Source organism: Neopsephotus bourkii, unplaced genomic scaffold (genome assembly GCF_033783945.1).
Source record: "Neopsephotus bourkii isolate Nb327-2 ecotype Australia unplaced genomic scaffold, CSIRO-AGI_Nbou_v1 NB_1780, whole genome shotgun sequence".
NCBI lineage: Eukaryota > Metazoa > Chordata > Aves > Psittaciformes > Psittacidae > Neopsephotus > Neopsephotus bourkii.
Window position 1 is genome coordinate 11,390,411 of NW_026902254.1, and position 128,069 is coordinate 11,518,479.

The 128,069-nt window shown below is 39.6% G+C and overlaps 2 protein-coding genes across 13 annotated transcripts; both read left to right on the top strand.

Annotated features, from left to right (window-relative positions):
- The first annotated feature begins 12,732 nt into the window (after positions 1 to 12,732).
- NWD2 (NACHT and WD repeat domain containing 2) lies at positions 12,733 to 72,479 on the top strand. 2 transcript variants are annotated; one of them, XM_061379665.1, is made up of 7 exons: positions 12,733 to 12,920; positions 35,312 to 35,400; positions 42,373 to 42,489; positions 62,276 to 62,479; positions 64,244 to 64,388; positions 64,688 to 65,277; positions 66,824 to 72,479. In XM_061379665.1, exons 1-7 carry the CDS (start codon positions 12,770 to 12,772, stop codon positions 70,757 to 70,759), a joined length of 5,232 nt encoding a protein of 1,743 aa, XP_061235649.1. In that variant the 5' UTR covers positions 12,733 to 12,769; the 3' UTR covers positions 70,760 to 72,479. The 2 variants fall into 2 exon arrangements, with proteins under 2 accessions (XP_061235649.1, XP_061235650.1); XM_061379666.1 differs by lacking the exons at positions 12,733 to 12,920; positions 35,312 to 35,400 and having other exon boundaries at positions 42,367 to 42,475.
- A 5,616-nt stretch (positions 72,480 to 78,095) lies between these two features.
- On the top strand, positions 78,096 to 121,380 carry CUNH4orf19 (chromosome unknown C4orf19 homolog). Of its 11 annotated transcripts, none has more exons than XM_061379973.1 (7): positions 78,096 to 78,360; positions 94,067 to 94,209; positions 98,254 to 98,303; positions 100,137 to 100,227; positions 103,010 to 103,064; positions 118,767 to 118,814; positions 120,051 to 121,380. In XM_061379973.1, exons 6-7 carry the CDS (start codon positions 118,783 to 118,785, stop codon positions 120,979 to 120,981), a joined length of 963 nt encoding a protein of 320 aa, XP_061235957.1. In that variant the 5' UTR covers positions 78,096 to 78,360; positions 94,067 to 94,209; positions 98,254 to 98,303; positions 100,137 to 100,227; positions 103,010 to 103,064; positions 118,767 to 118,782; the 3' UTR covers positions 120,982 to 121,380. The 11 variants fall into 11 exon arrangements, with proteins under 11 accessions (XP_061235957.1, XP_061235956.1, XP_061235963.1 ...); XM_061379972.1 differs by having other exon boundaries at positions 94,067 to 94,158; XM_061379979.1 differs by lacking the exon at positions 100,137 to 100,227.
- The last annotated feature ends 6,689 nt before the right edge of the window (positions 121,381 to 128,069 follow it).

The following is a 128,069-nucleotide window of genomic DNA, read 5'->3' on the forward strand; positions in this document are numbered from 1 at the left end:
TTGCTCTATAGGCTGAATGCCACAGCTTGTCTTTCAGTTTAGTATCACCTGAAAAGAATCAAGTTCATGCATTCCAAGACTACTGTTTAATGCCAGCCAAAACCAAGTAAGCGGGGACAGCTGGGAGAGACATCTCAAAAGTGCACTTCAACCGAAACTGAATATGGATGTACTGCCCTGTAACCCAGCGGTTCCTGCCCTTCCATGCTGTCACTTCAGAGTTTCAAAATCAATCTGCATCACAGAAGAAAAGGCAACCCTGTTCTTCAGCATCCACTAATTTGCTAACTATAACATGAATGTTTATTTGCAAGGGAAAGCAGGGCAGATGGGACCAGAAAAATATTAACGTAAGTATCCATTAAGACGTTAATTAAATTATAGAATAAGTATGATAGCAAATTAATTCACACTTTTTAAAAGTACAAGTAATTAAACCTAATCCTGTTTCCCTGGCATCCATATAAAATCAAAGCTTTACAGCTAAGAGAAAAAACATCTCCACTGGCCATCTTAGCGCTTCCTGAAAACACGGCAAGCCTCTGAAACGTAATAGCTGTAAGGTGCCACCTATATTTTTGCAAAATGTCACAAAAGCCCTTCGGAGTACAGAATTAAACAGCTTTACGTCTTTCACTGTAATACATAATTAAGTTTCTGGGTAATATGCTTGGGAGATTAAAGTATGTGAGACTTTACCTTTGTCAGACATCTTCAGTGCTGTTTCCTCTGAATAGTCATGGAATCGTTGCACTTTGAAGGCACAGCCAGTTATTTGCTCAACAGATTTGGAGCTAGCTTTTATCTTCTGAACAGCTCAGCTGCCCATCTCCTCTGGAGAGCAGCAAGAAACCTTTGTGATACCCTTAACATGAAGAATGAAAGTTTAATTCATTCCTAAATACAGGTCACCCCCATGTCAATAAGCCTCTGTGCTGTGCTGCAGGCTCCCCAAAAAACCTCTAAGCTGTCACCACATTACTTGCCAAGAAGCTCTGCAAAGGTGGACAGACCCAGCAATCAAAGAGCCTCAGCACCTGGTTTAAGCTTGTACCATTTCACACCCAAAGTTTGTGTTATCCAAGAAAAGGATTTGAGCTGAAAAGCTCGTTTTTCAGAGTTATAGCTGAAAACATAAAATAGAAAAAGAAACACATAATGCAAACACACTGTCCCAGGAAGCAGTGTTGTGAAAAGTTCAGAACTTGCATAAAAGACACTGCTCCTCAAGGAAACCATGAGGTGGAAATGACTGTGGAGATACCATGGCAACTTGTAACACCTATCTGCTCCCACTGCTTTGATACCAAAGGAGAATTTAGCACAGGATGTGAATTGAAATGCTGTTTTCCAGGTGAAAAGCTAAACTTACGCACTTGTGTTACGAGAGTACCAGAAGTAATCCTCTCAAGAGTAGTAGATTTAAGTCTGCTGTCCTGGCCAAACTCCAACTTGGTAAAATAATTTTTTTAAATTAAATTCTTCCTTTTTAAGGACATCCAGTGTAGTACCTGAAGGATCTCATGCTTATGTTTGCCTCATGATCTCTAATGCTTCCAGCATCCTTGTGAGATGAGGAGATACTACAGTTTGTACCTTAGCTGCCACACATCTTACAGATGATGAAATGATATATATAAACTTACTGCTAAAGCCATTCAGTCATCAATCCCAGGTTTGACTCCCTGGCTCCTGAATGTCCATGGGAAGAATTATTTTCTGAGGAAAGAGGCTCTCAGAAGCCATAAGGCTGCATGACCTAAATTAGCAATTACGGAACTAAGGATTCAGTGGCAGCCAAAGAAGGATCATAATCACCTGAAGTTATATCCCTAAATTTCTCAGTAGATTTAGTCCTAATTGTCTCGCTTAGTCATTGTACAGGAAACTTTGACAGACCTGGGAGTTAAATACAAGTCTCCTGACACTCTGACCATGCCTCATTCAGTAGACAATTCTCTCAGTGAGTTGAAGAGAATACACCACATATACTTAGGCCAAAGAAAACCTAAAAGAAAATCCATTTTACTTCATTACATATTATTACAGAACATGTCATGGTCTAGTGTGAGGCATCCCTGCCCGTGGCAGGGGGTTGGAACTAGATGATCTTAAGGTCCTTTCCAACCCTATCTATTCTATGATTCTGTAATTCTGTCAACACTCAGTAACAAACTGAAGCCTGCATACTTTGTACAATACTGCAAAGCCATAAAATAACTGTAGACATGTTAATTTGTGGGGTGAATATGCTCAATGACTGCTTGAAGAAGATCAGGCCACCCACATGAGTGGGTAGCAGAACCATCTGACAATCCTAGCACACCTCGCCTGTAGGGAATTGTCTTCCTGACTCAGATTTAGCCATTTGTTCAAGTGAGTACACACAAGTAAGATACAACCTAGCAGGAAGCAGAGGGCTTCATCCCAGCTCTAGCTGTGCTCTGTCTCCTATGGAAATCAACAGTACTCAGATCTTTGCAGAAAGGCACTCTTCCTCAGCCCTCAGCTTGCATGTTTTTTTATGTGCTTTCATGTACAAATTAATTGGGGTTGGAAGGAGAGAGGATGATAAAATACCTTCAACTGCTTTTTTTTTTTTTTTCCTTTTTAACAAAAAAAGAGTAAGAACTAACCTTTCATTCCAGTAACTTCAATTGAGACTCAAGAATTTGGGTTTCGGCCCCCAGACATGCCTGGACTGTCACTTGGCATCTCCAGGCCTCACTTCTTTCAATAGAAGAGGGCCACAAAAAAGCCAGTAAGGAAAGTTCATGCACTCTTAGTGGGAGAACAGCTCTATTTCTGAACAAGAGAGAACTTATTATTTTTAGGGGGTTTGTGGGTAGTTAGACACCTTAAAGCAAAGCTTTTACTTAGAGAGCTATTTTATAGAAGATTTAAAGTTGTCCAACTGATTTCAGTTGGCATCCAGACAAAGACGAGAAAACCATGTCTCCTGGAAGAACAGCTGCCAACTCTCTTACGCAAGAAAACTAAAAAAAGGAGTGACTGCACCGACCAGGCAGCTCACCCAGTAGGAAATATTAAACCACATGTTCAGCACACTTACCTGCTTACAGAATATTTGGCAAAGACAGAGTCAGAGGCTGGTGCCTGGAGTAAGCAGCTGGTGAGCGCTGGGGCACTTGTCTCCCTGTCTGGTGCCTGCTACTGATCCTGTCTGGCCCAAACACCCAGATTTACTTCACGAGAAAAATAATGCACAAGAGGATCAGGTACATGAGCTCAGTGACAGTGGCCTTGAAGACGACTGTATAGCTGGGAGCTCTGAAATGCTTTTTGGATCTGCTGGTTTATACCTACCTACATCATTAGATTATTTACATGGCTTACCAAATATGATAAACTGCCAATAATAGATCTAAACTGTTCTTGCTTCTATTAAAAAAATAAATAAAAACCAGTAAACATTTTATAGAAACAATGACCCAAATGACAGACTTTATTTGGGGATAAAGACTATTTCAAATCAAAATTCACCCTTGGATGATGACAGATGTCTTCATGATTCTTCAGCGATTTCTTTTTTACAGTCATGCTGCCTAAGGGCCTTCATAACACTTCAGATCACAACGCTGTATAATTGTGGCACAGCAACAGTTGCAAAAGATGTCTATGATGGCACTTGGTAATAAGGTGCCAGAGAAACTCCCTTTTGCTCTCAGTGCTTGTCTCCAAGACAAGTGCTCTCAGTGCTTGTCTCCAAAACAACCAGAGAAACTCCCTTTTGCTCTCAGTGCTTGTCTCCAAGATGAAGTACTTTGTCCTGGACTTGGAGCAGGTGGAGAGCTTCCTCTTCCCCCAGCGTAGCTGCAGTATCAGTTCAGGAGCCAGATGAAAAATGACGGCATGTACTAAATAAGACTGAAAAAAGTGACAGCTGCTTTTCAGAACGCCTGCAGGTAAAACAAAGCTTAGCAGTTTGGTTGGGTGTTTTTTTTTTGTTGGCACTAAGACGACAAATTAAAGTTGCTATTATAGTCCCACTCCCCTGGGTCTTCATACGTCTAAACTAAACTTGCCATGTCAATATATCCCATAAAATCACATAAACAACAGCATGTAAATGGCTTCTCTTTCTATTAGCATAAACACATCAGAGTGGCAATTTTGTTTTCCATGAAATGTGCACAAAATACTAAAGACACACATGCAGACATATATAGTCAGATTGTCAAACTTTTATTCATCCTCAGTCTTGCAGCATGAGGATTTCAACTTACCTATTTAAAATTCACTTACCACATCTGCAGCAGGTAAGCAACCAGCAGTATGCAGGTTCACTTAAAATAAGAAAACATTCATAAAATCCTGCACAGCAAATGGCTCTCTCTTAACTCTTCTGCTGACACGTACATATCCACTAGGCTCAGCCTCTACCTAATTGCTGTTTCGAATACAATTCCAAGACTACTTGCCATAACACTCTATGCAAAAACAGCAGCACAGAAACCTGGGCAGACTGAGAAACTTCTCAGCCTTCTGTCCCTAGTCCTCCTTTACTTTCTGGTTTGTATTTGGATTGCATTTCCACAGAGAGAGTGCAATGTGTATCCGTCTTCTTTCCTGCCTTAAGCAAATTCCAGATCCAGAGGCTCCATCAGAAGGATGCAAGGACCCAGAAGGTCCATCTCAGATGTTCTCACCATATGGAACTTTACCATACTTGTCACCACTACCACTATATACCTTTAATAACTAAAGCTCCTTTTTATTGTCCTAGGATGAGTCTGTCGCAGAGCTGCAAGGGACCATCCCGCCACCCCTGGGAGGAGGAGGAACAGAGAAGGCAGAGGGGAAAGGGAGGACTGAAGATGGGGAACAGGGGAGACAGGGAGATCAGAACAGCTCTGCATCATGTTCCCTTAGAAAGCACAGGGACAGAATATGTAAGAGTGGTTGGCCAAAGAGATGAGGACAAGGTGAGGACAATCACTGAGATTGCACACAAGAGCTTATTTGGAAACTGGGACCAGTAGTTAAAAGAAGTAAAAAACAGATGGTGATGGAGACAGACACGTTAGACAAGAAACTAGGAATAGGATAAAAGGACTGGGTGACACAAGATGAATGGGATAAAAAACAGAGTGAAGTAGGGGAAAGTCCTTAGGGAAGCAGACTGAGTATGTGAGAAGACTGTCATGGTGAGCTAAGGGGGGAAATTGCAGCTCATTGAGTAAGTTAAAAACACACAGAAGCATATTTTGCCTATGTTGTAAGTATGGGTACCCTTTAAGGATGATGCAGGATCATAAAACCAAGCAGATTGCTGATTTATTTTTAGCTGAGGTTAGGAGGTGCAGGAATGAGGCAAGGAATTACAGGAAAATAAAAGATGATTTCATGGCTAAGAAAGTGAATGTTGATCCAGGCAGGGAAGGAACTACATTCCATCCCAGCTTCCACTACAGATTTCCTAGGATGCTAATTAAGTCATTTAAGTTTTTCAGGGGTGGTCATTAATTCTAGGTTCTTCATTTTCTGGGCACCTGACATAGAAGTCTGAAGGTTAAAAGACAAACACACTGAACACTGTCAGCTGCAATTGAAGCTGATAAAAATTGTGTCTTGTAGTTAATATCTAATAGCAGTTACTTTGAAAAAACACAGTCCTTGGTACCTCAGAGAGGGCATCCAAAATTAACAGATACTTTAGGTGTTAATTTTCCTGTGCTTCAGCGGAACAAGTATGCTTCAGTAATGAAACTTTCTGTCTTGGGTGTTATTCAGATTTTGGAAGTGCTTATATACTTACTAGCTTGGGAAATTATATGGAAGAGCTCAGGAAAGACTACTTCTGTCTTCCAGCAGAGTCTGAATGGTGAGCTGCAAGTATGCCACCAAATGCACACTGATCAACAGTTGAATTCTGTTAAGTGAACACCCCTCTTTTCAGCACTGAGTTATGTCAAAGAATGGTAGAACAGAGTACTGGGCCAGTTAATTAAAGATTGCTATAATGTATATGTGCAACAGGGTAAAATTTAAAACTGTATGGGCAAATTTGAATAAGTAACTTGGAAATCTTGATATTGCATACTCCCTGTGTGAAAATAGCAATCCATACATCCTTGAGTATCTTTTGACTGTGCATGTACTCCTCTGTCTATCCTTAGGGAGTGTGCATCTGTTTATGTGTGCAACAGAACACTAATTCTCTATGAAGACACAGATCTCTTTAAAGCTTCCAGTAAAAAATACAACAAAAATAATTTCCATGCCTTCATCACGTTATTTTAGCTGTGAAGAACCTTTCAATCAAGTGTGATATGAGATAAAAATAAAGATGTGGTATAGCCACTTACAACATTTTAAGAGAAAAGGCTATGTTTGCTTTGTTAGGTTTCAAAGAAAAAGGAAAATTTCTAAAGCTTAAAAAGAAGAAAGAAACGAAAAAACCTCATTCAGCCCTCTTTTGTTTCTAGACCACTGTCATTCCAGAAGTTAAGGGTGATTCCTGGTGGTGCACTGTTTTTAGGGTAAAATGAAATTCCTTGTGCCAACACCCACTGGCAAATAAGACTGGGACTTGGAGGCAAGAATGAAGTACCATTGCTACAAAGGTACAAATCTAACCATCTTAGAGGTATTATCTTCCCTGTTTTCCTTTTAATATAAATTAATCTATATATTGTACAAGTGCATAATCACGTTGCTTGGCAGCTCCTGAATATCAGGATCTTTCTTATGCCTCTATATTTGGAACTCTTATTCCAGGTTGGAGTTCCCTCCTTAGCACTTGTGAAAATGATTTGGTTTGAAGACTTACGACAGTGTATATTGAAAAGCAATATAAGAAAATGGAAAAAGAAAACTTTTTTTATTATTAAATTGTTCAGAGAACACAGAGAAGCTACCAGAATTTCGTTACCGCTCACCCACAGGAAAAATGTATTCCTGGACTAAAAAAAAACCAGAAACTCAAACTTGTCCTTCTTTTATGAGACCAAAGTTTAGCATCCTTTTTTGGATGTAGGTGTTTCAGAGAAAGTTTAAGAACGTTACAGCGGGCAAATATAGGATAATCTGCCTCCCGTAAATTCCCTCCTGATGTGACCCAGTGGCTGAATAAAGTTGCAAGGTCTAATGAAATGTAATATGCTTTCCAAATTCTTATTTTTTATTATAAGACTGGATGGTCTTTTTTTGTAATTCATACACATTTCCTACCCTGCTATGAAGGATCCTGATGTGTGGTGGATGCCAACTTACCAAGGCTTTCAGTGTATTTTTGGATGACACGCAAAAACGAACTGAACCTGATAAGAACCAATACAGCGTCGCCTCTCAAACCTTGCAGTCAGCTCACAAAACTCTGCTGCTCAAGTAGTTCCTCCAAAGAGAGGTATGTTGAAACAACTATCACTCCAGACAGGTTCTCCATTAGAGCTTATAACCATGCTGTCCGTGAGACTGAAAGTCTACTGGCAAAGCCTGATCCAGCAACCTATTCACAGTATGGAAGAGATTCATCCCAAAAGCCTAGAGGTGTCAGAGTACAAGAGTGAGGGAAGAAGGGAAGGAAACAAACATTTTTAGCACTTGAAACTAGATGGAAAATAGAAGTCTACATCAAGTAGAGCTAACAAACAACCCTGAAATGGCTGTAAGGGTCCTTACAGGAACCCAGCACTCATGTATGATTTCCTAAGACATCTCTTATTTCTTGCAATCAGTTTCTTGATATAAATATAAACTCAGTAAGTCTCAGCAGCCTGTCATTCCTAATTTGCAAGGATAATAATAACAGGGTTTTTTTTTAGTGAAGCATGAATTCTGTGAGCTATCTAGTCTCAGCACATCTGCCCCTGCACTCCTGCCAATCCAACCACCCCAGCAAAAGTAATACAGCATTGTCAAGAAAAAGGAGCAGAGAAGGAGCACAGAAAGTTTCTCCCCACATTTCAGCAGTAGGAAGCTGAAGCAGAGACAAGAACAAATAGATGGGATATTCAAACAACAGGACTGCAGCCATGGTTCTGGTGGTGAAGAGCTTGCTCAGTCTCAGCATCTCAGCAACATGAGGAGGCTGAGGCCTGGGGAACACACCGTGCCCTCGTTAAACAGGCAGAAACAGGCACAGAGTCACAGGGTCTCTTGCTTGCTTAAAACGGGATTTTATTGCCTCCTTTTGTCTGTCGCTCTAGGCAACTGCCTGCTTTGCCTGCTCCTAAAACTGGGCCAGCTTGCTAGGGAGTGGCAAAAAAACTACTCAGCTTTAAGTTAGTATTCAATCAGAAGACATAATTCCAGAGTCCTTTAGCTTCTACATGAAAAGTGGAAAAGCTGGTCAATTTGCTGACCCTTAAACTTTGATTTTTGACCTGATCTTAAAACTTTGCATTCCCAGCCCCTGCAAATAGGTACCATTTTGGAAAGAAGACAATAGGAAGGCTCAACATGCAGCCCATGGCAGAACCAGGCTCCAAACATCTGAGAACTGATGGGTATTTTAAGTACCTAGGTCATACTACAGTGGCTGCATTTTAGTACAGGGCAAAACACTTTATCTGAAAGGTATTAAAAAAAAACCTCCACTATTATGGGCCTGTCACATACTTGATACCAGATTTCCAAAAGAGCACATATGAGCAAAAACATAAATTGACCTTGCAGGCAGAATACATTTATTTCTCACAGTTTGAATCACAACACTGCCTGTATCACTCATGTTACTTCCCAAGATCTTCAGGCTATGTAAAATAATGCTCATTTTTACACAAAACTCACCTCAGAATGACATGCCTCAGAAAGTTGTTTGTAAACTGCAAACCCTTATTCATGGTGGGTTTAAGCCAAACAACTTAGTGACAGATCTCCACGGATTTGGATCAGGACTACTGAGCATATCATACTTCTTTCTACCTCCAGAGTCTTACCATTTCCTGTGGGACTGCTCTGTCTAAATTACAGCAGGATCAGGCCATCAGGAATAACTTGGGTAATTTACGTGTTTTACAAACAGATGCATTCTGTAGCTTCATTTAAATATATCTGAACTTGGAGCAAATAAGGCCAGAATGATCACCAAGAACCATTCAGATAAAAAGAAAAAAAAATGTATACTGCGTGCATGTGAGTAAAGATTCCCTGCTACTTTATTGATTTGTGTTTTTTTCAGGATCAAACTACCAGCCATGTTTATATGAAGCCACTTGCAGAATTACAGCTTTGTTTTTATTCCTGTTCAGCACAAGGATACTTCCTGCATTAACTTTAATGACATACACCAAAGATCTGCCCCAAGTACAGTAAAGTCAGTGCAAAAGTTTGGGGATCATGCCTTCAGGCAGTGCTCTGCAATCTTTTCTACAGGATGAGAACCTCTGCTCAGGCAGTTTCCATGTAACTAGTTTGGAAATCAAATATAGACACCAATTCTAAAATATCATTCCTAAAGCAGTACATTTTCCTAAGTGAAAAATCTCTAATTCAATATGAAACAGGATAATTTTGATGTGTGTTTTCTAATGAACACAGCAGTATGATTTGTATCTGGGTTTACTTAGCATTCATTTATATTATTTTCCTTTACATTGAATTAAAAAAAAAAAACAAACATTTTTAATTTAAGAAAAGCTACCAACTAATCTCCAAACTGAGTTAACTCAGAGTGCTTTCATATGGACTAAGTCTCAGGTAACACAACAGATTAGTTTCTCTGTAATCACTTCTTTATCCTCTCATTTCAGCTTTACTGTACTTCATTCCCAGCATTTTATATTCACAGGTGCTGAATCTGAGGATGTTGAGCCCCAAATGCAGACAGATTGAAGCTGGGCAGCTGAAGAGATTACCACTCTGAGGCATCTGTCCAGTTCAGTTTCCACAGAGGTGGCAGATACCGTGACAGGAAGCTGAGTCATGCATGAAGACAATCCAGTTTCCAAATCAAAATAGTAATATATAGATCAGCACAAATTCTGACCTGCATAGCGGGAGCCTGCAAGCTGCATGGACTACCTGCTTCACATGCAACACAACTCTTCCTGCCACAGAGCCGTAAAGCCCAGGCAACAAACAGACAGGGTGAACAGTTGGAAATGAGAGGCCTGGCCCCACTTCCTTCAGCCTGGGCTCATGAGACAATATATTCAGCTAAAAGCTGATGCTGTTGTCAGTGCTGTCAAAAGCAAAATTCCAAAAGAATTCAAATTATGCAAGCTCAAGTTTTCAACTTGTTAAAGATGACTGACTGCCAAAAACAGCCTTAAAAAACACTGCGTTACGGCTGGTATGGTAAAGGGGTAGGTCAATGAGCCTCATCTGCCAAAGAAGCTGTCTGAGAAATTTATTGATGATAACACTAAGGCAGCAGCAATATGAAGTGAAAACCTCTGCACCCTTACCAGAAGCTGCTTCCACGAGCACATTTGTATTTAAGAACTGCCTGGTACTTCATGCTGGAAGGAAAGGAGATAGCCCAGCTGAGGGCTGGTCCCAGCAAAGAACGTAAGACGTAATTCAACCTACATTAAATCATTTCCTCTGTGCATTCATTAACTGTCTGCAGCCTTGAGGAGCTGCTTTTCAGCTCTGTATTGCAGAAATTACCTGTTCCTGACACAAACCAGAAAAAGGCATGTCTAAGTACATTGGCTATACACAGGGTAAGCGAACTGCAGATAAGACCAATAGATTTGTAAGCAGTGACATATATGAAGCCTGATTTCTTAGTGAATTGCATCTCATGACTGTCAGATTTTTTAACACAATTATACCAAGCTTCAGGCTTGTCTTAAACAGAGCATCGGAGAATCCACAGAGAAGAGAAATATGCGTATCTACCGTGAAAGGCTTCAACTGAGATTTGCTCCTTATTGGACACCACTGAATCCTACAGGAATACACATTTTGAAAGCTGGATTTTCCAATTCCTAGGCATTCTGTTCCACAATAGCACAATCCCTCTGTCCAGTGTTGACATTTCAATATTAATGACTGAAATGTACACTGCATATTTTTTCTCTTTGCAGATAAGCTCACTCACTCTTGCCCCGCTATGGTCACAGAACTTACAGGAATGTTAACTCTGAGAATTACTATCCTTAAATCTGCCCTTCTGAGTTGGTTAAATCGGCTTAAAATTTACAGGATGCAGAACTAATAAAGCAACAGCAAGCAAACACCAACAGCATTACTCCCTTATACCCACATGCAACCACACATGGGATGCAGCTCTGCATATGCCTTGCATCTTTAAGAAAACAGATTAAAAAAAATTGCTCAGCAATACTTAAGGACCCCATCTGTCTGTCACCTTTGTTACTGAAGAAGAGCTGAACAGTTTGCTTTTGCCTGTTTTAGTAGCATCACCTCCTTGAACCAGCTCAGCCTCCCCTATTGCCGAAACTGCCTACCACAGCGGGCAGAGGGGGACAGCAGATGAGTGCACAAAGCACGGTGGGGGCAACGACACCCCATCTCTTAAATACTGTGAATAAATACACAATAAGGTTGGTTGAAATACATTATACAGCGTGCATTATATGTATGTAGTACGTGTAAATACACAAACCAGCTTTGTATCAGACACAGCACGTGAAATAGACTATACAGCCACTACCCATATGAGACACTTCTCTACAGCTTTTAAGCACGCCAAGATAGCTGCAAACCCCTCTGCCGGAGTCTGCATCTCTCCCGAGGAGGTATTCCCACGGCCCCAGATCCATCAGGCTGATGGGCCACCCCCTGCCCTGCCCCCCCAGCCCCTCCTCCCGGCTTCTCTGCCAGGTCCCTGCCTGCCCGCCCCTCCCCAGGAGGTTTCTAAACTCTGCAGCTCGCCCAAGGCCGCCCGCCCGCCCGCTGGGGCTGGGGCCGCTCCGCACCCCACTGCTCAGCAAGGTTCCGCGCCACCGCCCTCCCGCGGGGACCGGCCCCGGTGCACGGCAGAGCCGCGGCCCGACCCCGCCACCCTGCTGAATATTTCATCGGCGCTGCCCGACGGGATGCCCCGCCACTGACTGCTGCAAAGGGACCGCATCCCGCCGGCGGTTGGCCTCGCTTCTTCCTTCCTCTTTCATTCTTCAAACCGGGCCTTTTCATTTATTCCGATAAATAAATAACTGATTAAAAAAAAAAAGGAGATAAAGAAAAGAGAATCAAGAGCATCCCTCTTTTGTAACTGAGCAGGTGGGACTCCCGTGCAGGAGATTACAGAACAAAACACAAGAAGGGCTCTGAACTCCAGAGCCCAGAGGATGAGCCGGCAGCAGTTTCCCTATAAAAATCCGATGCCGGGGCTGTGACACACTCGGAGGAGGGAAGGCGCCCTCAGCCTTGCCGGTGACGTCCCTGCTTTGGACACCGCAAACCCGAGACACTCGTCGTCCCTACCGCGCAGCGAGCGGCTCTCCCACCGCCCAGCCTCCCGCTGCTCTCCCCGGCGAACGCAAGCGGGGCGGGCGGTGCCGCGGTCCAGGCTGCCTCCGTCCCGCCGCCGCCGCAAACTTTCTTCCCGCGCCCTGCCCGCCGCTGACCGCCGCCGGGGAGCTGCTCGGCGGTCAGCCGGCGCCTCGCCTCCCCTTGCCTCCTCGCTGCCCTCTCGCCCCGGTGCCGGGCGGCGGCTCCAGCCCCAGCTGCGCCGCCACCGAGAAGGTGGGCGGTGGCCCCGGGCAGGCGGAGGGTCCGCATGGCCGCTGCCAAGCCGGTGGGGAGCGCTGCTGCTGCCGCGCCGGTCCAGGGGCTGCCCTGAGCCGGGGCCCGGCGGCCGCCCGCGAGGATCGCCCTTCAGCGCGGCGCGATGTGGCCGGCCGGGGCTGGCGGCAGGGTGCCCTGCCCGCGGGACGCGGCGCTGCGGCGGGCGGCTTTCTCCGGGAACCTCTCGGCGCTGCCGTCCCACCTGGTGCCGAGCAGCAGGAGCGTCCGCGTCTTCATCAGCGCCAACCCCGAAGGTAACCCGGGCCCGCCGGGCCCCGCCGCTCCCCTCCGCCCGCCCCGCAGCTCCCCCTGCCGCCCGCAGCCGCCGCGCAGCTCCCCGGACCGGGCCGCCGTGGCTTTTGCCGCTGCTACCGGGAAGCGCAGGGCACCCCCGCTCAGGTCGCCCTCGGCGGGGCAGAGACCGGCTCCTTCTGCCCCTCCGCAGCCGGCCCCGAGGGTGTGAGCGCGGGGAGCGGCGGAGCGGGTTAACGGGGAGCGGGGCAGCTCCTCCTCGCCGCCGGGCACCGTGTGGGGTGGCGGGGCGGGGCGGGCGGTGTGGGGTACGGGGCGAGGCGGCCGTGGGGGGTGTGGAGCAGGGTGGCAGCGCTTTGGGCGGCTCGATTTGTTTGGTGTTGGATGGAACGGGATTTGGAGGCACCGGTGTACTCCGCTCCTGAAGTTTTATGACCGTAGAGGACAGGTCTAAAAGGCACCGGGAGGCGGGGTGTGGTCGGAACAGCAGGGCACACGGGGCACTGGGGGTCGGAACATGGAAACGATCTGCCTTCTAGGGAAGGGGAAGCTTTTCTCGGGGGACGTTTTGTGGCGCTCTCCTGGGGAGGCCGGTTAATAAGAGTTCCCGACTGATTTCACAGCACAGTGAAAGCAGGTCTTGACCCGCTGAGGCTACAGCAAATACGATCCTTTGATCCCAGTCATACTCGGCTTCCAAGGAAGCCGGCGCTGAAACCTGCAGTTTTAGCTTAATAAAGTCGAGATCGCATACTCAGTATCTGAACTAATTAGGCATCCTGCTACTTAAAGCTATTTTTAAAATTACCCTTTGATACGAGGAATTTGCATACATTCAGGAGGTGTCATTCCCACTCGTAAGATTGAAGCTGCTGAAGCATATTCCCACTCGAAGCACGGAAACAATAAATTAAGCATTCACACCTATGACATTTCTTGTCTGTAAAAATGAGCCCACGGTATTCACAATTCTCTTTCACACCACCACCCACTGCCTTCCCCCCCAAACACTTCTAATTCAACAATACTGTCACCTTCTATGCAAACATCAGAGGTCTGAAAACCATGCCTGAAATCACAGAAGAGTTTAAATTTTGAAGTGAAAATTGTCTTGGCACTATTACTTACGGGAGTATGAGAAGTAGTGTTCACATGCACAAAAATGGGCAAAGCACTGCCTTAAAGAATTCCCACACCTCCAGGTCTTCCAAGTTGCTCTCAACGCAAGGAAACCCTCAGCTCTCACATCCGACAACCCTGTGTGTTTAAAAAGATGACATTCTTTAGGGAGAGCGTGAGAATGCTTGCAGTTTATTGTTGCAGTCTAAGGAAACATATATAAATAGTGATAATCAGGAAAAAATGTTTATTTGGCTCTGACAGAAAATTGGTGCGGATTTTGAGAAGATACGTTATTCATTAGTAATGGATTTCTGCCAGCACTGCCTTAACTGAAGTGCTTCATATTTGATGTGAACTGCATTTAAGATAGCTTGGTATGTTAGCTAGATATTTGCTAAAATATTAATAGCCAAAAAACTAAATTTATTCTAAAAGTTGAGGTTTGAAGCCCTATGTAATCCATTTGCAAGGTTTTACCCTTGCATTGTTACTTGAAAAATTCAGCTTTAAAAAAAAAACATGAACACTGAGAGAAAGAAAATAATTTTAGGGTTATTTACATTAGCTTCCTTGCAGACTCACATGGTCCCAACAATTAATACTTCTCATGTCCAAAATTTTATCTGCAGCATGGCTCCTGCTTTATAAAATGACAGTGTGGGACAGACATTTCAGAGTGGTTACAGATTTTGATTATGAGCATTTAGGGACTGTAAATGATGAGAAACCTTCATGACTATCAGTGATACTAACACAGAAGTACTGCTGACTGCATGTGACCTTAAAGAAAGTGTGTATGGATAAACAAGTAGCCTACAATGGCGCTTAGGTATCATCTGGTGGAGTACTTAGAAATAGAAATGCTGTTGGCAAAATGCCTAGAAGAGTTCACAATGCAAGAGTTCTGGAAAGAGAGGTTAAACTCTTCCTACTTAGTAAACCATTCAGCATATTAAACCCTCAACCACTATGTATATTTGCATGACCAAGGCCTTTTTGGTATTTTTCAGCATTTCAGTACAGTTTATACCCATTTGTCTTGATGCAGAGCATTCCTGAAAGTAATGGGGAGTCCTCAGACTCACAGAGGTAGAACAGAGTATTCCTGGCTGCACCCTGTACCTGTAGGAGCTGGGGTGACACTGAAGCCAAGGAATTAATCCTGCTACCAATCACAAGAAAATTTTACCCACAACTTGAAGTATACAAACTTGAAAGTACTTTCCTAGAGTTATGTCAGTTTAGTAAGTGTGTATTGGAGAACTCTGGCGAAACAGTGTTTGATTTGTTCTTTACAAACATAGACTGGTGGAATCATAGAATGGTTTGGTTTCGAAGGGACCTTAATGATTGTTTAGTTCCAACCCCATGGTGAGGGACACCTTCCACTAGACCAGGCTGCTCAAAGCCCCATCCAGCCTGGCCCTGAACAATTCCAGGGATGGGGCGTCCACAGACTTTAGTATGATGGAAATGTATTATGTTTTTATTATGCAAGTAGGAAAATGTTTCTTTATAAAACTTCTTAAGCAGACATCCCTGCAAAGAACAGTAAGTCACATCAGTGAGCATGGGTAATAGGCACAAAATTGCTTCATTTTACAGGCTCTTGTTTTCTAAAGGAAATTTTGTAGATAAGTGAAACTGTATTTTTCCCTGGCAATTATCAGTATCGTCTTGCTCAAACTGTTGGTATCAATTAATCGATCTTCATATCATTTAGAAACATTGAACTTGCTTTATCATTTGACTATAAATAAGTCTGTTTTCTCATTTTAGTAGGTATAAGCATGCATATTTTAAATATGTATTTTGGCTAAGAGAGGTTGGGGATTTTGCTTTAAATAAGTAATTGGTTTTCTCAAAGTATTTGTATTGTTTCAGAGTGATAAGGAAAGTAAGTTATATTCACCTGATTGTAATAAGTGCTTTTGCTGTTGCATGTAGAATCTGTGAACTGTAACAACAGTCAGTTAATGACAGTTTCTCTGCTGCTCAGCAGTGTCTGAATAGGTGCCTGTTATTAATATACAGTTCATATTAAATACAACAGGTACCAACTTCCATACAGTCCCATTACATGGAGCTGTGACATCAGCCCTATATAGGTTCAGAACATTCCAATGATTCCCATCACTACTTCAAACAGAAATTTATTTGAAATAGCAAAGTTTGCTATTTCAAGAAGTTATGTGGTGATATAAGGGCAATATTACAAGCTCTGCTTGAAAATGATGCCTTAATGAGAATTAGGAATTTGTCTTGAAAATGAGATTCTGTGAATTACATCATACAGTCAGAATTCTGATAATTTTAAATTCTCTTGGCTTTTCTGGTAGTGGGGAAGTTAGCTCTTTGCTAGTTCAACTTCAGGTCTTGTTATTACTTTGATTAGTTAAGACATTGATAATTTTGGTTTTGGTTATGAAGGTGTCTTTCATGTCTGTCATATAGTAGAGACAAACAAATGTACTGACGTGGGATACATATAAAGCCAAATCCTACACACAGGGGTTCCATTGAAGACAGGATAATACCTTTATGTAACATATGAGCATGTTCTGACATAGGTGGTGTTAGCCAGTCTTATCTCAAAGTGTAAGCAGGGTTGCATTTAGCACTTCACATGGTAAGGATGCTCCCCTTTCCATCCATTATTTCAGCTGCATACTGCTTACTGTTTACTGTCTTCTGTGCAGCACCTCTTCATACTTCCTAAGTTCCAACACAAGACTGCTTTTAACAGGATTTTGACAGTTTATAGTTTTTAGCCATTTTTTTAGCCATTCAAGACATTTCTGTTATACAAACAGAAACGATTGTGATGAGATCATGAGCAAGCTTTAACAGCCATTTTTAATACAGAAAGGCTATGTTCCTCACAGGTTTTATGTCTCCACTACCCATTTTATGAAACTGTAAGCCCAACTACATATAAAAAACCCAACTAATACTAGTTTTGGCATGATTAACAATCTTAAGTATGAAAAGCTATATATACATGTAGGAATGTAAAGTTAAAATCTTATTCTAGTAGAAGATAGTGCCACTACTTTAATGCCTCCATTGTGCAATCACTGTATCAACCTAACTTGGATGGCTGGAACTTTACCAGTTTCTCCATAGATTGCCTGAGTAAGATTTCCTTATCTTACACTATAGCATGAATTTCAGGTTTTTTTCAGTGATTATCCAGTTGTTCAACTTAGTTTATTTCCATTGACATACATCATCTTGAACATTGTAATAATTTGAAAAACACACAATTCTAATAAAGTACAAATGTCTGATGCCAAATTTATGTATTTTCTCATGATACAGAGAGCAAAATTCTCACCTGCAATTAGTTTTGCTGAATAGAAAAGGATTATTCCTATATATAGTGATTGCAGAAATTGGTCTTAATGATGTTTTTGTTTGGACCTATTGTTACAGGCTGCTTTGCAGGAATTACATGCATTTTTATGCATGTTGATGTACATGTGAAAGAAAAAGTTATGTGCATTTGTAGTGTGGTGCTACTGAACATGAGGGTGGATAACTTAACAGATGAAGAATTATGATTGCTTTAATTCTGAAGTTATTGCCATATGCAATAAAAGAAAGGTAGAATCTTGCATCTGTAGCATGTTCCAGGTGTATTATATTATTTTTATCTGAAATGTTGTTTCCATTAAGAAAAGTATAATTGAGGAAATGTTAATGTACAAAAATACTCAGAAGCCAGAATAATGCTTAGTTAATGACAGTCCATTTTGGTCAGCCCCAAAATACCATACGGTGTCCCTACTTGGATACATTGCATGAAGATCTTCTTATAAAGACAATTTTATATAATCTGGGTGGAATTTATTCCTTAGCTAAAGGAAAACACAGATGTTCAAGTGTATGAAATTGCAAAGGAGGTGTTGCGGAGATGTGGAGACAAATAACTCAGGACTTTTTTTATGCTAAGTGTTAGTTCTGGTTACCTAACTTTATACCTATTTATGGTTTTACGTGACGCACATCACTGTAGTGTTTAAGATCTACAAACTAAGCTACACTTGGGGAAAAAAAAAAGTTAAAGGATTTTAGAAATAAAGCTGAGTATCTTAGAGTCTGGGAGAGCAACATGGTTCAAGTACATGAGTTTGGTGTGGGCCTTGGTTTGAAATATGTCTTCTTTCAGGAGACCCAGAGGTCAGAGATACCTACAGTTCATCAGGTTGGACAGAAGCCTGCCATTTTCAGTATTTCTGCCTCCATGCAAAGTTTTCTCTCTTCATCTTGTGCCACAGAACAACTCTGTTGTTAGTATTGTAGAGCAGAAGGCAGGATCTGACTCTCCATGAAACTGTTATGACCAAGTCTATGTAGGCTTTAACTTTCTTTGAAACGCAGGGCTGGTATATCTCGAGCAGAACCAGTACAAGATGAGTTTTTGTCAAGCAGATCCTGAAGCCTTTGTTCTTGTTAGAGGAAATGACTGATTTGGGCTAGGATGGAGACTGATTTGAAGTTTATTCTGCCAGTCAGATAAACTTGAGAAACTGTTGATAAACTGTATGAGAAGAACTTCTCTTTATGTCCTCTGTTCTTTTTGCAGGTTCTTTGCTTAGGGAGTCTGGGGGCTGGACTAAAGATTTGCTCACATACTGAAAAGATGGGATGTGTATTTGGGGAAATAAGACTAAGATCAAAACTTGCTGTTCAGACACCTTGTGAGAACTGAGTGTTCGTGTTCAAAGGGCATCATGGAAGGTTGTAATTCTAGCATTACTCAAGAACAGCCTAGGTTTTGTTAAAAGCTTTTGTAAAAGGAAAAGCTTTACAGAGGAGTTCAGATTTTATCCACAAGTATACTTGGAAACATTCAGGGTTGTATGCACCTGCAGCTTATGTTCTGTGACTGTTTTGCTTAGTATTGGAGAAATACTGTTAGAGCAGAACCTACAAGTTCTTTTCTTCCTTTGTAACTTTGCAAATACCGCATTGTTTCTTCAGATGTATTTGCACACTAGACTGGTTCCTTATATTGTAGTTTAGGTGTACATACATAAGTATAAATGTATGTATCTTTTTATTAAACTAGAAATACAGAGCAGTCAGGATGTACATGGGACACTGAAGCATGCATTGTTCTTGTGCAGAGTGGCCACCCTTTCAATGACAGACAAAGAGGAGCTTGAGGACCCTGTACACTTGACACAGTTTCTTAGTACACTGAGGGACAATGAAACACTTGTGCAAATTCCATGTGTTACTAATTTCTCAAATAATATGATAGATGATGGACGGCAGTAGTATTGAGTTGAGGCCTTACTGTGAATTATTCCTTCAGCAAGGTGTGAGACCACGTTTGAGAGACAGCACAGTGCAAGGCAGCTTTACAATCAGTGCATCAACACAGAAGAGCTGCTATCTCGCCTGATCAAGGACAGCAGGATGACCTCTCAGCTGAGCCACATTCTACTACACAGCAAACTAAAGAGGATTTCTGAGCCTGTGTTTCAAGGAGACCACGTGTATTGGGTGGTGGGATTTGTGTAATCACGTAAGAACAGTGTAGTACAAAGGGTACATAACTTGGCATCCTGTCTCTAAGCTTATTGCAAAGAAATAACTCCTTTTAAGAAACTTACACTATGTGGGCATATGCCTTGTGTCTACAGATGTGTAAATACCTAAGAGAAAATCCTACATTAGACTTTCAGGTTTGGGGGAATTTTAAAATACTGATTACAGGAAGAGAACTTTTGACCAAGGAATTCCTGAACTTCTAATTCAAGATACGAGGGCAGCGCTTGAGCTGCAATTTTTTGTCAGCTGAAATTCCTTTGCATTTTCTTCTGCTGAAAGTCTGTTTCATAATAAGCTGTCCTTTCAGGCGACAGTAATAATACATTAGTAATACTTAGCTAGCAGTAATTTGGGGTTTTAATATATTGAAGGTGGTAGATATAATAATGTAGTCATAGATAGTTGTGTGTATGGAATACAAAGAAATCTGGCAGTTTTTAATATAGGCAGTGCTGTTCAAGAAAATTGCTTTATCCCCTTACTGGAATTTTAATTACAGAAAGATAATAATAGATGGAATTAGAAAAACAAATTTAATCATAGTTTTGCAAGTGCAGCTCTAAAGTAACTCCACTGGCCTGATGCTACTCTTACTAATATAGATGTTGTATCATAGAGAGGCTTTTACTTACAAAATCTTTAGTCAAAAGCAGAATAGTGTAGAATCACAGGTAGCCAAAGACAAGGAGTGTAACAAGGTAAAGAGGAAAGAGCCCCGAGTCGGTGCAGGGTGCCATGTGAAGGCTCCTGTGTTGAGCAAGATGTACCACATACACCTCTTGTAAGCCACCCGATCACTACCATAATTACATGCTTGCCTCTACCTTTGACCTGGCCTTAAACTTCCATATAAGCATCTGCTATTGCCCATTGTTGAAGACAAGACAGTATGCTGTGCAGACTTTATGCCTGAGCAGCTACAGTCACTCTTGTACAGGATCTGGATGCAGAGAACAAAAAGTCACCTCTACAGACTAGATTTATCAGGATGTCCAAAATACACTTGGTGCCAGAAGCTGGAAAGACTAGCAAATGGCAGGACTTCCACACTGGACTTAATCCAGAGACATTCTAAGTATCAGTCATTGTGACTGATCAGGTAGCTGAACAGATCAGATTTCAAACTGTCAGAGCCTGACAGATACTCTTGTACAACCTACTCCTAGTGTTTGCTTGGGGTGGCATCACTACAATCTTCAGTGTAGTAACACGCCTCTGTGGTATGAGTAAACACTCAAAAATGTTTATTAATAGAGTACTTTCACTGTCTCACCCATGCCTTACAGATCTCCAGCTTTGTCCTCCAACTTTTTGTTACCTGAATCAGGTGTTGAGACATACAGTTATTATAGCATGTGTATGATACATAGCAGTGTCATTTGTAAAATTATTATTTAGAGTCTTTATTTAGGGATGTTTTATCAAACACTAAGATTAAATGAGCATTAATGACTTAAGAGCCATATCTGGACAGCTTCAGTTTCAGAGAGCTTCCCTACTGTAGTGTTTGCTATTGGCGGGCATTTCTGAAGCCTAGGCCCTTTGATATGTTTGTATAATTAAACAGCATTTGCATTTCTTAGAAGCTGCAGCACTTGATAAAAGTACAAAACAGCCATTCAGAAGCATATAGAAGTTTAAAGTTAAAAATCATTGGCAAAATAAATGGCTTTTTCAAACCCTCCAAAAATCTCTTTTAGCATAGTAGTTTCAATGTACATTATCTGTTAGTTAGTATTGTTTGTGTTGTACAGGGTTGATGCAATGCAATTGACCATGCAATGTAGAAAATAATGACTGGTACTTCAGAGTATATGTAACAGAAGTCCTGATGCTGCCTGAGCTTACACTCAATGTTTATTCACAGACGATCTCACTGAGTGGATTTTATTAGATTAAGGTTACTTTTAAATGATTGAGAGCCATTGAGTAACCATGTGGGTTTGATACTTTTAGTTGAGAGGAGTTATCTGTATTTGCAGAGTTGTGCACATCAGCTCTTACATGTAAGATAAATGAGAATCAAATGCAGTAAGATCAGAGCTAGTGAGTTAGAAGAAAGGAGCACAGTACTCCTTCTCTGACCTTGGCAGTTTCATATGTGTGATGAAAGAATAAGAGATCACAACAAGGGAAGAATGATAATGATATATGTATTTAATAATTTATGGGGTCCTTTGCTTCCATGAATTTGTCTAGTTGCTTTACTAGTTAGTCAATAGTCTTTGTACTGTGACAACCTCTCCAAGTCCCGAGCTAGATTATTGCCCGATGGAATGCCTAATCCTGCTAACTTCAGTAGGAATTTCGTATGAACAAGACTGTGTACATTCAGCCAAATAAGAGATCTCAAAAACCTGAAGTGGAAATGTCTGTGGAGTAGCAGTAACTAAAAGCAGGTCTACCTAAAAGAGTAACTTTATCCAAAGCCATCATCGTAATGATCAATTTTTGTCTATCACTATAGAGAAAGAGAGGTTAACTGTGAATATCTAGTTATCTAAATGTCATTATTTCTATGGGGTTGTTAAAACTGAGCCATACTAAGAAATAAAGACATTACAGTATTCAGTAATCTAAGGAGCCTAAGGTATGGAGTCTAATTTAAAGGAGTCCAGTGTGTCATACAGGACTCTAATCTGAGATTTATGTTATTACCAAGAAGTTTCCACACCTAATTATGCCAGCATGATGCATCTAGAGAATCTTCCTTTACTGTCACAATCAAACATAACATAAATCATGTATGACTGCTTGATTTTTTTTTTTTCAAAAGGAAGGACTTAATCTTTTTTTTCTTTTCATATCTACTGATGTATAATAAAGGCCCCACAAATCTAGAAAAGATATCAAAAGAAAAATATTTTCTTACTTGATAATAGTCCTGGTGGCTGGATTCATAGTCTGCACTGTTCTAGCAAAATAAAAGAGTAATTTGTTCTGAAGAAAATGCCTGTTTTTCTCCATCATCTTCCACCCTATAGTATTCTTCATAGCTCAGACACTGAGAGGAGTGAGCAGTGTGTCTTGATTCTCTATTCCTGTGGTTACTGAAAAACACTAGGAAAATTATAAAATCATATTATTGTTTGATAATGGCCTCGATTTACTTACATACTTATTGGATTACATTTAACTGTGATCAGGAATTATGCAATGCTCTTGAAGCAAGTTATTGAAGCATTCCTGTTTACATGATTCCTAATTTGATGTATCAAGACACTAGCAAAGTTCATATGATGATTTACTTTGAAAAGCAAGTAGTTTACAACACGCGATTATAAAGAATTAACCAATCTATGGTTAGCAAAAGGAGTGTCATTAAGTTAAATGTCATACAATTTAAACCACAGCCACAAATTTATGTGGCTGTAACAGAGCGGTATGGGACCTCAGGCAGTTATTTCATTGATCTGTTATTTGTATTAGTGCAAATCACAGACCGGAAGGCTGGAAGGGACCTCTTCAGGACCTCTGGATCTGTCCTCCTTTCTGAAGCAGGATCAAACATATGTGTGACACTCCTGACATAAGATTGTCTAGCTCTTGATGAGCTGTGTCCAAATCAGTTAAAGAAATACACAGGAAAGCAGACTGTACAGCATACTGCTAGGGCTTACAGCAGCATACACAGACACAAAATAAGTTCATTCAATAAAAATTACCGAAGGCAAAAAATTCCCTGAAAATTTCCTTGCTTAGAATGAATTTCATTGACTTTCACTAATGTATGTCATTATTCATAAATGTCTCAAATCCCGTTAATGCCTCTTCATCCTTTTACTGTGATAGGAAACCGATATATCCATCCATGCAAAAGACAGATAATATAAAGCAGTAAACTCCCATAAAGAGTATTTTACCATGGATGTTTGTCCTGCAATGGCATGTGTGTTTCAGGAGAAGCTTTCCTGCAAATGAAGCATTTATGAAGTGTCTAATAGCTCATGTTACAGCTTTTCCTTTGGGGCTTTATTTATGACTGGGATGAGTAATCCTAGGAGGGAAAACATGTAAATATTACAGGATTTCTCTCAGTTATCTGCTAATTTACTCTCATGTAGGGTATTCATTATATTTGAGATTAATATCATTTGGTCAGATTTGTTTAATGTCAGTCAATGAACTAAAAATATTTTTCAAAAGAGAACAGAAGACATGTAGAAGACACAGATGATCATTCATTCCTCCTTTCTTTAGAAAACAGAGTTAAATGCAGATTATATCCTTACATTCCACCTGTTTTAATTCTGAATGTTCTATTTTATACTTTCTGTAATCAACCATAGAATCATAGAATCAACTAGATTGGGAAAGACCTTTAGGATCATCAAGTCCAACCATTACCCCAGGACTACCAAGGCCACCACTAAATCATATCACCGAGAGCCTCATCTACACAGTTTTTGAACATTTTCAGGGATGGCGATTCCACCACTTCCCTGGGCAGCCTGTTCCAATGCCAGACCACCCTCTCTCTCTGTGAAGAATTTTTTCCTAATATCCAATCTAAACTTCCCCTGGTGCAGTTTGAGACTGTTACCTCTTGTCCTATCGCTTGTGACTTGGGAGAAGAAACTGACTTCCACCTCACTACAACCTCCTTTCAGGTAGTTGTAGAGAGCAGTAAGGTCCCCCTTGAGCCTTCTCTTCTCCAGACTAAACAATCAAACCATGTAACTAAACAACTGAGAAACTAAACCACTAAGCAATCAAACCATATATAATAAACAACTAAAAAACTAAACCAAGTATAATACTATATATTAAGCAATTCCATTGCTGGTGTATTGTTCCAGTGTTAATACCACAGTCATCTCCAAATAGTCATTATGTAAATTGAAAATTGTTTCAAATAAGAAAATTTAGATCCCCAGTTGTGGAGTCAGTTGTAGGTCTGAAAGATAAAAGATGGCTTGCACATCTTTTAATCTATTCTGTGGCCAAGGGACAAATATCTTCACAGGCACTGAGAAAGACTGATAGTGTCTGGCAGTGCAAGAAATGGAAATGTAGGCAGACATTTTCTACACTGCTGCTGAGAGTATAGTGTCATAGAAGATCTTTATCCTCCTTTAAAGGTAATTGTAAATCATTGGGTAACACTATTGTGAAAATAAGAGGAAAGAGCTGTGGAAGATAGCTAAAGTCATTTGAAAGTACTAATATGGAAGACAGTCTGTAGTTCAGTCACTGACTGATTAAATTCGTATGCCAGTTCTGGCAGTTCTTCAAATGCTATTTGCTGTATCACACTAGTGAAAGATATTTGTGAGAAACTGAAAGTAGTTGTTTCAATTACATCAGCTTCTCAAATGGAGCGAGTTACTAGAACATGTCCTTTTTCAATTACTAACTCCTCAAGATGGTTAAACTGCAAATTTACTATTACCTTGATACATATAATCAAGCAAATGTGGTTAGCAAACAGAAAAATGAAACCTGGAACAAGAAAACAATATCTAATAATATCAAGGCATCAGAAGAATATTTGACTCATAAAAGCAGATACATTCTAGAATTTATTAAAAATGGCCTTTTCAACTGTATTATATAATCTTCACTAAAAATAATGCTTAGATGAATCACTGGAATTGGAAAGGGTAAGGGAGAACGGAGGTAAGATAAATCACTTCCTTTCCATGTCAATCACTGTTTTCCTCTCAGACGTTACATAATCCCTCAAAATGAGCCAGTTTTATGAATTGTGTGGTTATGTTCAGTGACTTCTAGTGCAGACCCCACCTGGAATTATCCATTTTAACATTGTTGTACTGCAGTGCCTGTAAGTGGGTGGTTGTAGCTAGGTGGAAGTTGTCTGGTGGTATGTGAAATAGTCCTCTTGCAGCTGCTCTCCTTTGCTGAGATTGTCACATACTTTCTTTATCTTTGATAGCTGTTTCTACAGCAGCCAAGAACTATTCTGACTGTGCAGTGGTGTTATTTAATAGTCCTCTCCATTTAGCATCAAGAAAAAAAGAAGTCTGTTGCAAAGAAAAACTATTGATGCAGACTTACTGCACTGATAGCAAGCAGCACCTTTCACTTCTTCTGTGGGTGTCTCTGCACACCCACAAATGTCATGTTTAAGACTTTTTCATCTGCTGGCATTAAAGTCTTCTACATCTTTCACCTGAAGCCCATACAGTAAGCTGCATTTATCAGTCATGCTTTCCAGCTGGCCCAACTGACTTCAGCAGTTTTATAGTGTTGCAAACCATGGCCATGTTCCACCAGACTTAAGGAAGAATACGACCCGGACTAGAAATTTGTGACTTGTGAACTTAAATAGAACATTTAGAGGAGAGAAGGGCAACTTTACCAGAGAGCCAACAGTGCTTGCAGAGCTCTTCCATAGCTTCACAGCACTGCCAGATGTAAAGTCACATAGGAGTGTTTATTGGAGTTTCTTCAGAACATGGTGTATTTAACGGGCCTGTGCCGGCCTGTACTGTGAAATACATGCGCTTTTATGAGACCTGCTTTCTCATGTTTTTTATGACCTACCTCTGCTTATGCCTTCTCAAAGCCTACAATATACTACTTTGCTGGCTTCCAGCACTTGAATCTGCAGTTCAGTTGGAGGCAGAATGTCTGTGACATCCCATTTCTTTATTGATTGCCACTGCCTCATTACCTCAAGTGCTTTAGTAACATGCTCTGATTGTTTTCTCTGGTCTAGTGATGTCAGAAAAAAAAAAAAGTAAAGCTACTGCAGTATATACAACTTAATTGTTAAAAACATTTTCTAGTGTTGTACAGCTTTTTTTTCTGCTTTCTAGATAATTCCACATTTTTTTTTTAAATGTGAGTTGACACCTCTAGATGAACTAGTAGAATTTTAGCACATATCTTTGTTACTGCAGTGGCCCTTTTTATGTCTTCTGTTACACATTTTTTCACAGCTCACTCAGGAGTCCTCTTTTAGATTTCACAAGAAGTTTTTCTTTCATATTAGTTTTGATTATATTTGCAAATTCTTGTCTTTGTGGTCTTTGCTCTTTTCCAGTTCTTAGTTTTAATAAGCTCTGGTGTTGTGCAGAGATAATTTTCAGACTTAATTTTGGTGTCTCTAAATGTGCTGCGTCTTCAGTTTCTCCTGTCACATCATTTAATTGTGTTTAACGATAATTGTGAATTGTCATGTTTTCAAGAGCTTTTCCTAGGTTGCTTTATTAAATGAAAGAATTAGATTTTGTTGAATTCTTCCACTTACACAGTTTGCAGAATGCAAAATTCTCTGCCTGTAGAGATTTTGCCTTCAACCCATGATGCTGCCAAAGCTCCCACTGTGCACTGGCATTTGCATTTGCAGTGATTGCCACAAATCATAGTCAAGGGACGCAAGGATGCATAGGATCCCAGGCTGCAATTTAGGGACCATTTGCAGGATTGGCAAAGGATTCTGAGCCAACTCAACTCTTCCTTTTTTCTTCAGGAACTTCTGCATGTAATGGCGTTGTGTTCCCAAGGGATAATGTGAGGTTATTTATTGGGATACATTATGAGATAAATTTCTGCATCAGAGTCCTCACCCAGACCATACCCCCCAGATTCAGCGAGGATGAAGTGTTTGTTTATTTATTTATTTATTTATGGATTGAAGGATTTCATCCAAACTGTGGAAAACAGTAAGCCATCAAAAGTTTTAGGGTTTCAGTACGAGCCACAAATGTAGACCTTCATTTAAAATCCACTGAGATTAACAAATCTTTCCATTTTAACATCACCAACCTTTGGGTCACACTTGAAATTTGTTTCATGTAAGCATACTGTGCGCATAGTGAAACTCAGACCTCTCAGAAACCAAGATTTGTTTTAAATTGTAAACACAATCATGAGTGAATAATGAAAATTTGAATCTTGATATTTGCTTTTCCCTCTGTCAAGTCAGTTCAATACTGATATATTTCCTCTAAATTCTGTATTTTAGCCTGGGTCTTGTCCCCTTTGATTTTACTAGTCGCCTCATTTTTTATACATGCAAATTGATAACTGGGTGTTATGGGTAAGCCAATAGGTGGCACTGGTTAATCATATTAACAGTCAAGATGCAGGATATTGTTTAAGCATGATATCACTGTGAAATGTGGCCAGCTATTAAACATTATAATTAAAAAAATAAAAAAAACATATCCTGTATGTGTTGTTTTAAATCTGTCATCTTATAGAACTGAGGGGAAAATTTCAGAGAAATCAATTTTAAAACTACATCTCTTTAAATTGGATATTGCTTGATTTGGCGCTAATATAGAAGAGCTTATTGCTGCAACTAGAAGTTTTAGGCTTATAATTACGTCCTACATTTTGAATCCTGGCTCAGGTAGTTAGGTCTTTTACTTTGATAATGTTTTTGTTTAAATGTTCTAGTGTAGACCACAAAGTCACACCCTGTCATTCCTTCACAACTGAGAGACACAGCATTCCTTACTATTTAATGTTATTTTTCATTATTACTTCTGGCTTTCACGCCAAGCAGCCATTGCTTTGGGCTCAAATGCTCAGCCCACTGTTATTGGGGTTATTAAGCACTGAAAAGGTTGAGGAGAGGAAGATGTCACCAATGTTGTTAAGCAATAGCCTGGTGGCTATAGCACTGAATCTGAGCTGAAGAACTGGAGTCTACATCTTCCTTAGTCCAGCACGCTTTGTGCCCATCTCATGATCGCCATCAGGCTGGGAGAGGACACGCAGCTGTATACATCACAGTAATCTTGCAGTATTTTGCTAGTCAGAATTTATTTGGGGGGGTTACTAGACTTTATAGGGTTTAATTTAATTAATGAATGGCCTTCAGTCTGTCCAGTTTCTCACTTGCCTTCCATAGAGAGCTGGTAGAGACCGCAATGTTGGCAGTGTTGTTTGGGGAGGGGACACTGGAAGAAGTGAGCCAAACCAACCTGTTACCATTCCTAGTCTACCTAAATAGTCTTGGGAAGCTCTGGATGCTTACTCTAATGCTCTCTACTCGCAGAAACTCCAAAGGAAGGAAATGACAAGTCTATGGATTTAATTTTCTAGGAAGCAAGGGTACTAGGTAGCTCAAGTCATTTTTGCTTTTATTACCAGCTACATAGAATTATAGAATGGTTTGGGTTGGAAAGGGTCTAAAGTTCCAACCCCCCTGCCATGGGCAGGGACACCTCACACTAGACCATATCACCCAAGGCTCTGTCCAGCCTTTCCTTGAACACTGCCAGAGGTGGAGCATTTACCATTTCTTTGGGCAGCCTGTTCCAGTGCCTCACCACCCTCACAGTCAAGGACTTCTTTCTTATATCTAACCCTTCCCCCTGCTTAAGTTTAAACCCATTACCCCTTGTCCTATCACTGTAGTCCACGATGAAGAGTCCTTCTCCAGCATTCTTGTAGGGACCTCTTTAGATACTGGAGGGCTTCTATGATTCAGACTCATTGCTTGCAAAGTGCTCTGAGACTCTCAGATGAAAAGCACTATAGAAGTGAAAATTGCTTATTATTATGGTATTATTTTCAGACACAAGGTTTCCATAATATTTAGGGACATTTGTTACCTTCTAGTATTCAAAGCTTTTAGTAGGAGAGGTAATAGACAATACTATTGTGTATTACTAGTAAAAAAGGCAGTTTAAAAGGAATAATTTAGTTGAATAGTTGTTACGTGACAAGAAAGTACTAGTACGAAGATGCTGGCAGCCAGTTCCTTACTTGGTTTTGCTGCTAAGTAATTGCTTATTTGCCTCATATCCTCAGATAATTCAAGTGCAGAAATCCTCACTGCAGTTAATAGACAATGGACAATGGTTATAAAGTACCCATATTTTTTAATATTGTAATGCATTTAAAAAAATTCTGTGGCAGGAGGCTGTCCTACCCATCCCTTAAATGTGAGCATTTGGAATACTTAAAACAAACAGATGGGTGTCTTAGTGGATTCAGGGCTAGATTAGAAATGCTGTGCTTATTCAGGGCTTCTATATGCATAAGAGACTCCACCATTATGTGTTAATAACTGTTACCTATGTGCATTTGTACAGGAGACTAAAGCTAAGCTAGCAGAGAAGTAGGTTGTGAAAGAGATGAGGTTAAGACCCCCAGGAAGGTTTTGTCCTGACCCACTGTAAAGCACAGGAACATCAAGAACAGGGGGAAGATACAGAAATTGTTCTGTGCATACAAGGAGCTGCTCTTTCCTGGGTGATGGGCTGGAGCTGAAACCTGCAGGCAGCTCTCTGGCCCCATATCACATTTATTTCTGTGGTGCCTCTAACAGATACAAGGGTAGCGTTTCTTTTGGTGTTCTTCTATTTCTGCCTTGGTTCTTCCAGGTTCAGCTGCCTGCCTCAACCTGTTATGTCAGTCAACAGTTTTCCTGCCAGCTCCTGTGCACTGGGTACTGCAGTGGTCCTCTGTCAAAGAGGGGCAGTGCAAACATCCTCCCCGTTTTGGATTTTCCCTGCTAGAGGGCCCATCATGCATGGGTAAGGTTAGTTGCGGGTTACATTTCTGTGAACAGACTGTCAAATTGAGTGTGCTGCTTATTTGAGGTTGTTGAGTGAGGCTCACTGTCCACACACTGGCACCCCCTGCACAACACACAGTAGCAGGATGGGGCTGAGCAACTGCCTTATTCAGCTGCATCAAGCCATAGTTGAATAAGACTCCTTGTGACTGCAGCCTAAATGCATGGAAGAGCCATTCACATCACTGCCACCAGTATGGCCAGACCAGTATGACCACCAGCACGAAGAGGAACTATTTGGTCTTAGGGCAGAATAACTGATGTTTAAAAATGGGCAATTTCCATTGAGCTTCCATGTTAACTCTTTCTGTTCACTTGAATATATGCTTTGAAATGTTCTTTAACTAGGCTATTTTCCATAAGTTATTTTACCCTGGAGATTAATGTTTGGCAACTGTTTGTAAATACACATCATCAGTTTACTAACACAGGAATGTAAAATATGCTTTCCCTATTAAAAATAAAATAAGTGACTTTAATAGCAGAACAGCTTGTATTTGAAGGTCAGATTTTGGCGTGGAAATAGTTCATGCTGAGAAGCAGCACCTTGGAGTACTCTAATGAAAACTGGCAGTGATTTGACTGAGCTACAAGCCTTCAGAAATCACACCTCACCCAGACAGTCGTGTTTAAACAGTGATTGCCTATTACTTGGCAGAAAGGCTATAAATGCCTATGTGGCTATTTCGTTTCAGTCCTCAGCATTACAGTGGGTATGCCTGGGGAGGAGATCTGCAATGGCATTCTAGTCAGTTCAAAGTGTAGGGCTGGGCAGGGTGGTGTGGTTATGGCACAAGCTTAGGAAGTAAACATCCACAAGAGCTAGCACTGGAAGATGTGTGTTTAGCAAGTCACTGCCTTGCTCAAGGCTGTCTGGTTTGGGTTTCACTTAAATATTGGACACATGTTTATGGTTGTGTTTGTGGGGGTTTTTTGTCTTAATGTTTTTGCAGATGTAGTTTCATTCTCACAGTTTATTGTAGACTGTCATTTGGATTTCAGAGTATCAGAATTAAGGAGCTGTATGAAGCTCATCTCATAGCTACTCTCTCATTTTGTTTGCTAGAAGAATGTCATTTAGTTAATCCATTCATCTGCAGCAGCAGCCTGGAAGGTCGAGTTTGCCTGTGTGACACAGTTGTTGTTAGGATCTGCCAGCTTCACAGATTTGCTGTCACTGTAAATCAAGTTAAATTTATTTAATTAAACCAGCTTATCTGCCATCCATACTAATTGCTGTAGTTAAATACATGCACTTCTGTTTTCTTGAAGTTTCATAACTTGTTACAAATATAGGAATTCTTAAAATTCGTTAATATAAGCACCAGACTCAAATTCAAATTAGGTAAGAACATTCCATTAGCTTTGGAGGTAGGAATAAAAGTACAGGATAGGTATGCCAAGTGTCTTATCCAGAACACAGTTGTAGTTCAAGGAATGTTTTATCTATTTCATTTATAAGCTGTTAGGAATGTTGCACTACCCTTGCAGTGTGTTGTTTAATTTTCTGAACAAGACCCTACAAGTTATGCTGCAGGAAACAGAAGTGTTCTAAAACTAGAACCAGTGGGGGTCTGCAGTGTAAATCCTATGGGCGCAAATGGAAAGGAGCAGAATATCTATTGTATGCCTCAGAAAATGTATTTCCCATTTATCATTTAATCGTGTTTACTCTTATCTTATGCCCTTTTCCAATATTCTTTTTTTCGTTCCTGCAACTTAGCGTATATAATTCCCTCATAAGACTGTTCTGTTCGCTGTCACATTGATCATTTAAGTAACTGCTGACAGTATATGTGAATGGTTGCTTCCTTAATAACAAAGCTATAGTCGTGATTAATTTCCATTTTTTCGAAATTTTTAGTTTAGGTTTAGTTCAGTAACTGAGTAGTAAGCTGGTTTTCAACAGAGTTTATTCTGCTCAGTTATGAAGGTAGGATGCTTTGTGTTTTCATAGACTTTCATGCCAAAATTAACGTGCATTAAGGCACAAATGCAGAATATATAGGTTGATCTAAGGGCCTCAGTTACTGTGGAGGTGTAAAAACAAAAAAAGGTGAAGTATTTCAAATGAAGCAAAGCATGAAGGTAGCTTTTATTTAAAGGTACAGCAACACTGTGCAGAAAGTGAGTCCGAGCTAGCAAAGAGAAAAGTTGCTTTGGAGCCAGAATAATACTGCTGCATCAGCACAGTGCAACCCTCTGGCTAATTAGTCTTGTTAGCTGTGTACTACATTCTACAAGAAAAGTTTGACTTAGGCACTAAAATATAAGAGAAAATTAATGACTGTGGATACTAAGAGAGCAACTCATCTGTCCCTTACGTACTAAGTCAGGCAGCCCTAGGCTGGGAGCTCTGTTTTTGTGCTCCATACCTAAATATTTGTAAGATATGTCTGTATTCATTCAGATCTGGAGTACACTTCTGAGATGAATCTCTTGATTGTCACTAATATACTTTGACTCAAATCATAGAGCGGTCATGGTGTACATGTACAGGGCTCCTTTTGAACGAAAAGTGGGAAGATAACTCCAGGTGGTAAAGCACTGAACAGGTTGACAAGAGAGGTGGTGGATGCACCATCACTGGAGACATTCAAGGCCAGGCTCAATGTGGTTTTGGGCAACCTGACCTAGTTTTAAATGTCCCTGTTTGCTTGCATGGGGTTGGACTAGATGACTTTTGAAGGTCTCTTCCAATTCAAACTATTTAATGATTCTGTGATTGTATGATCTCACCTAATGCACTCCAAATGTTTGAGGGGGTTTAGCCTAATCTAAAGTAAAATCCCTTAAACACATACAGCATGGACATTGGGTCCTTGGCACCAGCTACTCTACAGTTTTGCTCCTGCTGGCCCAACACAGGAGCAAAAGTCTTTCCAGGCATTGTATGAGGAGCCTGGATGAGTAATCCAAACCTACAGGCTCTTATCAGAGACAGGGTCACTGCTGGTTGAAAGGAGGCTTAGGAGGTCATCTAGGCTAATGTCCTCTAAATGGGAGGAAGTATTAGTGCTGCCAACAGTAACTTGGTCAACTGTAAACTTGTCTAGTTGAGTCTTGAATAGCTCCAAGGTCAGAGGAGCCCCTGCTAGGCCCAGCCACAACTTCCCAAGTCGTAGTACATTGTCATTACCTTTGTTGCACTGTTTGTTACTACCTCAAAGAGCTTGACTCTGTAAGTGCCTTACAAGTGTTTGCAGGCTGTGACTAGGTCCCGCTTCTGTTCTTCACTACAAGCTTCTGTTCTTCACTACAAGTAAAACAAACCCAGATTCCTCAATCTCTTCTTGTAGGCCATGTGATCTTATCCCCTGACCATGTCAGTAGCTTCTCCAGTTTCCTCCCCATCCTCCTGATTTGGAGTGCCCAGAGCTGGGTACAGCACTCCTAATGCAGCTTCCTCAGTGCCAGGGAGAGGAAGGTAGTAACTTCCTGAGAGGTGAGGAGAGAGAGAGTGAGGCCACACTCTTCTGAATATAGCCCAGGGCAGGGTCTGTCTTATTTGCAGTCTTCAAATTGGGTATATAAAAGCTGTGCACTTCACATTTAGGATCTCGCCTTGAGTGGTGTGCTCACAGTCAATAGAAAGCTTGTGATGGAGCAAGGACCTCATGCTTTTGTACTGTTGTTTTCAGAACACATTAGCATAATTAATATGTTTTAAAATATTAAAAAATACATAATATCATTGCACTTAGGAACTACTTAGGAAACTACTATGCCTTGACTTTTTTCCCCATCAAAAGTTTATGAAAGAACTGTGGTAATTCATATATACTCAATTAAGCTCATGCCTGTACTTTTTAAGCCTTTGTGGTATAGCCGTTATACCTTGATGAAGATTTCACAAGAAATAATTCTGTGGAGGTGTTCTGTATTGCTTTCTATTTATAAACATAAACGGTAATTATACCATACATTTGTGTAATATTTCAAAGGCATATTTAAATATTAAGAAGAATATTATGAATTTGGTATAATTAATTAAATTATGGAGTTAAAACTCTCCTAGAATTTCCAAAATAAAAATATTATAAATCTGTGACCATGATTCTATAAACAGATCTCTGACTTAAATCTATCAGCACTGATACACAAAACACTGATACACACAAAACATTGTTAGGTTTGCATACATATATCTAGTATACAACAAAATGGGTACGGTTAAATCAGTTTTAACCTATGCTTTGTTTTAGTGAAGTGATACAAATATTGCTTTAACTGCAGTAGATGTTCTCCGTGATTCATAAGTTAACACTTTTATTTTTCATCACATGATGCTCAGATTTATTGTTCTGTAACAGTTGTGTTTTATTTTCAAAAATAATTTAGCAAAGGTGTCATCCCTCATCCCTCTGTGTCTGAACTCAGTCGACACTGGTCAGAATCTAGACCAAGTAAAATGCATCACATATCTTAGTCTTATTGGGAAAGACAATAGAATTTCTCATCTATACAAGATTTGTTTACTAACCAAATTTACTTCACATTTGATAGTATGTGATATCTTTTATATAAATGTGTCTGGATTACTTTAGACAGACAGAACTTAACCATTTTGGTGTCATTGCCATTTTGTACTTTGTTACCAAAACATATGTCATTTTTGTATGATAAGAATATATGATGTCAAAAATGTGAGTTTAGTATGATAGCAGAAATCACCTGGACCAAAATTTACCATAAATAATGCTATTAACAGCTATTAACAGTTTAAGATAGTATCAGATTAAAGATGATGAAAAAAGTGATAGTTTGACACAATGTTCTTAATTCATATTATTTATTTAGTGATAGTTTGACACAATGTTCTTAATTAATATTATTGATTTATTCCTGAAGTACAGAGATCTCATTCATCTTTGGTATACCTATTTGTCCTGTGATGTCTCTAATTCATAAAATTCAGCTTCTTGAAAGTTAAATAGAAGTCAAACTGATAAAAGAAATTCTGACTGCCTAATTACAAAATGAGTTCAGCCAGAGTGTATTGAAATACGCTGCAATGTTAAGATGCATATGAAGCCTAATGTTGCACAACATGCTGTTTGGGGATCAAATCCCAGTGCTTGATCATTGGGGGGGGGGGAGACGGGTGCAGGTTAAGGGCTCTTTTTTTATGTAATAAATCTGTATTTCTGAATAAAAGAACACAAATTTATATAAATATTGTTAATAACATCTCTTTTGCCAACACAGATACAATGGCAGAAAGATGTGCCCTAAGAGAACATGCCTATCCTAAGCTGAGAGAATTCTGCAGGGAAAACTATGGATTGGAATTTCAGGTAGGTTTTTCTTGTGTTGAATCTTGCATTATTTTTTCTTGAAATTAAACCTATTTAGGACAGATAACATTTTTAGGTGTAACTGGTAGAATAGAAAATTGCAACAAATTTATTTCACTTTAATTGTACTGAGTTGATATACTTAAATTATTTTACAGGCAGATTTGAGGTAAATTCTGAATAGACGAAAACCACAGTTTTACAATGCGAGATCACATTGATAGTACAAGCAATATGGCAACAAACTGACATCTTTCACAGTAGAAACTTAATGAAACCAACTCTATTTTATATATTCAAAGTATTTAAGAAGAAAATGTTACATCGGAATTACTAGTTATACTTCTAAATACTTCAGGGACTGTAGCGATTGGACAATGGGTTCAAACTTAAACAGGGGAGGTTTAGGTTAGATATAAGGAAGATGTTCTTTACTGTGAAGGTAGTGAGACACTGGAACAGGTTGCCCCAAGAAGTTGTGGTTGCCCTATCTCTGGCAGAGTTCAAGGCCAGGATGGATGAGGCCTTGAGCAACCTGGTCTTGGGTGAAGTATCCCTGCCCATAGCAGGGGGTTGGAACTAGATGCTATTAAGGTCCTTCCCAATCCTGACTATCTTAGGATTCTATGATTCTGTGATTCTATGAAACCATACTTAAGTTAAAGCAACCTATTTTTAATTTTGTGTAGTCAACATTGAAGTAGTGCCATCCATATATTCATATAATCATTATATCTACTCTACCTGTGGGTTTGATTTCCACTGTAATGTGGAAAAATAATTTAACCAGTTTAATATTGAAACTGATTACAAAAATGAATTGAATATGGAACATTTCTGTTGTGATTTTATACTATGGAATTTGGTTACTTTAATGCCAATTGTAAAATTCCCATTGCTTCATTCAGTTCATATTTTCCTTTGTGTTATGGAAGACATATACACATCCACATCTTTAGTAAGAGCTAGTTGGTAATAAATTGTATTATAAGTTGCATTTAACTTAAAACACATGAGTTTGGCATTACAGTTAAAATCACTGGTGCATTTAAGTCAGCTATATCCACATTCATAGTCCTGTAAAGTCATCAAGTCCCACATATAACAGCAGGCCTGGTACTGGCTCTCTTCAAAGAAAAATACATACAGCATGCTATGGTGTAAAAATGGTTTTGGTTTTTGGTTTGGTTTTTTTTTTTTTTTTTTTCAAAAATTCTGGTTCTACATCCTCAAGCCTTCCTCACATACTAGTATTAACCTCCTGTCTTAGTGACCCCAAAAACTCAGCTCTCCAGAGTGAAGCTTATTTGGAAACAGCGAATGCCTTTTATGCAACATCCTGTTCCTCCCAGTGTATTATTCTTGGTACACATGCAGCTGGTTTTTAATCAAAATAACAAGTTCTTAAATTATGATACTTGGTTTTAATTCCCTGAGTCACAGTGGAGTTGCTGAATCTGCATGGAGGCAAATTCCAGAGTGATTTTTGATTATGGCTATAAAAGAATTTCATCTGAAGGTCCTAGCTCATCAGCTGATTGGGAAGTCCCAGCTGCAGTGGCAGATGAAAGGAATAGCAAAAGATATTTAAATAATAGAGTGTTTTTCTCCTGTTGCTACCATATGATATTAAGGGAAAATATAAACTCTTTATTTCTCAGTCATCTTTGAGGAGACATTTCAGTGACAGGAGGGAAATGTCTCTTCCAAGTAATCCACTGCTGAATTCTCTGTGAGAGAAAACATGTCTTTCTTCAAATGGATTGTAATGTAGTCTCTGGGGGAGGAATAATTAAGTTTACTCTGGTTGATACTCACGGAAGCAAATTATTTTGTATATAGTTTCAACACCAAGAGCATCCTTATGTGATATGAGGTCCGAGAGACAGCTCCACTGACACATTTCTGAAAGCAACTAGGAAGCTATCACATTTCTGTGGAAGCAAAGTAGAAAAGCTTGTAAAAAAGATTACCAAGGGGAAGTCGTAAAGCATTTTGGAGGAGGCTCTGAGGTAGACTTTATCAAAACCTTTTTTTTTTTATTTTTCCATTCCTGATACACCGAGTTTCTTAGGCTAGCACACAGAAACGAAGAGGACAGATTTTACTGCAGTGATGATAAGAAAGTATTATGTGCCTTTCTGCTACAAGGATAAATTTATATTTCCCTATTCAGAGAAGAACACATAACTTTTCATCCTGATATGTAAACTTTTACTGACCAAACAAAAACTGCCATGTGTGTGACTACCACAAACGCATTCTAGCATAGGGTGCCCTGAAGATGCCCTCTTCCTGATAAATCATGACCCAAATAACATGCATTTGATTATATTCATTGCTCTGTCTTCCACTGAGTCATCTGGCTGCACCAATAAGTGTTTCAATTCTTGCAAAGCATGAGATCAGGTTAGTGGGAGCTGTTAGGGAACATTACCACCACGTGTGGAAGCAGAACTGAATATAGAATCACAGAATCACAGAATGGTTAGGGTTGGAAAGGACATTAAGGCCATCTAGTTCCAACCCCCCTGCCATGGGCAGGGACGCCTCATCCTAGATCATGTTGTCCAACCTGGCCTTGCACACTGCCAGGGATGGAGCATTTACCAGTTCTTTGGGCAACATGTTCCAGTGCCTCACCACCCTCACAGTAACGTTCTTGCTTATACCTAACCTGAACTTCCCTTGTTTAAGCTTAGACTGGTTACCCCTTGTCCTGTCACTACAGTCCTTAATAAAGAGTCCCTCTCCATCATCCTTGTAAGCCCTCTTCAGATACTGGAAGGCTGCTATGAGGTCTCCATGCAGCTTTCTCTTCTCCAGGCTGGACAGCCCCAGTTTTCTCAGTCTTGTCTTTGCATGGGAGGTGCTCCAGCCCTCTTAGCATTTTTGTGGCCCTCCTCTGGACTTCCTCCAACACCTCTATGTCCTTCTTATGTTGAGGACACTGGAACTGCACACAGTAATCCAGGTGGGATCTCGCAAGAGCAGAGTAGAGGGGCAGGATCACCTCCTTCAGCCTTCTGGTCAGGCTCCTCCTCTGGTCAGGCCCATCATTCTAAGAATTTGTTTGCTTGATGGACTTCCTTTTCCACTGAATCAGAAAGTGTTTCCAAATAACAGGTATTGGTAAAGACTGAAAGCAGGAAAGCTGAGAACAGGAATGCCATAGTGCATAGTGTTTTGTACTTGAAATACAGTAATTTTTTAGGGGAGGACAGGTAGGTTAACAATAGTAGTTTTAATGGAAAATTTTGGAGGATAACTAACCACAGTTAATTAGCAGCATACTCTTCTTGGGAACAATGAACTGTTTCAAGTAATTTTCACCATGTGATGTACACTAGAAGGAAAGTGGCATTTTGCATGACTGAAATTTTTAGTGGGTTTTTTTAAGGACTTTGAAGTTATTTCATTTCCATAGAAAAATCTGTGAAACTGTAAGATTGGCAGGACAAAATCTGAAATAAGGGAAAGGAAACACTCAATTTTGAACAAAAAGTCTCTGCTAGGTGACTAGTGCAGAGCTGAGCTAGACTAGTGTCAGTCCACTGTGTGTAAGTAGCTCTTGCACCAAGCACTGGTTATCATCTCACCTTGGGAGCCTTACTGAAAATTAGAGTGGGTGTTTGTTACACGGTTTTTCCAAGTAGAAATATACGTCAGTGTCAGATACAGTTGTCCTATTGTTCCATGTCTTTAAATTTCTAAATCCTATTTATTCAGTTAGCTTAAAAAATAAACACTAACCCCCTAATTTTGGAATTCTTTGTATCTTCAGAGGCTTGATTGCTGAAATATTTCCTCTTGCAGGACAAAATTATAACAAGTTAAGATACAATGTGCCAAAATTGTGTTACCCCACAAAAATTATCCATAATAGAATCATAGAATCACAGAATCACAGAATCATAGAATAGTTAGGTTGGAAAGGACCTTAAGATCATCTAGTTCCAACCCCCCTGCCATGGGCAGGGACACCTCACACTAAATCATGTCACTCAAAGTTCTGTTCAGCCTGGCCTTGAACACCGCCAGGGATGGAGCATTCACAGCTTCCTTGGGCAACGCATTCCAGTGCCTCACCACCCTTACAGTAAAGAACTTCTTCCTTATATCCAATCTAAACTTCCCCTGTGTAAGTTTTAACCCATTACCCCTTGTCCTATCACTACAGTCCTTAATGAAGAGTCCCTTCCCAGCATCTTTATAGCCCCCTTCAAGTACTGGAAGGCTGCTATCAGGTCTCCACGCAGCCTTCTCCAGGCTGGTCCCAACTTTCTCAGCCTATCTTCATACAGGAGCTGCTCCAGTCCCCTGATCATCCTCATTGCCCTCTTCTGGACTTGTTCCAACAGTTCCGTGTCCTTTTTGTCTCCTGGCCCTCCTGCTGCACTTCCTTCTAGTTGGGACACAACATTCTTAAGCTTGTAGTAGGTGATCCTTGAATATCAGCCAACAGTCTTTGGTCCCCTTACCATCTAGGACTGTGTCCCGTGGAACCGTACTAAGCAGGTTCCTGAAGAGGCCAAAATCTGCTCTCTTGAAGTCCAGGGCAGTGAGCTTGCTGCATGCTCTTCTCACTGTCCTGAGGATCTCAAATTCGACCATCTTATGATCACTGCAACCAAGGCTGCCCTGGAGCATCACATTTCCAACCAGCCCCTCCCTGATGGTGAGCACGAGGTCAAGCATAGCACCTCTCCTTGTCAGCTCCTCTATTACTTGCAGAAGGAAGTTGTCTTCCACACAATCAAGGAACCTCCTGGATTGCTTTTGCCAGGCCGTACCGTCATTCCAACAGATGTCAGGGTGGTTGAAGTCCCCATGAGAACAAGGGCCTGTGAGCGTGAGGGTTTTCCTATCTGTCTATAGAGTGCTTCTTCCGCAGAGTCCTCTTGATCAGGTGGTCTGTAACAGATCCCCGCAGCAATGTCTTCTGTAGCTGTTCTGTCTTTAACCCTGACCCACAAACTCTCTGTCAACTGCTCACCTGTCCCCAGACAGAGTTCCATACTCTCCAGCCTATCCCTAACATAAATAGCAACTTCCCCTCCCCACCTGCTGGGCCTGTCTAAAGAGCCTGTAACCTTCCCTTCCAACACTCAACCCATAGGAGCCATCCCACCGTGTTTCTGTGACACCTATAACATTTTAACACACAGAAAGCAGCTGCCTAGCCACTACAATATCTGCTATTCCTGGGACTTCTTCTTCACTTTACAGAATTAACATGATTTTTGAACATTAAATTAAAATAGAAATTGCGTTTATGTTTCAGATGAACTTGAGCTGCACAATAAATTCATTCAATCAGTAATTCAAATATTTTTTACTGTATGCTAAGATGCTTTAATTTTATGACTAAAATGCTTAAGCATTATCATACATCATTCAAGTAATCAGACAACTGAATGCAATGTGAAGTTCAGTAATGAAGTCATAGTGATAAATAACAGAAGGGAGGGAGGAAGACAGAAGACTTTTTTCCTAATCAGACTGAAAGAAAAGGACAGTGCAAATGAGGGAAATAAGACGGCTGTTTGAGGTGCAGTTTTGTAAAGCAGGAGCTGCTTGTTCCAGCAAAATTTTGGAACAAGAGTTTCTGTGAAAAAAAAAGATATTAAGTGCATTTTTTTGGCAGTGTAAGCTACAATGCATTCTATACATTGGGCTATTTCAATCAGTCAAGACGGTGCATTATCTCTCGTGTTTGGCAACAGTGTGCAGCAAACGCTGACAACCATCCCAAACTTTTCTGGCAGAAATACCAATGAGACTGTTGGTAGTGATATTAAACATGGGCATTAATACTTCTAGGATTAGGTCTGAAACCTTGGCAGTTATTGTTATATTTTCCAAGGAGGTTATCCAGCTGTATACTAACCAGTGAATTTTACATCAACCCATTATTAGTTGTTATATTAGGTCTTCAGGCTGATTCTGTTTCTCATGGAAACAGCAGAGTGCTTCTACTGTACAAATAATATTACAACAAATTATACAAATTATTATACAAATTGTAAAAATTATATTACAAATAACAATATTCTAATATGTTCATGTCACATTAATTTAGGGGTTTTAACTATCCATTTGGACTTTATTTTTTGTTCAAGTTACATAGATGATGTTAACAATCAATAGTAGCTTAAATGAGAGAGTAGTAGCATGTACCCTAGGTTTTATTCCAAAATAAATATATACCTATGATTTCTACTCTTTTAATTTTCCACAGTAAGAATTCAGCTTTTAGTTAAAATGTGTAGTGAAATCACACTTCATTGCTTAATTTCTTCAAATAAGTTTAACATCCATAGTCCAGTTTCTTCCAGTTTGTTTGCAGCTAGTTACCATCACAAAACCAAGTCTGTAACTACAGATGAAAAGCTGAGCAGCAAGCTGCCTGCCATTGCATATCTATACAATCTCTGCTTCTAAAGTAACAAAGACCAGCTAACAAAAGAAGTATGATAGTACAGAGTTGCACATATTATTTCTTTAGAGCCATGCACACAGGATGAGTTTATATCCTGTGGGTACAAGTGACACAAGGTGTCAAGTCATGGTCTTGACTGTGATCCACAGCAAAACTTCCATTCATTTCCATGGAGCCATGATTTTATCAATGCTTTTGTCATTATTCTTACCTATCCATTATATGCAATTTAGTAGCAAGTAAAGCCTGCATCAAATCAAGATCTTGTCATGCTAATGTCTGCAAAGAAATATTAATATAAAATGAGAGACTGTCCCAGGAGGGACTACCTGGGAGGGAAAATAAGAGGCTTGAATTGTCATTCACCTAAGGAAACCCTACCAGTCTGTGTAAAGACTGGATATAGACCTCATTGCCTTTTACTGCACTGCAGAACTGTGCTTAGCAGTACACAAAATGTTGGCAAAGTTAATTTTCAATAGGTAGAAAGGGTGTATGATAAAGTAACAATGTTGCATACTGTTTTCCAGGTCATAGACCTATACTGGGGAGTTGAAGCTGATGAATGGGACAGTCCTGAGCTACAAAAGAGTCGTATGAAGCTGTTAGAAGATTGCTTGAAAAGTTCTGCAGGTCCATGTTTTGTTGTGGGTATAAAAATAATGTTTTACTTTACAACAAAAATACAATGTCAGCTATCCTAACCTGCATGATTCAGTAACAAATGTGTTCTTCTTTCTAAAATATTTTATATTCCTCACTATACATTAGTTATACTGCATGCAGATGTTTCCCTATACAGCAGATTAACAGTGATTACTCAGTGTTAATGGAGAAGAAAGAAGGATCATTCATGATCAGTCCCCATAGTAAGGTGGGTTTAGAAACCACAAGGTATGACTGTAATACTAGAACAATGGAAGTATGGACTACTTGTTTAAGGAGACCACTGTTAATTAATTCTTGGCACTTCTCACACATGCTGGCCTAGAGGACATACTTACGAAAGCACAGCAGCAGCAAAGAACTATCTGCTGTGACCTGCATTTTGCTGTTTTGTGTCATAAACCCAGGGTAAAATGCCTAGTATTAGAGTGTGAAAAGACTGGAGGTCAGTGACAACCTGAGGAGGCTCTGAGACTTTTTTTTTTCTTACTCTGTCTTCTCTTTACTGTTGCCGGAACAACAGTTGCTTTTAGGATTCTTCAGTAGCCAGTAAAGCAGGCAAAAAAGATAAATTTTTACTGGCTTTTCCTGTTAGACCCAAAGGAGAGACTGAACCTTTTCACATCAGTGGTTTAGAAAGCTTTATATATTTATTTCAGTGTAAGAGAGATCTTTTTGTGTAGATGATCCTGTTGGTTTTCATCAAGCTCAACAGTCTTCAGCTGTTCCTTACAGCTTTTACAGCTGAAGCAGCATGAATTTATGAAGTCATGCCAAACATTGTGTAGGGTTCTAGTAGTTCAAAGGCACTGGGAGTAGGCAGTGTCCTGACAGTGTCCTGCCAGGTATGCTTTCCCGCCTTCCAGTTAATCACATACAATAGATTTTGCTGTCCCTGATTTTGTATTAAATACACAATTCAGAGTAGTGAATTATTTTCTCTTTCTTCTGTGCTTAGAAAGAGATATACCAGGTTTTAATATGGGCACAGTTAACTTGAAAAATATTTAAAGACCAAATCAGCCCATGGTATGCTGACTGTGTTAGTTTTCACCGCACAGACCAAAAATATATGACTTTTGATAAATGCATTTTCCCAACTGCTTAAAGAGTAGCATACCTGTTTCATCTGTGAAGGGTAAGGCTGTTCTTTAACTTACTGGGCTGATCTACAGAGAGAATCTCTCTAATGAGCTTCATTATTCAGTTGTATATACTGCATATTTACAGTATCAATGCATCAAAACTAAAGAGAAGATGATTCGGGAAGAATGTGGGTTTATTTTGTGTATGAGAAGTTCTGTGTGCGAGTGAAAGTACAAAAACACCCACAATGAATAGGATTTGCTATGATCAAGGATATTTCTCTGAAAGTATATTTACATTATTCCAAAACGTATTTAATTCCTTATGAGCTGCCTTGAGGCTCCGTCTTTGCGAGAAAAAAATGGGTGATATACAACAATTATTTTTCTACGCATAGTTGTAGGAGAGTAGAAATATTAAGATAAATCTCAAGGTAAATTAACTTCTGTAAAACTCTTCACTTGTTTTTAGGAGAATAACCAACATTATTTTAAGACAAAGTGCTTGCAGAGAAAAAAATAGACATCCTGCCAACATTAGATAAATACGGTTCCAGTTTCATTATAGTGCTGCAGACATACCAGAGCATACAGAGCAACACAGACTCATTCATTATCTGTCCATCAAGCCGAATATTTTCAAGCAAACATACCTAATCCTACTTCACTAGTTTTGTCAATTATTATACTGTTAGTATAAGTTTTACTAAATTCCAAGCACTTTGATATTACATGTCTTTATTACAAGTTTTCTTGTAATAAAGTCTGAAAGCAAAACAAATGCATTGCTTCTGTTTACTGCTGGTATACTACTGATTGTCCTCTCCATGGTCACTTGTTTATTGCAACTGGAAGGGTACTGGAAATGCTTGTAGTTTAGACACCAAAGGACATCTGCGACTCTCCTTTGACAGCTTAATTCAAGGGAAAACAATTTTAAGACTATACCTTTCCTCTTCTAGATTTTATTTTCTATATTTGCTAAGAAAATAATTTAGAAAAGGTAGATTTCTCCTCTATACATGAAAGTAGCTAAGTGAACTCTAATTCTTAGAGTTGTCATAGAAGTCAGAGAAGAGTTCTGAAAAAAATCAAGTCCTTGATTTATTTTTTCTTAAATGAAGAATTTTAAAGATGTAGGGAACTGAAACCACAGAATCCCATGGGAATAGAAGGTATACAAAAGACTGCCTGCTGTGAAGGCTGGAGATCGCTTCCCTCCACACCAAAGATTAGATAAAGAGCAAGCTGCAGCATGTGTTGTTCCGTATTTTTAACACACCCTTACAACCATCTCACTAGCTGTTTCATTCACCAGTTTGCCTTACTGTTATTTAGCTTCATAGTCCTGGGGAATGAAGGCCGTCCTCAGCACTTGATCATAAAGAGCCCAGAGCTTGGAATGCTGAGTCTGAGCTGGGTTTGATGCCATCATGACACTGTTTTTCACAAGCACACACTGGCCCAGATCTTTAGAGGGTTTGGGTAGCTTTCATCTGATGTGACTAAATTTAGTTTTCTGGGTTTATTTTTCTTCTTTCTATCTTCCGTTTGATGAAAATCCAGAGTTGGAATAGAGGGGCATGGCGTTTTTCCTGGAACAACGCCCAGTGTCCTTAGACATGGATGTTCTAAAATCTCTGTGAAGAAGTGAAGGAAACCTCATTGTGTTTATGCATATGTTTATGCATATTTTAGCAGCTCAGAATTTTGAAGGTGTTAAGAATTGCCTGCCTGATACTAAGGAAATCATAAATTTGAAACAGAACAAAACAGCTAACAAAAATGTTGCAGTAAACCAATGTCTCCAATATTCCAAGTTTTCCAATGTGGGCCAGAGTGATACCTCTCCCAATGACTATACCAGCAAAACTACAGAAATCTCTTCATGTATGTTTATTTTTTGTTCTGTTGTACCTTAGGGCGATGGAGTTTACTTCATTTACAACATAAATTGAAGATGATTCGACTCCAACAACCATAATCAGTTTTAATTTATAGTAACATAACTAAAAACTGACTTTGGCACAGCAGGCTTTGGGAAACTTCCCATTTCTTGAGAAAGTTGTATAAAATGTGGCACTTCCATTCAGCTGGCATTTTTTTAACTTTTCAATTACCGCTTTCTTAATTCAGACACAGATCTCGGATTAAATTGGACTGTTCAGAATTAACTAGCAGATACGGGTTGATTTTTATAAAGTGTTTCTTTATGGCACTTTTTGCCTGCATTGTGAGATCATGTGGAGAGAAATTAAAATGAGTTCTTAAATTAGTGCAGTGAATAAATTGGAAGTCCTAAGATTTTCTTCAGATACGAAAGAACAAAATCCAAATGAACACATATTCATAAACACAAATGAAGAAGCACTTCTGAAAAAAACGGGTAATTAATTTCCTGTGACACTGTTTTGAGAATGTATGGTCCCCCTCTTAGCTACTGCCTGAGTTCTGTCAACACTTGATCCAATTAAGGGAGAGGGGAGCTGAGTTTTTTTTTGTTAGGTTGGGTTTTTGCTGTGTAAAATCAGTGCCTACTATATGTGATCATTTAAGAACTTATAGCCTTTACTGTAGGTAAAAACATACCATGCTATTTTTGATCTGCAGAATAATTTATGAAGATTTATTTATGAGCGAAACAGTACTATTTCTGCAGGAAAAATACTTTCCATAAAATTTTATGCAGAAATCATACTGGTTGTCTCTGGAATCTACATGGGGAGACTGAAATGCAGTGTATTTATTAAGCTGTGAAATGCTTAAACCCTTCATTGCATAACAATACCAAAGACTAAATACATTCAGTATATCACTGTAACCTTTACATTTTGTTGACTTGTGTTTCCTAGTAAATTCATAAGAGAAGGCAATATAAACAGGATGGTAGAGTGGCAATAAAGGTTATATTACCATCCCACAGCTGATTATGAACAGGATTTATCTGCTGTGGACCTAGTCTCAATATCTTTTAACAACTAACAGAAAGATATACGTACCTCCAGCAATATCTGAGTCATCTTCTGGGTGACTCTTTTTCCATTAACAGCAAGGAAATGCCAGAGAGTTAGGCTGATAATTTAGGAACCCAATTACAGTGTTTGGTACCAATTAAGACCTTGAGCTATTTAGGGTGCCTTTAGTCTACAGTGGTAATTTTACTGCCCTTTTATCAGGGTTCCTTAGCTAATACTCCAGTACTAACCTGATGCTGATTATGCCTTAGTAGAGATAAGAGAATTGCCAGGCTTCTCTGTGTTTCTCTTCAAACACGAGAAGTTACGACACATGGGTGCTCTCCTCCATCTGTGTGGCACCTCACAGTGTCTGCCTGAATGGCAGTTCTTGTGTGACTACGTTCTGAAAAACTGTAAAATGAAAGGGAGAAATGGAAATTAAATGTTAGCTTGTCACCTGTAATGGTTTGCTCAATTAAATATGTCTGGGTTTGTACAAACCTAAGATTCTTTTCACCCATCATTCAGATCATCTCGCTCAAAGAACAGTAAAGGTATTTTCTACCTACTCTGAACAGCTAGTGTAATTTATATTTATCATTTTAAAATACATTTACATTGTAATTTACATTGTCCCTCTAATTATTGACAGCTTGTTGTTAATTTCAGCATTAATGAACTATTAAAGACCTAGCATTATGAAATTGGAATTCCAGTAGGATTTTAAGAGAATATTGGCAATTTACAATATTGGGCATGTCCTTAAATGACCCTGAAATTGACGATGAAATATGGCAAATTAGAGTGAAATGTTTTTTTACATTTTTGGATCTTTTTGTTCCTACAGTGCAACGCATGTTTTTATTATTCCATGAAGTACGCTACTACTTAGTTCTCTTTGCTGAGTACAAATGGTTGATAAGTAATTCTGAGCACACTCCATCTCAGAGAAAATTCTAAATTATATTCCCCCCAGCTCTACTGAATCTCCTCAACTCCCATTTCAGTTCTGGTGTTACTTTAGGGTTTATCCCTAATAGGAAAATGAAATATATAGAGGTTCTGGAACACTTGAGTCACATTTTCTTTTGCTCTTCTGGGAAAATTGCCACACATTTTAAGTTAGGGATGCTAAACTCAGTCAAATGTGCCTATATTTAAACAGCCAGCTTATGAGGAATGCTATGCACCTAGTGCTCCTTGGGAACTCAGCAGAAGTTACAAGTGCTTGATACATTTCAGAATCTAATTTTCCTCCAGGAAGCAAGTCTATATGTAGTTTTTATGTGAATGAGGAGAAACAGCTGGAACCAGACATGGCACAACAGCCTACCTCTCCCAGTGAAGTTTATTCCAAGAAACAAATATTGAATTATGAATTTTCTTCATACTCCACACCTGATGCAAAACCCATCCAAACAAGAACTCCCTCTAACAAAGGAGGGTTTGGAGTCATAAGGCATATCAGAAATGGCTCCATAAGCCTTGTTGGCATGAATCTGAAGTAAAGTATACCTCTGCAGACACTAATCCTGTTTTAGATGGACTTTGACAACAGGAAAGATTTTTCTCAAAGCAGAGCTTTGTATATTTTTTGAAGGCCTTCAAAACAGATAATGTGATTAAGCTTTAAATACATAGTATGCAACTTTCCTGTCAGCAAGCCTTGGTTTTTCACAGCCTCCAGACTAACAGGCAAAGGGTGTACATCCCTTTCCATGTTGTTTATCTCTGAACAACAGATATACACAGAGTAGAATCAAGGACAGGGTATTATTATATGATTAAGCTCTTGTGAGTTCCTTGATCTGCTTTAAGGCTGGGAATTTATTTTCCTGTGAATTTCTCTAAATCTAAAATCTAGAGTCTAAAAATGCTTACCCATTTTTTAAACATATCCCATTGAAAATAGCATCATCAGGCAGTTTTTCCACAGAACATAGAAACTGCATGGGTTTTGATGTAGTCTTAAAATAGCTTGCATTTTCGGCCTACAGTCAGAAAACTCTATGTATTTCTGCTAATTCACCATGTTTGTTTTTCTTGACATAAGTAGAATTTTTGTTGCTTCCAAAAGCATGAACTCAAATTTCCATCACTGTATGTAACATGTAAAGAGAAAAAATAGGCTGCATGAGATTTATTTTCTGTTTACCCTCAGGAGCTTTACCAAACCGTCCTCTAAGGTAGTATTGTAATCAGCTAGATACAATGGTCTGCTCTACAGATGAAACAGTAGCTCAGAAAACCAACATCAGCTGTTCTGCAGAAGTGGGGGGGGGAATCCTAAACCTTGCAGTGATAATTCTGTGTAAAGAAACAGCACACTTCACTGTTTTTTAGCAGGCAGTTGATAAGTTCAGAGAGAGATCTTAATGCTGTTACTTGCACCTAGTGTATGTGAATTCCCTTTTCTCAAATAGAGTAAACAAACACCTACCCATAAAGTAACTAGTTTTACAGTGTTCTTCATAGTGGTAGATTTTAGAAGAACTCAGAATAGTAGTGCTACTTATGACTGGAAAAATAGCTCATTGCCTGGCCACATAATTTTGCAGAGCACATACTGCCTCTCAATCATGCCATTACATGCATAGGCAAGAAAGTGCTTTTACAGAAAGAAGTGTCATAGAATCATAGAATAGTTAGGGTTCTTTTCTTTGCATATTTTTGTTTTCATGGGGATTTAATAACCTATTACCTGTAGGCAGTATTTAGTGCTGAGTGCTTGTATGCTTACCATGAAGTCTGATTACCTTTAGCAAGAAAACCCATGAAGATATCCCAATGGAAAGCTACTATAGGTAAAGTTTGATTTAGATCTACTCCATTGTTGAAGAACTGTGGCAAGTGGAAGCTAAGAGGATTTGTAAGGGTGATATTTTTTCATCTATAGTGTAAATGTAAAACTAACATTGGGGAGATTTGAAAAATAATAGTTTTTTTAAGGTGGCTTTATGAAAAGATTGATTTATATTTAATATAAAATGAACTATAAGGGTTAACATTCTCATTGTAATATTTGGTGATGTGAATGGGCTGCAAAGATTGTTGACAGTCTGAATATTTCAAGTACCCAGGGAATTACAGACCAGTCAGTCTCACCTCTGTGTCTGGCAGGATCATGAAGCAGATTCTACTGAAAACCATGCTAAGGCACATGAAAAACAACAAGATGTTTGGTGACAGACAGCATGGCTTCACTAAGGGGAAATCCTGCCTGACCAATTGGGTGGCCTTCTATGATGAGGCTACAGAACTGATGGACAGGGGTAGAGCAGTTGATGTCATCTACTTGGATTTGTGCAAAGCATTCATTGTCTCAAAATTGGAGAGACATCAATTTGATAGGTGGACCACTCAGTGGATAAAGAACTGGCTGGATGGCCGCATGCAAAGAGTTGTGGTCAGTGCCTCAGTGTTCAGCTGGAGACCAGTAACGAGTGGTGTCCCTCAGGGATCAGTGTTGGGACCGGTCTTGTTCAACATCTTTGTTGCTAACATGGACAGTGGGGTTGAGTGCACCCTCAGCAAGTTTGCCAGTGACACCAAGCTGTGTGGTTTGGTTGATACGCTGGAGGGAAGGAATGCCATCCAGAGGGACCTTGACACGCTTGTGAGGTGGGCTGATGCCAACCTCATGAAATTTAACCATGACAAGTGCACGGTCCGACACGTGGGTTGGAGCAGTCCCAGGCACAGCTACAGGTTGGGCAAAGAAGAGATTCAGAGCAGCCCTGTGGAGAAGGACTTGGGGGTGTTAGTGGATGAGAAACTTGACCTGAGCCAGCAGTGTGCGTTCGCAGCCCAGAAAGCCAACCGTATCCTGGGCTGCATCAAAAGGAACGTGAGCAGCAGGTCGAAGGAGGTGATCCTGCCCCTCTACTCTGTAAGGATGGTGAGGCACTGGAATGCGTTGCCCAAGGAAGTTGTGAATGCTCCATCCCTGGCGGTGTTCAAGGCCAGGTTGGACAGAACCCTGGGTGACATGGTTTAGTGTGAGGTGTCCCTGCCCATGGCAGGGGGGTTGGAACTAGATGATCTTAAGGTCCTTTCCAGCCCTAACTATTCAATGATTCTATGATTCTAATACTGTTCTTCATGAGCTGAAACCTTTTTCCATTACACAAGGGCTGTGATTTATAAAGCCAAGGAAATCTTTAATTTTTATTACCATAGTGCCTATCTTAGTATTTTCTATGAATCAGTTTAGCTTCTTCAAAGGTCCGATCCACATTTTGCTTTCTCTCCTTAACTGTTATTGCAGTTTAGATTATTAGTTGCTTGTCAGAGTATTTAGTTCATTTCATCCTGCAATTATGCTACTGTCCTTTCTAGCCTCCTCCAATTTTATAGTAATTAAAAAAACTGAAAAAATGGTTCTTTCCCTCCAACCACATAAAAAGTAGGGAATGCATGCAAATCATTTAAGAACACACAGAAGGGACTGATACTTCTACATCAGTCTTAAGTTTACTGAGCCATCATAGAAGGAAAATTATACTATCGTTGTGCAAGGAATTCTCTAATAATTTCATCTTTGAAGGATTAGATTGATAGTATCTTCAGAAAGTACCAGCACCAACTGTCCCAGATAACAAGCCCTAAAACCGATGCCAATTGGCTTGGAGGAAAGATTATTTTGTTACAATTGGCACAAAAGGACTCAAAAATCATAAATAAAAGTCATCAAAATTCAGGAATTAGTCAAAATACATTGTATAGGCCACTCCGCATGTACTTGCAAAGCAGATTTGATGTTACATTATGCTACTTGTTCTGCATTCTGTGACAAATGCTAAATTCTGGGGACTGTAGAGAGGTGGCATTACAATGTCCTAGAGCTAATGTCCCTTATATTAAAAAATTGCCTTTGGGCCTTCATTTATTTCATATCCCTGTAAACTATGTTTATTAACAGTGTTTTAGGTGTTTCTGTACACATTACACAGTCATAGGTCATATCAGGCACATGGTGACTAGTATTCTATGCAATTTGTGAAATCATTTTCTTGGCATTTAATTACAAGATTAAGTTTTCATTTGTAGGCTCAATAAATACCAATCTGTTTAGCTCTAATAAGAAGGAAAAAAGAAAAAAAATAAGTTCACAATGAAATGTCATATCATACTAGAATATTTAGTACTCCTAAAGTTGGGAGGACTGTTAAAAATTCTGTTATACCATCAGTGATCTCTGCCTCTGATAATGGTCATTAATTAACACTTTCCAATACCTTCATAGTGGCTATGTTACTGAGTAACACAGCTTAATTGTGTTACAGAAGAACATAAATATATAGGTTCATTTCCAATAAAGAAATACAGTGTGCTTACAGTAGGATTTGGATAGGTTTTGCAGCCCTAAAAACCCGTCCTCACTTGCTGCAGTTTTGGAGGTTACTGCAGAATAGATGTCTGTCTGTCAATCCCATAAACGCCTGATTCATCTCTCCTTGCCATGCGCAACTTTACCTAAACCTAAGCTCTTTGGCTCATCATTTATCAAATAAGGGGAATTTAGAAACTAAGCAGCCCTTCTGATAAAAGACTAGCAAGATCATATTTCCCAGAAAATAAAGATATGGCCCCTTCTTTTTAGAGGGTACCTGGGTGCAGCAGGGTGCAGCAACCTTGCTTATATACGAAGCGTATCAAAGAAGGCAATAAGAATGCAGAAGACTCCTAGCTTTTAATTCCATGTTTTGGTGTCCAGAAGCTAGTGCCCACCTGACTACACTGGTAGTGTACTCACAGCTAGACTGTGAGTGAGTGACTGACTGACTGACTACACTGGTAGTGACTCACAGCTGACTACACTGGTAGGTCAGAGTGTCATCTTTTTGACTCCATGATGACTCTATCTCTGGATGCTCAGTAAGGCACATGAAACAGCAATAGTGGGAGGAACTTCTCTTCATTAGCCATATTTTACCTATGAGATGCAGGATTTCAAACCCTTTCAGAGTTCCTTCCTGGTTGGGTGACTGTTGTGGTTATTTTACAAAGCAGGGGAGGTTACACCACCATGCCCTACTCTAAAAGACAAGATTGATCTCCTTGCTGTTTCCAGGACAGCTGTTTTTTCTAATCTCTGTAGGAAGGGTGGTGATTTCCACAGACAAGATTATTGACTCCAGTCTGGGCTGTGTGCTAAAGCCTTTTATTAAAACTACCCTTGTAGCTTGCTTTTCTACCCACCTTCACTGTCATGAAGTGTTACAGGACCTGTCAGAAAGTTGACAGGAATCTGGACTGCAGTAGGGGTTACCTGTAAGGTCCTGAGCTTTATGTGAGAGGGAAAGTTCCTGTTGAGAAATATCCCACCCTATTTAAAGAAAAAAAAAAAAAAAAAAGAAAAAAAAGAAAGAAAATTAAAAAAGGAAAGTGAGAATGCTGCATTTGCTCAGAGGAGGATCAGTGAGTGAGCAGATCACATCTGTAGCCACAGGTAAGCAGTGTGCCTGTAGCGTGGTACAGGAACACACTGGGGCTGCAGGAAGGACTTTTTGAGTCTTTCCTCTAGCCTACTTTTATTCCCAGACCTCTTTACTAATTTTATTCTTTTTGACTGATTTTCTCACCTGCACCCATGCTCAAGGAGATCAGTGACCTAGCAATGACAAACAGTGAAGGAAAAGGCAACAAAATGAACTAAACTGATGCTTGACAATCATGTAGAACACAGGAGAAGGAATGTGGAAGGTAGAAGACCTTTGATAGTTTCCCAGCCAGGAGAAAGGAGTGAGTTATGATGAAGCAAAGTGTATCAGGGAAGTAGGCAATGAATTTCTTGTAGGGAAGTGCATTCACTCTGTATGATGGACTGTTAGCTCCTACCCACTATGTCCTAAGAAATGATTTATCATTATTTCATATCTCCCTACCACTAAGGAAAAGCTTTGAGATTTAGGAATACTGCATTGTGGGTGAAGTTCAGAGTTCAGGGAATTGGTTCATTTACAACTGGATTCGGCTGTTCTCTTTGATTTTCTCAAAGATGGGTTAAGCATCAAGTAACTCCACCATCATTTTCTTCTTACACCATATGTCAAAAAGATCTCTCACAGAAAAAGACTTCATCAATTGCACCTCATCCTTCCAGTCCCAATTCCAGTCAGTTTTCTTACAAGGTAGTCCAACAACCCTTTTTTGTCTTTCATGAAACTGAAACCAATACCTGTTTCAAGTTTCTGAAATACCTATAGCACTACCCCCACTGTACTTCTGCAGTGCCTGTAGGGCAATAAGAGAGAATGTAGGGCATGACTCTGAAACAACGCACAGCAATATTTCTCAAGCCAAGGAATAGAAATGCATATCCAGGCAGATGGGGAAAAAATAATCTCTTTCTCAGCACAGAAATGTCTTTATTATGCCATCAGTTTTCTATTCAGTTCAGTAATTTCAATTAAAAATTGTATTTCTTATTTTATGTTTTGTACAGTCAGCTGAAGTTCTAACACTAAATCTGTTTAACTCATAAGCTTCAACCAAAGGACTGAGGTATGGACACTATTATTATCACCTACCTATGGAGAAAAATCAAATTAAAATGTTTGATACCACTTTATGGATACATTTTTCCCTTAAAAACCAAATAGAACAAATAACATAAAGCAACAGTCCCATCCCTACTTGTACATAAATACACAAGCTCCTTTGCACATTGGCAGTCAGAATAGAAATGCTGATTTTACAAGCTATCATTAGCATCATTTTATAGATAGGCATTCTGAGGCAGTGGCAAAAGCACCAGGAAGTTACTAGTTTTCATACTGAAATGAATCAGAAGTGTAAAGAAGATTTAAGAGGTCTGCAGAAGCTCTGATGTTCTGTCTGCTAAGTTCAGTTGCCCTGTAACTGCTGGCAGTAGAAGCAAACTGCTGTTCTGAAGGCATTTTGAGCTGTACATCCTAGAAATCACAGATTACATTTGTAGCTTTTTTTTTTTCATATTTTTGATTTCTAATGGAAGTATTTTTGGGAGACTTAATCCCGATGTAACATGACTCCTTTGATCACCACCATGGAAAGGCAAGAAAAACAATCAGATGTATTTAACTGAATAATATTCTTTCTGTGCTTGTATCAGGAGGTCCTGACACTGTATGACATTGCAGCTAGAAGGAAAAGGAGTAGAGGTAGCTATTTTCAGGACATCTCTTGGGCACCAACCACCCTGGAACTCTAGCTTCCTAAAATTTGGCTTCAGTTAAAACACATTATTACAGCCTTCTCCATCTTGGTTTCACTTGTTCAGTTCAGTTAAATTTAATGGTTTGGAGCTTGCTCTATTGAGTAATTAACATATATATTCCATTGAGATTTTCAGTTAATTCATTTATTTGTTTTTCTTCTTACTGAAATTATTAGTGCATTGGAAATACATTTAAGTAAATATTCTTTTCTGGTTTCAGTTCAGATGATTCACTATTGTTTAGCCATTAGCATCTTTGCTTTGAGTTTGAAACAAATTGGCTCTTGTTGCCTTAAAGAAAATGTACATTCTTTTCTGTTTGTTTCTGGTAGTAAATTCTCAGTTTCAATTCAAATCCTATTTATTTCTCAGAAACAAGGTTCCAGCTAAGCCAGTTATTTTGGGTTTTGTTTTGTTTTTTATTTTTCCCAAAAAAAGTATCTCTGGCTGTGCCTGAACATCTCATATCACATAAATAATTTCTACAGACTAGTGCTAGAATAGAGTTACAATGTACTGCCAACAAACCAAAAAGAGCTCTAGTTCTACTAAATTTCTTTGAATGGGTTGTTAAATAAAAGGCCCTTTTGGACTGTTTGTTCCAGATTTTTAAGACATGATTTTCCTCTCTACTTGGTTATGTCAGTTCAGCCACATTTCCGTAGACAAGGAGGGTAAGCACACCTACACATCACACATTCTGCATGCCTGCCCTGACTTGTATGTGACATCTAGGCAGGTTCATACAGGCAAGTGCACTGTGTTACCACCTCCTAATTTAATATGAAAGACAGGAGATAGAATGTAGCCACTATACATATCAAAAGGAAGGTTTGAAAATGATGGAGCATTTCTTGTAGTTAGGCTGAAGTGATTCTCTCTTCAATTTGTACGTACCTACATACCAATTGGAAGAAATTGAAGGACACCTCTGGGACATCAGCAAGAACAGCCTTTGCCAACACCCTGCAATATGTGAACGTACTATCCCAAGGCATCTTAAAAGCAGTTCAGTCCCTACAAGTCAAGCAGTTGGTGAAGAACCACTTGGTGCATCTCATTGGCCCCTGAATACTGATGTTGGGTGCCATTCTCACCCTGGAGCGTGAAGCATTCACTGCATCTTCAATAATGTGAGATAACTCTTTCTCCTAATGGAGCTGTCCAAATTTGGATAAGTGATCTCAGTTTAAGTTTGCATTAATTTGAAGGCTGAAATGTGAGTCACTCAGGACCTCATTCACAAGTGGGCAAGGCTTTCCTCCTTCAGTAATGAGCAGTTTCTGTAAAAGAACAGGGCTGAGAATGAGGGACAGCTGCCACTACGTACATAACTAATTGCTGCATACTTGTCACAGCTCTGAATTCCTGCCCAGGTTTAATTCCCTGCATCATTATTTCTAAGTCAGATGGGGAAAACAACACTTCCTAATCTCCCATGCATCTTGCAAAAACAAGTTGTTTAAGGGCTGCTTAAATCTGGGACACACAGAGGTATCTTAGGTTAAAAAAATGAATTGCGGTTAGAATTAATTCCTTCAAAGATTATTTCTTGAATGCATATTCTTCAGAAAGTCAGCAATTCAGGACTGCCGTGAGAAGAGGAAGAGAGGACATATGTATGCGCTTCAGTGTCACATGTAGAACTTCATAAAGACCAAGAAGTAAAAGTGGTAGGACTGATTCCATGGAGCCCAGAAAAGCTCATTGGATCAGATCATTCATCAGCTACAAAACTGTATTTTCAATTAATTTCTAGCTTTCTGTCTTGGCAAAAGAGCAAAACAATGTGGCTTTTAAGTTGGCAAGTATCTGCAATCACTTCACAAAACATTACAAATCTGACTTATCAAATTACTTGGTTTGCAGATGTTAATATCTAATTTCTTTAAAAAAAAAACAGGTTAATGAAACCAATCAGTAACGAATATAACTTGCTGTTATTTGAGAGCTTGTGTTTTATTAAAATATCCACTAAATATCCTAGCTGAAATTAAATGTATCTAAAATTTTAACTTTTCCCGTATTAATATAAGGTATGCTATTAGGGTTCATGAATATCTTAGTGATGATATCTGAACTAATTACATGACATGCATTATGAATCCAGCATATCTCAAGATCAAATCCAAATGTGATTAGTTTCCTCCTTTTGGTCATTGTGGTAACTGTGCCTATAAATTTAATATCTTTCCATACCACAAATATTAGAAGGAAAATATTTCCCATCTTGATCTAAACAGTAACTTTTTAATCTTGAGTTAATAGTAACTTCAGCCTCGGACTCAACAAAGCTAACAAGACTACAAGCTGAGGTTGCTTTGTGTTTTCTATAAAGTTCTGCTAGATACAAATGGTTGCTGAGGGTTCTATACATGTTGTGAGTCTGGTAGCTTTAAACAGTTCAATCACCTTCAATCTAATGAATCTTTAATTTGTTGGTTTACTGTTAAAGGAAAATGACTCATCAGGTGGGAGATTTTGATTCACAAGTCTGCATTTAAAATTGTCTCTTGGTACTGAACAGAGTGTAAACATTACTGTTCCCTTTAAAAATAGTTTCCTATAATAATCATCAAAATGCTGCAATATTGTTACCACAAATTGAAGTTTCAGGTTATGACTGTAGAGTACTATGATATTTTTCATTGAGGTCTGAAATAATAATTCTTATTTGCACATTTAGGATGAAATAACACAAAGATTGTAGGAAATCATATTTTCTTTCAATTCTGTTATTTCATTTTTCTATGAAGAAAGCTGCATTTATTTGAATGCGTTGGGAATATGGAGAAAGGGCAGATACCCATGCCAGAGGCTACGAGCATGGATGGAGGCAGTTCAGACACTGAAGCCTCTGGAAAAAAGTGCGGCTCAGAGCATCTCATTTAGGCCTCTACAACTACCTTGAGTGGTTTTGTGGTACACTTACACAGCCAGATATAAATTTAACCATAATGACACTAAAGGAATGGAGGGAAGGTGGCTATTCCCTGCTGCCAGCTAGAAGGAGAAAATTACAAGCCTCACCTCCATGTCTAAACATGGGAAGGTGTCGTTTTCAGCCTATGCATGCAAATGTTGTCCTAAGGCTGTCATGTAGCCTTACAAACAGGTTATTAAAATTCTAGCAAACACATATACTCTGTTTATAGTCCTCAGCCTTTTTTTTTACCAGTCACCACTGTTAATGGAAATCATGCAGTACATCTAGAGGAAAGTGTGTTCAGGTGAGGAACTGTTCCCCAGCAACCTGGTGTGTTTATGTGACATAACCCAGCATTCAAGTATGTCTCTCTGTAGAAAACATCTGCAGTTACGCTGCATGCCTCCTGCTTCCAACACTGGGAGGTGATATTGCAGTCCTGTAGACAAACACCATCAGTTACTTTTGTCCTCTCCAGAAAAATGACAAAGAGCTGTGTTTCAATACCTCAGTTAAAAGGGCAGTGAAACCAGGCAGTAAATTGATGCTAGTCTGGAATTATCAGAAAGCACAGGAATGAGTCCACGAGGAGTTTTCTACCTCATAAATTTTTTACCACAAATGTTGTTGAGTCATAGACAGAGTCAGATACTAATACCAGAACCTCAGCTCGTGTAATCAATTCCCTTCTTCATTCCAATACTAGAATTTTTTAATTTTTTATTTTATTTTTATTGAAAGATTAATTATTATTACTTTGTCTTTCATTCTCTATCATGTTATTATTTCTATTCCTCTTTGTTTACTTGTCTGTTCTACTGTATTAGAACAGCAAAAACACCAAGTCACGTAATTGCCTTTCTAAATCCCCAGTTATCTGTTCAGCTGCTTGTTAACCTTTCCTTAATTTTTTGGCTAAAACATGGAGTCCTTGCTCACACCAGCCCCATGATTCCTGAGTTTAACACAAATTTCAGAAGTGTCCTCTGAGCCTGGCCAACTCAGACAGCTTGCATGAAGAGTTTCCACCACAATCCCTACAGTAGTTTTCTGCTGTGCAGTGGACACAGCTACAGAAGACTGGTCAGTACCCTGCTGCCTGCTGTTCCCTGAGCAGTTCTCAGGGGAAATAATACATGGCAGTGGGGTGCTGGCATAGCCTCTGCAACTTGTGTTTGCCTGGGTCCACTTTTTAAGTTCTAAAAATAAATGTTTTACCAGACATGGATCCTTACATGATGTTCAACCAATGTATTCCTTTCTTGGTACAGTTGTTAGTTCTTCCAAACACTAGATGCCAACAATAACAAGCTAGATTCAGTTTTCACCTTGCAGTACAATCAATATATATTCATTCTGACTTCTCTTTCCTCCACATTTCCTTGTTCCTTTGCTTCCTAAGCACTATGCATGTGTCATCTTTTAAAATTAATCTTAAAACTTTTTCATAAACCACAGTGAAACAAGAAGAGGACAGATACCTCAGAGCAAAACAGTACAAGGCTTATCTTGTTGTTTATTAAGCTTTATGGACACTCACTGCCATCATCCCAAATGGAGGACAGTTCTGTCTGTGTGATTCATCTTCTATGTATGTCTGTTCTTCCTTCAAATAATGCTAGACTTCGAGCAAAATATTAACAATGCCACCTATAGCACAGAGATACACCATGATAAATGTATGCCTTCTGCTCTTTAACATTTGATTTGAGAAACACTGAAGGCTTTCAAATAATATTTGCATGAGCCTCCATTTTATGTAAAAGCTCATGACACAGCCATCCACAGTGGTTCTAGTATTCTGATCATGTCAACCTTCCTTTTTGTTGCGTATTGCTCAAGTAGCCAGGAGGATGTTTCTTAATACAGGATTATTTAGAACATGTCTGTTGCAATGACAGATAAGATACAAGAAAAAAGAAATCCATCTCTTCATTTTAAAGTACTGCTCTTTGTTATTTACCTATAAGAGTGGAGAGAGAACAGCATAAACTGTACCAAAGAAGCAGAAAAGTACACAGAATAATTCCAAAACAAATTTAGTTGATTAAATGCAATACATTAAAACCAGACATTTTAATGCTGACATTTTATTATTGTTAATGAAGAGCCCAGCTATTGATCTTTGCTCCAGCAACTGTCTACTGAATCCACTGGACTTAAATTTAGAAAAAGTGTAGCCTAATGAATTTTTGTAATAATTGCTATACAAGGTAACTGCAAAATTTGCATAGTGGAGCTCCTCTGAGAGAAATTTATTAGATTTCTACATCAATCTGAAAGTGCAAAGGCTTGCAATTCAGCATGATACAAGTTATTAACCTCTCTTGAATAAAGAAGGAAAACAATATTATATTTTGTTTAACCTCTACAGATTCAGAATTCCAAAATTATAGGGCTCTGTGAATAGATCAGAACAGTAAAAGCTTAGAAATTTTCCCCAGTTATCTCATTATCTAAAGCAACATTAGCTCTGTCTATGAAGGGAGCTGCTTGTTAGAATGATCACAAAAAAGTATAAATCCACATTACAAAAATACTGGATCATTTCATTAAAATTATTATTACTTAATTCTAGTTACTAAACACATTTATTCCTTTCTCCTGACTCCTTGATGTGCACCCTGAATGAGTGGGCAGTGAGGCAAACCCATCTTTCCCCTACTGCCTCTCCATTGGAGCAGCTTCTTGAAGGACTTGGGTGCTGAGACTTGTCAGAGCCTGGAACCTGGACTTCATGAACTAGCACAACTTCTGCATTTGTTCATTTCTCCTAAGCAGTGGACAGACTTTGACTTTTTCCTGTCCACCAGCACTTTGACACTACTCCTCTGCTAGAGGAGCCATCAGAGCCAGCACTCTAGTTCATGTGAGCTCTTCCTTGTCTGCTCCAGGCAAAAATCAGTGACCATTACACAATGTGAGCTATGGTCTGAGCTAAACGAGGTGGTTTTGCGTGAAAGAGGTTAAGAAGTGTTCACACGCACTGCTCTGATGTCTCTGCTCTGAGGGTACAGGAACTAGCAAGACGAGCCGCTTGAGTAACTTCTGCCAGCACAACTGGATTCAGAAAGCTGTCTGTGACTCCATGCTTTTATAATCACTGAAGCAGGCTTCATCATCATCAGTTATTGATTTTCAGGGTTTAGTTACAGCTGGAAGAGTTTAAAACAGCTTCTCATTATGATGAGTGGTTTAAAAATAATGAATATTTAGGATTTATTATTTACAAACAAGGTCATTTACATTTTTAGGGTACTACTGTATTTGCATCAGCATTACTTTACTAAGAGATCTTTCTGATTCAAATCAAGATGCTGATATTGTTGGTTCCTCTTCACATCAAGTACTCCTCATTAACTCAAAATCTTTACTGAATAGATTTAAATGAGGAAAGAAATAAAAAAAAAAATCCCATTTTAAATGAAGTAAGAATTCTCACTGACTTCTGTGGACCAAGATTTGAATGCAGAAATAATCTGACGATCACAAATTTGAAAAAAAAAAAAAATCATCAAAAGAATGCAATAATTTCCTGCTACTCTATCTGCTGTAAAGATGTAGGGCATTACAATCATATTTTTATAAAACACTTATGGACAGCAAGCTACAGAAGTAAATTCAAAAATGTGTATTCAGAGCATTGCAAGCAATATTACAAACTTACCTTTATAGAACAAAATATGCATTTAAGTACTAAAGGGGGGTTTGATCCATATCTACTTGATATTTGGTCAAAACTGTTTTCCATGGCCCCAGTGTTCATTGGGTGCCCCAGTTCATACTGGGGCAAAGACATTGAATGCATTTTGCAATAAGGGAATATAAAGCCAGCAAAGCAGCTTGGTGTTCTGCAGCATTGATCCTTGGTATTGCTGGTATAAGCTACATATTTAATAATATTAATAATGAACTATACATAACATTATGTGAACTTACATCAAACAAAATATGAAATCTTCTGTTCCATTAATGTGAACTATGAATGAAGCCAAGAGGTAAAGAATCCAGAGAAGCAGCTTGTGGTTCTGCAGCATTGATCCTTGGTATTGCTGGTATAAGCTACATGTTTAATAATACTAATATGAACTATACATAACATTATATGAACTTACATCAAACAAAATATGAAATCTTCTGTTCCATTAATGTGAACTACGAATGAAGCCAAGAGGTAAAGAATTCAGAGTTACATCCTTATCCTGAGTCTTGAGAAAAGGATTTCCACATTCACTTTTGCATGTGAAATTAATCTCAACCTGTGACTAATGGGAATCAATAATAAATGAGTCAATACTGTGCTAAGTATTTTGGGGTTTTTTTAATTACTTCTTTTGAATGCCTTTGTATTTTTGTTGCCAGTTAATATTATGAAAGACAATGCATCTACTTGAAATTTTGCCAAATCATCATAATAGGATACGGCTCAGTACTGTACCTTTAACAGTAATCATTTTACACTGTATCTGTTTCCCTTTCTAATAATTTCAAATTCATTAAGCTACTACCACACTGATTTTTATGAAATTCAGATCCTGAGGAGGGGTTTGGCATAACTAAGAAGAAAAATGTAATCCCTACTTTCCTGCAAATACACAGGGCCTACTGGGAGAGAAGTACGGGAACATCCGAATACCAGGGGAAGTTGAGTCAGCAGAATTTGAAATGATCCTCGATGCTGCTATAGAAGCCAAGCTAGAGACAAGGATTTTAGAAGAGTGGTACTGCAGGGATGAGAATGCAGTGCCACCAGCATATTACCTCAGACCAAAATCTGAAATCCTGAAGAGCTACCAGAATACAGTAAGTCATAGTCACCTACTTACAAAATTCTTCTCTCAGTACAGTGGCAGGCAGTACCTAGGGTCAGCACTCACTTCTGTCTCTGAAGGACCCTCTACAGTCCTGTCCACACCAAAGCAACTGGTGCTGTAATGCTCCTTTCCCATACATGGTGAAGGGAGCAGCTGTGAAACACCAAGAAACACAATGGCTCATGATTCTGCTAACAGCCAGAACAAGTGCATTGTAGTCAACCTGTTGGGGCTAGTGGGGCAGTTTCACAGATTTCTCTCATTTTCCGTGATATTGGAATTGGGAATGCTCAGGCTCTCCTGCTCTGGTATTGTGACTTCGCTAGATTTCAGGGAACAGGATTTGCAGAGGAAATACACACTTTCCCTTCAGTTCCCATATAAGAAAACTCTTAACAGTCAAACAAGTGCTTAATGCTGTCCCAAGTCAGATCTCATACTTTTAATTTACTAACTGTATTATAACAGAAGAGGTTTGAATACTGTTAATTATCATTTTTAAAACAGGCATTTGTCTTTAACTGATGGCAGTAAAAACTGTATATCACCCAGGGCTCAGTCCTATACTCCTCCACATCCAGTATACCCAGGGACAGATTTCAGTGTACAAAAATGAAGTCCTTAACAGAGTATTCACTTCTCTTTGTGCACATACTGTATTCTGCAAGAAAATGAAATTAAACCATTATATTGCATTCACTTACTGTGTAGCAGATTATTTTCTCTATTGCATGAAAAAACGTTAAAAGCATGAAAAAAAAGGACATGGAAAGAATTTTAGTGAGTTGAAGACAGTATAATGTGGCTAATTCTTAAGTATTGATCACAAGAGAGAAATCAAGCTCTGTAACTTTGCACTGTTTGCTAATGGCCACAATATCCCTATGAATAAAGCTTGTTTTTTTTTGTTGTTTAAACTTAGTACCTTTCCTCATGCTATTGATACACAGGAGTAAGTAAAAAGATGTCCATAACCTAAAGCTAACATAGAGTTATATCTCAGAAATGTACAGAAGTAATAAAAGGTACACAGCTCTGAACATGTCAAGATGGAGTTGCTGGGGAGCTTATTTTGAAGCTGGTCTTTTTCCTCCAGGAAAACTGGAGACCCCTTAAACACTTTACTTGCAGTAAGTAAAGCAGCAGTGACCACCAGCTGCCTTAGGGAAACCTCCATCACAGCATCTGTGAGGTAGCATCCGAAAGGATTAGTGAATTTATATTAGAGTCCCTCTCTGAAGACAGTAAGATTGCTGTTGCTATAGCAATGAATGAAAGTAATGTCACACATAATCCTGCATTTTTCAAATACGGTAGCTGAAATGAGGTGCCTAATTACAGGTACAAGGCACCTCATTTCAGTTTTGAGATCCAAGTTTTTAGTTTTTGAGATCCAGGTATTCTTGCTTCTCACTGAAGGATCAATAATTTTAGCAGGATTACTGCTGCTTCATTATCTTTATTTCAGTTTTGATTCTCAAAACCCTCTTTCTATAAAGGTGTTACTGGTCTTATTCTTGAAAAATATTGCAGTAGCTGCCTACAGTAGGAATTCAGAAAATACTCAAAGTAGCTAATTTTCATACCTCTAAAATGGAATGCATTATTATTCTCTGCAGTATAAAAAGTTGAACTCATTCATTTTATTGTGTTTCTGTGTTGCAATGTTATTTATGACCTTGAATAGACTTATTTTCTGAAGCTGTAGACGTGTGTATTCTAGCTACTGTTTAACTATGGATATTTTTAAAAGATGGAATCTTCTTCAAGCTCTATGAATGAGAACAAATGGCAAGATATATCAGAAGAGATTAAGAAGATTTTTAAGACTGCTGTGAAATTGCTGTATGAGAAAGGAAAAATGAAACACGGCCAAGCAAAGAGATACCTTTCCTCTGGTAAAGTTCAGACCAAATATTTATATATATTCATTTATTATCTTTTCTATCAACCTTTCCACAAACATGAAAACATATTTCTGTTGGCATTTCCCGTATAACTGAAGAGGGAAAAAAATGTTCACTGCTTGCTTGAGATCAAAACCTCTATGAAAGCACACAGCAATTTTTCTGTGCTTTTTCTGTTTTTCACAGAAAACAGATGCAATCGTTTATGAACCTTCATGTTGAGTCAGGGGGATGTTCTTGAACTGTTTATAAAGAAAGGTTAACAGACTGTGTTTTCTTTTCATCCTCAGCTATTGAAGATGAACTTGATTTTGCTTTGGGTAAACAAACACCAGCTTTCCTAAAGAAGTGTGTTTGCTACATTCGGAAAATTGCCAACATTGAGCGTTTTGTTAAAATTCCAGAGATGGGAAAATACATGGATGTGATACATACGGCCGGGAAGTATCTACGGGATCCAGAAGCCCATGAGAAACTGATCAAGCTCAGGGATGAATTCATTCCTACCATTGTCGCATCATCCAATCTGAGAGTGTACACATCTGTCACTCACTGTGACATGAAACTGGGTTACTCCCAAGAAGTGGAGAACCATTACATCGAAGGACTTGGTAAACAGTTCTATGAAGATATGATTGATATAATCCAGGCAACAGTGCAGCAGAATTTTGACACTGAGACTGACTTGCTGTACGATGAAGTTCTTCAACACTCATCGCTATGTAAAACATACTCCACTTTTTATGAATACAGATGTGAAGCATTAAACATAGTTCATAGGTATATTCTACCCAGCAAAATAGGACACATTAACCCTCTTATCATATACGGTGGACCATGCACAGGGAAGACTCTTTTATTAGCCGAAGCAGCAAAGAAGGTAAAGAAATACATAATATGGTGAATTTAGGAGTGCATGAAGGCCAACTTATTTTTTAGTCTTCCTTTTGTCAACAGATTTGATATCAGCCTTCAATATATAAAATTAAAACAGTAAAAATTATATTCTGCATATTATTGTACACATATTCAGAAAAACTTAACCTTTCAGTAACATGGTTTCTGTACATGCTTAGCCAGACCAAAAATACTTTGTCAGAGCTCTTAAAAACCTAATAGGAATCAATATATTTTTGAATTTACAACAAGTAATTTAGAAGGATCTCTTTCCCTCTATTTCCACTGAGATTCTGCAAATCTGGAACCATCTAAACATCATATGCTGGTTTTAGTCTTAATCACAAACGCAATATGTCTTTCCAAGTTGTGCCATCTTATGTTCTCATTAGAAATTATTCTGGAATTAGGCTGATACACTTGATACAAATCTGTCTGTAATAACTTGCAAGAATACCTGTACTTACTTACCTGACATATGCTGTTTAAGTCATTGAGCAGAGTACTACAGGGAGATGAGTGAAACAGTTTGTGCAAGGCAGGACCAGATGCAGAAAAAGACCAAGCTGGCATCGATACGCCTAATTCTCTAGCTGAGAGTCACCACATCGAGTGCCCTGCATGGTGCTTAGAGAATTTAGCACAGTAGCTGGGAAACAGCTGTATCAGCAAGAAGGAAATAGAGAAGGGAACAGTAATGTTTTAAATTCCATATCTTTCGCAAATGTGACTTCCTGTAGATTCACATTAGTTGCATAACTGAAACTGGGTTTTGCACCTGAGATCTGAGTACATAAGCTAACCTAGAGACTCCCATTATGCTTTTCTTTTAAAATATTCTGTAACAACTTGAGATAAAAAGACTTCGCAAGTAAGAGAACTGAGTGTGTTAGCCTGCGCAGACTGAGGGCTTAAAGCCACATTCCTCACTTGCTTAGAGTATGCCAACCAAAAAACCAGCAAGAAATACTTTTTACCCCTTGAAGCAGCATCTAGGGCAAAAAGTCTTAGGCACACCAAGACAGAGCATACTTCTGTGATCCAGAATTTCAGGTAACCAGCTAGTAAAGGGCAATCTATACTGTCCTTCATCAGAGCATACATTTATACTCAGCTGGGAAACAATGTTAAACAAGTTTAGGTGGCAAGCTGGTCTGCCTGGCTGAGAATGGCGTTGCTTAGTGTCTAAGGAAATTTATTTGTAAGAGGATCTAGCTACTAACTTTCAGAAGTAGACACAGGTTTTGCAAAGAGTACCCTGGGATTTATGGATTACATTCGACTCAAGCCTTTTTGTGGATCTGGATCTTAGTGTGTTATGAGGTACTACCTGTGCTAAACAAAGATGATGTACTATATGAATTTCATTCAGTGCACATAAATCAAACACCCCTTGAACTCTGCCAATGAAAGCATTGCCATTCAGCAGTGACATTTTAAAATGCCTATTTACTACAGGCAATCACTATTTATAAACTCTGTTACTGTGCTTCATTTGGATATTATCTAAATTATGCTCTATATTCTAGGCCTATTCCTGGTTGCAAGAAGAGATGGGACCAGATTCTGACCCTGTGGTAATTATAAGATTTTTGGGATCCACTGAAACAAGTACAGATCTGAAGAATATACTTCAAAGCATTTGTGAACAATTAGCAGTCAACTATCGTTGCCTCGTCCAAAGTTACCCAAAAAAGATTCACGACCTTCGGGACTTGTTCATAAATCTCCTGAATGAGTCTTCATTCCACAGGCCGCTAGTGATAATATTTGATGCCCTAGAACAGCTAACAGATAGTGATGATGGTAGGAAGCTCTGGTGGCTTCCCATTCACCTTCCCCGTTCAGTACGGATCATTTTGTCAACACTGCCAAACAAGCATGGGATCCTGCAAAAACTGAGGTGCCTTATTCATGAAGATAACAACTACATTGAATTGACTGCAAGGGACAGAAAGATGTGTAGCCAAGTACTGAAACATCAGCTGCTGCGAGTTAAAAGAAAAGTAACATCAGGGCAACAAATTTACGTCAATGATGCATTCTCCAAGTGCACTCTGCCTATGTTCGTGAACTTAACCTTCAGAGAGGTCAGGAACTGGAGATCTCACAAAGATGTGGATGAGTCCTCCCTCTGTGTCACTGTACATGAAAGCATAGAGCAATTGTTTTGGTCACTGGAAAGCAAGTGTGGATCAAGATTATTGTCAAGAGCACTTGGCTACATCACTATGTCCAAATCTGGCCTGAGTGAAATGGAACTGGAAGATATTTTAGCCCTAGACAATAGTGTCATGTACGAGCTGAGTGAGAGGGTCAGACAGAGTAACCCACTGAGGATTCCATACATATACATAGCAAGGCTTAAGGAGGGCTTACAAGGGTACTTAATAGAGCGACAGGTGAAAAACGTAACACTGCTTCTTTGGGCAAATAGGCACCTGCAACTAATTGCCCAGAAATTGTACCTGCACAATGAAGAAGAGTTGCGTGAAATGCACACAATCATGGCAGAGTATTTCCTTGGTGTTTGGTCAGGTGGAAGAAGAAAACCTTTTTGCAGCAATGACCAATATCTGAACAGTTGTCCTGACCGTGACAGTAGAGGCTTGAACAAAGATGAAAAGCACTGCACGGATCAGACTGCTTTTGATAGGCAGGCACCTGATCAGCCATGGGTCTTTCAGTGTAATCCATTAGAACCTGATATCTTTTTTATCAATCACAGAAAAATGACAGAGCTTATTCATCACTTGACAAGATGTGGAAGAACAGATGATCTTCTGTACGGAGTCATTATGAACTTCAGCTGGCTGTACACCATGATTAGAATAGGGCAGTTTGATAAAGCACTTTCTGACATAGAACTGGCTTACACCTATTCTCAGGAAAAGGAGCTGAAATTTCTGGCCAGTACCCTCCGCAGTATTAAGTTCAAAGTAGTAAAACACCCAGGCTCACTCTCTGCTGAATTGCAGCAGCGGCTTCTCCCAGTAGTAAGTTCATTGCCCAAACTCAGACATCTCCTCTTAGAATGTGACAAGGATGGGCCCAAGTACTGCTCTATCGTCCCTTTACATTCCTCCATGGACGTGACTTACAGCCCTGAGCGCCTGCCGCTGTCTTCCAGCTGCATGCATGTCACTGAGATTTTGCCTACTTTTAATCCCAGCACAATTATTGCTGCTTTAGAAAATGGCTCCATCAGCACTTGGGATGTAGAGACCCGCCAGTTACTAAGGCAGATTACAACAGCTCCATCTGTTATCTTGGGGATGAAGCTTACTAGCGATGAAAAGTATCTTGTAGTGGCTACAACAAAAAACACTCTTTTGGTATACGATAACGTAAATTCCTGTCTTCTGTCTGAGGTGGAAATTAAGGGGTCAAAGCATTGTGGAATTATGGGGAGCTCCAGTTTTATAAATGGATTTACCTTATCAGCCAACCATGCACTTGCTTGGCTGGAGGCCAGCAAAGATGTTACTGTAATAGATCTGCTCTATGGTTGGCCTCTCTATCACTTCCACTGCTGGTACGAAGTGACCTGTGTGCAGTGTTCTCCAGATGGAGTCTATGCATTCTGCGGACAGTATTTGAACACTGCGACCATTTTTCACTTGGGCAGTGGAGAGAAACTGGCCACTGTGACGTCTGAGTTTTCTAGTGGATTTGTGAAATTCCTTCTCATTCTAGACACAGCCCAAGAAATGGTGATGGTGGACAGTGAGGGTAGCCTCTCTGTTTGGAATACGGAGGAAATTGCAAATCCCCAGCTTACAGATGACTTTGACTGCAGGAGAGAAGACAGTGAAGTTGTCAGCATAGAGCTTTCTGAAGACCAAAGTGCAGTTTTGATTTGTAAGGCTCTCAGCATTGAACTTCTTGACACTCGTGTGTGGAAGGTGGCTGAAAAGTTCAGAGCTAAACACAATGAGCGCTTTATATCTGCCGTGTTGTCCAAAAATGGCAACTGTATAATTGCTTCAATGGAAAATACCTCAGCCATTTTTGTTTGGAGAAGAGATACAGGACAGTGTATGGCAAGCTTACAGGAAATCTCAGGAACTATAGTCAGGCTAATTAAATCAAATCATCATAACATGCTGCTATCCTTATCCACCAGTGGTGTCCTTTCTATTTGGGATATAGACATCATAACTGCTATGTCCAATATTGACAAATCTGGCAAGCCTATCCAAAGACTGGTGTTGCCAGCTAGAGGTGAATTAATATACACATTGGATGGATCAGATTCTGTCCATAAGTGGAACTTCAGCACTGGATTTATTGAAGCTGTGTTCAAGCACGAAGGTATCGTTGAAAACTGTGTGCTAACCTCTTCTGGAGAGATAATGGTGACATCAGATGATAAATGTAGCCAGTACGTATGGCACACAGTTAGTGGTGAAAATATCTTTCGTATTAATGGACAAAAAATCTCAGAGCTAATGATTACTCATAACGATCAATTTGTAGTCTCTCTCTGCGAGCAAAATGCATCCAGAGTTTGGCGACTGGCTACAGGACATAGGGTTTGCAATATTTTAGTTGCCTTACAGAATGCATTTATAACAACTGCAAACACATTTGTAGTTGGAATGGCAAAGAATAAAGTGTTGGCAGTGAGTCTCTGGACAGGCAGTATAACCAAGAAGTTTTGCTGTGATGATGGTGCAAGCATTGTAGATATTAAGTTAATACCAGATTGCCCAGATATTATAGTATTTATAACATCTACTGAAACTGTGAACATCTGGAGCCTAACAGAAGAAGTCATCTGCAGACGCGTACAGTTGCCTACCAATTTCTTAAAAAATTTGGAAGACTTTGAAATATCCCCAAATGGGAAGTTAGGAATTATAACCCGTGGTGACGAGAATATCAATGTGCTTGATTTATACAGCGGAAAACTTCGTGTGGTTCATGCTCCGGGTGTTATCTGGCGGCAGAGGCTGTCTCGTGATGGCCGCTATCTTGTATACATCTGTTTTCGCAGTGAAGAAGATGATGATAATGGTGCTGTCTCTAGTTTAATTGTAATGAGGCTAGCGGATGGCAAAAACATTGGTGCCTGTTCTCTTTATAAAACTCCCACTTTTCTTGCCCTCTCACAGAGACATTTAAATATTATTATTGGATTTGATGACGGAAGTATAGGTACTTACACTGTAGTGGATCGAGTTGACGCTGCACTGAAAATCAAAATTGCTACTTCAAACAGCCGTCAGATTTTCAGTAACACAACACAAGTGATTAGGCCAAAATGCCACAATTATAGCTTCAAAGTCACTGCAGACTGCATTTGGAGGGAATCAACAGAAGTATTTGCAAGGGATAGCCCCATTACAGTGACAGAGCCTGAGGTGAGTGAAGCAACACCAACCAAAAAACACAACTATTGCTATGAGAGAGTGTGCTCAGCCATAGATTGCAGAGGGCACAGTTTTGCTTCTGACAACTGAGTAACCGTCTGGATGAGATTATCTGCATAATAGTATACATGCATAGATTTGTCTTCTGAATTCGTATAAAAAACAGTGCATTTCTTAGAAGACAGACAGAAACAGCAGGGGGCAGAGCAGCTGTTTTTTCCTCAACAAATATTCTTACATTTGTGTAAACATAAAAGCAAACATAAAGCAAATGGGCTGCAGGTTTTTTTAGATTTCGGAATACAAGGTTCAGTCCAGGATTTCACCAGGGCCTTGATTTAAAAATTTCTAGCAATACTGTCAAAATTGTCATGCTATTACAGAAGTTAGGTGATCTTATCTGGGATTGACAAACTGCTTTAACTAGAACTAAAGCGCCACACGACCGGTGAGAAAGACCACTATTTTATACACCAAGTCGCCTAGATGGGTCTATAGCTAACAGCCAACTTTATACCCACTTGCAAAAATGTGTTTTTCTGCTTGATGGTGCAATGACAAGATGTCACCTGAAAACCTGGAACACTTGATACATTCCATCATCATTTAAAAAATACCTACTGGTTTTTATTGTTTTTTAATTGGGATTACTGTTTGGGTTGAAAGGGGTAGGTGCCAGTCAGCTGCAAACATGTCAGCATGTAGGTGATAAGTATTTGTTCACCTCAATGAATGGACTGAAAGATTTTTATTTTTTTTTCTTAATTGCATGCAAGGATTTGTGGCAACAATGACAAAAACTTGGGTCGTAAAAGGAATACAGGATTTCGGGGGGTATTTTTTGTTTGAGAATTTTTTTTTCATCTTCACAGTGTGTATTAGTACAGCTCATAATGAAAACTTTTTTAAAGAGAAAGGGTGTTACAGACAAAGAGTTAAACACGTTAATTTCTTTGTGTTAAAAAGTTGCTATCCATTTTGTTATAAGAAAGTCTGAAGTTATCTCCTATGTCCCCAAAGTAATCTTAGTAGGAAGTTTTGTGACATGCCATGTATTAATCTTGATAACATTTGCCTTACTATTATTTCTGTTCTTTCCTATGATAACAGATCAGATGACCAAACACTCTGGGACTACTTGTATATGTGCTGAAATACCCCACTAAATGTAAAGGCTGTCCAAAGCTCCTTTACTGCTCCAGTTTATAATGGGTTTTTCTTACTTACACATACGTACGAGATTCACTTTCTGCTTTAGAACTGTTCTGAGCCTTTTGTACAATTTTACCAGTTTCAAGGCAGAAATTGTGAATAAATGACAAATTCTTTAAAAAAAAAAATATTACATTTTGCCCAAGTAAACAAAAACACTGAACAGCAACTGAAAGGATAAGATTTTTCCCTCCTTCCATATCCTAAAGATGACACACCTGGGGAAATATTTTCCAATTATTTAAACAAAACAATTTTATTCTTCAAATCAGAACTCCATGCCACAAGTTCCCAAGAAATGAATGCTAAGCTAGAACTTAATGTAGTGTGTGAATGTTCAATGTACAAGCCAATATAGTATATTAAGTGACTTGAATGATTTTTTTCCTAACTTGTTTGCAACTAATAGATCATATTGAATGTTTTTATGTAAACTTTGTATTGTTGGGAAAACCTACCCAAGCAGAGATTTATATTTTCATAAATGTCAAATTTAGTTAAATTTTGTTACAGAGTTGTTAAATTAGAAATCTATTGCAGTCTTCAAATAATATACAGTCTTGTGTATGCCTTGTTTGTACTAATAAACTATGAAGACGGACTTCTGTGATTCCCTTAATTTCAGGGAAATTTCATGCTGGCAGAGGGACAGAGGCATTTGCGTCTCCATATTTAAATAATTTTAAGGGCTTTATTCATAAGGAAAAACTCCAGTACTTTTCCCACTTCAGTTAACTAAATCAAACATACAAAAAAAAAAACAACAAAAAAGCATGCTTGGGTGCTGCTTATGACTAGATTGCATGCTACCAGTGTGCATGTCAACAGACATGCAGGTTTGTGTAGCCTACTCAATAGAAAGCACAGAAAAGAGAGAAGCACTCCCCTTAAGACCTGTGGAGCTACAGAAAAGGGCTGTGGGATCCATGCCTCCCAGTAGGTAAGTGACTTCCACCTTCTTTAAGCAGTGGGTATGACTTGCACATTTGAGCCTTGAACTCCTTGTGCATAATCTGTTCTTTCATTATCTTGGAAGAGTAAAAATACACCTCCTATCTGCCAGGAGAGTAGCTAACTTTGGGTAGTAAAGGAGCATAACATAGAGGCAAAGCAAACCCAGAGAAATGTTCTTCCTTTTGGGGAAGCAATACTAGAGCCCAGGTGGTACCAGCTCAGCTGAGCAGCTTATCCATAGAGTACCCAGACTTGTTCCTCTTACTTTCTGGCGCAGTGAACTTAGTGGTCTTCTGCACAATGGCATGGCTTCTTGGGGCAGGAGATAGTCCCCAGCAAAACACAGGACCTAAACATGAGAGCAGTCTTCCCTTCATCTTGGGCCAAAGAGAATTGATTTTAAGCCTCATCTAGTTAGTCAAAGGAATAGGCTGACACATGAAAGCAGTGAGTCTATATATAAAAAGGCATGTTCTTGTCCTGCTTTGAACTTTTGTCTTTTATGTTCTAAGCAAGGATGGCAAGAGTGGTGCAGCAGTACTGTTTTTCTTAATTGTAGAATAACAAGAAAGACAAACATGAACATGACTCCTAATCCATTTAAGCTCTTCAGACACGTATTGAGTTCCTAATCACACTAAAGGATGCTCTTTAAATCCAGTTCCTCCTTACAGTTTACCTATGTCTTAATAGATAAACTTATCTCATTCAGCTTTTCAGCTTCCTGAATCTATTTCTCACAAGTCAGATTCCTCACACTGGACGTAAATAGAAGATGCAGGTTTCTGAATTGCATTAGGCTGCTCAGTGTCCAAATACTTGCTGCTGCCAGAGCGAGCACTCTGTAGCCCCTCACAAATCTGTCCCCAAGTACATCTATGCAGTGGTACAGGCACAATGTAGTTTCTCTACTAATGAGCCATGCAAATGCCAAGTGCTGTTCTATCCCTGCCTAGGAATAAAGCAATTTCTTATCTTTTAAGGAGCATTATCAGTGTATCTAGAACAAAGCTTTCATTTATTTTTTTATCTAAAGTGCATCAATAAACAGGCTCAGATGGGGTCCATATTTTCTGACACAGAAGATTCTAGGAATAGGCTGTAGCTGCAAAAAAGCTTTTAAGAGGAATTAGCCGGAAATTCTTTGGCAGACAAAGGTAAGCTGGAGGTCAGCTAGAAAAAATATTTTCATCAGTCATTTCCTTTGCACCACAGCTGGGGAATGTGCGGCCCGTGACTTCATTTCATACAGCCTGTGGCCATTCAACTTACTGTCAGATAACATCAAAATGGGAGTTAACATGTAGCCTGCAAAAAGCATTCAGAAGGCATTCAGGTTTCAGTGGTTCCCCAGCCCTCCTTTCTCCATGCTGCACACTCAAGCCCTGTACGTAAACCTATAGAAACAGAAGTTTTAGCCATCTAGCAAAGTAAATTTAAAGCAAAAAATCACTAAAATGGTGTTCACATGTGGGGGGACCATTTCAACCCCAGATCAGCTTAAAATCCTGAGATTTTGCCCTGTGTCAAAAACTCCTTATATATGTCTGTATGGGTCTTTTGGCTAATTACCATTAGACTTTTAGCAGCAATCTGCTGCTACAGATTGTTGCTACAATTGTTCTATTTATTTGATTAAGGATTAAAAAATACCTGGTTTAACATAAATATTAAGATTGCAAAAGGGCAATTATGAAATCTATTTATTCTAATTATAACAAGGTAGTATAAAACCAAAGACATCTTACTTTTTTACGTATTATATTTTATGTAACCATTAAATTGATTATGTAGTCACCTACATGTGGACTAGAGCCTTTGGACAGTTTTCTCTTTTTTTTTTTTTTTTTTTCTGTTACTAAGTATCATTATCAAGTGTTTTATGCCTCAGACATGGCCTACTTCAAAGTTCTTTCACCTCCTTGACGCTACTGAAGATGTGTTCCTGAAACACCACCTTGCTGCAGGGAGGGTAATGAGCTACACTTTTTCCCCTGGTTTATATTTCCAGCCTGGTCACTGAAGACCATTCCTTGCATTTTGGAGGTAGTCTTCTCATTTTCATAACATGAAGTGGTGCTCTCAGTGTGGGTCTAAATCATAGTCTCAATTCTCAATTTCAGCAGAGAGGTCAAAGGTTGAAGGAATAGTCGTCATGATCCTTCCCAGGGTGGGATAAGGCATTTTATCATGTGCTGCTCCAGAAGGGGCAGTTTGCACCACTGTACTTCTGTGAAAAAGGGACATTCACTATCGAGAAACAGCTATGCAGGGCTATATTCACTTGAAAACAAAGGCCAGTAACCAGAAGAGTGAGAGGGAGTGTTATCACAAGATGTCCAGTAGAAAATGCTGTTAAGATCACAGGAGTTTCCCAAAGCGACTGTTGAGATCCGCCCCTAGCAAGCTCTTCTCCCTGCCCCTAAAGCCCCATCATCCCAGTCCCATGCTGCTGCTGCTTAACAGGGTAGGGGGCGCTCCCATCCCAACCCAGCAAAGCCCCTGACGTGTTCCCAGCCATGGTACACTCTCCACCCACAGCACCTGCCCTCTGGGCAGCACACCAGTCTCCTCTCCAGCAGGGAATATACAGAAGATAGAGATTTAAGGCACACCCATGTTCCTGCTGTTGCAGCTTTCACCACACAATCTGCACACCGGCACAGGTCTTACTCCTACATCGTATAAACTGATTTCTCTGCTTTCATGCCACAGCTCTGATTTCACATATATTTCAGTGCACGTGAGAAACCTTCTGGACTAAAATAGATCTATTCAGCATATTTAAAGGGAAACACACCCACTTGCAAGGTGAGAGATGAAGCAAAGCTCCAGATATGCTGTAGCACAAGTGAAAATAGAACATCCCAAAAGCAACAGGATAGTTGCTGCCCTTTGTCTCCATTATTCTGTTGCCTGTTAGTAAATTGCCCAGCAGTCCCCACTGTAATAACATGTTGACAGTAGTATATGAAGTTACAAAATTAACCTTTGGGGCTCTAATTTTTCAAGGCAGACTTCTATCACAGCAGGAAGGCTCTCCAGAAAACTTCAGCCAAAGCAGTCGATTAAGGCACAAGAATGTGATTAAAGCAGAAAGGTTTTCTGCAGGCTGATGTCTAAGTATTTAGAAAAAAATAAATAAAATGTTGTCATACCTGTGTTTCTGAACAAAGACTTGGTGAGGCAAGTTATCTTTTCCTGCAGAACACATCTATGAAAACCTGACCAAACAAGCAGCCGGAATAGATCCATCAGTTTGCACATATCCATAGGAAACATTAGGTTGCAGAAACAGTACTACAGCAGCATAGCATGCTTGGGACTGCTGGGGTCAGGCAGAATTTGTCTACTGGTGCAGAAATACTGGGTGCAGGTTCAAGAAACCACAAGAATGAAATCTGTGAAATGTCAAAAATACAGTAGCCATGAAAAGGATCTGACAAGGAGGCCAGGCATCAGGAGCAAGGGGGAGGCAGCCTCCCCAAGATCATCTCCTGTCCTACTCCACAGCTTTGAGACTGGGTCATTTCTCAGCTTCTTAACCCAGCTCATTAGCCCAACCACAACCAGAAGGGTAATGGCAAGATACCAACGGGTGCAGAGCTGGCACTTAGGGACTGGCTCCAGTTGGGCAGGGTTGTAAGCCAGGCATACAGCACAAGGGCTGTGCTCCATGTGCACCATGTTGTATGAGCAGCAGCCCCCAGCTGTTTGCATCCACTGCCTTCCTCACCTCCCTAACAACTTAAGGACAATTCTTTACTTACTGGCCAGAGAGCCTTTGGGCGAGTTTAGTGAAAGTTCTGTAATAAGACATTTCCTGGCTCTCAAAGTCCATTTTCAGCTAACACTAAAAGATTGTCAGGAGGTGAAAAAAAACAAACAAAAAAAAAAAAACCAAACACATAAAATCTGCCAAAGGGCTGCTGCAGAGCTTTGCAGTTCATGAGCCCACAGACTGTAAATGATACTTGGCCCTTACGTTATGACATAACTCTCTGCTTAAAATAAGCACATCCAAAGCAGCCTTTATTAATTTGAGTGCTGGCATGCAATGCATGAGCCTCCGATGCAGGGCCTGCCAGCACAGGCTGGGGTTAGGGGGAGTGTCCCTGAGTCCCTCCCCCCCAGCCCTCCTCAGCCACCACTGAACTGAGTTTGACAGTCTCATCAAGGAATCACAGAATGGTTTGAGTTGGAAGGGACCTTTAGAGATCATCCAGTTCAATCCCTTGCTGGGGCAAGGCCACCCAGAGAAGGCTACACAGGAATGAATCGAGGCAGGTTTCGAATGTCTCCAGGAGAGGGAGACTCCACAACCTCCCTGGGCAGAGTGTTACAGTGCTCACTGCAGCCCATACTAGGGGAAGTGTAAGGGCAAACCCAGCCCGCTGCTTTAGACGGTTTAGGAGGATACTTTGCATGAGAAAGACAAGCAGGGCTCCAACACGTTCCTTCCACTGGGAAAGCAGGGATGCAATCCGCCCCCCAGGCAAGGAGGGAACCCTAAACCCAGCATTATTCAGGGCGAGAACAGCACACCTACTCATACAGCAGCTGAACTTCGTATATCTGCTGCTATGAGGCTTAACATCACAAAGAGGGGATTTAGCAGAACATTTCGAAGGCGCTATCAGTACGCTGCGTCAGAGCTGCTGGGGACCCCCGGCTATGACCCATGCAGTTAGGTGATGCAACGTCAGTGCCAGTTCTTCCCCGGAGGCTGGGGTTTTAACACAGTTTCCAGGTACATCGATATATGTTAAAGATTAAAGCTGGGAACACCTCACCCAGCTGCTTGCGGGTACTGGCTAAATTAAATCAGGCATCCTGCACAGGGAACGCTCTCCTAATCGGATTGTGGCAGCAGAACTTCTTTTTTAGCACACTTTGAAACAGCACACCCAAACCAAACTGATTCCAGGAAAGTGAGCAACTTTCACAGGTAAACCTGTTGCAATGCTTGCAAATATACTTTAGAGCCAAGTTCCCTTACAGATCACTACCCAGAACGGTGGGGATTAAACGTCAGTGCTAAATAAAATGTAACAGAGGAACTTTCTGCCAAATCCCTCCAGCACCGTTTGTGATACAGGTAGATTAATTTTAAGAACATGCAAGTGAGAGCATTCATACACTGACGGGCTCAGGCTTAGCTGTGGTCGTTGTGACTGTCCCAGCAGTAAAGGAAATACTTGGCACATGTTCTTCCTCTTCTTTTTCTAACCCTGACCAGACGGCGGTGAGTTCTGTCAGGTTTTCATCCAGCTTGCAGGTAAAGGGTTACAGATTCTAGGAAGTATTAAATGCAAACTTTGAAGGATTTTATTTTCATCTACAGTCACATGACACCTTAATACCCAATGACACCAACTACAGTGTCTCATTAAGAGGTCATGCAAACTCTCAAGCTAAACAAGGCATTCTTACATATTTAACATTCAAATGCAGAAGCCAAGCTAAGCCATGGAAGATTGTAATCAGAAAAAAGCTACACTTCCTGATCCACACAAAAGCTGCAGGTAGGAAAAGTTCTTCTTCCTTTAAACTTGTAACGTTGGGCTTTTAAGAGAAATTATTTAGAGAGCATATTTTGTACTCCTTTTTTAGCTTTCAAAATAATCTAATAGTTTTATCCTGAAAATATCTGATCTCGCTTTTTCCACCTGTTGTAGATTCAGTGTTGTTTTTATTCTCAGAAACACACTCGGCTCAGCAGAAATCAAAACAAAAGATATTTTAAAGCCAAATTTACATTAAAAAGTAGTATTTTTAGAGATTTCTTAGTTCTTGAAGTGGTTGTGTTAGAGTTTGTGGGGTAAAGGGGGAGTTAACATATCTTTGGTGTCTGCAGTGAAGGGATTTAGAACTCTTCTGACCTTACTTATATCATGAATTACACATTGTTTCAGTTACTTCAACCCAAGTGTATTTCAATGGATGTGGCTTCCTCACTGAAAAAAAGGATTTCTCATTTTCCCACCTAGAATTTGGTGAATTTAAAACAAAAAAATCTTACAAAAGCAAACGAAAGGCAGATGGGGAGTATTGCTGTGCTCCATAAAAAGAGGAAAAAATTACAAAACAGGGAGTAAGAGGAAAGTCAGTTAAAACCCACTTAATCAAGAATTTAAATTGCATTCAAGCATATCCATTTTCACATGCAGTGATAAAGTTTCACTGAGAATTGCTGCCAATATTGCAGGAGTTCATGGTTTTCCCTTTGTGTGGAAGGGTTTTTCCAGGGTACAGCATTAGCATTTTTATCACAAAGACCTTTTTCACATCACAGTTTTTCTTTAAACTGTAATTGTTTTCAGTGTTCTAAATACTCAGCATTTTAATCCCTTTAGAGGAATGCAGTTAGAGACTACATTCTATACAGCTACAGAATCTATATTGACTGAAAGATACATAAGATGTCCACGCCCTGAGGATTCCCACTGCACAAAATCAGCAAGCAGTGTTGATTATTTTACTCCTGCAATAACTGAGTGGTGATTGTAAGCGATGTATTTTTTTCCTCAGTTTATTGTATAAACCCCATTTTTATTTCTTCCTCATATAGGAGATACTAAGGAGCAGTGAACAGTAATAGCTAAAGCAACTAGCTGCAGATAAGCTCTCATTTTTGTTTGAAAACAAAACAAAAAAAAAACACCCAAAACACAGGGTTTGGTTATTACCAGCACATAAAAATAAATCTGAAAAAAATTGAGCCTAAACAGGTTTACCAGTAGCACCTCAAAAAATGAATATTGTCATTCACTTTCAGGGTGCCTATCTCGAAAATAGTAGGTGTAATGCTGAGGAGAGCCAAGACCCAAATCTGGCCTAGCATGTTTAGCCTGAGTCATCAAACATCTTTTTATCAAATTGAACCGTATCCTTGACCCCCCTCAGCAGAGTCACTCACAACCGCGCTGGTGGGAACACAACAAGAAGCCACTACACTTTGACAGAACTGTTCCAAATTTACTATAATTGACCTCTGAACTTAAATTCTTTACAAAAATATGTTTAGAAACTCTTTTAGATAAGGGGCTTATTTGCTAAGCTAAATTTAAATCTCAGGGGAGTGAGAGGAGCGCACCCGCTCCCAAATAAACAGCCAACCTTTTAGAAAGGCTTTGCCTGAGGAGGAATGTTGCACCTGACATGCTAGGAACAGCCTGCCATGGCCAGTCCCTTTTCAGAAATGTTTGTACAAATCAGGTGTGTCGTGGTAAACCAGCACTCAGTAACTCAGTAGTTAGATCTGTCGAATGTCAATCACACAAAGAATTGTTGTAGGGTAGAAGGTAGAATGGACACAAGTTACTCTGTGACCAGACAGGCTGGACACTGAATGAGAGGAAGCCATAACTCCTTTCCTAAACAAATACAAATGAAGCATCTGCTGTCTAGCACTCTAATAGTTCAGATGGTTTATTACACCCATGATTTTACTGATTCCTTACAAAAGGAATTTGTACTCTTCTAATTATTACCTTTTCTAATTAAACGAGCCAACCTATTCTCCTGTTTTTTCACATGAATCTGGAGTCAAATGTAGTGTTGTTTCACGGGGAAGACACAAATCAAACACTTCCATCTCATAAACAAGGAAAGAGAGAGGTTCTTGGAAACTGAGATTACTGTAAACCTAAGAAATATTTTTTCACTTGGATTTTGGAGGAAGTCCAGCAAACATAAAAATCGAAACACTACCAGAGCTTTGGAACAGTTTTCTCTTTACCCCAAAACCAGAGCTAAACCGAGCGTTGATCAAAAGCCAATCCAGATCTTTCAAAAGCCTTGCAAAGCTCAGAAAACTTGTACCAGATTGAAGGCTAATACAGAAAATCACCAACCCAGTGATTTTTGCAGAGCTCTAGATAGGCGGGCAGATGGCAAAACCTGCAAGTGAAGGGAACTATGGCTTTATTGGAATGCCTGGTTGAAAGTGGTCACTGTGCAAGGTTAACGTGTGAGTGCTGAGGCCCTTCTTAACCACATGATTGTTTCTATCTGATCTCAAGGAAACAAACTTACTTAAACTATTTGCTCTTAGGCTTTACTGAAGGAAAGCCAAGGAAAGGCTTTCTTCACGTCTTTCAGGAAGGGATGGTCTTTTGCTAAGTTTGCACAGTATCTAGTTAAACATGGCCTCAGCATTGTCTACATTTTCCACTGATACCGTTTCACAAAAGACTTGGGGTGGTGGAGGCTCAACACAGGCAACACACTGAAACATGATGAAATGTAGTCAGGCAATAAATACTTGTTTGGAACTTAAAATTCCTCCTTCAGACTCTGTTTATCTGAATATTATATATGGTCATCTATCAGCAGAGTATGCCCATGATTTCCACATAACACAGTTGTTGTGGGGAGGGCACAGCTAACACCAAGCAGGAGGCCAAATCCCCATTGTTCCTTAGCCAGGACTAAGCTGGCACCTCATTTAGCACCTGATCATGCCAGAGAAGTAATGACAAAACTTCATGCCCAAGCAGTGATGCATGGAAATCACTGATTTTTGCTGAGCTACAGAAGGGTGCTGGCAAGCAGGATGTATTGCTAAGGAGAACAGGTAACAAACATGTAGTTTTACTTACTGAAAGTTTGATACTAAAATGAACAAAAGAAATGAGCTTTTGTGGAAAGGTCAAAAGGGATTATTGGAAAGGGGAAAAAAAAGGCAGCAATTTTCCTGTGAGCTCTCCTCTGAGTCAGTTTCACTTAGACATTTGGAGGAACTTAAAATTTTACTGAGACGAGTACACTGTTTGGAAACTAAACGTTTAATCACTTACAGCAGGAAGCAGGGAAGAAAAAGGCCGAAGTTTTCTTTTTGTGTGACGTTTTTCTGTCTGCAGTTTTTACACAAGTTTGTTTAACTTCCTTTTTTTTTTTCACTTCAACCACAGATGTTTGCTGCAAAGCCACAGATGCTTTCTGGTTAGAAAAAATATTTCTGGTTGACTATTCTATTATTAATTCACATAAGTCACTTTTCCATTTGGGAGAGCAAGGAGTAAGCCATTTCCTTGGGGCTTATTTTTCTAGTGTTACCAACTGGGCCTGGCTCAACTTTGCATCATTTCCCAGCTATTTAATATAATTGTGTATTTCTATTCAAGAGCAGTTACTTGTCTGATTTTATGTAAACAAGGTCCAAAGGCTTGCTATAGCAGGAAAGCTGCTTTTTCTGAAAGAGCTGAGTAAGAAAGACAAGAGTATCCTATGTCAAGGATACCACACATCCAGTGACTTGAAAACCTCTTCAATCTGAAGTCCACTATGGCAACTTTTCATACTGGCTTCGGTGGGAACAGTTATCAAGTCCTGACACTGTCAACAGAGACCAGGAGAAAAAGAAATAGCCCAATGCAAGCTGTGCCGATGCTACCCTGCTGCCAGTCGAAACCACCCATTCAAACAGTTTCACCTGTGCTGGACAGAAGCTCTCCAGACTGTTTCAAAACAGATTATTTCATTTCCACCCCATCTCTCATGCTCAGGACAGGGACATCTGGATGCTAAGGCACTTTGCCCAGGCAAGTTGGCATTAATGTCCTCTTATGATACACTGATGCAGATTCATCTGAAAGCAGCTTCCAGGCAGGAGAGGCAGGGAGTGTTCCAAATGAGCCATACGCAGACATGTTCCCACAGTCCTGAGGACTTGTCAGGCTGTAGGGTCTGTTCATCCTCTGACTGCCTACCCTGCCCACTGTACTTATTACAATGACCATATTTATTGTTCGGGCTGTATTTATTACACTCACTTCCCCCTTTTTCCCACTGTTTCATCAGCAGTAGGTTTACAAGTGCCCAGCTTTATCTACCTTAGTAAGCACGTGAGCTTTGTGCAGCAGCCTAGGATGCAGAAAGCGCCACCTATGCCCTGACACAGCCACCCAGCAATTGCCTCCTGTCCCTTCTGGGCTGTGTGCAATCTCATGCAGCCATGCTGGTATAGTGGGGGCCCTCACCAAATTCGAGGTCCCCCTCATGCCAGGGTAGCTCCTAGATCCAGAGTAGCTCTCAGTTCAGCAGCCTGAGCCAGCCCTCCAGCTCCTTTGCTTTTTGCTCCTCTTGCCCAGCTAGCAAATCTGCACTGCTCCACTCTACAGGCAGTTTCTTGCTGCCCACCCACACCCCCACCCCCAGAAAAATGTTATCAACTCTTACTCCCCTTATGGACTGCAAGCTTGATAGCTACTGCATTTGCATGACTTTAGCACTACAAATGTCCACAGAGCTATTCTTCCCATCTGCTTCTTATCTATTCATAGCAAAAGAAATGTAAGTCTCGGGCAAATTCAGGCTTTTGAAATAAGCTGGCAGTCTTGTTCACTTACAGCTCAATGGAAAACAAGCAGTTACTGTCAGCTGTCAGGAGCCTGAATAAAGCTTTGTTAAGGGCCCCTCTGTCTCTATTTTTGGTTTGGGTGTGGCATGGAAAAAACAATATTTACCATCTCAGTGGCTGTGCCCTTTGTGTATTTGTTTTCATATTCCCTTTCCCCATGTGAATTTAGCAGATGTTGCACGGCTTGATATCAGCCCTCCATTTCTGTTGTTAGTATGTGTATGTCTCCACTGAACATTAGTAATAGTCAATGTCTGCAGGAAAGATACAGAGTCAACCATTTCAGAGGAAAACGTGGATAAAGACCAGAAATTCCATAAGATTTCATTTGCAACGTAAATGGAACAAAAGCAACAGTCATCAGGCCTGAACTGAAGACCTCCATGGGCCTGAGAAGCTACAGCCATGTACAATGTCCAGTTGCTGACCTTAACATCTCTTTTAATTTAAAATCACTTGGGGAATATTTTCCGATGCTTTGGATGTATGCACACAGGCTGCTAAAAAGCTAGTCCCTATTTACCAGTATACACTAAAAACTAATGCAGAGTGAAATTATCTGAGTTCAATTATCCAATTAATTACCTTCCATAAAAACATGTGCATTCACTTCATGTTTATATAGAGAACAAATACACAGCTTTGATAATGTGCAGCTGATCCATTAAAAAAAAACAAAGACAGTTTAAGAAAACAGAGCAAAGCCAAGGACAAAGAACTAGATGCTAGGGGAAGGCCAGCTTGCTGCTTTCACAGCCAGTATCAGCACCCAGTATTCATAAAACTACACCCTTAGCTTTATTTCATTTCTCTGCCATCCTTCCATGATAAGGCTTTACACTGAAGTCAACGTGGCTGGACTTTCCCCTGGAAAGAGTGAGAGCACACCTAGTTAGCTCAGAGCACACATTGCTACCCACAGCTTGCCAGCAGGAGAAACACTGAGCTAAATCAACCCTATGGCTCTGTGCAGGAGACAGAATCTGAATCTAGGTCTCCCAAATGCTCTAAGAGCCAAATCTGCCTCTAGAGACTAACACCTTTTAAAAATCCAACTCACTGTCAGCAACTCTCTTGTTCTGGGACAATATGTCAGCCTGGCCAATATATAAAGTTCTAACACACAAGCAGCAGGTATTTGCTGTATAATAGAAGTAACTGAGACACACCATTTATAGCCATGGCATAAATTCTTTGGAAAAACAGCTCTGCTGGAAACATCAGCCTGTTTTTAGCATACAGCATCATGAGCAACTCCACTGCTGAAACAGAGGCCAGCAAGTCAGACTTAATATTGAAATATTCATTGATAATTTTGGTGAATGCAGTCCATTTTTTGCACAGGATTAAAAGAAAAAGAAGGGGGGGAGAAAAAAAACCCAAAACAAAGTACAAAACCCCACAAAACAACAAGGATTACTAAACAGGCTCAATGCCAGACAACACTAAGTCTTTTAAGGCGATGAATACTTTTCAATAGCATTCAAGTATTGTTCTACTGAGAGACTGAAAAAGCTTGCAAATACAATCAAGATAAGCAATTCAATAATACTACAGAAATGCAGCTTTATTTCCCTGCTATATCACCATTACCATATCTTAGCCACATTTGGACCTTTTTAATGCAGTGGTCAATACTCTGGATCTGCCTTGTTCTAAGCAATAATTATTGTAATTATAACATAAGAACTCTTTGCTCTTGTTCATGAAATCATTGCATCTAATCATTCCCTTAGCCACCCATCATCACTCAATGTCTGTGAAGGAAATTGGTTTTAAATAACCAAATGGAAAAGCTCACCCGCATTCTAAACAGCACTAGATTAAATTATCTCTTATGCTTTACATATTAAGTGCTGCATTTAAAAGGAAAACCATTTGAATAAAAAGGAACTAATGTAAGAGAAAAAGTCACATCACATAAAAGGGTCGTTATTAAGGTATTGTATTGGAGTCTTTTCTTCAAGATTTTTGAGTGTGACTTTTAGTGTTTTCTGTACTTCTCTGTTTTAAAAGTTTCTTTATCCATTTTCACAGTACTTTGTAACTATGGCCAAAATAATCCTCTGCTTTTCTACTCTCCACTGACCATTCTTTACATGAAATGTTCAGGAACAGTGATGTAAAAAAAAATGCATCCCAGTATGTTTCCTGCAGTTGTTATGTAGGAACAATATAGTGTAGGTGGAGCATCTTGAGCATTGAAACTGGGGGAGAAGACACACACACACACACACACAGAAACAAACAAAAATGAGTGAAGGAAAAAGAAATGCATCAAGCATATTAATATCTTGCAGGCTATGCCTTATCTGAGAGCTGATGCAGATATAAGCTGATAAAGAAAATTATTTATATGGCTTACACAGTTTTAGATGGATTCTTAGGTTCAGTGTATGTACTTGATCTTTCTCAAACATCCCAATACTTAACCGTGTCTAAGCAGTTCTACTTATAGCTAAAAGATCATCTCGGAAATAACTGCTTGAGCCAGGCACACCACAGCCTTACCGTTCAGAGAAACACCAGATCTAAGCTTTTGGTGCCCCTACATGCTAGGCATTCATCCAAACTGTGAATGACCAATATCTGACCTAACAAACAATATTACCCTTTTGCTCACAAAATACACCAACTCTGCCCTCAAATTCTTCTTCCAAGGAAATGATCTTCTTCAGATGACACAACGCAAGCCATATTATTTATTTGGATTTCATGTCATGATCTAATTAAAAAGCAACAAGGATAAAGAATAATGATGAAAGTGAGAAAATTGATTTCTATACAGGACAACAGGGTAAGGAAATTTTGAGTTTGAGGTTTGTTTTTTTTAGTATGAGCAAAGTCAGTTTTTTCTTTCAAACTGACTCACCTGCACCAAGTATATTGTTCTGCAAGCTTTACATGTAGTTCTCCCACTCCATTCTTCTGTATATGCCTTAGCCCTAACACTGTCTGTCTTATGCACAGCCTTCTATTTCTTAGACCTGCAGGAAGCCATAAATTTGGGAAGGAGGCTGAGTTGTTAATTCATGGTGTTCTCTTTTAGTCTTGTCAGGAACATAAAAGTTTTGGCTGAACAATGAATTTATAGCATGCGTTTTGTGGATCATACCTACGTCTCTGTGTAGGATTCACTTTGGGCTAGCAGTAACAAACTAGAGATGCAACTCTTGCAAACTTAAGCTATTAACAAACAGGCTTCAGTATCTTTTCCTTCCGTTTACATTCCAGTTTGAAGATCCAGTTATGACCTGAAATCTTGCTAAAATATGCACAAAATACATTTTATTTTTCCCGTATCTGCCTCAATTTCCTGTGAAACAGTGAAACCCGTATCAGCTCTTTTCCCTGTGGGTTCTGTTTGTCCTTCAAGGAGCTAAATTTTCATGTTTTCCCCAACAAACCTCAACAAAATGTTGAGTTGCCTTAACCTGTTAAGCTTCCACATGTTAATTTGGCTTTGTCACACAATTTTAAAGCCTGTGAAGCACTGATTCTTCCAATCTTATGAAAGTATTTTCCATTGTCTGTATAATTGCAGCTTGATGCAAAACAAGGAATCTGCAAAAAATTGTTTCATAAGGCCAGTGCTTGAGATGAGCCTCAGAAGCACGGCTTATTGCAGAGCTGAGGGCTGTACTGTTGTAACAGCTGCATTAAATGAGTATTTGTTAGGATAAAGTAAACCTGAATAAATTTCTCTACATTTAGGACAGATAATCCAGCAGTGGTATGCTTTCTGTGCTACAGGGCTTATATTGTTCAGTATCATGCCATGAAAGAACCTAGAGATTTGTATGTTCTACTCTTGACATGAAATAAAGTTAATCATAGACTAAGATTTCTTTGCTCAGCAAAACATATTTTTTTCTGGCCTGTTCAGTTCTACTTTATCTCACATTCCTACAGCCTGCAATATTCTTCTGTTCACAGAGCTCACTGTGCAGTTCAGTGCTAGTGCAGTCGAACAGCTCACCTAGATACTGGCATAGATTCTCTAACCCAAGGACTGAGTCCATCAAAAGCCACCTGTTTTCTAGGTTTGGCCTTCTGTTTCCCAATCTGTGCAAGTCTCTATTGTCACTCTGCAGAATTTATACTTTATTCAGGTTGTTTTGGTTTTCCTTATCTCCATGGCATCCCTGGTAAGGAGCATAACATACAAAGATATCATAAGAAAAGCTTTTTGTGCTCCAGCAGATATACAGGATTTTTTTTAACAAGGCTCTGGAAACTTTGCGAAAGAAACGACATAAGTAAATATGCTACCGCCCAGGAAAAGCCATGCTCCCTCTCCCAAACAAATGGAAAGGTTAACTCAGTCAAGTCCTGCAGATTCCAGAGTCCTTCATCCTCAAAACTTCCTCATCACACAGCTCTAGCAACTCATTTGACAGAAGGAAAATTAAGCTTAAGTTGGCAAACCCCCCATTCATTTATGCCAAGAAAATCCCACACAATTTGAAATTAATCAATAGCACAGAAAACCCCTCCCACCTACCACATGGACCCCAGTCTCCAAAAATCTGCAATCTCTCTCTAGGGTGTTATTTCAAACAAGCCTGTTTGCTGAACTTGCTTCACCTTCCTCCCATGCTACCTTCCCACACAGAGAGATCTTTTGCTACTTTCCTCCCATGGGAAAAACAACACACCTATGTAGCAGATGAAGGGTAAAGCATTATAAAGCCTTGAAATGCCTGACTGGAGAAAATCTCCTCGTGGAGCCAATACACTTTTCTCCCCCTAAGAAACACTATTTCTAGTCCAGCAGAAAGCAACACAAACACTTAGCACTTGGGTCAATGAGCCCTTTTAAAAGGCCAGATAACAAAGGTATGACTGAAACAGAGCCTGGGCTTCACTTTTTTACTTTGTCCAGGCATTTCTTTTGCTTTCCATGAGGCCTGAATAGATCCCTATGAAAGCAAAGATCACAATTGATTGCCACAAAGCTTTCTTTGAATTGCTTTTTTGAAGCATCCTGGTGAGATGGCTAGAAAATTCAGAGGTGTTTGTTACTCACAGTGTGCAATTACCCAGCTCCCATTATACTTCAGGGCTTTTGCCCCCTCCCTGCAGGATTTCCCTGTATAAAAACGCTGTAGGTGCTTTGCCTCTGAGTTACCTTCAGGTTTTTGCAGTATTTCCTTGTTTGTTTTACAGCAGCATCTACAGGCACCGTAAGTGATAAAAACCTCATTTATCTGGCTGTCACCAAGACACCTAATAAGACACACCCTAGTCAAACACAGATTACCTAGGCAGTACCAGACTGGATCTAGACTTCTGGCATCTGCTCGGTTTAGGGACAATAAGAAATCATAACCCAATCCCATCTTACTTATAGTAAAGAATACACTATCCCTGAGAAATCAGTGCTCTGGTTTTTAATCCCTTTGGTACCTGAAATCCCAACTGATAGGTGGCATCAGGAGATTATTGCACGATGCCTAATGGCCACTGCCTTCTGTGGCTTTGAGAGCAGTGTGTTCTGGTGTCTGCCCTGTGCATGAGGTGGGCTCAGAGTAAACCCAGAGCAGCAGACATTCTTAAAGGTCAGTAAAACCCCAGGTTTGTGAACCTTAAGTTGCTTTGGACAACATGACTGTCAAGCTGCCTTGCTCAGACAGAAGAGACCTGCCATGAGCGTGCTGCTGCCAAGCCCATACTACTGCCAAGCCCAGGACTTCAGACAGCTACATAGATTCTGCAGAGCAAAAGCCTATACATAATAAGTACTAATATCCCACACAGCTAGGCAGGACTTTTGTGAATTGTTCTGTGTGATGCGGCACATTGCTGCTGGAGCAACAAGTAACTCCTGCAGCCCGGCCACCACTGGGCAACAGAGAGCGCAAGCAGGCAACACCAGCAGGAAAACCACAGACTGCTGGATGTTAGTCAGGACTCTTAATAACAGAGCTGTCCTCCCCATTCATTACTCCACCCAAATCATGCAGCTAATTGCCCTAATATTAATGTTTGCCACCTGTTTCCCTCTTCTTAGGTCTTGCATATGGAGACATCCTTTCCCTAAGCCCAAGCTCCAAAGCTTTTACACTTCTACCATGTATGTAAAATTTTCTATCATCTGAAAAAGAAATGGAAAAAAAAATATCAGGGAATCTTTCAAAATAGCTTGAGGTAGCCAACCTTTTTATCTTTTGTACACATTATGCACAATGTATTCCTTTCCAAAGGCAACAACAGTGATGGGTTTCCACTCACCTTTCCCCACAAAGGTTGTAGCAGAGCCTGTTTTTTTAAGACAATGTCACACCAGTGCAAGCACTGCAATTTAAACAGCAGGCTTGTTTTGCAACTCCCTTGTTGGTTTCTCACTATTCAATACCACCTTTGTTAGAGGAAGAAAGGAGGATATCAGCAGACAGCTGCTTCTCTATCTTCTCACCTTTGGGGAAAACCTTGCCCCCCATTGCTGGGGGGTCACCAGATGCTGTACTTAGTAGCAGTGGCCAAAAAGACACCTTCAAGACACCCTCAGCTCCACCTGTCTTAGGGCAATGCAATGGTTTCAGTGGGTGTCAAGGTCTCTAGTTCACAGGCTCTTTCTCACCTCATAGGTTTGGATTAAGCTCTAGACACAGCAGACTGGATAGTTTTTTTCATTACTTTTGTTCATTGTGAATCTTCAAATTCACTTTTTCCTGTTGAATACATACACAGAGAATAGGTGAGAAAAGGGCCACCTCTAAGCAGTACCTCAGCATCACAGGAATTTAGTTGTTACAGGAATGTACAGCACAAATCACTCATAAGTCACTTTGGCTGGAAGAAAGTTTTGTTACAGAGAAAATAAAGATATAAGCTTGATACATTTAAAAGATTTGAAGAGGTAATATGCCAGATAGCACAGTGTGAAAAAGCCTTCTTTTCTGTAAAGGAGAAAAATATCTTACTCCTTCAGACCTCTTCCTCACTTCATCACAATGAGCCTTGTAGACTGAAACTTGATCAGATAGCACAAGGTTTAGAAAAGCACCAACTACAATTTTATGCAGATTTGCCAGCCCACCCTAGCTGAAATGAATTCTGGTGTCTTTTTTACACAAACAAGGCAGAATTTGATAGAATCTGGCAGCTTTCTGGGTCTCCATCAGCAACAAAACCACTTTCCTGTCACTTCAGCATCTCATCTTACTAGCACTGTGATCCAAACCAGCAAAGCAGCTCAGTTCTTTTGATGTCAAACTGGTAGCCTAACAAGGAACACAAAACCTAAGCCCTGATGTTTTTTCCCAGGGGTACAAGAACCTCACAGCTCCCTCAAATAGGGAAAGACCATCACAAAGATCATCCTATAAAGTTAAGGGGGAATTGTCTTTTCACAAAGAATTTCAAAAAGCAACCACAAACAAAAATGTGTGTTTTCTCAACCAGCACAAAGCTACATTTTCTGTGGCTTCTGAAAACCAGACTTACCATTCCATACTCAGCCTCATTACAACATACCATTTGAAAAAAATGCATACAATAAATGTGAATGTCTTTAGATGTCAAAATGTTGGGCCAGTGTGGTGTAAATCACCACAACGAAAGACCTAGAACACTGCCATGCAAACGACAGGACAGACCTTTATGGGCTCCGGTGTCTCCAGTCTGTATACATGTTCTGCCAGTATGAACTGAGAAACAAACAGCTGAGGGGAAAAAAGTCCTTACCATTAGGAATAATACTCATTTTTAGTTCCCACAGATCACTTATGCCCTTAATTAGAGGTGATTTGTAAAAGATAATTATTGCATCAATACTGGCTTTTGGATGGGTAATGGAGGTCCAGGATTTTAAGTGTAACTGATTTAAACATTAAAAAAAAAAAAAAAAAAAAAATTATTTCAAAACCAGGGAACCATCCATTGTGAGAATCAAATCAAATCTCTGAAGGGCTTACTTAGGTTAATCATATCTGATTGTACTGCAGATAAAGGAAGCCTTTGCTATAGACTTAACCATCCTCAGCAACTCCAAATTTAAGTAAAGCTCATTCAAGATGTGGTACATAGCATTTGTTAGTATAAAATCAAAGGGAATACTAATTAACTATAAGCTTTGCATTGACTCTTTAAAATCCCAGGAATACATACAAATTACACCAGTTAGTTAATTTAAACCTACAACAGAAAATACCTGAATTTGAGGCCTTCTTTGCAGATGAAGTGTTCAAAGGCTGCAAACAGTAGGGATGTCTCTTACTATTTAAAACTATCCCTTTGGTTTCATTCCCGCATTTGCAGATTACAAGTAAATACCAACACCTGGCAAAGCCCAAGGAAGCCAGTCTCACACAGGGGCACTGCAGGGGTCTCTCAGCTAAGGAGATGTGAGAATCCAACCTGGATAAAATACTGCAGTGGCACAGCTTCAGCTGCAAAGCCATTGCTCAGAGCAGCTTGTGGAAAGACCAATGTGTACTACACACACAGCTCTAAAAAAGAAATGTGTTGCACTGGTGTAGTTAAATCAAAGCAATTTTGTACATAAGAATGATACACTGATTTAAAATTAGTTTATCTTGATTAGTTTACTCTTGCTTCATAACAGTGCCATTTCTGTGGGCAAACAAGGCTTCAGTCTTAAATAGATGCTTGGACTGTCAAACTCAAAGGATTAGCAATCTTAAAGAATAGGTTGCAAGAAAAAGTAATTTCATGCTTTGAAAATAATTTTTATTTATTTCAAATGCTTGGACCCTAGAACCATCACTCCATAGTCTTATTCAAATGTTGATGTCGTCAATGCATTTTAAAGTAGTTTTTAGTTCAGTTAAATAAAGAGAGCAGATGCTGCTGAAGAAATGCCCAGTAAGAATTTCTATTTCTAGATAAAACTGCTTTAAATGCATAACTAGTTCCTCTAACTGTGGGATGTGATGCACACGACTGAGTTTATAGGTGTTTAGTGAGAGTTTCATGCCATTTATTATGTCACTGTGAGCAGTCAGCACAAAGATAATGATACAAATATAGAAGAGTGGGCCTATAACCTTCACTTCTTCTAATTAACAACGTATATAAATAGCATAAGTCATACCCAGTAACATTTGCTCTGGGCTGTAACAGCGTTTACTTTCCTTCTAAAAAGTTTCGTCTGCCCAAATCACAAAAAGTCCTATTTCAGTTTTCTTAGCTCAGATGAGCATACACGCAAGGCAGCCATTCAGGGGACATTTTCTGTATTTAAACTCTGTCAATGAAAGGTTCTGTAACCCAAATCCCATCCAGGCCATAACATGATCTTAAGAAAGTTAAATTTGATCAGTGTGAAAAACTGTGGCAGAAAGAGAACTAAAACTTAGGTCAGTCTAATTGAACTCCAGTAGCTTGTCTGAAAAACACCTTCTCTACTCACTTTGAAAGGGCACCAGGAACCACATGAGGGAAATGTTTTCATTTTTAAAATTGCCTTTTTCATTACTGCCTGCTCTGCTAAGAAGACTTCCAAAATCTTCATCTTTGCTACTGCCTGCTTTGCTCAGAGAAATCACTGCTGATACATCCTCCTTTTCTTTTGCTGGAAGATGAAAAATTGATAGCATTAAAGCTAGAACTTTCAAATGGACCAAGAGAAGGATTTTATGTGCCTTTTAAACCCTTATGGGCACATTAAATTTTATCAAAAATGTCTTTGTTTCTTACCCAGAGGAGCTACCCTACTCAGGTCTTCACGTGGTTTACAGTGTGCTACCTGCACAGGAAGCAGGAGGAGAAAGGGTAGACCTATTGACTACTTTGGCAAGGCGGCTTTCTGGCCTTTGTGGACAGCTCTACATCTCCCTCATACGTTTAGTAACTTCAGAAAAAACAATAAGCCTCCAGTATGCATCATTAACACTTCACCTCACTGACACCAGCTCCAGCCTTGGCTCTCCAGCACTAGGTGCTCTGAGAGATGCAGATACCAGGAATCTGTCAGCCAAGCTCCCTTGGACTGCAAACCCCCACCCCCTAGATGCCATGGGGGTGTTCAAACTGTGGGTACAAGTATTTTATAACAAATCGCAGAACAAATATATGTGTCAGAGCATATATTGTTGACACTGATTACTGATGTAAGATAAGCTACATAAATGTAGGCCCACTATAAAATAAGGATCCATCCATTTGTTCCACTCAATATCACACTTCCTAAGAGGAATCCTGGCTTCACCCTCTCAAAAAAAAACAACCTCATTTTCAAAAGGAGGATGTACCCTACCAAAAGCAGGAAAAAGAGGCAACAGCCACTGTGACTCACTTCTCTTTCTAATTAGAGGAATGAACACTATTAAAAACGAACTTGTATAGTTCACAGCTTTCCACACACCAACCACAGCAAGTGGGAATATATATGTATATATGCCACACATAACAGAAGTGATGGGAAAACCTGCTCCCAAGCCAGTATTTGTTAGCACTGAATATTCAAAATGTCATCTGATGCACCTTTATTCCACATTGGTTCATTCTTTGTGTCAGGGGAATATTCATACAGTTATGTACTATAATCATAAAATGATATGGGTTGAAAGGGACCTTAAAGCTCATCCAGTTCCAATCCCCCTGCCATGCAAAGTGACACCTTCCACTAGACCAGGTTGTTCCAAGCCCCATCCAACCTGGCCTTGGCAGCCACAGCTTTTCTGGGCAATCTGTCCCAGTGTCTCCCACCCTTAGAGTACAGAATATTTTCCTTGTAATAACTGACATAAATCTACCCTCTTTCAGTTTAAAGCCATTACCCTTTGTTCTTTCCCTACATGCCCCTGTAAAAAGTCTCTTTCCACTTCCTTGTAGCCCCCTGTAGTCCCCTTTGGGTACTGGAAGGCTACTCTAAGGTCTCCCCTGAACTTTCTCTTCTCCAGGCTGAACAACCCCAACTCTCTCGGCCTGTCTTCATAGAAGTGCTCAAGCCCTCTGATCACCTTCATGGCATCCTCTGGACTCACTCCAACAGGTCCATGTCCTTATTGCACTGGGTGTCCCAGAGCTGGATGCAGGACTGCAGGTGGGGCCTGACAAGATCACAGCTTCAGAAGGGGAGAATCACCTGCGGTCACTCTTCTTTTTATGCAGCCCAGCATATGGTTGGCTTTCTGGGCTGCAAGCCCACACAGTCAGCTCACGTTGAGCTTCTCATCAACCAACACCCCCAAGTCTTTCTCCTCAGGGCTTCTCTCAATACATTCTCTACCCAGCCTGTTAGTCGTGCTTGGGATTGCCACAGCCCACACTGCGGCACTTGGAACTATAATGAACAAGTCTCACCCTGAAGTTGGGGCTGAACGTGTTTTCCAGTTTTATAAGCAAATGCTAAGCAGATTGGGATTCTTTTAACCACACATCTATGTAATGAAAATTATTTCAAATGCTGCAATAGAAGAGTCATGTTCAACTAATTATAGCTCAGAACATTTTCTTACTACACATACTGGAAAAGAAATCCCAGTCCTCAAAGTTCCTCAATTTTTGTAGCCTCCAGCAAAATACATTTCTTACCTTTACTAGCACAATCTTTACTATTTAGCCATTTAAGAAAGTTAGCTTTTGAGTGAATCTCTAATCTTCTGACTGGTAGGATTATAGATGTAATGTGTTTCCTCAAGGGATTTTTCTACTTAAAGAATCAGTCTGCAATCTTCTCACTGTCTAAATTATAGCCTGTGATTCAATATCATCCATTTCCACATCTTCAAAAACATGAATGGAGGGAAATCCCATTTCTACAGGTGGCTCCCCATGGCTCTTTGCCATCAGAAGAGCTTAAGAGAGTGAGTTACACTCTCCAGAAACCTTCATATGTATCTAAATTAGAAGTTGTTTTGTCACCACTGCCTGAAAATAGAAAGAGACTGGGAGATGGCTGGGTGTCTGTGAATACTGCTTACAGAGCCGGGTCGTAAGAGACATATCTGCAACCCAGATAAAAGCTGGCAAGACTGGCTCATCACATGGATACATTTGCATCAGGTAGTGCATGCCACAAGTTTTAATGGAAAAAGACAGTGAAAGAAGAAGACATCCACAGCACACACATCTTCCCTTCCCCTTCACCCCATGACTTGTTGTAAGAATATGGACAACACAAGCTGCCCGGTAACTGAAAGCAAGGAAAAGATCCATGGCAGACCTGCAAAGAGGGACTGCAGGACGCAGAGCATTCACAAGACTGTGTGAGGTCATTGCTTTCAGCATGCCCTTGGCTCTACCCAGCTGTAAGTCCCATCCTACTGTTAGGTGACATCTATAGCATTACAGCCAAGCACTCAGCCTCAGTGTTTTCCAGTACAGCACAAAGAGCCTGAAAACAAGGCTTCCCCACAGTGCATCCCCATGACACTCCTCACACAATGCAGAGGTGGGTTGATCAGCTAAAGGCAGGGCATGACGTGCAGATAAGTCCCTCCCTTTAATTTGTCAGATGCTTCAGTAACTAAGCAATAAAATATCACAGAGCTAAGTCTAGCACTCAAATACGAGTGGTTTACAGTCCAGCTTTTACCAAGCTTAAGAACCACACGAGTTTCTTCCCCTGGGAGGAAGGCCCACTGCTGTGGAGAAGGCATGGTAGAACATAGAGCAATGAAGGCTAAACTGCAGTAAATTTTAGTTCACATTAACATGTGCTGTGAATCCCAGTAAATAGGAGTATAAGAAAGGCAACCTCTTTCACTGTCCCTACACTGAAAATGGCCTTATCCAGTACTGATATGAAGCCATCTGGAGATGATGATTTACTTTTTCAGCCATCCTAAGGTCAAAGCCTAGAATGTGCAACACAGCATTTACACAAAGTCATGCTAATGAAATCAGGCTGATGAATTTATTTTTACCTGATAAAATGCTGCCAAGTATAGCTTTAATAATAATTTTTAGAAATTATAAAAGTCTTTTGATTAAAGCAGTTATATATAGATGAAAAAGCTAAAATATTTATTCTACAGTTAAATGAAAAAATGCTCTCTCACAACAAATGCAGACCCAGCGCATCAGTTGCCTGGTGTCTGGCATTCTATGTGAACATTTCCCAGAGCTACCAATGTCAGTGCTGGCCAGGACAGCTATAAGTCTGTTCAAATATTTAAACTCAGAAGAAGCATTTTTTTTGACTGAAATCTGTTACAGATGTTTTTGTTTTGGCATGACTGTTTAAAAGCAAGGATCATGGACCTTGTCAGTATGTGAGCATGACAGGGAAAGGAACAGAAGTATGAGATTTTGCCTAATTAAAATCTGCATTGGTTTGACTTGCACTCTTAACACTCAGTCAATCTGAAGTTCCAGATAAATATTCATCAATGCACTTACCACAGGTCTGGTAATGTTATCCTGAAACTTAGATGCCTGATTCTCCTTGGATGCCTAGGTAGGTCATCCACACTAACCAAAAAGATTCATCCATATAGAAAAGCTCAAAGAATGCTCTGAATAACTCTTTCTTCTATAGAAAAAGCTGCATTTCTCAGTATACATTTTTCAAAGTCTTCTAGCTGCCTGGGCAACTAAATTCTACATTTCATTGTAAACTAAACGGGAAGTGTAACCAATTTGATATATAACACAAATACCAGGGAATATTCCATCAGATCAAAAAAGGGACTAGCTCAGAACGGAGGAAATCAAGATTCTTCTTCCAGCATAACTAGTCTGGGCAACCCCTATCTATAATTCTGCTACTAAGGGAAAGAGCATAATGAGTTTTTCCTAGAAAATAATAAAAAAAAAAAAAAAAAACCACTAGCCAGCACTACAACAGTGAAAAGGACAAAATTAAGTTTAAAAAGCTAGAAGTTTTAGGGAAATGCAAGTCTTCAAACTCAGAGACTTAAGCCATGTTTGATGTGATGTAAAAGCTGCATAATACCGTCTCCCCAAGGGGTGTTTGCACAACTTCTTTGGAGGTACCTGACTACAGCACTGAACTGGGGTCTGACCCAGTCTGACAGTTTGTGTGTCTGTTTACACATAATAAGGTAGAATTAAAACTACAAGAAAAAAACCAAACAACAGAGACGTATTCCTGATGAGCCACATTGCAGGGACAGTTTTGAAAATATTAGCTACTCTTTTTTTTAAACAGAGAGACAGGATAAACCTACTAGATTTATTTTTTTTTTCATATTATAATTAAATCCCCTATCATGGAAAACAGAAAAAAAAACACTTTCAGTTTTCCCTATGAGTTTTCTGTAGCAGCCATTATTAACGCCTTTGTTAAGCAGAACTCGGGTAGAACCAAGAAAACAGGAGCTAACCTGCTTCTCCTTTGTGGCTCTGATCTGGGTGTCCAAAGAAGGATTTGTTGCAGTCATTGACTTGCCACCTCCCTGAGGCATTCAACTGTACCTAGCACAACGACGTGGAAAGCATTTATGAGTAAATACACAATAACATTCGTATGTTTGCAGCTTCTGTGAAAGGTGTGGGTAGGGTGATTTCTCTGCTGTGTTTCCAGAGCAAGTCAAACCCATTAATTAAATTAATGCTCTTGTCCTGCATCAAAAGGAAAACCAGAGCCTGATTTATGGGCACTGACAGCTGCAGGAACCAGGAGCTGACTTTGTTCACTCCCTCCCTTTAATTGTTTTTTAAGCATCTGGGTAGGTTGATTTCTCAGATTCTGATCATATGAAAAGCTGCATGTCTTCAATTTCTATAAAGAAAGAAAAGGAAGCTGCTTCATGCAGAGTGTGATATGGCAGAATGTCATGGTTTCTCAGTGCTGGCTGAATAGTGACTATAGGAATTTGGTACCTGAACATCTCTGTGCCCAAGAGACTTGCAGGATGAAGTTGTAAAAGGTTCTGCTCATAAGACATTTCTTATCTAGTCATTATTTTACTTGTCCTGACAACAAAAACTTTAGCATGAGAAAGCAGTACCTGAGGAACAGTGTAATCTGCAACAAAGAAATTCTTTTTAACAGGCTCAGAGAAATTGCCACAATACCTTCTTCTAAAGGGAATATAAATATCTCCATATTGCCATAGCACATAGTGATATATGCAAATAGCAATGCACAGCAATACACCAGTATGTTCTTTTCTTCTAGGTTCTTCAAACAGGAGACAGATTGCTATCATTTTGGGCTGAAATCTGGAGGTAAGCAATCAGAACACATTCAATACCCAAGATAAGAACAGGAAACTTGTACAGAAGTGGAAAATTTTGGATGCTGAACTTTCACCCTCAGCTTCTGGGAGACTTTTACTAATAAAGAACTATATAAACATAGAGTATATTGACACTGTATCACCTGCCCAGCAGAGCCATATGCTGCTGCTACAGACACTGCCAATAAAGATCAAAGCTTCCCTTGCATTAGTGAGCTAAACATGGGTGGTTTATGTTTCATACCATGCTGTAGATGTATACTGACCTCTATGAAGTGTAAGAGCTGTTAAACAGTGTTCACTCAAATGTTAACTGGTGTATGGAGTCTCAGTTACCTGCTTATGTTCTTCATGCTGTTAGTGACAAGTTTCATATTTACATGGAGCATAATGACAGAATCCAAGAATTAGGGTACTGATAAATACAGAAAGAGTCTTGGAAAAACTTGCTGTATTCAAGAGAGATTGATAGACTAACTAACCTCAACAAGATTATATTTCCTAGGTACTCTTCATAAAGAAAGCTGACTATACATTTTTTTTCCTCCCCAACTTCCCCAGTAAAGCAGAACATTGATAGTTACCTGCATCTTCACTTCTGCTCATTCCTATAGAGCCAAGGGGAGAAGTGTGCAGTTTTACAGTTGACAGATTATTTCTTCATTCCAAGCATTCACAGAAACAATTTGTGATTTTCAAAATCAGCTTTGATTTCACAAAACTTCTCCCTTTCATGACCTTGCAACAGAATCTTAAGGGCTTTGATTCTACTCTTAGCAAGATCAATCAGTTTTTACCTCAACATGCAGTGGGCCTACATTTTATACAGTATCCCTCAAACAAAATGCATCTCAGCTTGCCTTGTGCAAAGAGCACATTAATACGTCCATATGTAAACAATTAAAGTGAAACACATGGGCAGAAGCACAAAGAATGCATGTAAATCAGAGGTTTGTTCCACTGAAATTTGAATTGAGATGAAGAGCTAAACTGATCAAAAAAGCCCCCCTAAAATAGTCAACAGAGTTTGCAGCAGAGAAAGTATTTGTACAATACCACAAAGCACACACAGGGCACAGCCAAGGCTTTAGAGAAGGGAAGGAAACTGTGAGGGGAATGCAAACCTCAGGACATAAATTAAAACCACTGTCGAAAGCTGAACATTTTCTGAAACTGTCAGAGGCAGCATAGAGTTCTAGTACTTTAGACCAACAAAGGAAAACAAGTAATGGCTACAACCAGCTTGGAAGAAACAAGTTATGAATTCTGGAAAGAAAAAACTCTGGATTGATTGAGTAAAACACATTCGTTTTCCTTAATCCTTGGGGGAGGGAGGTTCTTTTGTGATGAAAAGTGTTGGTCAACTTCACACAATATTATACAACAGAGAAACTGCATGGGTGCTTGAAAACTTCAGCATGAGAGCTCCTAACGAAGCATGGACCAGAGCAACCACTGTCCAGCCTAAGCAGAGAAAGCAAGGCCCCAGTCACACTTTCAACTGCGGACTAATACAACTTAAAAAAAACCAAACCAAAACAACAACAAAACAAACAAAAACAATGACAAAACCCCCATCCACCTAGCAGCACTAGAAGATAAATATGGAAATAATTGCTCAGTGCCCAAGAAGTTAATATTATCCAGCACAAAATACACCCAGGATCTGAAGCGTACCCATGGTCTACAGCAAAGCAGGGTTAGGGTACTGCAGCTAGATTTTGACATCCTACTTTGATATAACATGTTTTTCAGCAACTAAATGAAATAGAAAATGCAAATAGGAGCTTCTGTGGGCCTAATGACTTTGTTTAAATTACAGGTTATTTTGGAATGTGAAAACTACTTGCTGCTGGCATCCATGACAACCATGTAGATACTGTTCACTTACTTTAACATTCTACACCAGCATGGTAAGCCATATTTCAAAGATTGGGTTTCAGGGCCCTTGTGTCATGAAGTAAGCTGGAATGACTGGGTGTGTAAGGCTTCATGTTTCTGTCTCAAAAAGAGTAATATAAAAAGTATTAAACAACTTAAGCAAGCAGGATGTGGCAACAGTCCTTGATTTATGAACACTGTTTTACACACCAGACAAGTATTAAGTTTCCCAGAATATCTCAAAAGGGATGTTGCTAAGCAAAGATGATGGCGAAAAGAGTATTTAATTAAGATGTCTGAATGTGTTTTGCAGGACTAACAGCCACATTCCAAACTATCACCACGCAGAAAAGGAAAAAGCTCCAAATACAATGAAAAGGGGATATTTTTAACTCAAGTTTAAGTACAAATATAGAATGGTTTATGCCTGATCCTGCCTGCCATGGAGAAAATGAACTACTGGTTCAGTTGAAAGCCAGCTTCTACATATATTCTTCTGTTAAATATCCAGCACTTGAGACTGAGGTTTTGGCACTCATTTTAACATTACAGGCAAACTGTTTCACTAATGCATTGCTTTTCTTTTTCCTTAAAGAAAACACACACTCCACTTTTGGGCCAAAAGTCAGTCACATGCACCAGACAGACAGAAGTTCACAGTGAAACCAGTTATCACTTGACATGATGTAATGGGTAAGCTTACAACTTACCAACAGCTATGACTCCCACCAGCTCACCTTTTTGGCATTTCCATTTTAGATTTACAGAGAATTACAGAAAGGTCTTTCCAAGAAGACTAAAAGTAAACAAGCCAAAACCAATTATAAAAAAAAAAAAAAAAAAAACACACACAAAAACTATAGCTAACCTACTACCTTAAAATCTTTTAAACAGACAAAAGCAATTCACAGCAGATAAGAACGCACTGTAAAGTTTAATTAAACTGGCTCCCTCTTTTGCATCTGTTAAATAAAATTGCATCCTTCCAACAAGGGGCAAGAGGCCATGGATTTTGTTATTAATTTTACTTTCATTGTACACATAAATGTTTAGGCCATGTCTTACACAAAACAAATAAGGACATCAAGACGGAATTACACTGTAAGTGAGATTAATTAGAGACTGGACCAAAAATTACATGGAAGATTCTACTTGGTAATTAATAATGACAGCTATATCAAACACAAACAGAACTGAGGTCAAGAGAGGCACAACACCAGTAAAGAGGTTGCATAAAAATAGGAACATACAGTGACTCATTCTTGAAGCTTTATTATTTACTCCACCTAAAGTACTGATGGCACCTTTAACAGATGCACAGAAACATTCTCAATCCTTTGTAACACTATGATAAGATCAAATAGGTCTATAAATCTCCAAAGTGCTGCACAAACATTAAGCTCCAAGAAGGATATGAAAGGGTAGCATACAAGACAAGTACTTGCTCCAGGGCAACAGAGAAATGCAATGAATCGAGGGTTCCCAGGTTCTCATTAGCACCTAATTTTGCATTTAGGTTTCAGCCATGTTTCAGACATTTAATATAAAATCTTCTAAATATCACCTATGGGTCAGGCACTATACAGTATTGTCTTCATGACTTTGTAAGCCACCAGCAATCATGAAGCTACTTATACAGCCAGGGGTACTTTCAAATCTGAAAGCTACCGGTGAAATTTATGAGAACTTTTCAGAGTTTATCCATAAATGCTGAAAAGTACAATTGCAAGGACTATGTATACAAAGACAGTGTAGCAAAAACAGCAGCAACAGCAACAACCCTGAAATTGCCTTGTTCTGTTCCTCCCCAGCCACATTACCTGCAGATGCAGAATTCAGAAATGAATTGCCTTGGCTTAGATCCTGGGACAGTTCTGCTGAAAGAGATCTCAAGGCCAGTAAAAACCCTCTCTCTCAGAAGGAAAGTCTTGAAGATTTCAAAAATGGTGCAAGCACAGCTCTTTCTGAACTTGTGGCTTGTAATGTAAGCTGCCCTGAGATTTTTCAAGTTCTTGTCACTCAAGCAGAGAGATGCTGAGAAAGAAAGCAAGCACATGGCCCAAATTCTAAAATTCACAACAAAATACATTGCCCATTTCACAGAAATGAGATCAACTTGGTAATTAATATTACAGGTTTGTGTGCACATACAGGTCCAATGGGCAAACACATTCCACTCACTACATGAAATACAGAAGATATAAATATTTTTTAATATCTGCATTGTTTCATTCTAATTCTGTCATTATCTCATTAACTCATCTGTCTCTCTGTAAATTCTTAATAGAAAACATTTTTCTGAATTTTCCATTTAGCCTGGAGTGCACATATCTGAAAAAACAGCTTTCCTAATAATGATATTAAGAAATGTCTTTGGCATTGCAGTAAGTTTCAAAGTTTGTGAAAATCTGAAGGAGAAAGCTCTGACAAGCATACAGTGAAGTTCTAGCTGATACTGTAACTATTCAGGCTCCCAGCAAAGAAGAAAAGAAATCCCATAATACTGCATATTTGAAAGTTTTCTAATTTTATTGTTATTTAAAGTATAAATACTTCACATGAATCCTAATCCACTGTAGCAGGCAAGCTCATGCTCACTTTAAGCAGGTTAGCATTCCAGTTCAGCTCAAGGGGACGAGCATGCTACTCCAGTAATTTGTTTGATAATTGTCTAAATTAAAAATTCACAATGGCACAAAGAGAAGTTGTTATATTTCCGCATTGTTTGCAGTAGTCAGCCTGTCCCTCAAGGGTATCCTTCTTACATGTGTGGGCATATGAAGAAACCACTTGCCAAGTGTTTCACTATTGCAGGATGAAGACATTTAAACCAAACCTTTCAAGCAGTCAATGGAACACAGTCTGAAAGGTAGGATTATTTACTTTTATTCTCCTTGTGTATGTTTAAAACTTACTGGCCATTCACTATTGTAACTTCAGCACTCCACAAGAAAAAACATCACTGGATTATTTTTCTCTCTGCAGTACTCCACCATATTTTCTATTGATGATACTCTGCTGCTACAAGCACTGCTGACAGAACAGCTTCTGAACTAGGATTCTTTCCAACCCCTAATATTTCTAATGTAACAAATAAAAGCTTCCACTCTGAAGTTTTGAAAAGGTACTGGAAAGAACCACCACAGGAATACAAAGTTGACTCATTCTAAGTCAGTTAACACAGGTGGAAAAGGCAGGAGAAAATGTGGGAATGTAGGCAAATGGTACAAGGACGGAAAAGAAAGAGGGGGCACATGGTGGAAGGAGAATACATTGGAAACCATAAGGATTGATTTAGCTGAAGAGGGAGAGTATGCTGACTTCTGACAGTTCCCTTACAAAGATCTGCAGGTTATTCCATTAAAGGGTCAAACACAATATCCTGACACTTTTAAGAAAATTCCTTTTGTTATCTGCTTGGGTTTTTTTTACAGAAGAGAATCATTGGCTCGTACTAACTGCTCACAGCTTTATCTAATTTTCTTTATGTTAAGAGAGGCTGATGTTCTGAGCAGTACACCACCACCACCACAATGCCTGTCACTAGCAGTATTTCAGATTATATGAATAAATGAGAAGCATTTGAAATATTCAGGGCAAGATGATTTTGGGGGACACAAAGCTACAATTGAATGCCACAACTAAGGTCACATATCCTGCCTGGCCTCAGTTCTGCCTAGAGGCACATACACAAAAACCTCCAATATCTGTTTGAAGCAATCTCCATAGACATCCAGGCCTACTTTCAGAATATTGCTCCCTGAAGTAAAAATGTATGTCATACCTGAAGGATAAAGTCCTGGAAAACTCCAGCAATGTCTCTTCACGCTCACTGCCAAAAACTCAACAGGGACAAAAAAACATACAAAAACTCCCAAACCAAAACTGGTCACGAGGTATCTCCCAGATCACCTAAAGATTTCGAGTCTTCCAATTGCATTTTTTTAAGGTTCTGCTATCTATAGCTCTCAAATTGCTGCAGAAGGCTAATAAATTGTTTCTGGGTTATCACTATTGCACAGGATTCACAGACAAATACAAGAGGCGACAGCTTCCAGCAGGTGAAGGATCAACGAAGAGCTTGATATCATAGCATCGTACAGCATGCTGCTATGCTGCAAGCTAGTGGCAGCTACATGACAGTGTACATGGCATTATCACATAACATAGCTGGGAAGCAGTCTGGCTTGCCAAGATTTTCTCACAGACTAAAACTGTGGCAGCATATTTTAATTTTCATGCTCATTGTCTGCTATTTCAGCTTTTATGACAACCCAAGTAGAATTTCTCATTGACATCAGCATCCATAGAACTGATACAATAAAAATTATATTATTTCAGAAGGCTGAAAGAAAAAAAAAAAACCACCTTTTTATATACATATTCATATATATATATCTTCCACTGAGAAACAATCTGCATCTGGAAAATATTTCTGTATTTAAGCAGACTTAGTCTTCAGCTGCAAACGGAAGTCTATGGAAAAGTTACTTCTGAGCCAAAAGACAGAATACAAGCAGCTCCACAACCAGTTGTGCTGACATTCAAGATTCAGCTTGAAGGATTTGTTTGCTTTCCTGTCAGTACTGCCACGAAAGTCAAACTGCAGTTTCTGGCTTGTCCAGCCAGTAATGGGCATTCTGAAAGGCAGATTCTGTCCTTATTTGGATTCTCTCAGTCCCCTCTGGTGAGGGTGCAGGAAACTAAAGCCATATCAAGGCCAAAAGAGAATCTGTTTCGTATTCACACTGCCATGTCTATCCTGCATTGCTACAGGATTTTAGGGACCACCATACCAGTTCAAAAAAGTGACCTGAGTGACAAGCAATAACCAGATTTTCAGCTCAGTACTTAACTTTGGTACTACTTCATGTTTAAGTCACACGTAAGTATTGAGGTACCCCAGTTATGCCCCAGTAGGCACTCTAATTCATCAGTTTGCTCAGCAGCATCTCACATGCAGCCAGAAAGAGACATAGTCAATAGTAAACCTGTCAAAGGCTGAATGCAGCTGCAGACCCTGACATGTTGTTTTCTTCAAACATACCTTTCTGACCTCAGCATTTGCCCTTCTTCAAATTCAGCTAAAATTGTGATCTGATCTTTCATCAGGGGCAGCAATGTATTTAAACTATTGCTTTAACATATCTTTGCCCTCTGCAACTGCTGAATTTTTTCAGTCCTCAAAATTTACCAAAGCTGTTAATATATCAATGGATCAAACATCATGCTTATGTTCTCTTTCTCTAGACTTTGAGGCCTAAGTTTATTGAGTCCTGTAAAGTTATTAAGTCCTTCTTTGTTACCTCATCATTAATCCAAAGGTTAAAATCTTACTTCAGCTAGCCCTGTAGACAGAAGCAGAAACACCTGTAAGAAAGCTATCACAAGACCTTTAATTTTTCTGATTTCCTTTATATGTTAAAGATGTCTGAGACACCTACTGGAGGAAACTAAAAAATCACCAGATTTGTAGTTGTACATAGTTTCTATGCCAGGAGAAATGGTTCAATCATTAGGAAAAAAAGAAAGTGTAAAGAACAATAGCATACATATAAAACCCTCAGTGTTTCCAATGAAACAGACAACTAGTCAGAAATCAGTCAATGGAGGGACTCATCAAGATTTATTTTAAGTAATCTGAAATGCCTCCACTGGTTTTAGTGTATAATTGTCTCTCAAGTAGGCACACAGAATATGGATGCACCCCATGTTAAAGGCTCGTGGTCTTCGGGATGCTCAGACCAGTCTACTAAGCAGTGTTGGAATTACAGAATATCAGTGAAGCAGGATAGAGAACTCTGAATGTAGGTTTGATCCTCCAGCTGATATGACAAGGGGAAATACCTAGGACAGGCATTAGTTAACAACTCAAAATACAGACACTTTTAGAAAGAATCAGGAAGCAGACTTGTGAAAGTACAAAACAGGAACTACATGAGAAGACAAAGAACAGAGCAGTATTTTGGAGCATTCAAATATTTCAGAAATTATTAGGAGCAAATAACAGCTTTCAAAAGCTATGCTAAATTGACGTGCACATGGAAGAGAACTTCAAAATTATAGCTTTTATTTTCACTGCAACATCTTTATAAGATACCTAATATTCTAAAACATTAAAATACAGAACTTGAACATATGGCATGAATCAGTCGTCATGCACTTCTCTTTCAGCAACCTCATGCAAGCAAGTCAAACAAGTTATCTATATGGCATCTTCCTACTGTTACTTTCAGAAGTGCCTGACACATAAGAACAATGACCCTTTGACATCCATAATCAGGACATCAGTAGTTGTGTTTCCAAAGCTGAGAAGCAAATAATGAGACCATTTTACCAACAGGAAGAGAAAACTTCTTGGACTACCATGAATGTATTTCCCACACATAGAAGAGGTACATTTATAAACACCTAAGGATAGGTACATGAATATAGAAATACAACCTTAAAACCTAACTTAACCTGCCTTTTTTTTTTTACCACAAAGATTGTGGCATAAAAATGGCAAGCTGTTTACTCTAGTTAAATCTAAGTTGTCTTGCAAGACTGGACAAAAGAGTCATGTTTTTCTCTTTAGAAGATTCACTGCATCACAGAACATGAAGTCTCCACTGTCCTCAGGAGGAATGTCACAAATCAGCAGCCAGTGCTCAGTTTCTACCCATACCACTACGATGCCAGTGGGACCCAGATTCTCTGCAGCATAATTCCTAGCTAGCAGAAGTTATCCATATGACCTGTCCTCAGAGGCCTATTCAAGATTCCATTTCACTAAGCTTAGGGCAATCTATTGTATATTATACAGGTATCATCCAGTCAGGATGGAAAATAGGCATTTTAAAGGACTTTTTTTTTTATTCTAACTCCATTACTAATTGTGTTCATTCTAATACTTTTAGTGTCTTAGTAACGCTTTGGTGAATATCAACAACAAAGCCCCAAACTGAAATTTACAGCATACTCTGGAAGTCAATAGACACCACATTTCCACCCAGATGTCCGGCTAACTAAAGCTAGATGTCCAACATCTGGGTGTCCATTTTGAAGGACATACCAGAGCTTCTATCTTCTTGACAGGTCTCAGCAAAACATCTCCTGCTGAGCTTATCCAGGAATTGTAAAAGAAGCAGAGTATATGTATTAGGAATCAGGAAAAGCTGTTCACCCAAAGACGTCATAGGACAGGGAATCCAAGTTAAGAGCAAGGATTTGTAAGTTAATATCCACATGTGTCTATGCCAGGAGGGACAAGTCTGGATACCCAGCCAAGTCTGCTGAGAGTTTATGAACCCCCCTGCCCTAAGGTATGACTACATCAGATTTCCTGTGGCCTAAAACCACATGGTATTGCTGAGGCTTCAAAGGCTGGCATCTCACACACACTAACAGCAAGTGTTCAACCTAAAACAAAGCAGCCATAACAATTCTAAGTTCAAACCACAAAGGAGGCAGTGATCATTTTATATAATATTCAAAGGGGTAGACAATTCTCTCATATATTAGTTTGACCCTCAGCCTCAAAGCCATGTCTCGCAGCTATCAAAGTCACGCCCTTGATGGTACACCGTGAAGAAAGCTGCCAAAGCCTGCCACTGGGAAGGGTGCTGTTTCAGGCAAAGCTTAAGCAAAAGGTCCTGAAACTAGCTGTGTCTAGTTTTAACAAGACATTGGATGAAATCAAGGTTTTTCACACCAAGGGTTGGAACCCTTTCAGACCAAGGGTTGGAACTCAAGAATCCATTCTGCAAGATGCAAAGTTGCACAAGATTGCGAAGGGACACTTTAACCTCCCAAGAGGTAAGATTTCAGATATAGTCCCTCTTTGTGACATGAAAATTGGCTATAAGTATTTTGAGGCTCCAGCTGTGTTCCCAAACATAGATCCCCACTTGGGCTCAGCCTAACACAATTACTGAATCAAATATAGTTTCTCTGCTGATTGCTTCTTTCACACATACATGACCATCTGCTTATCATATCCATTTTTCGCCTTGTTGTATGTTTAGACCATGCATCCCTTGGGAAGAAGTGCATTCCTATGTTTGCTTCTGCACAATATGGCCTTAAACATGATTTGGGGTTTTAGGATCCCATAAGGTAGAAGCTATTATATTTTACGGGGTTAACAATTTTAAAAGACAGGAAATATAAATTTTAGTAACTTCAACAACACACAGTGATGTAAGTTTAGGAAGACCAGATGTAGGGAATGAGCTTGGCTGAGGAGAAAATGAGTGGGTTTATGCTACAAGCTATATTTGTTTTTCCTTTGTGCAAACTGGCTAATGATTGTGAGAGTTTTACCCTTTGTCCCACTCTTACTCATCAAAAATAGAACAAACAGTTTGTATGGTAAATAAGGGGGATAAGGAAATGTTCTGTGACCTAATGTTATGAGAGAACACCAGAGGAACTAGTCAGGGAAAATACGTTTCATTGTAAGTATCTTATAAATATTTAAAATCAATTGCAAAGAGCATAACAGGAAAAAGGATACATTCAGATCACCTCCAAGTTGTAGCCCAGGTGCCCTCTAGGGCACACTCTTCCAGTTACAAGGGCCTCACAAAAAGGCTCAACTTCCCTGTGAGCTGGCATTACTTTCCCAGAAGTGTTTATTAAAAAAGCCTATAGCTGCCAGAAAGATTACTCAGTGAATGAAATATAGCAAGAATGACTTCAGAACAAAAAGAAGTTGGCAGAGTGGAAATAGAAATCACTGATGAGATTAAAACATGGGAATTTGTATACTGACTAATACTGTCAGCTTGGACGGTGACAGCAAAGTCCTCAGGTCGTAGGTTTAATTAGAGTATCCTTCTCTTAGATGGACGGCCTTACAGGGCTACACGAGCTTCATCTGCCCGGGTTTGAAGTTGGACTTGTCCTCGCTAGGCCCTGGCAGATAAACCTCAGGTGTAAAGGGTGAGGCCAGTTCTGCGCACGCTGTGCCTCACCTAAAATAAATCCACTGCGCAGGCCCGAAGGGTTTACCCACACTTGCAAAATACTGTCAGGAAGCCACTAGGGGTAACCAGACGATCTGGCTAACCTTCCTGGTTTGCTAGGGTCATTTTAACAAGAGAAGCTAGCAGGACTTACATAGATATACATATCACTACATTTTTTTGGAAGATCAGCTTAGGCAATAAACCAACAGTTACAACTTATTACAAAATACCTTTCGTAAAACTGACAGCGTCTGCTTTTCATTACCTTTCCCCTCCACCAGCACACCTGCAAACAAGTGCAGGTGTGCTCAAGCTGCATCAGGAACATTCAAGCTTTCTTGCCTTGAGACCTGCTCAGCATTAGATTTCAGTTTGGTGCCAAATAGCTGCATGAAAAAGCAAGAAGGTGAAACGGCAAGGTGGGAGCATAAACACCATCAGGACTGGATAACAACATTGGTAGATGCCTGGGGGCATGGGGAAGAGAGCAGCTGTAAAGAAGTGGAACAGTTTGTCACATTGTATTTGCATTCATTCCCATGATCCCTGTTCCAGCTGAAGTACTTACACTGGCATGTAACAACTGGCAGGTACTGCTATTGCCAGTATATTGGTGCTGGTACAGGTTCTTGGTAGTACAACTACCCCTATGTAAGATAATTAATGTGTACTTTTCTCACATCAGCAGAATCTGGCTAAATCTGGCCTTTTCTCAGCTCTTTCAGTGAGAATACAAATGTAAGCTGATATTTCCATTACTCTGAGCATCCTGACTGCGAGAGTCACTTCTCATCAGATTGTAGTTGGACATCACACTGGCAGGATGCTTTTCCCCAGTGCTGAGAAGTGCCACAGCATGCACCTACAGTTAGAGGACATAATTGACTGCTGCACAGCAGACACAACTCTCAGCTAGGAGACTGCACTCTCCCTTGGATGCTGCTATGAATAACCCAAAGACATAATATGCAGTTTGTACTATTTCATGTACACAGTAATTAGTGCTGACTGCTAACATTGTGATCCTCGGACAAAGAGCAGAAGAGCAGCAAATTTTTGTCAATTACTGCTATTGAAAGCTTCCTGGGAAAAAGCCCACTTAATATGTGCATACATTTCCAGATGATGCCATGCAGATAGAAGTTAAATTCATGTAACATTACTCCCACTGGTTATAAGTAGGCCATAGTTTAGTAATTAGCTGATTCTGTATTGATGATTTATCAGGAAAGCAGAGTGTTATTTGAGTCTTCGATATTAGATCACTTTGTTCTGTAATCTCTTGAGAACTGTGAGATTCAGCTAATTAGAAACAGCTCTGTTAAGTGTCACTTGGTTTGTTTCCCCCCTTGCAACTGCTCCATACCTTTCTCATTTAAGGTTCTGTTATCCTGCCATGTATTACCTTGATGAAGCAAACCCATAATATGATATCAGAGCTACTTCCTCAGTACAAAAGAACTACTCTATTTCAGAATACAAAGCATCAAAATGTATGGAGCCGTAACTGAGCGAGTCCTATAAATTCCCAGATAACAAGCAACACATGCTTCTGATGCATGAGAACTTTCAGGTTTTGACAGCTGCCCCAGTTAAAGCCACTTTTCTCCCTTGAAGAAAATACAAGTCTAGATCAGTATCATGGCTTCATTGGAAGGAAACATAAATTATAGCCTTAGTATAATACATAAAACAAACCCTAAACTTCATACCTTGAATAACATACAGAATATATCAAATTCTGGCCTCATTGAAACAAACAGCTGTTGTCTGTACGTAGTATTAGTGTGCAATATCACTCAGAAGTCTGACACTTCAGTCATGAAAACATATAAGGAATCAGGCCAATGCCTGAACAATGTACAGGCCATGATCTCAGTTAAGCCTGGCCAGGGAGAAAAGAGGGCAAGAATCATATTCAAAAGAAACCCCATAAATATTGTTCTCAAGAATGGAGGATAGTGTAAGGATTATTTGCTTTTATGCAGTGATTATATTTATTTGTTACAGATAAACAGGGAATCCAATTTGAAAAGCAAGCAAGCAGAGGGTGCCAATAGGAGTCAAACATCCGAAGTTGACTGCCATAAGTCACCACTGTATTTAGGCTATAGCTGAAGAAGTTTTATATGAGTCTTTGATAGGCCCTTCTGTGTCAACATCTCTTCATGCTGTACTTATCTGCTAGCTGTACTAGAGATGCATGCAAACGGCCTAGTGGGCAATGGAGACCTGTTTTAATAAAAGTGGCTGGTACACCTGTGCAGCTCCCCAGCTTTGTAAAGTAAATGTCAGTAAATGGACAGGCACAGAAACAACACTTCAGTGTTGCATTTTAAGAAACTGTGAACAAAGAGACTGAAGCCAATTTAGCTACAGAAAGACAGACAAAAAGTACCCACGAGGTGGGACCTGCCTCCTATAAGGGAGCATAATACAGTAATTCCTCAGGTTAGTTCATTTATTTATACCAGGTATTCCCTGAAGGACTTTTAAAATAAATCTCAGACTAAGATTCAGTTCAAAAAAATGAAAGTAGGTAGACTTCATTGGAGCTTTGCGTATTAACCTCAATGCAGAGTTAAGCACAGATTTGTTAGCGAATCATTGCCTCTGTAACAACCGTGGTAAGACAAGAATTGCCAGAGACTAGAGACTTGATGGAAAAGATCAGGTATTCTATGCTTTGATTTTCACTTTTTTTTTGGATCTCACCTATATCCTAAATGTGACTGCTCCAGACAAACTGGGCTGCAACTTTCAGGTACACGAGGAGAATGGATGTGAAGCTTTGCAGGAAAGCAATTTGTTTTCAGAAGGCATTTATCTATCAGCTCAAGGTTTTGTCAGTGGTTAGTCTCCAGAGACCATTACAGAATCATAGAATAGTTTGGGTTTGAAGAGACCTTCAAAGGTCATCTAATCCAAGCCCTTCACAATAAGCAGGGACATCTTCAGCTGGATCAGATCGTTCAGATAATAATGGGTCCAGGTTTGGTCCTCCCCCCCAGCTGCCCCCCAAAGTCCCTCAGCATAGTGACTGTCAGGAAAAATACCTACAGGATTTGAAGTGTCCTCTGTATTTTAAGCAAAGTCAGACAGCTCTTACAGGCCATATTCATCCAATAGCACTGAATAGCCCACACATATATGCCTATTGAAATTATGTCCCTGTTCTCTTTCTTCTTTTACAACCTTTTCCCTGTTATCCTCTCTCCCTCTATTGCAGGCTGGTGATTTTTTCTACCATATATTTACTAGTTTTCTGAATTTCTAAATATAGTTCTTCTCAGCTCTACCATCTGTCCACAATCTTTCTATGCCTCTTATATATTATCTGTCATGCAGATTTATCTGCCTCCACCCCTCAGTAACACATAGAATCAAGGAATCATAGAATGGTTTAATTTGGAAGAGACCTTTAAAAGTCAACTAGTCTAACTCTCCTGCAATGAGCAGGGACATCACACTTCCCTCCTCCAGCCTAGACATGCCTGACCCTTTCTCAGAGCTTGGCACATGCTGAGGATGCTCCAGAATCTTCCAAGAGATGTCAATGCCTGCTCAGCACAGAGGCAAACCACACCTCCCATTAGGAAAAGCTTGCCAATAGCTAGAGCTCTCTGTTATTCCCATCCCAAATTCTTTATTCCCTCTGTACAGATTTGATTCCAAACACTTTCTCTTCCCACATTTACTTCTGTGAGTATAGTTCTTAACTGGTTAGCATTTGGCACCTATATGAAACCTACCTAGCAAAAAAAAAAAAAAAGAGCTTAATTTTGATGAGCAAGGGTTTCTGTCCATTGCAAAGAGACTGGTAGCTCAGGGGGGTACTCTAAAAATAGATAGGTTTCACTGAGGACTGCAAAGCGCAGCAGACTAATGAGGAAGACACTAGCAGGGTCTAGTCTGAAAGGTGACCCTACTGAAAATAGTCACCAGGAAGAGGTGTCCCAGGGCCCTGGAAGGTGTGTCATTCAGGCTCAGCAGCCCAGATAGTGCATATGCAGGAAAAAACGCCTTGCTTTGTAATCTAGAGCGGGAAAGGATGGAGGAGAAGTCTAAGAAACAGAAGCTGATAAAGCATTGGTGTGTGAATGTGAACCCAAACAACAAAACCCATATCTGGCTTAAAAAGAATGACTCAGATCAAAAGTCACCAAGCCAGAGTTTATCAATTTGAGACCTACTAGAAGAGCTATTTTAATATACTCTCCCCTCAGCTTTCTGCCTCTGAGAAGAAAAACTACTCCATGAATAAAAATAAGATTGGACTTTTTCTGTTTCCATGTAAACTTCCAGGAATACTGAGAAAGGTTGTCAAACCATTTATTTCTCGAAAATATTTCTCCTCCACTGTTCATGGCATCACCTTCCATTTGTTTTTTGTTTATTCGTAACACAGCTACTGTTTAAAAACACAATATAAGCTATGCTATTGCATAATTTAAAATCAGATACATTCTGCTTCTCAAGTCTGATAAAGCAAAGCAGACATCTTTTAAAGCACTCCGTGGCTTGAAACGCAAAGTTATCTTCCTGGAGTCAGACACTAGTTTTGTTTTCCTCAGCAAGGTCTCACACTTCAGAGAAGTCCAATTTTACTCTTAGCAGGTGGCAGTGTAATAATATTTAACAACCCCTCACTTTTGCAGAATGTTTTACTAACGGCGTTGGTGTTCTGCTTTCCTCTAATTAAGTCTAATTACTTCCTCCTTCCATAGTAGGGTTTTCCCCAACTGATTTTGAAATAGTTGCTCTTCTGTATCACTTTATTTTAAAGGAAGAAAGTCACTCTTTCATAACATCAGGTCTCCCTGGTCTCTCTGTGAACACTCGTTTAATTTTTATAGCACGAAAAGGCATGCTTTAATCCTTCTTATCTTGCTTTGGATACCTTGCTCTAAAGACTTGTGATATCTAAAAGATACCCAGACTATCTTTTGCATGATCAGCTAAAGGTCTGCTGGAGCGGCTGGGGGAAACACACAAAGATTTGGGCCCTTCCACATTTTTTACTGAAGAAAACTATCATTAACTGAAATAGCACTGACACTGAATATGCAAATCACAAGGCTGCCCTACTCTTTAATGTGGCAAGAATCTCATTATTTTATAGACACTGTTACACAGTGAACCTCAGACACACTCTTCAGAAATTCAGCAGCAACTCAAAGCTAGGAAATAAGTTTAAGATTTAGCAGAGTAAAAAAAAGTAGTTCTAGGCCTCCTTCAATTCCTCTCACCTTGAGCAGCTCTGTCCCCTTCCTGTGAATGCTCCAAGTGTTCCAGTGCATGTCTAAAAAAATACTAAAATCTGTACTTAACATTTTAGTAGACCTTCAATGACAGATAATGTGTTAACATTCAGGATTAAATGACTGCATAATAATGAGTGACAAATTTACAAGCCTTCAGGAATTTCATGATCTAGAAAGAATGATGTCCAGAATTAATGGCAGTTTGATCTGAATTGTGAAGATCTAAATGTTAAAGCACCAAGGATTTAGGCACTTTAGACACAGGCAGCCTTTCTTGGGGGGGAACTAGCCCCCAAGGCCCCTAAAGTGTTCTGAAGGGAGCATTACACATCATGTCATGTTCATCTGAAATTATCTAATCAATTCAGCAGCAAAGAATATCTAACTTATAAATATACATTTTATAAAAAGGCAAAAGAGGTTAGAGCATAAAAGGATGCAATGTTTCTAAACTAAGTACTGTATAACATATCTTCACCTATTGCTTGAGGTCTCTAACCCTTTTTTTATTGCACGTCTGTAGCATATGCTTGATTCAAACTGCTCCAGACAGGAGCTTATTAAACGTACTTATCCATTAACAGAACTATGAACATCACACAATGCACAAGTCTTTAGAGCAAGGTATCCAAAACAAGTACAATTAAAGCATGCCTTTTCATGCTATAAAGCTATTCGTTCCCCAGAATTATTTTGCAACTTGACTTGATTGTTATAAAATATGGAAGAAAAGGGCAAAGGAAAAAAACAAACCAATGTTCAGAAAGCAACATTGTAAAATCATGTTCAATTTCTGAGATGTGAAATAATTGATAATACACCATAAAGCATTTTCCATATATAACAGTTTATTCATGCCAGAGGACAGATCCAGTTGTAACTAATCAGTGGAAAAGCTTAAAGCTTAATGCAGTAGCTGCAGAGAATTCAAACAGGGACTGTAATTAAAGAAAAAACAAAGCACCAACAACAACTAGGAAAGTGCTTCCTACGAAAACAACAACAGTAATTTCCATTTCTAATTGCCTTCTATGATGATCACAAGTGTCTTTACAACAGGACAGCAATTAGCATTTCCCAATGGTTAAAACCAATGAGCAAGATATTGTGCTTAAAAAAAAAAAAAATCACACAAAAGTTACAAATAAAGCACTGAGTAGGAAATTTGTCACATAAAAGGATAAACAGAAGCAGCCTGACTTGAAGTACCTACATTCAGCTAGAAGCAGTATCTGTTCTCAGAAAATACAAACTGGGACTGGTTTCATCAAACCTATGAACTTTAAAGCCAAGCCACAGGCCGTGTAGGCATTTCAGTGGGCTCTTACGGCAACTGACAGCAACTGGAGTTATGATAGTGGTAACCCGCCAACTACTGAGAATTGTTAGATTCAACCTTCAACAGCTGCTAAACTTCATACAGGTTTTATCCTTTCAGTTTATAAGTAGGTTTAAGCTCAAAATGAAGGTGTTAGTCAAAACAAAACAAGTGTCCACATAAGGCTTAGCTCTAGTGAATTAGCTTCAAATCAGTCTTAACCTAAAGAAGGTCTATAGCTAATTTAGCCTTTAACATTATCGTAGACTCATAGAATAGTTAGGGTTGGAAAGGACCTTAAGATCATCAAGTTCCAACCCCCCTGCCATGGGCAGGGACACCTCATTCTAAACCATATTACCCAAGGCCTCGTCCAATCTAGCCTTGAACACTGCCAGGGATGGAGCATTCACAACCTCCCTGGGCAACCTATTCCAGTGCCTCACCACCCTTACAGGAAAGAATTTCCTCCTTATATCCAATCTAAACTTCCGCTGTTTAAGTTTTAACCCATTACCCCTTGTCCTGTCACTACAGTTCCTAATGAAAAGTCCCTCCCCAGCATCCCTATAGGCCCCCTTCAGATACTGGAAGGCTGCTATCAGGTCTCCACACAGCCTTCTCCAGGCTGAACAGCCCCAACTTTCTCAGCCGATCTTCATATGGGAGGTGCTCCAGTCCCCTGACCATTCTCGTGGCCCTTCTCTGGACTTGTTCCAACAGTTCCATGTCCTTTTTTTGTTGAGGACACCAGAACTGCACACAATACTCCAAGTGAGGTCTCACAAGAGCAGAGTAGAGGGGCAGGATCACCTCCTTTTGATGCAGCCCAGCACACGGTTGGCTTTCTGGGCTGCAAGCGCACACTGCTGGCTCAGGTTAAGTTTCTCATCCACCAGCACCCCCAAGTCCTTCTCTGCAGGGCTGCTCTGAATCTCTTCTCTGCCCAGCCTGTAGCTGTGTCTGGGATTGCTCCGACCCAGGTGTAGGACCTTGCACTTGGCATGGTTAAACTTCATGAGGTTGGCATCAGCCCACCTCACAAGCGTGTCAAGGTCCCTGTGGATGGCATTCTTTCCCTCCAGTGCATCAACTGAACCAAGCAAATAGTATGAAGAATTCCCCTTTGGCTAGAAAAGATGGATATCAGCCAACTCCCAATGCACCCTGTACCCAGTTATACCTGTCCAAATGCCTTTGTACTGAAAAGCAACTGCACATAAGGCTGGTCAGTACAAATGACCACCTTACCAGTTATTGCATCCTCTTCAGATGAAAAACCCTCTATAAGTATTCCTACTATGATGTTGTTGAGGGATGGAGGATGACAACCTGCAGCACAAGATCAGCAGAGATGCAGAAGGGAGCTAAACCCAGCTGCTAAATGACTGTAGGCCCTTAGAGGCTCCAGGAATGATGGGCTTGACAACAGGCATTTTGTTTAGTGCTAACACCAGATACAGGGGGGAGAGAGGAGGGAGGAAGTGAAACAGTAAGCCCATACAACAAAGTTTTAATTTAATTTCTGCTAGCATATCACTGGCGTGCAGTTCAGGCTATGCCTGGTAAGAATAAATCAATACTATTTTCCTTTAGTGTTTTGTGAATAAATCACTCTAGAAAATACTCTGACCTTGTATCATCCGTTTCTGTTTTATGAGAAGTAAGCTGCTGTCCTTAGGCAATGGCAAAAGTATAAAAGCTGGTAGAACATCCCAAGAGGAAATGAAAGCGCCTGAATAACAATGGACAAAACGTTAAAACCCTGCCCTGACTTGATTAACTTGAAATAAGATAGCCCCAACCCAAAGCGGATAACTTTTTTTCTAGGCTTTTGGGATGCTCAGACCTGTGTCTTCACTTTAGGTTCAGAACATGAAAGTTCTCAAGGATCCAAATTGGCAAACTGTTTCTTCCCATAATAAAAGACTTTGGTATTTGAACCATGTAATAGAGAACTCTTAGAATCTCACTGGGTCAGGCAGTGACACACATGCACAAAAAGTTCTCAGAGATGTAGCAAATTGTAAATTCTCTGCTAGTTCTAGTCAAACTCTGAGAAGTTTAGTGAAATGCAGGTGCAACACACACATCACATAATAAGGTGCCGATCACAGCGATATGTTTGTGTCTAAGAGAGATTTCCACAAAAATGTCACCTCTACTCAGTAGCTGTCACAAAGCCGACTGAGTAGGGGCAGGAGTTATTAGGAAAGAATAAATCTGTGGTTTCCCACACCTTATGAACTCTGCTTTTGTGGTTCCCACACCTCATTTAAGAAGGATGTTGAAATGCAGAAGACGCAGAGAATCACCACAAGAACCACCTACAGGCACGAAACAATGTCAGTATGGGGAACATTTAGAAAGATGAGGATTCTTCAGACTGCATATCAGAACTGAAGGGGCAGTACTGGACCTGTACTATAGTGACAACAGGACATGATGCTCTCCATCTGTTCCAGTACAAGAACTAGAAGGCATCAAATACTGCTAGGAAGAACCAGGTTGAAGCCAAACAAAAGCAGGTGCTTCTTCACACAGACAAGGCTGGGCTGTGAAACTCCCAAGTATAAGATGCTGTAGACACCAGCAGTTTATTGGAGTTCAGAATACAGATGGAAACATTAATGGAAGAAAAGTTCATCAATAGCTGCCAAAAAATAAAAAAACCCAACACGTCACAAACACCCAAATACACACACAAAAAACAACCCCACAAGCAAAACACAGAAACCAACTATTCTGACTCTGACTAAGAAGTCTCTAAGTCATAAAGATGCTTAGGGAACTATCCTAGGATAACATCGCTATCTGTTTAAGAACTGTTAAATTCTTCCCCAAATGAAGGCTGCTGTCAATACAAGATAGAAACCTAGAAAGTCCTTGAACTGTACTGTATCCATTCTTGTGTAGGCATCTTTCTTTTTAGATAATAGACCCTTTCTAAACATAAGCATAATTTTCAATGCAATTGCCTGTAAATTAATTTCATAATGCTTCACTCACCCTCTTGCCTCCCCTCTCTCTCTTTTCAGATTAAAGAAAATCCAGATGGGGTGCAGATGCTGCAAAATGTTACAAAGGTACAATCAAACAAGGTTTGCTTAGACCCAATAAAAGAAATGTATTAAAAGATGTGTCTGTACTCCCCTATACCTGTTGCTTAAATTAAGCCTATTTATTAAGTTGGGGTTTTCCTCCGGATTTACAGTACCTTTACAGTCTTGCCAGAGCATAGGCATACTGATGTCCTTTGAATGTCATTTTGATTTACTGTAATTCAGGTTCTTTTGCTATCATTCCTATCCCACAGAAAAGCTGTGTGGCATCAAAAATTTATCGTAAGCAAAGCTTTTTGTCATTTAGGTAGCACGAGCACCCTTCACTTCAGTAGAACAGGGAGCACAGACTGTCAGATCTCCCTGTTTCCTAAACAATGGAAATTAAATAAAGATCCTTCCTTCCATCATAGCTTTTAAATGTAATTAATTGTGTGAACAATGCCCACATTAAAAGCATCTCTTGAGAGGAAGACTAGCTAGTTTTTAGAAGAACAAAAACCACTTGAAGGTTACTTCTTCCCTTGGCCACATCTCTGTGGGAAAAGTGAAATGGGAAGGTAAACTGGTGCTATGCAACACAGAGGGAGGACAAAGAAAAGAGAGAGGCTCTGGAAGAAATAAGGAAAATATGGAGCAAGAGGAAAGCTTAAGAAAAGGCCAGGTTGGACGAAACCTTGGGTGTGATGGTTTAGTGTGAGGTGTCCCTGCCCATGGCAGGGGGGTTGGAACTAGATGACCTTAAGGTCCTTTCCAACCCGCACTATTCTATGATTCCAAAAGAAAGAAGAGGGAAAAACGGGGGGGGCGGGGGAGGGGGGGGAGAAGAAAAAAAATACTAGAAAAGAGCAAAATAGTAACACTTAAAAACAAGAACACCAGGGAAAAAATGGGGCGTATCTTAGCAACAACATGAAGACATATCAATGAACAATCTATGACTACTACTCATTGGCTAATCAACAATCAACAGCACCCCCCCTTGAGAAAATAAAGCTGAAAACATACAACCACCAGCGCATAGCTCTCAACCTCCTCATGCTCCTGGTGAATCTTACTACGGGGGTTAGTTATAATCAGTCCCAGGATAGAGCAGCACAGTTCAGCATTGCCATTTGGTCTAGCTCATGCTCAGGATCTCAGGTAAAGTTTAGTGACAGCAGTTACTTGAGGTCTCCAGCTTAAAAATTAAGCTTAATTCTTTTTCTAATCAGATTGATTAACAGCATAATTAACATTTCCTTCGTAAATTTTCTCCAGCTACATTTTTGATCCAGAAGAAGTACAATCACCTAGACACATTCATGAAGTAAGCAGCTATAAACACAATGAGCAATTCAGCAATAAATCCAAAGAGAACACTGAAATTCAAGAAAATAAAAATGAACTCCAGAAGGATGAGCTGAATGGAACAGAAAACAAAAGTCAGATAAATAACAGAAAAGAAACTCTCTGGAACCATGGAAGCAATGATTTTCAAGAGGATGGCCTTGTGAAGTGTGTTGCAAAGCTTGATGTTGCAGTCAATGGTGGCAGCTCCTGTGCTGGAGTGCACTCTGTGGTCAACCCCAACACAAACCCAGTGAAAGAGGCCAGTGAACAGGGAACCGTGAGCCAGTCAGAGGCTTCTTCAGCCAATAGAGACTTTTACACCAAATCAAACAGGTCTGGACAAGAACGTGACCCAGAGGTGGGCTGGCAGAGGAAGGCAACATGCAATGAGTCAAACAGTATTCAAGATGAGAACTCCCAGTCTGCAAAAGACATCTTTCTTAAAGGAAGAGCAATACTGGAGACACAAAACAATGCCATACAACTGCCAGATATTAATTACCCCCAAAATCACAGTCAAACCAGGAACTATGTTGAAAAAGACAGCTTTTTAGTCTATTATGCACACTCAGACCAAAAGACTGGGCCTTCGGCAGTGCAGGACCAGGACATTTGTGTAACCCCATCTCCACCTACGAAGAGCAGTATTGGACCTTTTAAAACTGACTCCACAAGTTTGAGTGTGGGCATTATGGGTGGTATCACTGCCGTGGCTGTTACCAGAGTAGCACAGGCACCCACACACCCCAACCATAAAGACATCAAGGGAGAAATGGAAGAGGAAGATGCAGAAGTTGCAGCAGCTCTGGCTGCACTGGAAGCTGCAACTGCAGGGGAAGACCTGGATGATGATGAGTAGTAGATGAAGGTTTATTTCTCATACACTGGGTAAGATCCAGATTTTATTTCTGGATCTATATATCACACGTATAGCACATGTGGACAACTGTTATGACAAGCACATATAAAAGGAGTTTGGACTAAACCTCTGTCCCTTCAGCTGTTTTGTACAGCTTTTAATTTGTACTGCCTGGAAGCACTCCTTTGGCTAATAGCAATACTAACACATTTATATGGCACCAGCTGAGGGGGAAAGTGTCATTTCTTTAGCACAGGATATTCTGCTGTATACCCACCTCACCTGGACTCATGCAAAACCCTTTGGTTTTGACCCTCAGGAGGGTCTGTGCATACTGCGTGTTCCAGGTTCAGAAGAATTCCATTATTTAAAACAGAACTATAGAAGCCATGGAGTTAGAAAACAGAACAAACAAAAAAAAAAAAAAAAAAAACAAAAACAAACCAAACCAAACAAACAACAAACAAAAAAAAACAACCAAAACCTGACCCAGAATTCCATGAACTAATGATGTATGAAATAGAGAAGGACAGTTCCAGTTCAGATTAAGCCTAAATCCGTGCATGTACAGCTGGCATTATAATAACCTCATCTCTTCCCTTGCACATCTCCTGGACTTAGTTTGATACCCCAAGTGACCTGCTTCAGTTCACTAAGAGAGCAGAAGCCTAGCCAAATCCAAGAAAGTGGGTAACTTTGTGTTGGTTTAACGAGCTGAAGTAGCTCACATAAAAACTGAGGTGCTGGAGAGGGATCAAAACTCAGTCTTAACTGTTTGGATAGATTAAAACCATGGTAAAACTACAGCCCAAGACTTCTCAATTCTGCTAAATTTTCCAGGCACACATCACTTGCCTTAACAATACAGTTTGCAAACAGGCTGTGTCTTATAAACATCCCCAGCAAGATGTGTTTTGTTTATATACAAACAGTGTGGACCCCTCCCTGCCTCTGCTGTAGTCCTTAAAAATTAGAGCAGGAAAGCGATTGAGCTTCCAAACTGAATTAAGCATAAGACCTGAAAATACCAGCTGCGTTCCTGGAGCATTTACCCTCCCTGTGATGTCAGATTACTACACTGATCTTCCATGTGAGGGGGGGAGGAAAAAATTAGAGACAGGTGCTGATTCATCAAAAGTTGGATCTTAATGGTTAAAAGTGCTTGACATTTTATACTGAAATGTGGTTTCTGTTATAAATTCTTAATAAATTGGTTTTTATCATATAAAAAATTATCTGGCAAGTTTTGTGCTTTATGTGTTTTCTGATCACAGTTACATGAAAGAAGTACTATTACATATAGCCCTCATTAGATACATGGAAAGCACCAACTGTGTATTTGCCAACAGCATATGCTGAATTCTAGTCAACCATTAACATACACACAAAGATCAGAATATTAGAGGTGGGGTTTAAGTAATGTATAGGTATTGAAATTATTTCTGCTTAAATGCAGATTCTGTTTAAACTGATCAAATGAAGATTCCAATTCCTCAAAATATTAATGATGCCCCTATGAGCAATTAAAAAAAGTCTCAGCTTCAAGAGACTATCTTGAAGCTCTTGTGTTTCTATTCAGTTACAGATGAAAGTCACAACATCGCATCTGTAGAATAAAACAGCTTTATATATTTATAAAATATTGTAGTACTGTTGATTTCTCTACTGCTTTCCTCCTTTAAAAGGCCCTTCTAAGCATTTTCCTAAGTCATACAAGTTTTATGTACACATTCATGTATAAAAAATTACTATAATACTGAATGACAGTGAAAAACCACTTGCACGCTGCATATTATTAGTTATGGTTATGACAGCACATGGCATATGTCTGCTTTTATGTTGTGAGGGCCCTGAGAGCATCACCAGGCCTGGCTGCTCCTGCCCACATCCTCAGGACCCCATGTCAATAGCCTCTGGGAAGCATCTGACCCTGCCCAGCTCCCCACAGCCTGGCCATAGGTCCTGAGGTCCTGCTGAGCTGGGGCTACCTGCAGGCTGACAGCCTGGCCAAGCCTCAGCCTGGCCCCACTGGAGATGCCTTATGCCTGGAGCTGGGTTGCCCCAGTGTCCCCTGAGGGCCCTGCTCCCCACTGGGGTGGCAGGACAGGTCTGACTGTGAGGTCCAGCCCAGCTGCTCCCCACATCCCAGGCCCAGGGATCTGCCAGCCCCTGCTGCACCATGACATGAAGCATGAGAAAGGATTTAAGTAAAAAAAAAATAAAATAAAAAAAAAAATTAAAGAAATGCAAAAACATTCAAGGAAACTTACCCAATTTTTCAATATCGACTGAACTACAACCTGCACTTTAAGTGCAAATCACAGCAAGTTTTCATCTTGCTCCGAGGAATTAAAGCACACTAGAGGTGATCATCTTGTCAAACCCAACCAGTGTCTGGACACTCCAAACCAAGCATCTCTTCTACGGGCAACTGCCCGCAATTGTGGACCACCAGACTTAAATTCCACACAAGAGATCAGCTCGGCCACAAACCCTGCACTTCTTGCAGCCCAAGTTTTCATTGTTTTTAATACAAGAAAGGCAAACTACTGCAAAGCAAGTATATCTGCTGTGCTGGAAATAACTGGTCAACGCTTCACTTAACCAAAGAAAAAGTTAATCAATCAGGCATATGCATAACTCAAATCTACAGAATAAGGAAAGTTTCCATAAAATAAACCTATGAGGTATCCCCAGCATTCAGCTGTCTCTTACTGTTATCTAAAAGTGCCTTGTGAAGGATTTGGTTTGTTTTTTTTTTCCTTCTAAACATATATATATGTTTTTTATATTTATGTATGTTTTTGTACCCCTTCAACTCTACCATGCCACAGATGAGAGTCAGGAGTGACTTCTTAGCCATTTCTGAGACTGCAGTACACTTTTCACAATAAATGTGAAAATCAATTATTTCAGAAAGAATTTTTAAATACCGAAAATCAGTTTTTAAATAATTATGTGAGAACCAGATCTTGCTCAGTGTCCTCAGAGGATCCAAAGAAACACACACACTGCTAGCTTGAACAATCGTTTTGCTCATAAAATTGTGAGAGTAAAATTTAATATCTTGAGAAAACAGAGAAAGCCACAGGAGAAAGTCACAGGAATCAAAAGTAAACTGTGTATTTTAAGACTTCTCTCAAAATGACACAGTTTGATACCACTTTCTCTTCACCCCAATCACCCTAACTTCAGATATCAATTGTGTTTATTATATTCAGAGGCCTTATGAAGTAGAGTTTAAATGTTTCAGTTTTCCTTCAATACAAAAGGAAATAATGAGTGAGTTGGTTGGCCAATATTTCTATATTTGATGTAATTCTATATAGGTGAGGGTGAAGACATATGCAGCATTAAATAACAGGCAACAGGATGGGAAACTATTATAAGAGCTGGTATTTCTAGGAAACATTTTGCTTCTTGGCAGCTCATGTTTTACTCATTATTCTCCAAAACTAGTAACACAGGTTAAAAGAAAACGGTACATTTTCCACATATAAGCAAAGAGCGATGGAGTGAGCTTCGCACTTTCTCATTTAACAGTGGGTCACCTCCAGATCATGAAAAGTATTTCAGATCACTGCAGGGATTTGGGATATGACAACAGGGGTAGAAGACAGTCCACCTGACTCAAGGAAGCTAATTATTTCCTAGAAAAAACATTATGGGGGATGTTTGTTTACAGAGTAACAGCAGAACCTGAAATTTCATCCTGCAGAATTTTTCAGTTCAGTGAAGAAAACCCAGACAAGAAAGCAGGAACCTGGAAATAGATAAATTCTACAAAAAAAATTTTTCTTCCCTTTAAAGAATAAAGGCAATCGCCTTGGCAAGTGTTGCTATGGAGATTTCCCATTAAAAATTAAAATCCAGAAATAGAAAGTCTATTATATTCCTAAATACTTCAGACTTGATTGCTTTAGAGTAATCTAGCAATACCATTTTTACCATTTAAATGATGAAACAAGAAACACTTATTCAAAAAAAAAACTTGACCTTACACTGCATTTGTAGTTTCAATATCCTAAATGTGATTTAATTTTCCAGAAGATTAATTCTTGCCAATGTATAATATTTTGCTAAGTGAGAATAAAGTATCTCAAAATTTAAGGCCTGTGCATGTGGTATTTCATATATTTATCCCAACACTTATATTGCATAGGTTAATTACACTGAAACGATGAATTCTAATAGATTATCTTTAATTGTGGTATCTCTCCTTGCATGTAGATGGAAACTGGAATCCATCTAAACTGCACAAAAGCATCATTTCAAAATTAAACACCTTAGAACCTCTTTAACATGCTGAATGCACAAGCAAGTAAATTTATCAAAGTCATTCTACATTAAAAAACAATTTAAAAGAAGTTCCATCAACAGAATTGTTTCAGACATTGTGTATTTCTAGGTTTTAGAACACCTGTTTAACTGTTAGAACAGATAAAGACTTTTTAATTGGTCTTTGCAATACAACAGCCCTTACCACCTTTGAAATCAAAGCAGAAACTCCTCAGTTCCTTCCCTGGCCAGGCTTTCCAAATTTCATGCATTTACATACACAGAGACCTCAGTCTCAGGACTCCCTTCTCCATTAACAATTTCACTTGACATCTCAGGAAGGTTTGGTTTTAAACTTTCCTTTATTTTGAACCTTCACAAGCATTTTCTAAACTTCAGATCAGGTAATCCTGGAACTGAACTAGTTGGATAAACACAGAACAGGAAATACTGTCCACACCTACAAATAAGAGCACTACTGACTGATCACTTCTGCAAATTCTGTCCTGCCTGCTTTGGGCCATTTTCATTTTAAACCATGAGCTGTTGACATTCTGTATGAAGCTAAATGTGCATCATGGATTCTATCAGAGATTGAAGTAGATTATAGTAATTTTATGTGTTAACATAGTCATGACTTTAAAACTTATAGCTAAATAAAATTTTAACGTTGTTAACATGGTTAAATCCAATTTTGTGACAGAACTTTACGAGACAAGATTTACTCTTCAGCTCTGCCTCTTTTACTCAGAGAAAAACAGTATTCCCTTGTACAACTTAATTCAGAAAACAGGATTCTGACAATGAAGCAGGAAAGACAATGGCTATCTTGATTTTGTTCTTAATCAGTTGTCTAAGTACAGATCCCAAGCAGTCATCTCACTACCACCATAAACAAAACTATGGGGGTTACACCATTTCCTGCTCTGTATCTTGATTGAAATTATTATAGATTAAACCAGATTTATCAGGTTTTTGCTGTACTTCATAATTCAGTGACTGTACATTACCAACCAAAAAAAAAAAAAAAATACATTCTGTAGCAAAACAGAAAAAAAAACCTCTAAGTTTTTCAGGAAATACAGCATCCCAATATTACATCAGGTGGCAGATGACTTAAGTACTGAACCAACCCCACAATAAAACCATGTCACACGAAAACTGCAGTTTCATTTGTTTGCTCACTGAGCTTCCTTCTATTTACACTGAGCTAGAGATTAGCTTGATTTTTATGAGGGTGAAGAAGCAGAAAGGAAAGGCAACACCCTCGACTACTGACCTTAACCCCAAGCATAGCCAGATTTTCAACAATCTGTGATCACATATGCTATCCCCTGCTTTTAATGCTGGGAATTGCACCAAGTGATAGCAAGTAACTTATGCGAAACGAAAGAAAGGTAAGCAATGAAGGCAAGATGACTTGTATAAATGAGATTAAAATACTGTTTTAGTATTTGAGGACAAACTGTAGGGATCTGGACAAGAATGAATAACTAGGTTGTTTCCATTTCATGTCTAAAGGTTGTTATCTAAATAAAACTTTTCCTTTGCATTTGAGAACCTCTTCCAGAAAAAAGACAATAGCAAATAAATTCAGGGACATTCTTCAGATTAGTTTTTCCATACAACTGTCACCAAAAAAAAATAGTAAGATCCATGCAAAAATTTCCACATTTCCAATAAGGTGTGTTATACGAAGAGACTTTGGCCATGGCTAAAAGTCATATGAGTTTCTCCAGAATCTATTTCCAGAACTGAGGAAATATTTTTAACCCCATGGTGTTAAAGACTTTTAACCCCATGAATTTCAGTTTGATATATAGGAGCAACACAGGAGCAAATCTAACAGGCATACAGCATACTTTGCCGGAATAATGCTACTCTCTGATTTTGATTATTGTTAATTTGTCATCATTAATGTCCTGTTTATGCAGACTTGCATACAAAACACACCCACAGTAAGCATCTGCAAAAAAGATCTGTACTAAAAGATCCAACACTAATCAAAATCAAGACAAATTATCAAAAGCCTTACAAAATAATACCCATACTCCACCCTGACTGGGAATTACTTTTCCAGAGTCATGCATGAGTGTTGATCACCAGCCGACACACACCGCTATTGTTTCGACATATGCCACACAGATCCCGTGCTTCCGCACTGCTTTGATTACAAGTTTGGCTTACGGAGAAGTTTACGTTGTTCCTTTTAACAACCGCAGCAGCTACTTCCAGGCTGCCGGCCGGCCACGGGGCGGGATAGTGACAGAGGTGAAGCAGCCACCCCCTTCCCTTCCCGAGGCACAGGAGCCCTGGCCACTCAAAGTGCTGTTGCAGAGAGACACCCCCGATCGACTAAATTAGGGCTTTTACATTTATCTATATTGTATTTTTACGCCTGCACACGCCAAGTGTGATCGATAAAAGCTTCAAGAGCTCCCTCTGCTGCCAGCAAATACATATTTCAGCTGCTCTGTGCAAAACCTGCTCGTAGCTGACATCACCTTCCTGTCTCTCCCTCTAAGCATACGTATCTCTGTGTGTGTGTGTGTGTGTGCGCGCGCGTATGTAAACACATCGGTATGTGGAAGCCTTCAAAAATAAGACCTGGGAAATACTACGAGTATTTTAATTTAACACTCTAGGATTGCTGCTTTTAAAGGATAATTATTTTGACTGTAAAATATAAACCACAGCCCAGAAGAAACGAGACCAGGCTGACTAACTGAAAATAGGCAAGGAAAGGACTGCTAATGGGGGACAGAGGAGAAGGGATGTGGGATGAGGGGACCAGAGGTTTTACACCTATA

Excerpts from the sequence above, each read along its gene's own strand:
- NWD2 (XM_061379665.1), top strand. The coding sequence starts at position 12,770 with ATGTGGCCGGCCGGGGCTGGCGGCAGGGTGCCCTGCCCGCGGGACGCG. Across the intron at positions 35,401-42,372 it reads ACTATGGATTGGAATTTCAG|GTCATAGACCTATACTGGGG; the intron begins GTAGGTTTTTCT and ends ACTGTTTTCCAG. Across the intron at positions 64,389-64,687 it reads AAAGAGATACCTTTCCTCTG|CTATTGAAGATGAACTTGAT; the intron begins GTAAAGTTCAGA and ends TTTCATCCTCAG.
- CUNH4orf19 (XM_061379973.1), top strand. The coding sequence starts at position 118,783 with ATGGGGTGCAGATGCTGCAAAATGTTACAAAG. Across the intron at positions 118,815-120,050 it reads TGCTGCAAAATGTTACAAAG|CTACATTTTTGATCCAGAAG; the intron begins GTACAATCAAAC and ends AATTTTCTCCAG.